This window comes from Anser brachyrhynchus, assembly GCF_964034855.1.
Source record: "Anser brachyrhynchus genome assembly, contig: SCAFFOLD_238, whole genome shotgun sequence".
Taxonomy (NCBI): domain Eukaryota; kingdom Metazoa; phylum Chordata; class Aves; order Anseriformes; family Anatidae; genus Anser; species Anser brachyrhynchus.
In genome coordinates this window covers 67,656-208,000 of record NW_027663514.1, presented here as the reverse complement: position 1 = coordinate 208,000, position 140,345 = coordinate 67,656, and the positions used below count along the sequence as shown (strand labels likewise).

At 51.9% G+C, this 140,345-nt stretch overlaps 1 long non-coding RNA gene across 1 annotated transcript; it reads left to right on the top strand.

The window, feature by feature from the left end:
• Positions 1-20,445: 20,445 nt before the first annotated feature.
• LOC308187367 lies at positions 20,446-82,416 on the top strand. The gene is made up of 2 exons (XR_013944637.1): positions 20,446-20,482; positions 82,000-82,416. It is a non-coding gene; the product is annotated as an uncharacterized lncRNA (long non-coding RNA).
• Positions 82,417-140,345: the final 57,929 nt, after the last annotated feature.

Sequence of the window (140,345 nt, the reverse complement as noted above, 5' to 3'; positions counted from 1 at the left end):
AGGGCTTAAGCCTTCTGCACTTGCCGGGCTCTGCCACTCTAGCTGGTCCTTTTCTAGGATTGAAAGTGGTGGGGGAAGGCCCTCTTCACGGTTTAGTTGGTTTCACTGCTTAGAGGGGGGGGGGCGTGCTTGTGGTATTGGCCCCACTTTCCCGGTCCTTTCGTACTGGGGAGAGTGTGTCATAGATAGAAACCGACCTGGATTGCTCCGGTCTGAACTCAGATCACGTAGGACTGTTAATCGTTGAACAAACGAACCCTTAATAGCGGCTGCACCATTAGGATGTCCTGATCCAACATCGAGGTCGTAAACCCCCCTGTCGATATGGGCTCTTGAGGGGGATTGCGCTGTTATCCCTGGGGTAGCTTGGTCCATTAATCAATTATATTGGGTCTGGTCACTGTTAGCACTTTGAGGGGTAGCTCTAGGTAAAGAGGTATGGTCTTGTTTTTGGAGGATTTGTTCTCCTCCAAGGTCGCCCCAACCGAAAAATATCGACCAGGCTCTGCGATGGTAGTGGCCCCAGTGGGGTTGATTGAGGATTCGCGGTGGTCGTTGATTTTTAAGTTCCACAGGGTCTTCTCGTCTTATGTTCACATCCCCGCTTTTGCACGGGGAGATCAATTTCACTGATTATCTGTGAGAGACAGTTAAGACCTCGTTTAGCCATTCATACAAGTCTCGATTTATGGGACAATTGATTGCGCTACCTTTGCACAGTTAGGATACCGCGGCCGTTAAACCTAAGTCACCGGGCAGGCATCACCTTCAATACTTGTTTAATTTGCTGAAGGCTATGTTTTTGGTAAACAGTCGGGCCTTATTAATTTGCCGAGTTCCTTTCACAGATTTTAATCGCTCTTATAGGCGCTCCTGAGTCGGGTTAACAGGGTTAGTTAATACGTGGTCTTGTAGGGGTTTTTGTATCTGTCTAGGTCTGTTAATAATGTTTCTATGTAAGCTTGCGCCGTTAGAGGGGTGTGGCCCTGTACATGAGGGGCCTAGGATGATTCCTAGGATTGTTATGAGGATGGCAGCGGTTTTGGTGATAAGGGGTATGGTTATTGGGGGGGTTTTGGTTGGTGTGATGAAAGAGGTAATGATTATTCCTGCTGTAATGCTGCCTAGGGCGAGTCGGGTTAGGGGGGCGGTGATTAGTGGGTTGTTTTCGTTTATTGATACTATTGGGGGGATTCGGGTTTGTCCAGCTTGGACTAGGATGGTTATGCGGATGCTGTAGGTTGCGGTGAATGCTGTGGCTATAAGGGTTAGGAGTAGGGCTCAAGTATTTAGGTATGATGTGTTTAAGCTTTCAATGATGAGGTCTTTTGAGTAGAATCCGGCTAGGAATGGGGTTCCTATCAGCGCCAGGTTTCCGATGGTTAGGCAGGAAGTAGTGACTGGGAGTATTTTCTGTAGGCCTCCTATCTTTCGGATATCTTGTTCTCCGTTTAGGTTGTGGATGATAGACCCTGAGCATAGGAATAGTATGGCTTTAAAGAAGGCATGGGTTGAGATGTGTAGGAAGGCTAGTTGTGGGAGGTTTAGTCCGATAGTGACTATTATTAGTCCTAGTTGGCTGGATGTTGAGAAAGCAATGATTTTTTTGATGTCATTTTGGGTTAGGGCGCATGTGGCAGCGAATAGGGTTGATAGAGCACCTAGGCATAGGCAGGCAGTTAGGGCTGTCTGGTTGGTGGCTAGCAGGGGGTGCATGCGGATGAGCAGGAAGATTCCGGCTACTACTATGGTACTGGAGTGCAGTAGGGCTGATACTGGGGTGGGGCCTTCTATTGCTGCGGGCAGTCATGGGTGGAGTCCAAATTGGGCGGATTTTCCTGCGGCTGCGAGGATTAATCCTATGAGGGGGAGGATTGGGGTTTGGTGGGGGTGTACGGCTTGTTGGATCTCTCAGGTGTTGAATGTTGAAGCTAGTCATGCTATGCTCAGGATCAGTCCGATGTCTCCGATTCGGTTGTAGATTACGGCTCGTAGGGCGGCGGTGTTGGCATCTGCTCGGCCTTGTCATCAGCCGATGAGAAGGAAGGACATGATTCGTACTCCTTCCCAGCCTACGAATAGGAGGAATATGTTGTTTGCGGTTGTTAGGAGGAGTATGGCGACTAGGAATGTCAGTAGGTAGGTGAAAAATTTTGTTACGTATGGCTCTGAGGCCATGTATCATATGGCGAATTGTAGGATTGATCATGTTACAAATAGGGCGATTGGAAGAAATGTTATTGAGTATTGGTCTATTTTTAGGCTCAGGGGGATTTTAAAGTTTATAATGAATTTTCACTCCCAGTGGCAGGTGACAGATTCTACTCCCGAGTAGATGAATGCGGTTGTAGGGGCTAGGCTAATTAGGAATGCGGTTTTAACAGCGCGGGTGGTGGCTTGTGGGGTGTTTTTAAAGTTTTTAAATAGAAATGGCAGGATGATTGGGGTTAGGAGGATTGTCAGCGTGAGTAGTGTGAGGGAGTTGATTAGTAGTGTGGGGTTCACTACTTTTACTTGGATTTGCACCAAGATGGGTGGTTCCTAAGACCAGTGGATTGCTGTTATCCTTTAAAAGTAAGGGGGCTGAGGTTTTAGGCTCAGATGTAAGAGTTAGCAGCTCTTGTTGGTTAAACCCTCCCCTCGGCAGGTAAGAAGGTTTGAACTTCTATTCTTAGAATCACAGTCTAATGTTTGGTTTAAACTATACTTGCATGAGGGGATTCCGGAGATCAGTTCGGGTTTGAGGATTAGGAGGAATATTGGGATAATGTGGAGTGTTATGAGCAGGTGTTCTCGCGTGGTTGAGTTTTGCATAGATGTGATGTGGGAGGGGATTGAGCCTCGTTGGGTCATTAGTAGTATGAATAAGGTGTAGGAGGCGGTTAGTAGGGTTGCGATTCCTGTTAGGATGATCGTGAAGGCAGATCAGTTGAATAAGGTGATTATAATGGTTAGCTCTGCTATGAGGTTTGTTGTTGGGGGTAAGGCTATGTTTGTTAGATTGGCCAGCAATCATCAGGTAGCTATGAGTGGTAGGAGAGGTTGTAGGCCTCGTGTGAGTAGTAGAATTCGGCTGTGCGTACGTTCATAGTTTGTGTTGGCTAGGCAGAATAGTATGGAGGAAGTTAGTCCATGGGAAATTATTAGGATCATTGCCCCTGAGAATGATCAGTGGGTTTGGATTATTCCTGCGGCGATAACTAGGCCTATGTGGCTAACGGATGAATAAGCGATTAGTGATTTTAGGTCTGTCTGTCGTAGGCAGATTGAGCTAGTCATTAGGGCGCCTCATAGGGCCAGGGTTAGGAAGGGGTAGTGCAGGAGGTTGGACAGTGGGCCCATAAATAGAGTGACTCGTATAATTCCGTATCCTCCTAGCTTTAGTAGTAGGGCGGCGAGGAGTATTGAGCCTGCGATGGGTGCTTCTACGTGGGCTTTTGGCAGTCAGAGGTGTAGGCCGTATAGTGGGGCTTTTACTATGAATGCTATGAGCAGTGCTAGACCTGATAGTATTCCTGTCCATGAGGTGGATAGGGTTGGGTGGGTTAGTTGTAGGGTTGGCAGGTGCAGGGTGCCAATTTTCACGTATAGGTGTATGATTGTGATTAGCAGGGGTAGAGAGCTTACTGGCGTGTAGAATAGCAGGTAGATGCCAGCGCTTAGGCGTTCTGGTTGGTTCCCCCATCGGGTGATTAAGATTAGGGTGGGAATGAGGGTTGCTTCAAATGAGATGTAAAATAGTGCTAGTTCTGTGGTGGAAAAGGCTAGTAGGATGAATGGCTGGACTGCGACTAAGGTTGAGATAAAGATTCGTTTGCGTTGTAGGGGTTCTTGTTGCAGGTGGTTTTGGCTTGCTATGATTATGAGTGGGAGTAGTCAGCAGGATAGTACTAGGAGGGGGGATGAGATTTGGTCAATTCCTGTTCAGTTGGATAAAAATTTGTAGGGGTAGTAGGTTGGGATTAATCACTGTAGGCTTAGGGCAGCGATTAGGAGGCTGTATAAGGTGGTGTTAGTCCATAGAAATTTTGGTGGAGACAGCAGGGCTGTTGGAAGAAGTATGATTGTGGGTAGGATGATTTTTAGCATTGCAGGAGGTTTAGGTTGTGTAGATGGTCGGAGCCATGTGTGCGGGTGGAGGCTACTAGGATGGCCAGGCCTGTGCCCGCCTCACACGCTGAGAAGGTTAGCATGAGAATTGGTACCATGGTGAATGAGGAGACTTGGTTTTCGATGGATCATATTGATAGGCCTACGAGTATCGATAATATTATGCTTTCAAGGCATAGTAGGGCGGATACTAGGTGGGTTCGGTGGAAGGCTAGTCCTAGTCCGCTGAAAATGAAGGCTGAGTAGAAGCTTAAATGTAGGGGCGACATAAGAAAGTTACAGGGTTGGCTGTAATCTGCTGGGTCGAAACCAGCTATCTTTTTGGTTAGACTAACTTTCTGTTATTCTGCTCATTCTAGGCCCCCTTGAATTCACTCGTAGGCCAGTCCGAGTGTTAGGAGAAGGAGGATCACTACAGTTCAGGTGAGGGTCATTAGGGGGGATTGGAGTTGGACGGCTCATGGCAGGGGGAGTAGGAGGGCGATTTCTAGGTCGAATAGGACGAACAGGATGGCTACTGAGGAAGAATCGGACTGAGAATGGTAATCGAGCAGATCCAAGTGGGTCGAATCCACATTCGTACGGTGAGAGTTTCTCTGAGTCGGGGTTTATTTGGGCGAGTCAGAAGTTTAATGCGGTTAGGGCGGTGCTTAGGATTGATGATAGGGCGAATATGAACATGAGTGCGTTCATTGCTCTCCTCTGGGTTTATACCAGATTCTAGAGATTGGAAGTCAATTGTAATTAATATACTAGAAGAGCAAGATCCTCATCAGTAGATGGTTATGTAGAGGAATAGTCAGATGATGTCTACGAAGTGTCAGTATCAGGCTGCTGCCTCGAATCCGAAGTGGTGGTCTGATGTAAAGTGGAACTTGATCAGTCGGAAGAGGCAGACGGTCAGGAAGGAGGATCCAATGATTACGTGGAGTCCGTGGAATCCAGTGGCAACGAAGAAGGTAGATCCGTAGACGCTATCGGCGATTGAGAATGGGGCTTCGTGGTATTCTATTGCTTGTAGGGCTGTGAAGTAGAATCCCAGGAGGATCGTTAGGGTTAGGGCGTGGATGGCGTGTTTTCGGTTTCCTTCTGTGATGCTGTGATGGGCTCACGTTACGGTAACGCCTGAGGCTAGTAGGATGGCTGTGTTTAGTAGGGGGACTTCTATCGGGTTGAGTGGTTTAATTCCTGTTGGGGGTCATTGGCCTCCTAGTTCTGGGGTTGGGGCCAGGCTCGAGTGGAAGAACGCTCAGAAGAACCCTAAGAAGAAGAATGCTTCGGATGTGATGAAAAGGATTATGCCGTATCGTAGGCCTTTTTGGACTGTGGGAGTGTGATGGCCTTGGAAGGTGCTTTCTCGTACAATGTCTCGTCATCATTGGAGTATTACTAGGAGTATTGAGATGAGGCCTAGGGTTAGTAGTATGGATGAGTTGTAGTGGAATCACATGATTAATCCTGAGGTTGTGAGTAGGGCGGCGGCTGCCCCGAAGATTGGTCAAGGGCTTGGGTCAACTATGTGGTATGAGTGTGCTTGGTGTGCCATTAGATGTTTTCTTGTAAGTATAGGCTTAGAAGGAGCACGAAGACGTAGGCCTGGATTATGGCTACTGCTACTTCTAGGATGGTTAGGAGTAGTAGGATGATTATTGTTAGGATGGATACTGCAGGAAGGGTGGGTATTAATGCAATGGAGGCTGTAGAGATGAGTTGGATGAGTAAGTGTCCTGCTGTAAGGTTGGCTGTAAGGCGGACTCCGAGGGCTAGGGGGCGGATTAGTAGGCTGGTTGTTTCGATCAGGATTAGTGCGGGGATTAGGGGTGTAGGGGTACCTTCGGGTAATAGGTGGGCTAAAGAGGCTGATGGTTGGTTTCGTAGGCCTGTTAGTAGTGTGGCGAGCCATAGTGGGAAGGCTAGGGCTATGTTCATAGATAGTTGGGTGGTTGGGGTGAATGTATATGGAAGGAGGCCTAGAAGGTTGATTGTAAGAAGTATGATTATTAGGGATGTAAATATTATGGCTCATTTGTGGCCATTTTTGTTGAGTGGGACTATTAGTTGTTTTGTGATTAGGTGAAGGAGTCATGTTTGGATAGTAGAAAGGCGGTTGTTGATTCATCGGTTGTTTGGGGACGGGAATAGTAGGGCTGGGAAGAGTAGGGATAGTAGGATTAAGGGGATGCCGAATAGATTGGGGCTGGAAAATTGGTCAAAGAAGCTTAGGTTCATGGTCAGGATCATGGTGTGGGTTTGGTAGTGAGGGAGGTCTTATTTGATGGGGGGTTGGTTGTGGTGAAGGCTAGTAGTTTTGGTTGGATGAGGAGTGCTAGGGTTAATCAGGTTATAATTATGATTGAAAATCATGGTGCGGGGTTAAGCTGTGGCATATCATTAAGGAGGGGGAAGTCCCTCTTTGGCTAGCTTAAAAGGCGAGTGCTGTTGCATAGCTTCTTAATGATTAGGATGATGATAGAAGGGACGATCAGGCCTCGAAATGTGGGAGTGGGGTTGATTCTACTACAATGGGTATGTAGCTGTGATTAGCCCCGCAAATTTCTGAGCATTGTCCGTAAAAAATCCCAGGCCGGGTGGTAATGAATGAAGTTTGGTTTAGTCGGCCTGGGATTGCGTCTGTTTTAACTCCGAGCGTTGGGACTGCTCAGGAGTGGAGTACGTCTCCTGCAGTAATGATCACGCGGATGGGGGATTCTATTGGTGTAACTACGCGGTGGTCAACTTCTAGCAGTCGGAAGTGGCCGTTGGGTAAGTCTGGGGTGGGCACTATGTAGGAGTCGAATGATAGGTCTTTGAGGTCTGTGTATTCGTAGCTTCAGTATCATTGGTGGCCGATGGCTTTTAGGGTGAGGTCTGGTTCATCGATTTTGTCCATTATGTAGAGGATTTGTAGGGATGGGAGGGCGAGGAGTACCAGGACGATAGCAGGTAGGATTGTCCAGATCAGCTCTACTTCTTGGGCGTCTACAGCATTGGACGAGAGTTTTTCTGTTAGTATGTGGGCTAAAAGGTAGAGAACTAGGCTGCAGATAGCTAGGGCAACGATTAGGGCGTGGTCGTGGAATTCAACGAGTTCTTCTATGATGGGTGATGAGGCGTCTTGGAATCCTAGTTGGGAGTGGTTGGCCACATGAGATGTACAGGATTTTTACCTGTGATTTAGTCTTGACAAGGCTATGTAATTGGTTTACTAACGTCTCATAAGAAAGAAGCATGAGCGGTGAATGCAGTTGGCTTGAAACCAGCATGTGAGGGTTCGATTCCTTCCTTTCTTGTACTTGGACGAAGGCCGGTTCCTCGAAAGTATGGTATGGGGGAGGGCAGCCGTGGATTCATTCAACGTTTGTGGTAGTTAGTTCTGGTTGTAGGACTTTTCGTTTGGCCGGAAAGGCTTCTCAGATGATGAATATTAGTATGATTACGGCTACTATTGAGATTAGGGAGCCGATGGAGGAAATGGTGTTTCATAGTGTGTAGGCGTCGGGATAGTCCGAGTATCGTCGGGGTATTCCTGCTAGGCCTAGGAAGTGCTGGGGGAAGAACGTTAGGTTTACTCCTGTAAATATTACCCCGAAGTGGGCTTTTGCTCATGTTTGGTGTAGGGTAAACCCAGTGAGTAGTGGGAATCAGTGAGTAAATCCTGCTAGAATGGCAAAGACGGCGCCTATGGATAGGACGTAGTGGAAGTGGGCAACTACGTAGTACGTGTCGTGCAGGGCGATGTCTAGGGAAGAGTTTGCAAGAACGATTCCTGTTAATCCTCCGATGGTAAATAGGAAGATAAATCCTAGAGCTCATAGTATTGGGGGGGTCTCATTTGATTGTTCCTCCGTGCAGGGTGGCTAGTCAGCTAAATACTTTGATTCCGGTAGGGATGGCAATGATTATAGTGGCTGATGTAAAGTAGGCTCGGGTATCAACGTCTATTCCTACTGTAAACATGTGGTGAGCTCAGACGATGAATCCTAGGAAGCCGATGGATAGTATGGCTCAGACTATTCCCATGTAGCCGAAGGGCTCCTTTTTGCCTGAGTAGTACGTGACTACGTGTGAGATGATTCCAAACCCCGGTAGGATCAGAATATAGACTTCTGGGTGTCCGAAGAATCAGAATAGGTGTTGGTACAGGATTGGGTCTCCTCCTCCAGCGGGGTCGAAGAATGTGGTGTTTAGGTTTCGATCAGTTAGTAATATTGTAATACCGGCGGCGAGTACGGGGAGTGATAGAAGGAGTAGGATGGCGGTAATTAGTACGGATCAGACAAATAGTGGGGTTTGGTATTGTGAGAGTGCGGGGGGTTTTATGTTGATGGCTGTGGTGATAAAGTTGATGGCCCCAAGGATGGAGGAGATACCGGCTAAGTGGAGTGAGAAGATAGCCAGGTCTACTGAAGCTCCGGCGTGGGCAAGGTTACCTGCTAGGGGAGGGTAGACAGTTCAGCCTGTGCCGGCGCCAGCTTCTACAGTGGATGAGGCTAGTAGGAGGAGGAATGATGGGGGGAGGAGTCAAAAGCTTATGTTGTTTATTCGCAGGAATGCTATGTCGGGGGCACCGATTATGAGGGGGACTAATCAGTTGCCGAATCCTCCGATCATGATGGGTATGACTATAAAGAAGATTATTACAAAGGCGTGAGCGGTAACGATTACATTGTAAATTTGGTCGTCGCCTAGGAGAGTTCCTGGTTGTCCTAGTTCTGCGCGGATTAATAGGCTGAGTGCGGTGCCGACTATTCCTGCTCATGCCCCGAAGATGAGGTACAGGGTGCCAATATCCTTATGGTTAGTGGAAAATAGTCATCGGTTGATGAAGGTGACGGGTAAGATGGCTGAGTGTTGAAGCGTTAGGCTGTAGTCCTTTTTACAGAGGTTTAATTCCTCTTCTTATCGGCTCTGTAGTGAAATTCATGTTGAGTTGCAAGCTCATCGATGCGCACTAGGGTGCGTCAGGGTCTTTGTAGGCAGAAGCCAATTGGTTTAGGCATTTAGCTGTTAACTAGAGTTTTGTGGGATCGAAGCCCATCTGTCTAGGGAGGCTTTAGCTTAATTAAAGCGTCTGACTTGCATTCAGAAGATACAGGTTAATATTCTGTAAGTCTTAATGTGCAGAAACTAAGAGGGTTTAACTCTTATTTAAGGCTTTGAAGGCCTTCGGTTTGGGGTGTTATCCTAAGTTTCTAGACAATGGCATGTATTATTGGGGACAGGGGAAGTAAGAGGATTGATAGTGAGGCAAGGACCGCAGTAGGTGTGCTTGGGGCTTTGCTAGTGTATCATTGTTTTATGTGGTTAGAGGAGTTGGGGGGAAGGGTAATTGTTGAGTGGTATGCGAGGCGTAGGTAGAAGAAGAGGCTGAGCAGTGATAGCATGGCAATTGCCATGGCTGCTGGTGTTATTTCCTGTTTAGTTAGTTCTTGGATGATAAGTCACTTTGGTATAAAGCCTGTTAATGGGGGGAGGCCTGCTAGGGATAAAAGTACTAGTATTAGGGTGGCGTTTAGCACTGGGGTTTTTGTTCATGAGGTTGTGATCATGGATAGGTTAAGGGCTTTGATTTTGTTAAGGGCTAGGAATACGGCTGATGTTATGATTGTGTATAGGTAGAAGGTAAGTAAGGCCAATTTGGGGCTGTAAACTAGGATGATGGCGATTCAGCCTAAGTGGGAGATGGACGAGAAGGCTAGGATTTTGCGTGTTTGTGTTTGGTTCAGTCCTATTCAGCCTCCTAGTGCTGTTGAGGCTAGGGCCATGGCGGTGAGTAGAGCTGGGTCGAGGGATTTGGATGTTAGTAGGAGCAGGGTTAGTGGGGGGAATTTTATGAGGGTCGAGAGTAGCAGGGCTGTTATTAGTGGCGATCCTTGTAGTACTTCTGGGAATCAGAAGTGAAATGGCACTAGGCCCAGTTTAATAGCGATTGCTGCTGTCAGTAGTAGACAGGAGGTTGGGTGGTTTATTTGTGTGATGTCTCATTGGCCGGTGACTCAGGCATTGGTTATGCTAGAGAATAGGACCAGGGCGGAAGCAGCTGCTTGGGTTAGGAAGTATTTCGTTGCGGCTTCTACTGCTCGTGGGTGGTGGGATTTGGCAATTAGGGGAATGATGGCTAGTGCGTTGATCTCCAGTCCTGTCCAGGCCAGAACTCAGTGGTTGCTGGAAATTGTGATGGTGGTGCCCAAGATGAGGCTGAAGGTTATGATTGGGGTCGCGTAAGGGTTCATTAGTAGAGGAGGGGGTTAAACCATCATTTTCGGGGTATGGGCCCGATAGCTTGATTAGCTGACTCTACTAGAAAATAATATAAGGGAAGTATGGAGAATTTTGATTTCTCTTGTGTGGGTTCAATTCCTACTTTTCTAAGGTCAACAGGAAATGAGAGGGCTGTTATACCTCTATGTTCACTTTATCATAGTGACCCTTTGTAGTTCAGGCACATTTCCTTATGTAAGGAGGTAGGCCTGCATAGCAGATAGGTATGCTGATGTGTCAGAGGCACAGAGCTAGTGTGAGGGGTAGGAAGTTTTTTCATAGTAGGTGCATTAGTTGGTCATATCGGAATCGTGGGTATGAAGCTCGGACCCATAAGAAACCAGAAGATAGTAGGAGGACTTTTGTGGCTAGGATGACGGGGAATAGTTCTGTGGGTGGCCCTAGGGCGCTTGGGTTTAGGAATATGATGGCTGTAAGTGTATTTATTAGCATAATGTTCGCATATTCAGCTAGGAAGAATAAGGCGAAGGGTCCTGCGGCGTATTCAACGTTAAACCCTGAGACTAGCTCAGATTCACCCTCTGTGAGGTCAAAAGGAGCTCGGTTTGTCTCTGCTAGGGTGGATACGTATCATATTATTGCTAGGGGTCATGAGGAGAAAATGAAGTATAGAGGCTCCTGTGCGATGGCAAAGGAGCTGAGTGTGTAGCTTCCGCTTAGTATGATTATTGATAGCAGGATTATGGCCAGTGTCACTTCGTATGAAATGGTCTGTGCTACTGCCCGTAGGGCTCCGATTAGTGCGTATTTTGAGTTCGAGGCTCAGCCTGATCATAGGACTGAGTAGACGGCTAGGCTTGACATGGCTATTAGGAAGAGAACTCCGAGGTTTAGATCTGCTAGGGGAAATGGGAGTGGTAGTGGTGCTCAAGTGGTGAGGGCTAGGACAAGGGCTAGTATTGGTATCAGAATGAATAGAAGTGGGGAAGAGGTAGAGGGTCGGATGGGCTCTTTGGTAAATAGTTTCAGTCCGTCCGCAAATGGTTGAAGTAGGCCAAAAGGCCCGACAACGTTAGGGCCTTTGCGGGATTGTATGTAGCTTAGGATTTTCCGTTCTACTAGGGTTAGGAAGGCTACGGCAATCAGGATTGGGATGATGTATAGGAGGGATATAATGAGGCAGCTTAGTGTTGTTATTTGAATCATGGGTGAAGCTAGGGAGAGGATTTGAACCTCTGGGGAAAGGGCTTAAGCCTTCTGCACTTGCCGGGCTCTGCCACTCTAGCTGGTCCTTTTCTAGGATTGAAAGTGGTGGGGGAAGGCCCTCTTCACGGTTTAGTTGGTTTCACTGCTTAGAGGGGGGGGGGCGTGCTTGTGGTATTGGCCCCACTTTCCCGGTCCTTTCGTACTGGGGAGAGTGTGTCATAGATAGAAACCGACCTGGATTGCTCCGGTCTGAACTCAGATCACGTAGGACTGTTAATCGTTGAACAAACGAACCCTTAATAGCGGCTGCACCATTAGGATGTCCTGATCCAACATCGAGGTCGTAAACCCCCCTGTCGATATGGGCTCTTGAGGGGGATTGCGCTGTTATCCCTGGGGTAGCTTGGTCCATTAATCAATTATATTGGGTCTGGTCACTGTTAGCACTTTGAGGGGTAGCTCTAGGTAAAGAGGTATGGTCTTGTTTTTGGAGGATTTGTTCTCCTCCAAGGTCGCCCCAACCGAAAAATATCGACCAGGCTCTGCGATGGTAGTGGCCCCAGTGGGGTTGATTGAGGATTCGCGGTGGTCGTTGATTTTTAAGTTCCACAGGGTCTTCTCGTCTTATGTTCACATCCCCGCTTTTGCACGGGGAGATCAATTTCACTGATTATCTGTGAGAGACAGTTAAGACCTCGTTTAGCCATTCATACAAGTCTCGATTTATGGGACAATTGATTGCGCTACCTTTGCACAGTTAGGATACCGCGGCCGTTAAACCTAAGTCACCGGGCAGGCATCACCTTCAATACTTGTTTAATTTGCTGAAGGCTATGTTTTTGGTAAACAGTCGGGCCTTATTAATTTGCCGAGTTCCTTTCACAGATTTTAATCGCTCTTATAGGCGCTCCTGAGTCGGGTTAACAGGGTTAGTTAATACGTGGTCTTGTAGGGGTTTTTGTATCTGTCTAGGTCTGTTAATAATGTTTCTATGTAAGCTTGCGCCGTTAGAGGGGTGTGGCCCTGTACATGAGGGGCCTAGGATGATTCCTAGGATTGTTATGAGGATGGCAGCGGTTTTGGTGATAAGGGGTATGGTTATTGGGGGGGTTTTGGTTGGTGTGATGAAAGAGGTAATGATTATTCCTGCTGTAATGCTGCCTAGGGCGAGTCGGGTTAGGGGGGCGGTGATTAGTGGGTTGTTTTCGTTTATTGATACTATTGGGGGGATTCGGGTTTGTCCAGCTTGGACTAGGATGGTTATGCGGATGCTGTAGGTTGCGGTGAATGCTGTGGCTATAAGGGTTAGGAGTAGGGCTCAAGTATTTAGGTATGATGTGTTTAAGCTTTCAATGATGAGGTCTTTTGAGTAGAATCCGGCTAGGAATGGGGTTCCTATCAGCGCCAGGTTTCCGATGGTTAGGCAGGAAGTAGTGACTGGGAGTATTTTCTGTAGGCCTCCTATCTTTCGGATATCTTGTTCTCCGTTTAGGTTGTGGATGATAGACCCTGAGCATAGGAATAGTATGGCTTTAAAGAAGGCATGGGTTGAGATGTGTAGGAAGGCTAGTTGTGGGAGGTTTAGTCCGATAGTGACTATTATTAGTCCTAGTTGGCTGGATGTTGAGAAAGCAATGATTTTTTTGATGTCATTTTGGGTTAGGGCGCATGTGGCAGCGAATAGGGTTGATAGAGCACCTAGGCATAGGCAGGCAGTTAGGGCTGTCTGGTTGGTGGCTAGCAGGGGGTGCATGCGGATGAGCAGGAAGATTCCGGCTACTACTATGGTACTGGAGTGCAGTAGGGCTGATACTGGGGTGGGGCCTTCTATTGCTGCGGGCAGTCATGGGTGGAGTCCAAATTGGGCGGATTTTCCTGCGGCTGCGAGGATTAATCCTATGAGGGGGAGGATTGGGGTTTGGTGGGGGTGTACGGCTTGTTGGATCTCTCAGGTGTTGAATGTTGAAGCTAGTCATGCTATGCTCAGGATCAGTCCGATGTCTCCGATTCGGTTGTAGATTACGGCTCGTAGGGCGGCGGTGTTGGCATCTGCTCGGCCTTGTCATCAGCCGATGAGAAGGAAGGACATGATTCGTACTCCTTCCCAGCCTACGAATAGGAGGAATATGTTGTTTGCGGTTGTTAGGAGGAGTATGGCGACTAGGAATGTCAGTAGGTAGGTGAAAAATTTTGTTACGTATGGCTCTGAGGCCATGTATCATATGGCGAATTGTAGGATTGATCATGTTACAAATAGGGCGATTGGAAGAAATGTTATTGAGTATTGGTCTATTTTTAGGCTCAGGGGGATTTTAAAGTTTATAATGAATTTTCACTCCCAGTGGCAGGTGACAGATTCTACTCCCGAGTAGATGAATGCGGTTGTAGGGGCTAGGCTAATTAGGAATGCGGTTTTAACAGCGCGGGTGGTGGCTTGTGGGGTGTTTTTAAAGTTTTTAAATAGAAATGGCAGGATGATTGGGGTTAGGAGGATTGTCAGCGTGAGTAGTGTGAGGGAGTTGATTAGTAGTGTGGGGTTCACTACTTTTACTTGGATTTGCACCAAGATGGGTGGTTCCTAAGACCAGTGGATTGCTGTTATCCTTTAAAAGTAAGGGGGCTGAGGTTTTAGGCTCAGATGTAAGAGTTAGCAGCTCTTGTTGGTTAAACCCTCCCCTCGGCAGGTAAGAAGGTTTGAACTTCTATTCTTAGAATCACAGTCTAATGTTTGGTTTAAACTATACTTGCATGAGGGGATTCCGGAGATCAGTTCGGGTTTGAGGATTAGGAGGAATATTGGGATAATGTGGAGTGTTATGAGCAGGTGTTCTCGCGTGGTTGAGTTTTGCATAGATGTGATGTGGGAGGGGATTGAGCCTCGTTGGGTCATTAGTAGTATGAATAAGGTGTAGGAGGCGGTTAGTAGGGTTGCGATTCCTGTTAGGATGATCGTGAAGGCAGATCAGTTGAATAAGGTGATTATAATGGTTAGCTCTGCTATGAGGTTTGTTGTTGGGGGTAAGGCTATGTTTGTTAGATTGGCCAGCAATCATCAGGTAGCTATGAGTGGTAGGAGAGGTTGTAGGCCTCGTGTGAGTAGTAGAATTCGGCTGTGCGTACGTTCATAGTTTGTGTTGGCTAGGCAGAATAGTATGGAGGAAGTTAGTCCATGGGAAATTATTAGGATCATTGCCCCTGAGAATGATCAGTGGGTTTGGATTATTCCTGCGGCGATAACTAGGCCTATGTGGCTAACGGATGAATAAGCGATTAGTGATTTTAGGTCTGTCTGTCGTAGGCAGATTGAGCTAGTCATTAGGGCGCCTCATAGGGCCAGGGTTAGGAAGGGGTAGTGCAGGAGGTTGGACAGTGGGCCCATAAATAGAGTGACTCGTATAATTCCGTATCCTCCTAGCTTTAGTAGTAGGGCGGCGAGGAGTATTGAGCCTGCGATGGGTGCTTCTACGTGGGCTTTTGGCAGTCAGAGGTGTAGGCCGTATAGTGGGGCTTTTACTATGAATGCTATGAGCAGTGCTAGACCTGATAGTATTCCTGTCCATGAGGTGGATAGGGTTGGGTGGGTTAGTTGTAGGGTTGGCAGGTGCAGGGTGCCAATTTTCACGTATAGGTGTATGATTGTGATTAGCAGGGGTAGAGAGCTTACTGGCGTGTAGAATAGCAGGTAGATGCCAGCGCTTAGGCGTTCTGGTTGGTTCCCCCATCGGGTGATTAAGATTAGGGTGGGAATGAGGGTTGCTTCAAATGAGATGTAAAATAGTGCTAGTTCTGTGGTGGAAAAGGCTAGTAGGATGAATGGCTGGACTGCGACTAAGGTTGAGATAAAGATTCGTTTGCGTTGTAGGGGTTCTTGTTGCAGGTGGTTTTGGCTTGCTATGATTATGAGTGGGAGTAGTCAGCAGGATAGTACTAGGAGGGGGGATGAGATTTGGTCAATTCCTGTTCAGTTGGATAAAAATTTGTAGGGGTAGTAGGTTGGGATTAATCACTGTAGGCTTAGGGCAGCGATTAGGAGGCTGTATAAGGTGGTGTTAGTCCATAGAAATTTTGGTGGAGACAGCAGGGCTGTTGGAAGAAGTATGATTGTGGGTAGGATGATTTTTAGCATTGCAGGAGGTTTAGGTTGTGTAGATGGTCGGAGCCATGTGTGCGGGTGGAGGCTACTAGGATGGCCAGGCCTGTGCCCGCCTCACACGCTGAGAAGGTTAGCATGAGAATTGGTACCATGGTGAATGAGGAGACTTGGTTTTCGATGGATCATATTGATAGGCCTACGAGTATCGATAATATTATGCTTTCAAGGCATAGTAGGGCGGATACTAGGTGGGTTCGGTGGAAGGCTAGTCCTAGTCCGCTGAAAATGAAGGCTGAGTAGAAGCTTAAATGTAGGGGCGACATAAGAAAGTTACAGGGTTGGCTGTAATCTGCTGGGTCGAAACCAGCTATCTTTTTGGTTAGACTAACTTTCTGTTATTCTGCTCATTCTAGGCCCCCTTGAATTCACTCGTAGGCCAGTCCGAGTGTTAGGAGAAGGAGGATCACTACAGTTCAGGTGAGGGTCATTAGGGGGGATTGGAGTTGGACGGCTCATGGCAGGGGGAGTAGGAGGGCGATTTCTAGGTCGAATAGGACGAACAGGATGGCTACTGAGGAAGAATCGGACTGAGAATGGTAATCGAGCAGATCCAAGTGGGTCGAATCCACATTCGTACGGTGAGAGTTTCTCTGAGTCGGGGTTTATTTGGGCGAGTCAGAAGTTTAATGCGGTTAGGGCGGTGCTTAGGATTGATGATAGGGCGAATATGAACATGAGTGCGTTCATTGCTCTCCTCTGGGTTTATACCAGATTCTAGAGATTGGAAGTCAATTGTAATTAATATACTAGAAGAGCAAGATCCTCATCAGTAGATGGTTATGTAGAGGAATAGTCAGATGATGTCTACGAAGTGTCAGTATCAGGCTGCTGCCTCGAATCCGAAGTGGTGGTCTGATGTAAAGTGGAACTTGATCAGTCGGAAGAGGCAGACGGTCAGGAAGGAGGATCCAATGATTACGTGGAGTCCGTGGAATCCAGTGGCAACGAAGAAGGTAGATCCGTAGACGCTATCGGCGATTGAGAATGGGGCTTCGTGGTATTCTATTGCTTGTAGGGCTGTGAAGTAGAATCCCAGGAGGATCGTTAGGGTTAGGGCGTGGATGGCGTGTTTTCGGTTTCCTTCTGTGATGCTGTGATGGGCTCACGTTACGGTAACGCCTGAGGCTAGTAGGATGGCTGTGTTTAGTAGGGGGACTTCTATCGGGTTGAGTGGTTTAATTCCTGTTGGGGGTCATTGGCCTCCTAGTTCTGGGGTTGGGGCCAGGCTCGAGTGGAAGAACGCTCAGAAGAACCCTAAGAAGAAGAATGCTTCGGATGTGATGAAAAGGATTATGCCGTATCGTAGGCCTTTTTGGACTGTGGGAGTGTGATGGCCTTGGAAGGTGCTTTCTCGTACAATGTCTCGTCATCATTGGAGTATTACTAGGAGTATTGAGATGAGGCCTAGGGTTAGTAGTATGGATGAGTTGTAGTGGAATCACATGATTAATCCTGAGGTTGTGAGTAGGGCGGCGGCTGCCCCGAAGATTGGTCAAGGGCTTGGGTCAACTATGTGGTATGAGTGTGCTTGGTGTGCCATTAGATGTTTTCTTGTAAGTATAGGCTTAGAAGGAGCACGAAGACGTAGGCCTGGATTATGGCTACTGCTACTTCTAGGATGGTTAGGAGTAGTAGGATGATTATTGTTAGGATGGATACTGCAGGAAGGGTGGGTATTAATGCAATGGAGGCTGTAGAGATGAGTTGGATGAGTAAGTGTCCTGCTGTAAGGTTGGCTGTAAGGCGGACTCCGAGGGCTAGGGGGCGGATTAGTAGGCTGGTTGTTTCGATCAGGATTAGTGCGGGGATTAGGGGTGTAGGGGTACCTTCGGGTAATAGGTGGGCTAAAGAGGCTGATGGTTGGTTTCGTAGGCCTGTTAGTAGTGTGGCGAGCCATAGTGGGAAGGCTAGGGCTATGTTCATAGATAGTTGGGTGGTTGGGGTGAATGTATATGGAAGGAGGCCTAGAAGGTTGATTGTAAGAAGTATGATTATTAGGGATGTAAATATTATGGCTCATTTGTGGCCATTTTTGTTGAGTGGGACTATTAGTTGTTTTGTGATTAGGTGAAGGAGTCATGTTTGGATAGTAGAAAGGCGGTTGTTGATTCATCGGTTGTTTGGGGACGGGAATAGTAGGGCTGGGAAGAGTAGGGATAGTAGGATTAAGGGGATGCCGAATAGATTGGGGCTGGAAAATTGGTCAAAGAAGCTTAGGTTCATGGTCAGGATCATGGTGTGGGTTTGGTAGTGAGGGAGGTCTTATTTGATGGGGGGTTGGTTGTGGTGAAGGCTAGTAGTTTTGGTTGGATGAGGAGTGCTAGGGTTAATCAGGTTATAATTATGATTGAAAATCATGGTGCGGGGTTAAGCTGTGGCATATCATTAAGGAGGGGGAAGTCCCTCTTTGGCTAGCTTAAAAGGCGAGTGCTGTTGCATAGCTTCTTAATGATTAGGATGATGATAGAAGGGACGATCAGGCCTCGAAATGTGGGAGTGGGGTTGATTCTACTACAATGGGTATGTAGCTGTGATTAGCCCCGCAAATTTCTGAGCATTGTCCGTAAAAAATCCCAGGCCGGGTGGTAATGAATGAAGTTTGGTTTAGTCGGCCTGGGATTGCGTCTGTTTTAACTCCGAGCGTTGGGACTGCTCAGGAGTGGAGTACGTCTCCTGCAGTAATGATCACGCGGATGGGGGATTCTATTGGGATAACTACGCGGTGGTCAACTTCTAGCAGTCGGAAGTGGCCGTTGGGTAAGTCTGGGGTGGGCACTATGTAGGAGTCGAATGATAGGTCTTTGAGGTCTGTGTATTCGTAGCTTCAGTATCATTGGTGGCCGATGGCTTTTAGGGTGAGGTCTGGTTCATCGATTTTGTCCATTATGTAGAGGATTTGTAGGGATGGGAGGGCGAGGAGTACCAGGACGATAGCAGGTAGGATTGTCCAGATCAGCTCTACTTCTTGGGCGTCTACAGCATTGGACGAGAGTTTTTCTGTTAGTATGTGGGCTAAAAGGTAGAGAACTAGGCTGCAGATAGCTAGGGCAACGATTAGGGCGTGGTCGTGGAATTCAACGAGTTCTTCTATGATGGGTGATGAGGCGTCTTGGAATCCTAGTTGGGAGTGGTTGGCCACATGAGATGTACAGGATTTTTACCTGTGATTTAGTCTTGACAAGGCTATGTAATTGGTTTACTAACGTCTCATAAGAAAGAAGCATGAGCGGTGAATGCAGTTGGCTTGAAACCAGCATGTGAGGGTTCGATTCCTTCCTTTCTTGTACTTGGACAAAGGCCGGTTCCTCGAAAGTATGGTATGGGGGAGGGCAGCCGTGGATTCATTCAACGTTTGTGGTAGTTAGTTCTGGTTGTAGGACTTTTCGTTTGGCCGGAAAGGCTTCTCAGATGATGAATATTAGTATGATTACGGCTACTATTGAGATTAGGGAGCCGATGGAGGAAATGGTGTTTCATAGTGTGTAGGCGTCGGGATAGTCCGAGTATCGTCGGGGTATTCCTGCTAGGCCTAGGAAGTGCTGGGGGAAGAACGTTAGGTTTACTCCTGTAAATATTACCCCGAAGTGGGCTTTTGCTCATGTTTGGTGTAGGGTAAACCCAGTGAGTAGTGGGAATCAGTGAGTAAATCCTGCTAGAATGGCAAAGACGGCGCCTATGGATAGGACGTAGTGGAAGTGGGCAACTACGTAGTACGTGTCGTGCAGGGCGATGTCTAGGGAAGAGTTTGCAAGAACGATTCCTGTTAATCCTCCGATGGTAAATAGGAAGATAAATCCTAGAGCTCATAGTATTGGGGGGGTCTCATTTGATTGTTCCTCCGTGCAGGGTGGCTAGTCAGCTAAATACTTTGATTCCGGTAGGGATGGCAATGATTATAGTGGCTGATGTAAAGTAGGCTCGGGTATCAACGTCTATTCCTACTGTAAACATGTGGTGAGCTCAGACGATGAATCCTAGGAAGCCGATGGATAGTATGGCTCAGACTATTCCCATGTAGCCGAAGGGCTCCTTTTTGCCTGAGTAGTACGTGACTACGTGTGAGATGATTCCAAACCCCGGTAGGATCAGAATATAGACTTCTGGGTGTCCGAAGAATCAGAATAGGTGTTGGTACAGGATTGGGTCTCCTCCTCCAGCGGGGTCGAAGAATGTGGTGTTTAGGTTTCGATCAGTTAGTAATATTGTAATACCGGCGGCGAGTACGGGGAGTGATAGAAGGAGTAGGATGGCGGTAATTAGTACGGATCAGACAAATAGTGGGGTTTGGTATTGTGAGAGTGCGGGGGGTTTTATGTTGATGGCTGTGGTGATAAAGTTGATGGCCCCAAGGATGGAGGAGATACCGGCTAAGTGGAGTGAGAAGATAGCCAGGTCTACTGAAGCTCCGGCGTGGGCAAGGTTACCTGCTAGGGGAGGGTAGACAGTTCAGCCTGTGCCGGCGCCAGCTTCTACAGTGGATGAGGCTAGTAGGAGGAGGAATGATGGGGGGAGGAGTCAAAAGCTTATGTTGTTTATTCGCAGGAATGCTATGTCGGGGGCACCGATTATGAGGGGGACTAATCAGTTGCCGAATCCTCCGATCATGATGGGTATGACTATAAAGAAGATTATTACAAAGGCGTGAGCGGTAACGATTACATTGTAAATTTGGTCGTCGCCTAGGAGAGTTCCTGGTTGTCCTAGTTCTGCGCGGATTAATAGGCTGAGTGCGGTGCCGACTATTCCTGCTCATGCCCCGAAGATGAGGTACAGGGTGCCAATATCCTTATGGTTAGTGGAAAATAGTCATCGGTTGATGAAGGTGACGGGTAAGATGGCTGAGTGTTGAAGCGTTAGGCTGTAGTCCTTTTTACAGAGGTTTAATTCCTCTTCTTATCGGCTCTGTAGTGAAATTCATGTTGAGTTGCAAGCTCATCGATGCGCACTAGGGTGCGTCAGGGTCTTTGTAGGCAGAAGCCAATTGGTTTAGGCATTTAGCTGTTAACTAGAGTTTTGTGGGATCGAAGCCCATCTGTCTAGGGAGGCTTTAGCTTAATTAAAGCGTCTGACTTGCATTCAGAAGATACAGGTTAATATTCTGTAAGTCTTAATGTGCAGAAACTAAGAGGGTTTAACTCTTATTTAAGGCTTTGAAGGCCTTCGGTTTGGGGTGTTATCCTAAGTTTCTAGACAATGGCATGTATTATTGGGGACAGGGGAAGTAAGAGGATTGATAGTGAGGCAAGGACCGCAGTAGGTGTGCTTGGGGCTTTGCTAGTGTATCATTGTTTTATGTGGTTAGAGGAGTTGGGGGGAAGGGTAATTGTTGAGTGGTATGCGAGGCGTAGGTAGAAGAAGAGGCTGAGCAGTGATAGCATGGCAATTGCCATGGCTGCTGGTGTTATTTCCTGTTTAGTTAGTTCTTGGATGATAAGTCACTTTGGTATAAAGCCTGTTAATGGGGGGAGGCCTGCTAGGGATAAAAGTACTAGTATTAGGGTGGCGTTTAGCACTGGGGTTTTTGTTCATGAGGTTGTGATCATGGATAGGTTAAGGGCTTTGATTTTGTTAAGGGCTAGGAATACGGCTGATGTTATGATTGTGTATAGGTAGAAGGTAAGTAAGGCCAATTTGGGGCTGTAAACTAGGATGATGGCGATTCAGCCTAAGTGGGAGATGGACGAGAAGGCTAGGATTTTGCGTGTTTGTGTTTGGTTCAGTCCTATTCAGCCTCCTAGTGCTGTTGAGGCTAGGGCCATGGCGGTGAGTAGAGCTGGGTCGAGGGATTTGGATGTTAGTAGGAGCAGGGTTAGTGGGGGGAATTTTATGAGGGTCGAGAGTAGCAGGGCTGTTATTAGTGGCGATCCTTGTAGTACTTCTGGGAATCAGAAGTGAAATGGCACTAGGCCCAGTTTAATAGCGATTGCTGCTGTCAGTAGTAGACAGGAGGTTGGGTGGTTTATTTGTGTGATGTCTCATTGGCCGGTGACTCAGGCATTGGTTATGCTAGAGAATAGGACCAGGGCGGAAGCAGCTGCTTGGGTTAGGAAGTATTTCGTTGCGGCTTCTACTGCTCGTGGGTGGTGGGATTTGGCAATTAGGGGAATGATGGCTAGTGCGTTGATCTCCAGTCCTGTCCAGGCCAGAACTCAGTGGTTGCTGGAAATTGTGATTGTGGTGCCCAAGATGAGGCTGAAGGTTATGATTGGGGTCGCGTAAGGGTTCATTAGTAGAGGAGGGGGTTAAACCATCATTTTCGGGGTATGGGCCCGATAGCTTGATTAGCTGACTCTACTAGAAAATAATATAAGGGAAGTATGGAGAATTTTGATTTCTCTTGTGTGGGTTCAATTCCTACTTTTCTAAGGTCAACAGGAAATGAGAGGGCTGTTATACCTCTATGTTCACTTTATCATAGTGACCCTTTGTAGTTCAGGCACATTTCCTTATGTAAGGAGGTAGGCCTGCATAGCAGATAGGTATGCTGATGTGTCAGAGGCACAGAGCTAGTGTGAGGGGTAGGAAGTTTTTTCATAGTAGGTGCATTAGTTGGTCATATCGGAATCGTGGGTATGAAGCTCGGACCCATAAGAAACCAGAAGATAGTAGGAGGACTTTTGTGGCTAGGATGACGGGGAATAGTTCTGTGGGTGGCCCTAGGGCGCTTGGGTTTAGGAATATGATGGCTGTAAGTGTATTTATTAGCATAATGTTCGCATATTCAGCTAGGAAGAATAAGGCGAAGGGTCCTGCGGCGTATTCAACGTTAAACCCTGAGACTAGCTCAGATTCACCCTCTGTGAGGTCAAAAGGAGCTCGGTTTGTCTCTGCTAGGGTGGATACGTATCATATTATTGCTAGGGGTCATGAGGAGAAAATGAAGTATAGAGGCTCCTGTGCGACGGCAAAGGAGCTGAGTGTGTAGCTTCCGCTTAGTATGATTATTGATAGCAGGATTATGGCCAGTGTCACTTCGTATGAAATGGTCTGTGCTACTGCCCGTAGGGCTCCGATTAGTGCGTATTTTGAGTTCGAGGCTCAGCCTGATCATAGGACTGAGTAGACGGCTAGGCTTGACATGGCTATTAGGAAGAGAACTCCGAGGTTTAGATCTGCTAGGGGAAATGGGAGTGGTAGTGGTGCTCAAGTGGTGAGGGCTAGGACAAGGGCTAGTATTGGTATCAGAATGAATAGAAGTGGGGAAGAGGTAGAGGGTCGGATGGGCTCTTTGGTAAATAGTTTCAGTCCGTCCGCAAATGGTTGAAGTAGGCCAAAAGGCCCGACAACGTTAGGGCCTTTGCGGGATTGTATGTAGCTTAGGATTTTCCGTTCTACTAGGGTTAGGAAGGCTACGGCAATCAGGATTGGGATGATGTATAGGAGGGATATAATGAGGCAGCTTAGTGTTGTTATTTGAATCATGGGTGAAGCTAGGGAGAGGATTTGAACCTCTGGGGAAAGGGCTTAAGCCTTCTGCACTTGCCGGGCTCTGCCACTCTAGCTGGTCCTTTTCTAGGACTGAAAGTGGTGGGGGAAGGCCCTCTTCACGGTTTAGTTGGTTTCACTGCTTAGAGGGGGGGGGGCGTGCTTGTGGTATTGGCCCCACTTTCCCGGTCCTTTCGTACTGGGGAGAGTGTGTCATAGATAGAAACCGACCTGGATTGCTCCGGTCTGAACTCAGATCACGTAGGACTGTTAATCGTTGAACAAACGAACCCTTAATAGCGGCTGCACCATTAGGATGTCCTGATCCAACATCGAGGTCGTAAACCCCCCTGTCGATATGGGCTCTTGAGGGGGATTGCGCTGTTATCCCTGGGGTAGCTTGGTCCATTAATCAATTATATTGGGTCTGGTCACTGTTAGCACTTTGAGGGGTAGCTCTAGGTAAAGAGGTATGGTCTTGTTTTTGGAGGATTTGTTCTCCTCCAAGGTCGCCCCAACCGAAAAATATCGACCAGGCTCTGCGATGGTAGTGGCCCCAGTGGGGTTGATTGAGGATTCGCGGTGGTCATTGATTTTTAAGTTCCACAGGGTCTTCTCGTCTTATGTTCACATCCCCGCTTTTGCACGGGGAGATCAATTTCACTGATTATCTGTGAGAGACAGTTAAGACCTCGTTTAGCCATTCATACAAGTCTCGATTTATGGGACAATTGATTGCGCTACCTTTGCACGGTTAGGATACCGCGGCCGTTAAACCTAAGTCACCGGGCAGGCATCACCTTCAATACTTGTTTAATTTGCTGAAGGCTATGTTTTTGGTAAACAGTCGGGCCTTATTAATTTGCCGAGTTCCTTTCACAGAGGAACTTTCCCTAATCGACCTACCCGCCCCCTCCAACATCTCTGCCTGATGAAACTTCGGCTCCCTTCTAGCCATCTGCTTAGCCACACAAATCCTAACAGGCCTGCTACTAGCCATACACTACACCGCAGACACTTCACTCGCCTTCTCCTCAGTAGCTCACACATGCCGAGACGTCCAGTACGGATGGCTCATCCGCAACCTCCACGCCAACGGTGCTTCGCTCTTCTTTATCTGCATCTACTTACACATCGGACGAGGCCTCTACTACGGCTCCTACCTATACAAAGAAACCTGAAACACAGGAGTAATCCTCCTACTCACCCTAATAGCAACTGCCTTCGTAGGGTATGTCCTACCATGAGGACAAATGTCATTCTGAGGGGCGACCGTAATCACCAACCTATTCTCAGCCATCCCGTACATTGGGCAAACTCTAGTAGAATGAGCCTGAGGAGGATTCTCAGTAGACAATCCAACCTTAACCCGATTCTTCGCCATCCACTTCCTACTGCCCTTCCTAATTGCAGGAATCACCCTAGTCCACCTAACCTTCCTACACGAATCAGGCTCAAATAACCCACTAGGAATCGTATCAGACTGCGACAAAATCCCATTCCACCCATACTTCTCCATTAAAGACAGCTTAGGGCTTACCCTAATAATCACCCCTCTAATAGCACTAGCCCTATTTTCACAGAACCTCCTGGTTCTTGGAATCCTAGTTGGGAGTGGTTGGCCACATGAGATGTACAGGATTTTTACCTGTGATTTAGTCTTGACAAGGTTATGTAATTGGTTTACTAACGTCTCATAAGAAAGAAGCATGAGCGGTTAATGCAGTTGGCTTGAAACCCATCCCCAGTGGTGCAAGTGCACTCTCTGAACTCACTGCAGTGCATCCCCAGTGGTGCCAGTGCACTCTGTGGACTCACTGCACTGCATCCCCAGTGGTGCCAGTGCACTCTGTGGGCTCACTGCTGTGCATCCCCATTGGTGCCAGTGCACTCTCTGGACTCACTGCACTGCATCCCCAGTGGTGCCAGTGCACTCTCTGGACTCACTGCAGTGCATCCCCAGTGGAGCCCGTGCACTCTCTGGACTCACTGAAGTGCATCCCCAGTGGTGCCAGTGCACTCTCTGGACTCACTGCACTGCATCCCCAGTGGTGCCAGTGCACTCTGTGGACTCACTGTACTGCATCCCCAGTGGTGCCAGTGCACTCTCTGGACTCACTGAAGTGCATTCTCAGTGGTGCCAGTGCACTCTCTGGACTCACTGCAGTGCATCCCCAGTGGTGCCAGTACACTCACTGGACTGACTGCACTGCATCCCCAGTGGTGCTAGTGCACTCTCTGGACTCACTGCACTGCATCGCCAGTGGTGCCAGAGCACTCTCTGGACTCACTGCAGTGCATCCCCAGTGGTGCCAGTGCACTCTCTGGACTCACTGTACTGCATCCCCAGTGGTGCCAGTGCACTCTGTGGGCTCACTGCTGTGCATCCCCATTGGTGCCAGTGCACTCTCTGGACTCACTGCACTGCATCCCCAGTGGTGCCAGTGCACTCTCTGGACTCACTGCACTGCATCCCCAGTGGTGCAAGTGCACTCTCTGGACTCACTGCAGTGCATCCCAAGTGGTGCCAATGCACTCTCTGGACTCACTGCAGTGCATCCCCAGTGGTGCCAGTACACTCACTGGACTCACTGCACTGCATCCCCAGTGGTGCCAGTGCAGTCTCTGCACTCACTGAATTGCATCCCCAGTGGTGCCAGTGCAGTCTCTGCACTCACTGAAGTGCATCCCCAGTGGTGCCAGTGAACTCTCTGGACTCACTGCAGTGCATCCCCAGTGGTGCCAGTGCACTCTCTGGACTCACTGCACTGCATCCCCAGTGGTGCCAGTGCACTCTCTGGACTCACTGCACTGCATCCCCAGTGGTGCCAGTGCACTCTCTGGACTCACTGCACTGCATCTCCAATGGTGCCAGTGCACTCTCTGGACTCACTGCACTGCATCCCCAGTGGAGCCAGTGCACTCTGTGGACTCACTGCAGTGCATCCCCAGTGCTGCCAGTGCACTCTCTGGACTCACTGCACTGCATCCCCAGTGGTGCCAATGCACTCTCTGGACTCACTGCACTGCATCCCAAGTGGTGCCAGTGCACTCTCTGGAGTCAATGCACTGCATCCCCAGTGGTGCCAGTGCACTCTCTCGAGTCACTGCACTACATCCCCAGTGGTGCCAGTGCACTCACTGGACTCACTGTACTGCATCATCAGTGGTGCCAGTGCACTCTCTGGACTCACTGCAGTGCATCCCCAGTGGTGCCAGTGCACTCTCTGGACTCACTGCACTGCATCCCCAGTGGTGCCAGTGCACTCACTGGACTCACTATACTGCATCACCAGTGGTGCCAGTGCACTCTCTGGACTCACTGCACTGCATCCCCAGTGTTGCCAGTGCATTCACTGGACTCACTGTACTGCATCTCCAGTGGTGCCAGTGCACTCACTGGGCTCACTGCACTGCATCCCCAGTGGTGCCAGTGCACTCTCTGGACTCACTGCAGTGCATCCCCACTGGTGCCAGTGGACTCACTGGATTCACTGCACTACATTCCCAGTGGTGCTGGTTCACTCTCTGGACTCACTGCAGTGCATCCCCAGTGGTGCCAGTGCACTCTTTGGACTCACTGAAGTGCATTCTCAGTGGTGCCAGTGCACTCTCTGGACTCACTGCACTGCATCCCCAGTGGTGCCAGTGCGCTCTCTGGACTCACTGAAGTGCATTCTCAGTGGTGCCAGTGCACTCTCTGGACTCACTGCAGTGCATCCCCAGTGGTGCCAGTACACTCTCTGGACTCACTGCACTGCATCCCCAGTGGTGCTAGTGCAATCTGTGGACTCACTGCAGTGCATTCCCAGTGGTGCCAGTGCACTCTCTGGACTCACTGAAAGGCATTCTCAGTGGTGCCAGTGCACTCTCTGGACTCACTGCAGTGCATCACCAGTGGTCCAGTGCACTCTCTGGACTCACCGTACCGCATCCCCAGTGGTGCCAGTGCACTCTCTGGAGTAACTGCAGTGCATCACCAGTGGTGCCAGTGCACTCTCTGGACTCACTGCACTGCATCCCCAGTGGTGCCAGTGCACTCTCTGGACTCACTGCTCTGCATCCCCAGTGGTGCCAGAGCACTCTCTGGACTCACTGCACTGCATCGCCAGTGCTGCCTGTGCACTCTCTGGAGTGACTGCACTGCATCCCCAGTGGTGCCACTGCACTCTCTGGACTCACTGCACTGCATCCCCAGTGGTGCCAGTGCACTCCCTGCACTCACTGCACTGCATCCCCAGTGGTGCCAGTGCACTCACTGGACTCACTGCAGTGCATTCCCTCTGGTGCCAGTGCACTCTCTGGACTCACTGCACTGCATCCCCAGTGGTGCCAGTGCACTCTCTGGACTCACTGCAGTGCATCCCCAGTGGTGCCAGTGCACTCTCTGGACTCACTGCAGTGCATCCCCAGTGGTGCCAGTGCACTCTCTGGACTCACTGAAGTGCATCCCCCGTGGTGCCAGTGCGATCTCTGGACTCACTGCACTGCATTCCCAGTGGTGCCAGTGCACACTCTGGACTCACTGCACTGCATCCCCAGTGGTGCCAGTGCACTCTCTGGACTCACTGCAGTGCATCCCCAGTTTTGCCAGTGCACTCTCTGGACTCACTGCACTGCATACCCAGTGGTGCCAGTGCACTCTCTGGACTCACTGCACTGCATCCCCAGTGGAGCCAGTGCACTCTCTGGACTCACTGCACTGCATCCCCAGTGGTGCCAGTGCACTCTCTGGACTCACTGCACTGCATCCCCAGTGGAGCCCGTGCACTCTCTGGACTCACTGAAGTGCATCCCCAGTGGTGCCAGTGCACTCTCTGGACTCACTGCACTGCATCCCCAGTGGTGCCAGTGCACTCTGTGGACTCACTGCAGTGCATCCCCAGTGGTGCCAGTGCACTCTCTGGACTCACTGAAGTGCATTCTCAGTGGTGCCAGTGCACTCTCTGGACTCACTGCAGTGCATCCCCAGTGGTGCCAGTACACTCACTGGACTGACTGCACTGCATCCCCAGTTGTGCTAGTGCACTCTCTGGACTCACTGCACTGCATCCCCAGTGGTGCCAGAGCACTCTCTGGACTCACTGCAGTGCATCTCCAGTGGTGCCAGTGCACTCTGTGGACTCACTGTACTGCATCCCCAGTGGTGCCAGTGCACTCTGTGGGCTCACTGCTGTGCATCCCCATTGGTGCCAGTGCACTCTCTGGACTCACTGCACTGCATCCCCAGTGGTGCCAGTGCACTCTCTGGACTCACTGCACTGCATCCCCAGTGGTGCAAGTGCACTCTCTGGACTCACTGCAGTGCATCCCAAGTGGTGCCAATGCACTCTCTGGACTCACTGCAGTGCATCCCCAGTGGTGCCAGTACACTCACTGGACTCACTGCACTGCATCCCCAGTGGTGCCAGTGCAGTCTCTGCACTCACTGAATTGCATCCCCAGTGGTGCCAGTGCAGTCTCTGCACTCACTGAAGTGCATCCCCAGTGGTGCCAGTGAACTCTCTGGACTCACTGCAGTGCATCCCCAGTGGTGCCAGTGCACTCTCTGGACTCACTGCACTGCATCCCCAGTGGTGCCAGTGCACTCTCTGGACTCACTGCACTGCATCCCCAGTGGTGCCAGTGCACTCTCTGGACTCACTGCACTGCATCTCCAATGGTGCCAGTGCACTCTCTGGACTCACTGCACTGCATCCCCAGTGGAGCCAGTGCACTCTGTGGACTCACTGAAGTGCATCCCCATTGGTGCCAGTGCACTCTCTGGACTCACTGCACTGCATCTCCAATGGTGCCAGTGCACTCTCTGGACTCACTGCACTGCATCCCCAGTGGTGCCAATGCACTCTCTGGACTCACTGCTGTGCATCCCCAGTGGTGCCAGTGCACTCTTTGGACTCACTGCACTGCATCTCCAATGGTGCCAATGCACTCTCTGGACTCACTGTACTGCATCCCCAGTGGTGCCAGTGCACTCTCTTGACTCACTGCACTGCATCCCCAGTGGTGCCAGTGCACTCACTGGATTCACTGCACTGCATCCCCAGTGGTGCTAGTGCACTCTCTGGACTCACTGAAGTGCATTCTCAGTGGTGCCAGTGCACTCTCTGGACTCACTGCAGTGCATCCCCAGTGGTGCCAGTGCACTCTCTGGACTCACTGCACTGCATCCCCAGTGGTGCCAGTGCACTCTCTGGACTCACTGCAGTGCATCCCCAGTGGTGCCAGTGCACTCTCTGGACTCACTGCACTGCATCCCCAGTGGTACCAGTGCACTCTGTGGACTCACTGCAGTGCATCCCCAGTGCTGCCAGTGCACTCTCTGGACTCACTGCACTGCATCCCCAGTGGTGCCAATGCACTCTCTGGACTCACTGCACTGCATCCCCAGTGGTGCCAGTGCACTCTCTAGACTCACTGCACTGCATCCCAAGTGGTGCCAGTGCACTCTCTGGAGTCAATGCACTACATCCCCAGTGGTGCCAGTGCACTCACTGGACTCACTGTACTGCATCATCAGTGGTGCCAGTGCACTCTCTGGACTCACTGCAGTGCATCCCCAGTGGTGCCAGTGCACTCTCTGGACTCACTGCACTGCATCCCCAGTGGTGCCAGTGCACTCACTGGACTCACTATACTGCATCACCAGTGGTGCCAGTGCACTCTCTGGACTCACTGCACTGCATCCCCAGTGTTGCCAGTGCATTCACTGGACTCACTGTACTGCATCTCCAGTGGTGCCAGTGCACTCACTGGGCTCACTGCACTGCATCCCCAGTGGTGCCAGTGCACTCTCTGGACTCACTGCAGTGCATCCCCACTGGTGCCAGTGGACTCACTGGATTCACTGCACTACATTCCCAGTGGTGCTTGTTCACTCTCTGGACTCACTGCACTGCATCCCCAGTGGTGCCAGTGCGCTCTCTGGACTCACTGAAGTGCATTCTCAGTGGTGCCAGTGCACTCTCTGGACTCACTGCAGTGCATCCCCAGTGGTGCCAGTACACTCTCTGGACTCACTGCACTGCATCCCCAGTGGTGCTAGTGCAATCTGTGGACTCACTGCAGTGCATCCACAGTGGTGCCAGTGCACTCTCTGGACTCACTGAAAGGCATTCTCAGTGGTGCCAGTGCACTCTCTGGACTCACTGCAGTGCATCACCAGTGGTCCAGTGCACTCTCTGGACTCACCGTACCGCATCCCCAGTGGTGCCAGTGCACTCTCTGGAGTAACTGCAGTGCATCACCAGTGGTGCCAGTGCACTCTCTGGACTCACTGCACTGCATCCCCAGTGGTGCCAGTGCACTCTCTGGACTCACTGCACTGCATCCCCAGTGGTGCCAGAGCACTCTCTGGACTCACTGCACTGCATCCCCAGTGCTGCCTGTGCACTCTCTGGACTCACTGCACTGCATCCCCAGTGGTGCCACTGCACTCTCTGGACTCACTGCACTGCATCCCCAGTGGTGCCAGTGCACTCCCTGCACTCACTGCACTGCATCCCCAGTGGTGCCAGTGCACTCACTGGACTCACTGCAGTGCATTCCCTCTGGTGCCAGTGCACTCTCTGGACTCACTGCACTGCATCCCCAGTGGTGCCAGTGCACTCTCTGGACTCACTGCAGTGCATCCCCAGTGGTGCCAGTGCACTCTCTGGACTCACTGCAGTGCATCCCCAGTGGTGCCAGTGCACTCTCTGGACTCACTGAAGTGCATCCCCCGTGGTGCCAGTCCGATCTCTGGACTCACTGCACTGCATTCCCAGTGGTGCCAGTGCACACTCTGGACTCACTGCACTGCATCCCCAGTGGTGCCAGTGCACTCTCTGGACTCACTGCAGTGCATCCCCAGTTTTGCCAGTGCACTCTCTGGACTCACTGCACTGCATACCCAGTGGTGCCAGTGCACTCTCTGGACTCACTGCACTGCATCCCCAGTGGAGCCAGTGCACTCTCTGGACTCACTGCACTGCATCCCCAGTGGTGCCAGTGCACTCTCTGGACTCACTGCACTGCATCCCCAGTGGAGCCCGTGCACTCTCTGGACTCACTGAAGTGCATCCCCAGTGGTGCCAGTGCACTCTCTGGACTCACTGCACTGCATCCCCAGTGGTGCCAGTGCACTCTGTGGACTCACTGCAGTGCATTCCCAGTGGTGCCAGTGCACTCTCTGGACTCACTGAAGTGCATTCTCAGTGGTGTCAGTGCACTCTCTGGACTCACTGCAGTGCATCCCCAGTGGTGCCAGTACACTCACTGGACTGACTGCACTGCATCCCCAGTGGTGCTAGTGCACTCTCTGGACTCACTGCACTGCATCCCCAGTGGTGCCAGAGCACTCTCTGGACTCACTGCACTGCATCCCCAGTGGTGCCAGTGCACTCTGTGGACTCACTGTACTGCATCTCCAGTGGTGCCAGTGCACTCTGTGGGCTCACTGCTGTGCATCCCCATTGGTGCCAGTGCACTCTCTGGACTCACTGCACTGCATGCCCAGTGGTGCCAGTGCACTCTCTGGACTCACTGCACTGCATCCCCAGTGGTGCAAGTGCACTCTCTGGACTCACTGCAGTGCATCCCAAGTGGTGCCAATGCACTCTCTGGACTCACTGCAGTGCATCCCCAGTGGTGCCAGTACACTCACTGGACTCACTGCACTGCATCCCCAGTGGTGCCAGTGCAGTCTCTGCACTCACTGAATTGCATCCCCAGTGGTGCCAGTGAACTCTCTGGACTCACTGCAGTGCATCCCCAGTGGTGCCAGTGTACTCTCTGGACTCACTGAACTGCATCCCCAGTGGTGCCAGTGCACTCTCTGGACTCACTTCACTGCATCCCCAGTGGTGCCAGTGCACTCTCTGGACTCACTGCAGTGCATCCCCAGTGGTGCCAGTACACTCTCTGGACTCACTGCAGTGCATCCCCAGTGGTGCCAGTGCACTCTCTGGACTCACTGCAGTGCATCCCCAGTGGTGCCAGTACACTCACTGGACTGACTGCACTGCATCCCCAGTGGTGCTAGTGCACTCTCTGGACTCACTGCACTGCATCGCCAGTGGTGCCAGAGCACTCTCTGGACTCACTGCAGTGCATCCCCAGTGGTGCCAGTGCACTCTCTGGACTCACTGTACTGCATCCCCAGTGGTGCCAGTGCACTCTGTGGGCTCACTGCTGTGCATCCCCATTGGTGCCAGTGCACTCTCTGGACTCACTGCACTGCATCCCCAGTGGTGCCAGTGCACTCTCTGGACTCACTGCACTGCATCCCCAGTGGTGCAAGTGCACTCTCTGGACTCACTGCAGTGCATCCCCAGTGGTGCCAGTGCACTCTCTGGACTCACTGCACTGCATCCCCAGTGGAGCCCGTGCACTCTCTGGACTCACTGAAGTGCATCCCCAGTGGTGCCAGTGCACTCTCTGGACTCACTGCACTGCATCCCCAGTGGTGCCAGTGCACTCTGTGGACTCACTGCAGTGCATCCCCAGTGGTGCCAGTGCACTCTCTGGACTCACTGCAGTGCATCCCCAGTGGTGCCAGTACACTCACTGGACTGACTGCACTGCATCCCCAGTGGTGCTAGTGCACTCTCTGGACTCACTGCACTGCATCGCCAGTGGTGCCAGTGCACTCTCTGGACTCACTGCACTGCATCCCCAGTGGTGCCAGTGCACTCTCTGGACTCACTGCACTGCATCCCCAGTGGTGCAAGTGCACTCTCTGGACTCACTGCACTGCATCCCCACTGGTGCCAATGCACTCTCTGGACTCACTGCAGTGCATCCCCAGTGGTGCCAGTATACTCACTGGACTCACTGCACTGCATCCCCAGTGGTGCCAGTGCACTCTCTGGACTCACTGCACTGCATCTCCAATGGTGCCAGTGTACTCTCTGGACTCACTGCACTGCATCCCCAGTGGAGCCAGTGCACTCTGTGGACTCACTGAAGTGCATCCCCATTGGTGCCAGTGCACTCTCTGGACTCACTGCACTGCATCCCCAGTGGTGCCAGTGCAATCTCTGGACTCACTGCACTGCATCCCCAGTGGTGCCAGTGCACTCTCTGGACTCACTGCAGTGCATCCCAAGTGGTGCCAAAGCACTCTCTGGACTCACTGCAGTGCATCCCCAGTGGTGCCAGTACACTCACTGGACTCACTGCACTGCATCCCCAGTGGTGCCAGTGCAGTCTCTGCACTCACTGAAGTGCATCTCCAGTGGTGCCAGTGAACTCTCTGGACTCACTGCAGTGCATCCCCAGTGGTGCCAGTGCACTCTCTGGACTCACTGCACTGCATCCCCAGTGGTGCCAGTGCACTCTCTGGACTCACTGCAGTGCATCCCCACTGGTGCCAATGCACTCTCTGGACTCACTGCAGTGCATCCCCAGTGGTGCCAGTACACTCACTGGACTCACTGCACTGCATCCCCAGTGGTGCCAGTGCACTCTCTGGACTCACTGCACTGCATCTCCAATGGTGCCAGTGTACTCTCTGGACTCACTGCACTGCATCCCCAGTGGAGCCAGTGCACTCTGTGGACTCACTGAAGTGCATCCCCTTTGGTGCCAGTGCACTCTCTGGACTCACTGCACTGCATCCCCAGTGGTGCCAGTGCACTCTCTGGACTCACTGCACTGCATCCCCAGTGGTGCCAGTGCACTCTCTGGACTCACTGCAGTGCATCCCAAGTGGTGCCAAAGCACTCTCTGGACTCACTGCAGTGCATCCCCAGTGGTGCCAGTACACTCACTGGACTCACTGCACTGCATCCCCAGTGGTGCCAGTGCAGTCTCTGCACTCACTGAAGTGCATCTCCAGTGGTGCCAGTGAACTCTCTGGACTCACTGCAGTGCATCCCCAGTGGTGCCAGTGCACTCTCTGGACTCACTGCACTGCATCCCCAGTGGTGCCAGTGCACTCTCTGGACTCACTGCACTGCATCCCCAGTGGTGCCAGTGCACTCTCTGGACTCACTGCACTGCATCTCCAATGGTGCCAGTGCACTCTCTGGACTCACTGCACTGCATCCCCAGTGGTGCCAATGCACTCTCTGGACTCACTGCTGTGCATCCCCAGTGGTGCCAGTGCACTCTCTGGACTCACTGCACTGCATCCCCAGTGGTACCAGTGCACTCTCTGGACTCACTGCACTGCATCCCCAGTGGTGTCAGTGCACTCTGTGGGCTCTCTGCTGTGCATCCCCATTGGTGCCAGTGCACTCTCTGGACTCACTGCACTGCATCGCCAGTGGTGCCAGTGCACTCTCTGGACTCACTGCACTGCATCCCCAGTGGTGCCAGTGCACTCTCTGGACTCACTGCACTGCATCCCCAGTGGTGCCAGTGCACTCTCTGGACTCACTGCACTGCATCCCCAGTGGTGCAAGTGCACTCTCTGGACTCACTGCAGTGCATCCCCAGTGGTGCCAATGCACTCTCTGGACTCACTGCAGTGCATCCCCAGTGGTGCCAGTACACTCACTGGACTCACTGCACTGCATCCCCAGTGGTGCCAGTGCACTCTCTGGACTCACTGCACTGCATCTCCAATGGTGCCAGTGTACTCTCTGGACTCACTGCACTGCATCCCCAGTGGAGCCAGTGCACTCTGTGGACTCACAGAAGTGCATCCCCATTGGTGCCAGTGCACTCTCTGGACTCACTGCACTGCATCCCCAGTGGTGCCAGTGCACTCTCTGGACTCACTGCACTGCATCTCCAATGGTGCCAGTGCACTCTCTGGACTCACTGCACTGCATCCCCACTGGTGCCAATGCACTCTCTGGACTCACTGCACTGCATCCCCAGTGGTGCCAGTGCACTCTCTGGACTCACTGCACTGCATCCCCAGTGGTGCCAGTGCACTCTCTGGACTCACTGCACTGCATCCCCAGTGGTGCCAGTGCACTCTGTGGACTCACTGCTGTGCATCCCCATTGGTGCCAGTGCACTCTCTGGACTCACTGCACTGCATCCCCAGTGGTGTCAGTGCACTCTCTGGACTCACTGCACTGCATCCCCAGTTGTGCAAGTGCACTCTCTGGACTCACTGCAGTGCATCCCAAGTGGTGCCAATGCACTCTCTGGACTCACTGCAGTGCATCCCCAGGGGTGCCAGTACACTCACTGGACTCACTGCAGTGCATCCCCAGTGGTGCCAGTGCACTCTCTGCACTCACTGAAGTGCAGCCCCATTGGTGCCAGTGAACTATCTGGACTCACTGCAGTGCATCCCCAGTGGTGCCAGTGCACTCTCTGGACTCACTGCACTGCATCCCCAGTGGTGCCAGTGCACTCTCTGGACTCACTGCACTGCATCCCCAGTGCTGCCAGTGCACTCTCTGGACTCACTGCACTGCATCTCCAATGGTGCCAGTGCACTCTCTGGACTCACTGCACTGCATCCCCAGTGGTGCCAATGCACTCTCTGGACTCACTGTTGTGCATCCCCAGTGGTGCCAGTGCACTCTCTGGACTCACTGTACTGCATCCCCAGTGGTGCCAGTGCACTCTCTGGACTCACTACACTGCATCCCCATTGGTGCCAGTGCACTCTCTGGACTCACTGCACTGCATCCCCAGTGGTGCCAGTGCACTCTCTGGACTTGCTCCACTGCATCCCCAGTGGTGCCAGTGCACTCTCAGGACTCACTGCACTGCATCCCCAGTGTTGCCAGTGCACTCTCTGGACTCACTGCAATGCATACTCAGTGGAGCCCGTGCACTCTCTGGACTCACTGCACAGCATCCCCAGTGGTGCCAGTGCACTCTCTGGACTCACTGCACTGCATCCCCAGTGGTGCCAGTGCACTCTCTGGACTCACTGCACTGCATCCCCAGTGGTGCCAGTGCACTCTCTGGACTCACTGCACTGCATCTCCAATGGTGCCAGTGCACTCTCTGGACTCACTGCACTGCATCCCCAGTGGTGCCAATGCACTCTCTGGACTCACTGTTGTGCATCCCCAGTGGTGCCAGTGCACTCTCTGGACTCACTGTACTGCATCCCCAGTGGTGCCAGTGCACTCTCTGGACTCACTAAACTGCATCCCCATTGGTGCCAGTGCACTCTCTGGACTCACTGCACTGCATCCCCAGTGGTGCCAGTGCACTCTCTGGACTTGCTCCACTGCATCCCCAGTGGTGCCAGTGCACTCTCAGGACTCACTGCACTGCATCCCCAGTGTTGCCAGTGCACTCTCTGGACTCACTGCAATGCATACTCAGTGGAGCCCGTGCACTCTCTGGACTCACTGCACAGCATCCCCAGTGGTGCCAGTGCACTCTCTGGACTCACTGCAGTGCATCCCCAGTGGTGCCAGTGCACTCTTTGGACTCACTGAAGTGCATTCTCAGTGGTGCAAGAGCACTCTCTGGACTCACTGCACTGCATCCCCAGTGGTGCCAGTGCGCTCTCTGGACTCACTGAAGTGCATCCCCAGTGGTGCCAGTACACTCTCTGGACTCACTGCACTGCATCCCCAGTGGTGCCAGTGCACTCTCTGGACTCACTGCAGTGCATCCCAAGTGGTGCCAAAGCACTCTCTGGACTCACTGCAGTGCATCCCCAGTGGTGCCAGTACACTCACTGGACTCACTGCACTGCATCCCCAGTGGTGCCAGTGCAGTCTCTGCACTCACTGAAGTGCATCTCCAGTGGTGCCAGTGAACTCTCTGGACTCACTGCAGTGCATCCCCAGTGGTGCCAGTGCACTCTCTGGACTCACTGCACTGCATCCCCAGTGGTGCCAGTGCACTCTCTGCACTCACTGCAGTGCATCCCCACTGGTGCCAATGCACTCTCTGGACTCACTGCAGTGCATCCCCAGTGGTGCCAGTACACTCACTGGACTCACTGCACTGCATCCCCAGTGGTGCCAGTGCACTCTCTGGACTCACTGCACTGCATCTCCAATGGTGCCAGTGTACTCTCTGGACTCACTGCACTGCATCCCCAGTGGAGCCAGTGCACTCTGTGGACTCACTGAAGTGCATCCCCTTTGGTGCCAGTGCACTCTCTGGACTCACTGCACTGCATCCCCAGTGGTGCCAGTGCACTCTCTGGACTCACTGCACTGCATCCCCAGTGGTGCCAGTGCACTCTCTGGACTCACTGCAGTGCATCCCAAGTGGTGCCAAAGCACTCTCTGGACTCACTGCAGTGCATCCCCAGTGGTGCCAGTACACTCACTGGACTCACTGCACTGCATCCCCAGTGGTGCCAGTGCAGTCTCTGCACTCACTGAAGTGCATCTCCAGTGGTGCCAGTGAACTCTCTGGACTCACTGCAGTGCATCCCCAGTGGTGCCAGTGCACTCTCTGGACTCACTGCACTGCATCCCCAGTGGTGCCAGTGCACTCTCTGGACTCACTGCACTGCATCCCCAGTGGTGCCAGTGCACTCTCTGGACTCACTGCACTGCATCTCCAATGGTGCCAGTGCACTCTCTGGACTCACTGCACTGCATCCCCAGTGGTGCCAATGCACTCTCTGGACTCACTGCTGTGCATCCCCAGTGGTGCCAGTGCACTCTCTGGACTCACTGCACTGCATCCCCAGTGGTACCAGTGCACTCTCTGGACTCACTGCACTGCATCCCCAGTGGTGTCAGTGCACTCTGTGGGCTCTCTGCTGTGCATCCCCATTGGTGCCAGTGCACTCTCTGGACTCACTGCACTGCATCGCCAGTGGTGCCAGTGCACTCTCTGGACTCACTGCACTGCATCCCCAGTGGTGCCAGTGCACTCTCTGGACTCACTGCACTGCATCCCCAGTGGTGCCAGTGCACTCTCTGGACTCACTGCACTGCATCCCCAGTGGTGCAAGTGCACTCTCTGGACTCACTGCAGTGCATCCCCAGTGGTGCCAATGCACTCTCTGGACTCACTGCAGTGCATCCCCAGTGGTGCCAGTACACTCACTGGACTCACTGCACTGCATCCCCAGTGGTGCCAGTGCACTCTCTGGACTCACTGCACTGCATCTCCAATGGTGCCAGTGCACTCTCTGGACTCACTGCACTGCATCCCCAGTGGTGCCAATGCACTCTCTGGACTCACTGCTGTGCATCCCCAGTGGTGCCAGTGCACTCTCTGGACTCACTGCACTGCATCCCCAGTGGTACCAGTGCACTCTCTGGACTCACTGCACTGCATCCCCAGTGGTGCCAGTGCACTCTCTGGACTCACTGCACTGCATCCCCAGTGGTGCCAGTGCACTCTCTGGACTCACTGCACTGCATCCCCAGTGGTGCAAGTGCACTCTCTGGACTCACTGCAGTGCATCCCCAGTGGTGCCAATGCACTCTCTGGACTCACTGCAGTGCATCCCCAGTGGTGCCAGTACACTCACTGGACTCACTGCACTGCATCCCCAGTGGTGCCAGTGCACTCTCTGGACTCACTGCACTGCATCTCCAATGGTGCCAGTGCACTCTCTGGACTCACTGCACTGCATCCCCAGTGGTGCCAATGCACTCTCTGGACTCACTGCTGTGCATCCCCAGTGGTGCCAGTGCACTCTCTGGACTCACTGCACTGCATCCCCAGTGGTACCAGTGCACTCTCTGGACTCACTGCACTGCATCCCCAGTGGTGTCAGTGCACTCTGTGGGCTCACTGCTGTGCATCCCCATTGGTGCCAGTGCACTCTCTGGACTCACTGCACTGCATCGCCAGTGGTGCCAGTGCACTCTCTGGACTCACTGCACTGCATCCCCAGTGGTGCCAGTGCACTCTCTGGACTCACTGCACTGCATCCCCAGTGGTGCCAGTGCACTCTCTGGACTCACTGCACTGCATCCCCAGTGGTGCAAGTGCACTCTCTGGACTCACTGCAGTGCATCCCCAGTGGTGCCAATGCACTCTCTGGACTCACTGCAGTGCATCCCCAGTGGTGCCAGTACACTCACTGGACTCACTGCACTGCATCCCCAGTGGTGCCAGTGCACTCTCTGGACTCACTGCACTGCATCTCCAATGGTGCCAGTGTACTCTCTGGACTCACTGCACTGCATCCCCAGTGGAGCCAGTGCACTCTGTGGACTCACAGAAGTGCATCCCCATTGGTGCCAGTGCACTCTCTGGACTCACTGCACTGCATCCCCAGTGGTGCCAGTGCACTCTCTGGACTCACTGCACTGCATCTCCAATGGTGCCAGTGCACTCTCTGGACTCACTGCACTGCATCCCCAGTGGTGCCAATGCACTCTCTGGACTCACTGCTGTGCATCCCCAGTGGTGCCAGTGCACTCTCTGGACTCACTGCACTGCATCCCCAGTGGTGCCAGTGCACTCTCTGGACTCACTGCACTGCATCCCCAGTGGTGCCAGTGCACTCTGTGGACTCACTGCTGTGCATCCCCATTGGTGCCAGTGCACTCTCTGGACTCACTGCACTGCATCCCCAGTGGTGTCAGTGCACTCTCTGGACTCACTGCACTGCATCCCCAGTGGTGCCAGTGCACTCTCTGGACTCACTGCAGTGCATCCCAAGTGGTGCCAATGCACTCTCTGGACTCACTGCAGTGCATCCCCAGGGGTGCCAGTACACTCACTGGACTCACTGCACTGCATCCCCAGTGGTGCCAGTGCACTCTCTGCACTCACTGAAGTGCAGCCCCATTGGTGCCAGTGAACTATCTGGACTCACTGCAGTGCATCCCCAGTGGTGCCAGTGCACTCTCTGGACTCACTGCACTGCATCCCCAGTGGTGCCAGTGCACTCTCTGGACTCACTGCACTGCATCCCCAGTGGTGCCAGTGCACTCTCTGGACTCACTGCACTGCATCTCCAATGGTGCCAGTGCACTCTCTGGACTCACTGCACTGCATCCCCAGTGGTGCCAATGCACTCTCTGGACTCACTGTTGTGCATCCCCAGTGGTGCCAGTGCACTCTCTGGACTCACTGTACTGCATCCCCAGTGGTGCCAGTGCGCTCTCTGGACTCACTACACTGCATCCCCATTGGTGCCAGTGCACTCTCTGGACTCACTGCACTGCATCCCCAGTGGTGCCAGTGCACTCTCTGGACTTGCTCCACTGCATCCCCAGTGGTGCCAGTGCACTCTCAGGACTCACTGCACTGCATCCCCAGTGTTGCCAGTGCACTCTCTGGACTCACTGCAATGCATACTCAGTGGAGCCCGTGCACTCTCTGGACTCACTGCACAGCATCCCCAGTGGTGCCAGTGCACTCTCTGGACTCACTGCACTGCATCCCCAGTGGTGCCAGTGCACTCTCTGGACTCACTGCACTGCATCCCCAGTGGTGCCAGTGCACTCTCTGGACTCACTGCACTGCATCTCCAATGGTGCCAGTGCACTCTCTGGACTCACTGCACTGCATCCCCAGTGGTGCCAATGCACTCTCTGGACTCACTGTTGTGCATCCCCAGTGGTGCCAGTGCACTCTCTGGACTCACTGTACTGCATCCCCAGTGGTGCCAGTGCACTCTCTGGACTCACTACACTGCATCCCCATTGGTGCCAGTGCACTCTCTGGACTCACTGCACTGCATCCCCAGTGGTGCCAGTGCACTCTCTGGACTTGCTCCACTGCATCCCCAGTGGTGCCAGTGCACTCTCAGGACTCACTGCACTGCATCCCCAGTGTTGCCAGTGCACTCTCTGGACTCACTGCAATGCATACTCAGTGGAGCCCGTGCACTCTCTGGACTCACTGCACAGCATCCCCAGTGGTGCCAGTGCACTCTCTGGACTCACTGCAGTGCATCCCCAGTGGTGCCAGTGCACTCTTTGGACTCACTGAAGTGCATTCTCAGTGGTGCAAGTGCACTCTCTGGACTCACTGCACTGCATCCCCAGTGGTGCCAGTGCGCTCTCTGGACTCACTGAAGTGCATCCCCAGTGGTGCCAGTACACTCTCTGGACTCACTGAAGGGCATTCTCAGTGGTGCCAGTGCACTCTCTGGACTCACTGCAGTGCATCCCCAGTGGTGCCAGTGCACTCTCTGGACTCACCGCACCGCATACCCAGTGGTGCCAGTGCACTCTCTGGAGTAACTGCAGTGCATCACCAGTGGTGCCACTGCACTCTCTGGACTCACTGCACTGCATCCCCAGTGGTGACAGAGCACTCTCTGGACTCACTGCACTGCATCCCCAGCGGTGCCAGTGCACTCTCTGGACTCACTGCACTGCATCCCCAGTGGTGCCAGAGCACTCTCTGGACTCACTGCACTGCATCCCCAGTGGAGCCAGTGCGATCTCTGGACTCACTGCACTGCATCCCCAGTGGTGCCAGTGCACTCTGTGGACTCACTGCAGTGCATCCCCAGTGGAGCCCGTGCACTCTGTGGACTCACTGCAGTGCATTCTCAGTGGTGCCAGTGCACTCTCTGGACTCACTGCACTGCATCCCCAGTGGTGCCAGTACACTCACTGGACTGACAGCACTGCATCCCCAGTGGTGCTAGTGCACTCTCTGGACTCACTGCACTGCATCTCCAGTGGTGCCAGAGCACTCTCTGGACTCACTGCAGTGCATCCCCAGTGGTGCCAGTGCACTCTCTGGACTCACTGCGCTGCATCCCCAGTGGTGCCAGTGCACTCTGTGGACTCACTGCTGTGCATCCCCATTGGTGCCAGTGCACTCTCTGGACTCACTGCACTGCATCCCCAGTGGTGCCAGTGCACTCTGTGGACTCACTGCAGTGCATCCCCAGTGGTGCAAGTGCACTCTCTGGACTCACTGCAGTGCATCCCAAGTGGTGCCAATGCACTCTCTGGACTCACTGCAGTGCATCCCCAGTGGTGCCAGTACACTCACTGGACTCACTGCACTGCATCCCCAGTGGTGCCAGTGCACTCTCTGGACCTGCTGCACTGCATCCCCAGTGGTGCCAGTGCACTCTCTGGACTCACTGATGTGCATCCCCATTGGTGCCTGTGCACTCTCTGGAGTAACTGCAGTGCATCCCCAGCGGTGCCAAAGCACTCTCTCGACTCCCGGCACCGCATCCCCAGTGGTGCCAGTGCACTCACTGGGCTCACTGCAGTGCATCCCCAGTGGTGCCAGTGCACTCTCTGGAGTCACTGCTCTGCATCCCCAGTGGTGCCAATGCACTCTCCGGACCTCCGGCACCGCATCCCCAGTGGAGCCAGTGCACTCTCTGGACTCGCGGCACTGCATCCCCAGTGGTTCCAGTGCACTCTCTCGAGTCACTGCACTACATCCCCAGTTGTGCCAGTGCACTCACTGGACTCACTGTACTGCATCATCAGTGGTGCCAGTGCACTCTCTGGACTCACTGCACTGCATCCCCAGTGGTGCCAGTGCACTCTCTGGACTCACTGCACTGCATCCCCAGTGGTGCCAGTGCTATCCCTGGACTCACTGTAGTGCATCCCCAGTGGTGCCAGTGCACTCTCTGGACTCACTGCAGTGCATCCCCAGTGGTGCCAGTGCACTCTCTGGACTCACTGAAGTGCATTCTCTGTGGTGCCAGTGCACTCTCTGGACTCACTGCAGTGCATCCCCAGTTGTGCCAGTGCACTCACTGGACTCACTGCACTGCATCCCCATTGGTGCCAGTGCTATCCCTGGACTCACTGTAGTGCATCCCCAGTGGTGCCAGTGCACTCTCTGGACTCACTGCAGGGCATCCTCAGTGGTGCCAGTGCACTCTCTGGACTCACTGCGCTGCATCCCCAGTGCTGCCAGTGCACTCTCTGGACTCACTGCACTGCATCACCTGTGGTGCCAGTGCACTCTCTGGACTCACTGCACCGCATCCGCAGTGGTGCCAGTGCACTCTCTAGAGTCACTGCGCTGCATCCCCAGTTGTGCCAGTGCACTCTCTGGACTCACTGCAGTGCATCCCCAGTGGTGCCAGTGCACTCTCTGGACTCACTGCAGTGCATCCCCAGTGGTACCAGTGCACTCTCTGAACTAGCGTCACTGCATACCCAGTGGTGCCAGTGCACTCTCTGGACTCACTGAAGTGCATCCCCAGTGGTGCCAGTGCACTCTCTGGACTCACTGCAGTGCATTCCCGGTGGTGCCAGTGCACTCTCTGGACTCACTGCAGTGCATCCCCAGTGGTGCTAGTGCACTCTGGACTCACTGCAGTGCATCCCCAGTGGTGCCAGTGCACTCTCTGGACTCACTGCAGTGCATCCCCAGTGGTGCAAGTGCACTATGGACTCACTGCAGTGCATCCCCAGTGGTGCCAGTGCACTCTCTGAACTCACTGCACTGCATCCCCAGTGGTGCCAGTGCACTCTCTGGACTCACTGTACTGCATCCCCAGTGGTGCCAGTGCACTCTCTGGACTCACCGCACTGCACCCTGAGTGGTGCCAGTGCACTCTCTGGACTCACTGCACTGCATCACCTGTGGTGCCAGTGCACTCTCTGGACTCACTGCACCGCATCCGCAGTGGTGCCAGTGCACTCTCTAGAGTCACTGCGCTGCATCCCCAGTTGTGCCAGTGCACTCTCTGGACTCACTGCAGTGCATCCCCAGTGGTGCCAGTGCACTCTCTGGACTCACTGCAGTGCATCCCCAGTGGTACCAGTGCACTCTCTGAACTAGCGTCACTGCATACCCAGTGGTGCCAGTGCACTCTCTGGACTCACTGAAGTGCATCCCCAGTGGTGCCAGTGCACTCTCTGGACTCACTGCAGTGCATTCCCGGTGGTGCCAGTGCACTCTCTGGACTCACTGCAGTGCATCCCCAGTGGTGCTAGTGCACTCTGGACTCACTGCAGTGCATCCCCAGTGGTGCCAGTGCACTCTCTGGACTCACTGCAGTGCATCCCCAGTGGTGCAAGTGCACTATGGACTCACTGCAGTGCATCCCCAGTGGTGCCAGTGCACTCTCTGAACTCACTGCACTGCATCCCCAGTGGTGCCAGTGCACTCTCTGGACTCACTGTACTGCATCCCCAGTGGTGCCAGTGCACTCTCTGGACTCACCGCACTGCACCCTGAGTGGTGCCAGTGCACTCTCTGGACTCACTGCACCGCATCCCCAGTGGTGCCAGTGCACCCTCTAGAGTCACTGCGCTGCATCCCCAGTGGTGCCAGTGCACTCTCTGGAGTGACTGCAGTGCATCCCCAGTGGTGCCAGTGCACTCTCTGGACTCACTGCACTGCATCCCCAGTGGTGCCAGTGCACTCTCTTGACTCACTGCACTGCACCCTGAGTGGTGCCAGTGCACTCTCTGGACTCACTGCACTGCATCCCCAGTGGTGCCAGTGCACTCTCTAGAGTCACTGTACTGCATCCCCAGTGGTGCCAAAGCACTCTCTGGACTCCCGCCACCGCATCCCCAGTGGTTCCAGTGCACTCTCTGCACTCACTGCACTGCATCTCGAGTGGTGCCAGTGCACTCTCTGGACTCACTGCAGTCCATCCCCAGTGGTGCCAGTGCACTCTCTGGACTCACTGCAGTGCATCCCCAGTGCTGCCAGTGCTCTCTCTGGACTCACTGCACTGCATCCACATTGGTGCCAGTGCACTCTCTGGACTCACTGCGCTGCATCCCCAGTGGTGCCAGTACACTCACTGGACTCACTGCACTGTATCCCCAGTGGTGCCAGTGCAGTCTCTGCACTCACTGAAGTGCATCTCCAGTGGTGCCAGTGAACTCTCTGGACTCACTGTACTGCATCCCCAGTGGTGCCAGTGCACTCTCTGGACTCACTGCACTGCATCCCCAGTGGTGCCAGTGCGCTCTCTGGACTCACTGAAGTGCATTCTCAGTGGTGCCAGTGCACTCTCTGGACTCACTGCAGTGCATCCCCAGTGGTGCCAGTACACTCTCTGGACTCACTGCACTGCATCCCCAGTGGTGCTAGTGCAATCTGTGGACTCACTGCAGTGCATCCACAGTGGTGCCAGTGCACTCTCTGGACTCACTGAAAGGCATTCTCAGTGGTGCCAGTGCACTCTCTGGACTCACTGCAGTGCATCACCAGTGGTCCAGTGCACTCTCTGGACTCACCGTACCGCATCCCCAGTGGTGCCAGTGCACTCTCTGGAGTAACTGCAGTGCATCACCAGTGGTGCCAGTGCACTCTCTGGACTCACTGCACTGCATCCCCAGTGGTGCCAGTGCACTCTCTGGACTCACTGTTGTGCATCCCCAGTGGTGCCAGAGCACTCTCTGGACTCACTGCACTGCATCCCCAGTGCTGCCTGTGCACTCTCTGGACTCACTGCACTGCATCCCCAGTGGTGCCAGTGCACTCTCTGGACTCACTGCACTGCATCCCCAGTGGTGCCAGTGCACTCCCTGCACTCACTGCACTGCATCCCCAGTGGTGCCAGTGCACTCACTGGACTCACTGCAGTGCATTCCCTCTGGTGCCAGTGCACTCTCTGGACTCACTGCACTGCATCCCCAGTGGTGCCAGTGCACTCTCTGGACTCACTGCAGTGCATCCCCAGTGGTGCCAGTGCACTCTCTGGACTCACTGCAGTGCATCCCCAGTGGTGCCAGTGCACTCTCTGGACTCACTGAAGTGCATCCCCCGTGGTGCCAGTGCGATCTCTGGACTCACTGCACTGCATTCCCAGTGGTGCCAGTGCACACTCTGGACTCACTGCACTGCATCCCCAGTGGTGCCAGTGCACTCTCTGGACTCACTGCAGTGCATCCCCAGTTTTGCCAGTGCACTCTCTGGACTCACTGAAGTGCATACCCAGTGGTGCCAGTGCACTCTCTGGACTCACTGCACTGCATCCCCAGTGGAGCCAGTGCACTCTCTGGACTCACTGCACTGCATCCCCAGTGGTGCCAGTGCACTCTGTGGACTCACTGCAGTGCATCCCCAGTGGAGCCCGTGCACTCTCTGGACTCACTGAAGTGCATCCCCAGTGGTGCCAGTGCACTCTCTGGACTCACTGCACTGCATCCCCAGTGGTGCCAGTGCACTCTGTGGACTCACTGCAGTGCATCCCCAGTGGTGCCAGTGCACTCTCTGGACTCACTGAAGTGCATTCTCAGTGGTGCCAGTGCACTCTCTGGACTCACTGCAGTGCATCCCCAGTGGTGCCAGTACACTCTCTGGAGTAACTGCACTGCATCCCCAGTGGTGCTAGTGCACTCTCTGGACTCACTGCAGTGCATCCCCAGTGGTGCCAGAGCACTCTCTGGACTCACTGCAGTGCATCCCCAGTGGTGCCAGTGCACTCTGTGAACTCACTGTACTGCATCTCCAGTGGTGCCAGTGCACTCTGTGGGCTCACTGCTGTGCATCCCCATTGGTGCCAGTGCACTCTCTGGACTCACTGCACTGCATGCCCAGTGGTGCCAGTGCACTCTCTGGACTAACTGCACTGCATCCCCAGTGGAGCAAGTGCACTCTCTGGACTCACTGCAGTGCATCCCAAGTGGTGCCAATGCACTCTCTGGACTCACTGCAGTGCATCCCCAGTGGTGCCAGTACACTCAATGGACTCACTGCACTGCATCCCCAGTGGTGCCAGTGCAGTCTCTGCACTCACTGAATTGCATCCCCAGTGGTGCCAGTGAACTCTCTGGACTCACTGCAGTGCATCCCCAGTGGTGCCAGTGCACTCTCTGGACTCACTGAACTGCATCCCCAGTGGTGCCAGTGCACTCTCTGGACTCACTTCACTGCATCCCCAGTGCTGCCAGTGCACTCTCTGGACTCACTGCAGTGCATCCCCAGTGGAGCCCGTGCACTCTCTGGACTCACTGAAGTGCATCCCCAGTGGTGCCAGTACACTCTCTGGACTCACTGCACTGCATCCCCAGTGGTGCCAGTGCACTCTCTGGACTCACTGCACTGCATCCCCAGTGGTGCAAGTGCACTCTCTGGACTCACTGCAGTGCATCCCCAGTGGTGCCAGTGCACTCTCTGGACTCACTGCAGTGCATCCCCAGTGGAGCCCGTGCACTCTCTGGACTCACTGAAGTGCATCCCCAGTGGTGCCAGTGCACTCTCTGGACTCACTGCACTGCATCCCCAGTGGTGCCAGTGCACTCTGTGGACTCACTGCAGTGCATCCCCAGTGGTGCCAGTGCACTCTCTGGACTCACTGCAGTGCATCCCCAGTGGTGCCAGTACACTCACTGGACTGACTGCACTGCATCCCCAGTGGTGCTAGTGCACTCTCTGGACTCACTGCACTGCATCGCCAGTGGTGCCAGTGCACTCTCTGGACTCACTGCACTGCATCCCCAGTGGTGCCAGTGCACTCTCTGGACTCACTGCACTGCATCCCCAGTGGTGCCAGTGCACTCTCTGGACTCACTGCACTGCATCCCCAGTGGTGCAAGTGCACTCTCTGGACTCACTGCAGTGCATCCCAAGTGGTGCCAATGCACTCTCTGGACTCACTGCAGTGCATCCCCAGTGGTGCCTGTACACTCACTGGACTCACTGCACTGCATCCCCAGTGGTGCCAGTGCACTCTCTGGACTCACTGCACTGCATCTCCAATGGTGCCAGTGTACTCTCTGGACTCACTGCACTGCATCCCCAGTGGAGCCAGTGCACTCTGTGGACTCACTGAAGTGCATCCCCATTGGTGCCAGTGCACTCTCTGGACTCACTGCACTGCATCCCCAGTGGTGCCAGTGCACTCTCTGGACTCACTGCACTGCATCCCCAGTGGTGCCAGTGCACTCTCTGGACTCACTGCAGTGCATCCCAAGTGGTGCCAAAGCACTCTCTGGACTCACTGCAGTGCATCCCCAGTGGTGCCAGTACACTCACTGGACTCACTGCACTGCATCCCCAGTGGTGCCAGTGCACTCTCTGGACTCACTGCAGTGCATCCCCAGTGGTGCCAGTGCACTCTTTGGACTCACTGAAGTGCATTCTCAGTGGTGCAAGTGCACTCTCTGGACTCACTGCACTGCATCCCCAGTGGTGCCAGTGCGCTCTCTGGACTCACTGAAGTGCATCCCCAGTGGTGCCAGTACACTCTCTGGACTCACTGAAGGGCATTCTCAGTGGTGCCAGTGCACTCTCTGGACTCACTGCAGTGCATCCCCAGTGGTGCCAGTGCACTCTCTGGACTCACCGCACCGCATACCCAGTGGTGCCAGTGCACTCTCTGGAGTAACTGCAGTGCATCACCAGTGGTGCCACTGCTCTCTCTGGACTCACTGCACTGCATCCCCAGTGGTGCCAGAGCACTCTCTGGACTCACTGCACTGCATCCCCAGCGGTGCCAGTGCACTCTCTGGACTCACTGCACTGCATCCCCAGTGGTGCCAGAGCACTCTCTGGACTCACTGCACTGCATCCCCAGTGGAGCCAGTGCTATCTCTGTACTCACTGCACTGCATCCCCAGTGGTGCCAGTGCACTCTGTGGACTCACTGCAGTGCATCCCCAGTGGAGCCCGTGCACTCTGTGGACTCACTGCAGTGCATTCTCAGTGGTGCCAGTGCACTCTCTGGACCTCCGGCACCGCATCCCCAGTGGAGCCAGTGCACTCTCTGGACTCGCGGCACTGCATCCCCAGTGGTTCCAGTGCACTCTCTCGAGTCACTGCACTACATCCCCAGTTGTGCCAGTGCACTCACTGGACTCACTGTACTGCATCATCAGTGGTGCCAGTGCACTCTCTGGACTCACTGCACTGCATCCCCAGTGGTGCCAGTGCACTCTCTGGACTCACTGCACTGCATCCCCAGTGGTGCCAGTGCTATCCCTGGACTCACTGTAGTGCATCCCCAGTGGTGCCAGTGCACTCTCTGGACTCACTGCAGTGCATCCCCATTGGTGCCAGTGCACTCTCTGGACTCACTGAAGTGCATTCTCTGTGGTGCCAGTGCACTCTCTGGACTCACTGCAGTGCATCCCCAGTTGTGCCAGTGCACTCACTGGACTCACTGCACTGCATCCCCAGTGGTGCCAGTGCTATCCCTGGACTCACTGTAGTGCATCCCCAGTGGTGCCAGTGCACTCTCTGGACTCACTGCACGGCATCCCCAGTGGTGCCAGTGCACTCTCTGGACTCACTGCGCTGCATCCCCAGTGCTGCCAGTGCACTCTCTGGACTCACTGCAGTGCATTCCCGGTGGTGCCAGTGCACTCTCTGGACTCACTACACTGCATCCCCATTGGTGCCAGTGCACTCTCTGGACTCACTGAAGTGCATCCCCAGTGGTGCCAGTGCACTCTCTGGACTCACTGCAGTGCATTCCCGGTGGTGCCAGTGCACTCTCTGGACTCACTGCAGTGCATCCCCAGTGGTGCTAGTGCACTCTGGACTCACTGCAGTGCATCCCCAGTGGTGCCAGTGCACTCTCTGGAATCACTGCAGTGCATTCCCAGTGGTGCTAGTGCACTCTGGACTCACTGCAGTGCATCCCCAGTGGTGCCAGTGCACTCTCTGGACTCACTGCACTGCATCCCCAGTGGTGCCAGTGCACTCTCTGGACTCACTGTACTGCATCCCCAGTGGTGCCAGTGCACTCTCTGGACTCACCGCACTGCATCCCCAGTGGTGCCAGTGCACTCTCTTGACTCACTGCACCGCATCCCCAGTGGTGCCAGTGCACCCTCTAGAGTCACTGCGCTGCATCCCCAGTGGTGCCAGTGCACTCTCTGGAGTGACTGCAGTGCATCCCCAGTGGTGCCAGTGCACTCTCTGGACTCACTGCACTGCATCCCCAGTGGTGCCAGTGCACTCTCTTGACTCACTGCACTGCACCCTGAGTGGTGCCAGTGCACTCTCTGGACTCACTGCACTGCATCCCCAGTGGTGCCAGTGCACTCTCTAGAGTCACTGTACTGCATCCCCAGTGGTGCCAAAGCACTCTCTGGACTCCCGCCACCGCATCCCCAGTGGTTCCAGTGCACTCTCTGCACTCACTGCACTGCATCCCGAGTGGTGCCAGTGCACTCTCTGGACTCACTGCAGTCCATCCCCAGTGGTGCCAGTGCACTCTCTGGACTCACTGCAGTGCATCCCCAGTGGTGCCAGTACACTCACTGGACTCACTGCACTGTATCCCCAGTGGTGCCAGTGCAGTCTCTGCACTCACTGAAGTGCATCTCCAGTGGTGCCAGTGAACTCTCTGGACTCACTGCAGTGCATCCCCAGTGGTGCCAGTGCACTCTCTGGACTCACTGCACTGCATCCCTAGGGCACTCTCTGCAGACACTGCAGTGCATCCCCAAAGGTGACAGTGCACTCTCTGGACTCACTGCACTGCATCCCCAGTGGTGCCAGTGCACTCTCTGGACTCAGTGCACTACTCCAGCCGCGGCAGTCTCTCCAGCCGCGGTAGCCCTCCAGCCGCGGCAGCCGCTCCGTCCGCGGCATACGCGGCAGACTCTCCAACCGCGGCAGCCGCTCCAGCCGCGGAAGCCGCGGCAGCCGCTCCAAACGCGGCAGGCGCTCCAACCGCGGCAACCGCTCCACTCGGTAGCGGCTGGAGCGGCTGCCGCGGCAAGAGCGGCTGGAGCGGCTGCCGCGGCTGGATCTCCTGCCGCGTTTGCAGCGGTTACCGCGGCTGGAGCGGCTGGAGCGGCTGCCGCGGCTGGAGCGGCTGCCGCGGCTGGATCTCCTGCCGCGTTTGGAGCGGTTACCGCGGCTGGAGCGGCTGGAGCGGCTGCCGCGGCTGGAGCGGCTGGAGCGGAAACCGAGGCTGGAGCGCCACTCTCTGGACTCACTGCACTGCATCACCAGTGGTGCCAGTGCACTCTCTGGACTCACTGCACTGCTTCCCCAGTGGTGCCAGTGCACTCTCTGGACTCACTGCACTGCATCCCCAGTGGCGCTAGTGCACTCTCTGGACTCACTGCAGTGCATCCCCAGTGGTGCCAGTGCACTCTCTGGACACACTGAAGTGTATTTTCAGTGGTGCCAGTGCACTCTCTGGACTCACTGCACTGCATCCCCAGTGGTGCCAGTGCACTCTCTGGACTCACTGCACTGCATCCCCAGTGGTGCTAGTGCACTCTGTGGACTCACTGCAGTGCATCCCCAGTGGTGCCAGTGCGCTCTCTGGACTCACTGCAGTGCATCCCCCGTGGTGCAAGTGCACTCTCTGGACTCACTGGAGTGCATCACCTGTGGTGCCAGTGCACTCTCTGGACTCACTGCACTGCATCCCCAGTGCTGCCAGGGCACTCTATGGACTCACTGCACTGCATCCCCAGTGGTGCCAGTGCACTCTCTGGACTCACTGAAGTGCATTCTTAGTGGAGCCTGTGCACTCTCTGGACTCACTGCACTGCATCCCCAGTGGTGCCAGTGCACTCTCTGGACTCACTGCACTGCATCCCCAGTGGTGCCAGTGCTATCCCTGGACTCACTGTAGTGCATCCCCAGTGGTGCCAGTGCACTCTCTGGACTCACTGAAGTGCATTCTCAGTGGTGCCAGTGCACTCACTGGACTCACTGCACTGCATCCCCAGTGGTGCCAGTGCACTCTCTGGGCTCACTGCAGGGCATCCCCAGTGGTGCCAGTGCACTCTCTGGACTCACTGCAGTGCATCCCCAGTGGTGCCAGTGCTATCCCTGGACTCACTGTAGTGCATCCCCAGTGGTGCCAGTGCACTCTCTAGACTCACTGCAGGGCATCCCCAGTGGTGCCAGTGCACTCTCTGGACTCACTGCACTGCATCCCCAGTGGTGCCAGTGCACTCTCTGGACTCACTGCAGTGCATCCCCAGTAGTGCCAGTGCACTCTCTGCACTCACTTCACTGCATCGCCAGTGGTGCCAGTGCACTCTCTGGACTCACTGCACTGCATTCCCAGTGGTGACAGTGAAGTCTTTGGACTCACTGCACTCCATCCCCACTGGTGCCTTTGCACTCCCTGGACTCACTGCACTGCTCCAGCCGCGGCAGCCCATCCAGCCGCGGTAGCCCTCCGGCCGTGGCAGCCGCTCTACTCGGTAGCGGCTGGAGCGGCTGCCGCGGCTGGAGCGGCTGGAGCGGCTGACGCGGCTGGAGCGGCTGCCGCGGTTGGAGCGGCTGCCGCGGCTGGAGCGGCTGGAGCGGATGCCGCGGCTGGAGTGGCTGGAGCGGCTGCCGCGGCTGGAGCGTCTGGCGCGGCTGGAGGAGCTACCGCGTCTGGAGCGGTTAACGCGGCTGGAGCGGATGCCGAGGCTGGAGCGGATGCCGCGGCTGGTGCGGCTGGAGAGGCTGCCGCGGCTGGAGCAGTGCAGTGAGTCCAGAGAGTGCACTGGCACCTTGGGGATGCAGTGCAGTGAGTAAAGAGAGTGCACTGGCACCACTGGGGATGCAGTGCAGTGAGTCCAGAGAGTGTACTGGCACCACTGGGGATGCAGTGCAGTGAGTCCAGACAGTGCACTGGCACCACTGGGGATGCAATGCAGTGAGTCCAGAGAGTGCACTGGCACCACTGGGGATGCAGTGCTGTGAGTCCAGAGAGTGCCCCGGCAACACTGGGAATGCACTACAGTGACTGCAGAGACTGCACTGACACCACTGCGGATGCAGTGCCGCGAGTCCAGAGAGTGCACTGGCACCACTGGGGATGCGGTGCCGGGAGTCCAGAGAGTGCTTTGGCACCAATGGGGATGCACTGCAGTTAGTCCAGAGAGTGCACTGGCACCACTGGGGATGCAGTGCCGTGAGTCCAGAGAATGCACTGGCACCACTGGGGATACGGTGCCGGGAGTCCAGAGAGTGCACTGACACCACTGGGGATGCGGTGCCTGGAGTCCAGAGAGTGCTTTGGCACCACTGGGGATGCAGTGCAGTGAGTCCAGAGAGTGCACTGGCACCACTGGGGATGCTGAGCAGTGAGTCCAGAGAGTTCACTGGCACCACTGAGAATGCATTTCAGTGAGTCCAGAGAGTGCCGTTCCAGCCTCGGCATCCGCTCCAGCCGAGTCAACCCCGCGGTAGCCCCTCCAGCCGCGGCAGACGCTCCAGACGCGGCAGCCGCTCCAGCCGCTCCAGCCGCGGCAGCCGCTCCAGCCCCTCCAGCCGCGCCAGCCTCTCCATCCGCGGCAGCCGCTCCAGCCGCGGCAGCCGCTCCAGCCGCTCCAACCGCGGCAGCCGCTCCAGCCGCTACCGAGTGGAGCGGCTGCCACGGCTGGAGGGCTACCGCGGCTGGAGCGGCTGCCGCGGCTGGAGCAGTGCAGTGAGTCCAGGGAGTGCAAAGGCACCAGTGGGGATGGAGTGCAGTGAGTCCAAAGACTTCACTGTCACCACTGGGAATGCAGTGCAGTGAGTCCAGGGAGTGCACTTGCACCACTGGGGATGCAGCGCAGTGACTCCAGAGAGTGCACTGGCTCCACTGAGAATGCACTTCAGTGAGTCCAGAGAGTGCACTGGCACCACTGGGGATGCTGTGCAGTGAGTCCAGAGAGTGGCGCTCCAGCCTCGGTTTCCGCCCCAGCCGCGTCAACCGCTCCAGCCGCGGTAGCCCCTCCAGCCGCGGCAGCCGCTCCAGCCGCGGCAGCCGCTCCAGCCGCTCCAGCCGCGGTAACCGCTCCAAACGCGGCAGGAGGTCCAGCCGCGGCAGCCGCTCCAGCCGCTCTAGCCGCGGCAGCCGCTCCAGCCGCTACCGAGTGGAGCGGCTGCCACGCCTGGAGCGGTTGCCGCGGTTGGAGCGCCTGCCGCGTTTGGAGCGGCTGCCGCGGCTTCCGCGGCTGGTGCGGCTGCCGCGGTTGGAGAGTCTGCCGCGTATGCCGCGGACGGAGCGCCTGCCGCGGCTGGAGCGGCTGCCGCGGCTGCCGCGGCTGCCGAGGCTGGAGGGCTACCGCGGCTGGAGCGACTGCCGCGGCTGGAGTAGTGCACTGAGTCCAGAGAGTGCACTGGCACCACTGGGGATGCAGTGCAGTGAGTCCAGAGAGTGCACTGTCACCTTTGGGGATGCACTGCAGTGTCTGCAGAGAGTGCCCTGGCACCACTAGGGATGCAGTGCAGTGAGACCAGAGAGTGCACTGGCACCACTGGGGATGCAGTGCAGTGAGTCCAGAGAGTGCACTGGCACCACTGTGGATGCAGTGCAGTGAGTCCAGAGAGAGCACTGGCAGCACAGGGGATGCAGTGCAGTGAGTCCAGAGAGTGCACTGGCACCACTAGGGATGCACTGCAGTGAGTCCAGAGAGTGCACTGGCACCACTGGGGATGCACTGCAGTCACTCCAGAGAGTGCACTGGCACCACTGGGGATGCAGTGCAGTGAGTCCAGACAGTGCACTGGCACCACTGGGGATGTAGTGCAGTGAGTCCAGAGAGTGCACTGGAACCACTGGGGATGCGGTGGCGGGAGTCCAGAGAGTGCTTTGGCACCACTGGGGATGCAGTACAGTGAGTCCAGAGAGTGCAATGGCACCACTGGGGATGCAGCGCAGTGACTCTAGAGAGTGCACTGGCACCACTCAGGGTGCAGTGCGGTGAGTCCAGAGAGTGCACTGGCACCACTGGGGATGCAGTACAGTGAGTCCAGAGAGTGCACTGGCACCACTGGGTATGCAGTGCAGTGAGTCCAGAGAGTGCACTGGCACCACTAGGGATGCACTGCAGTGAGTCCAGAGTGCACTAGCACCACTGGGGATGCACTGCAGTGAGTCCAGAGAGTGCACTGGCACCACTGGGGATGCACTTCAGTGAGTCCAGAGAGTGCACTGGCACCACTGGGGATGCAGTGACGCGAGTCCAGAGAGTGCACTGGCACCACTGGGGATGCACTGCAGTCACTCCAGAGAGCGCACTGGCACCACTGGGGATGCGCTGCAGTGAGTCCAGAGAGTGCACTGGCACAACTGGGGATGCAGCGCAGTGACTCTAGAGAGTGCACTGGCACCACTGGGGATGCAGTGCAGTGAGTCCAGAGAGTGCACTGGCACCACAGGTGATGCACTCCAGTGAGTCCAGAGAGTGCACTTGCACCACGGGGGATGCAGTGCAGTGAGTCCAGAGAGTACACTGGCACCAGTGGGGATGCAGTGCAGTGAGTCCAGAGAGTGCACTGGCACCACTGGGGGTGCAGTACAGTGAGTCCAGAGAGTGCACTGGCACCACTGGGGATGCACTGCAGTGAGTCCAGACAGTGTACTGGCACCACTGGTGATGCCCTGCAGTGAGTCCAGAGAGTGCACTGGCACCACTGGGGATGCAGTGCAGTGAGTCCAGAGAGTGCACTGGCACCACTGGGGATGCACTGCAGTGAGTCCAGAGAGTGCACTGGCACCACTGGGGCTTCAGTGCAGTGAGTCAAGAGAGTGCACTGGCACCACTGGGGATGCACTGCAGTGAGTCCAGAGAGTGCACTGGCACCACTGGGGATGCACTGCAGTGAGTCCAGAGAGTGCACTGGCACCACTGGGGATGCAGTACAGTGAGTCCACAGAGTGCACTGGCACCAGTGGGTATGCAGTACAGTGAGTCCAGAGAGTGCACTGGCACCACTGGGCATGCAGTGCAGTGAGTCCAGAGAGTGCACTGGCACCACTGGGGATGCGGTGCTGGGAGTCCAGAGAGTGCTTTGGCACCAGTGGGGATGCAGTCCAGTTACTCCAGAGACTGCACTGGCACCACCGGGGATGCAGTGCAGTGAGTCCAGAGAGTGCACTGGCACCAGTGGGGATGCACTGCAGTGAGTCCAGTGAGTGCACTGGCACCACTGGGGAAGCAGTGCAGTGAGTCCAGAGAGTGCAGTGGCACCACTGGGGATGCAGTTTAGTGAGTCCAGAGAGTGCACTGGCAGCACTGGGGATGCAGTGCAGTGAGTCCAGTGAGTGTACTGGCACCACTGGGGATGCACTGCAGTGAGTCCAGAGAGTGCACTGGCAACACTGAGAATGCACTTCAATGAGTCCAGAGAGTGCACTGGCACCACTGGGGATGCACTGCAGTGAGTCCAGAGAGTGCAGTGGCACCACTGGGGATGCACTGCAGTGAGTCCAGAGAGTGCTTTGGCACCAGTGGGTATGCACTGCAGTTACTCCAGAGACAGCACTGTCACCACTGGGGATGCAGTGCAGTGAGTGCAGAGAGTGCACTGGCACCAGTGGGGATGCACTGCAGTGAGTCCAGAGAGTGCACTGGCACCACTGGGGATGCACTGCAGTGAGTCCAGAGAGTGCACTGTCACCACTGGGGATGCAGTACAGTGAGTCCACAGAGTGCACTGGCACCACTGGGGATGCAGTGCAGTGAGTCCAGAGAGTGCAGTGGCACCACTGGGGATGCAGTGCAGTGAATCCAGTGAGTGCACTGGCACCACTGGGGATGCAGTGCAGTGAGTCCTGAGAGTGCACTGGCACCACTGGGGATGCACTGCAGTGAGTCCAGAGATTGCACTGGCACCACTGGGGATGCAGTACAGTGAGTCCACACAGTGCACTAGCACTACTGGGGATGCAGTGCAGTGAGTCCAGAGAGTGCACTGGCACCACTGGTGATGCAGTGCAGTGAGTCCAGAGAGTGCACTGGCACCACGGGTGATGCACTGCTGTGAGTCCAGAGAGTGCACTGGCTCCACTGGGGATGCACTGCAGTGAGTCCAGAGAGTGCACTGGCACCAGTGGGGATGCACTGCAGTGAGTCCAGAGAGTGTACTGTCACCACTGGGGATGCACTGAAGTGAGTCCAGAGAGTGCACTGGCACCACTGAGAATGCACTTCAGTGAGTCCAGAGAGTGCACTGGCACCAATGGGGATGCACTGCAGTGAGTCCACAGAGTGCACTAGCACCACTGGGGATGCAGTGCAGTGAGTCCAGAGAGTGCGCTGGCACCACTGGGGATGCAGTGCAGTGAGTCGAGAGAGTGCACTGGCACCACTGGGGATGCACTGCAGTGAGTCCAGTGAGTGCACTGGCACCACTGGGGATTCAGTGCAGTGAGTCCAGAGAGTGCACTGGCACCACTGGGGAAGCAGTGCAGTGAGTCCAGAGAGTGCAGTGGCACCACTAGGGATGCAGTGCAGTGAGTCCAGAGAGTGCACTGGCACCACTGGGGATGCAGTGCAGTGAGTCCAGAGAGTGCACTGGCACCACTGGGGATGCACTTCAGTGAGTCCAGAGAGTGCACTGGCACCACTGGGGATGCAGTGCAGTGAGTCCAGAGAGTGCACTGGCACCACTGAGAATGCACTTCAGTGAGTCCAGAGAGTGCACTGGCACCACTGGGGATGCACTGCAGTGAGTCCAGAGATTGCACTGGCACCACTGGGGATGCAGTGCTGTGACTCCAGAGAGCGCACAGGCACCACTGGGGATGCAGTGCAGTGAGTCCAGAGAGTGCACTGGCACCACTCGGGATGCACTGAAGTGAGCCCAGAGAGTGCACTGGCACCAGTGGGGATGCACTGCAGTGAGTCCAGTGAGTGCACTGGCACCACTGGGGAAGCAGTGCAGTGAGTCCAGAGAGTACACTGGCACCACTGGGGATGCAGTTTAGTGAGTCCAGAGAGTGCACTGGCACCACTGGGGATGCAGTGCAGTGAGTCCAGTGAGTGTACTGGCACCACTGGGGATGCACTGCAGTGAGTCCAGAGAGTGCACTGGCACCACTGAGAATGCACTTCAATGAGTCCAGAGAGTGCACTGGCACCACTGGGGATGCACTGCAGTGAGTCCAGAGAGTGCAGTGGCACCACTGGGGATGCACTGCAGTGAGTCCAGAGAGTGCACTGGCACCAGTGGGGATGCACTGCAGTTACTCCAGAGAGTGCACTGTCACCACTGGGGATGCAGTGCAGTGAGTGCAGAGAGTGCACTGGCACCAGTTGGGATGCACTTCAGTGAGTCCAGAGAGTGCACTGGCACCACTGGGGATGCACTGCAGTGAGTCCAGAGATTGCACTGGCACCACTGGGGATGCAGTACAGTGAGTCCACACAGTTCACTAGCACCACTGGGGATGCAGTGCAGTGAGTCCAGAGAGTGCACTGGCACCACTGGGGATGCAGTGCAGTGAGTCCAGAGAGTGCACTGGCACCACTGGTGATGCACTGCTGTGAGTCCAGAGAGTGCTCTTGCACCACAGGGGATGCAGTGCAGTGACTCAAGAGAGTGCACTGGCAGCACTGGGGATGCAGTGCAGTGAGTCCAGAGAGTGCACTGGCACCACTGGTGATGCACTGCTGTGAGTCCAGAGAGTGCTCTTGCACCACAGGGGATGCAGTGCAGTGACTCAAGAGAGTGCACTGGCAGCACTGGGGATGCAGTGCAGTGAGTCCAGAGAGTGCAATGGCACCACTGCGGATGCACTGCAGTGAGTCCAGAGAGTGCACTGGCTCCACTGGGGATGCACTGCAGTGAGTCCAGAGAGTGCACTGGCACCACTGGGGATGCACTACAGTGAGTCCAGAGAGTGTACTGGCACCACTGGGGATGCACTGCAGTGAGTCCAGAGAGTGCACTGGCACCACTGGGGATGCACTGCAGTGAGTCCACAGAGTGCACTAGCACTACTGGGGATGCAGTGCAGTGAGTCCAGAGAGTGCACTGGCACCAATGGGGATGCAGTGCAGTGACTCCAGAGAGTGCACTGGCACCACTGGGGATGCACTGCAGTGAGTCCAGTGAGTGCACTGGCACCACTGGGGATGCAGTGCAGTGAGTCCAGACAGTGCACTGGCACCACTGGGGAAGCAGTGCAGTGAGTCCAGAGAGTGCAGTGGCACCACTGGGGATGCAGTGCAGTGAGTCCAGAGAGTGCACTGGCAGCACTGGGGATGCAGTGCAGTGAGTCCAGAGAGTGCACTGGCACCACTGGGGATGCAGTTCAGTGAGTCCAGAGAGTGCACTGGCACCACTGGGGATGCAGTGCAGTGAGTCCAGAGAGTGCAGTGGCACCACTGGGGATGCACTGCAGTGAGCCCAGAGAGTGCACTGGCACCAGTGGGGATGCACTGCAGTCAGTCCAGTGAGTGCACTGGCACCACTGGAGATGCACTGCAGTGAGTCCAGAGAGTGCACTGTCACCACTGGGGATGCAGTGCAGTGAGTCCAGTGAGTGTACTGACACCACTGGGGATGCACTGCAGTGAGTCCAGAGAGTGCACTGGCACCACTGAGAATGCACTTCAGTGAGTCCAGAGAGTGCACTGGCACCACTGGGGATGCACTGCAGTGAGTCCAGAGAGTGCAGTGGCACCACTGGGGATGCACTGCAGTGAGTCCAGAGAGTGCACTGGCACCACTGGGGATGCAGTGCAGTGAGACCAGAGAGTGCACTGGCACCACTGGCGATGCAGTGCAGTGAGTCCAGAGAGTGCACTGGCACCACTGGGGATGCGGTGCTGGGAGTCCAGAGAGTGCTTTGGTACCAGTGGGGATGCAGTGCAGTTACTCCAGAGACTGTACTGGCACCACCGGGGATGCAGTGCAGTGAGTCCAGACAGTGCACTGGCACCACTGGGGAAGCAGTGCAGTGAGTCCAGAGATTGCACTGGCACCACTGGGGATGCAGTGCTGTGACTCCAGAGAGCGCACTGGCACCACTGGGGATGCAGCGCAGTGAGTCCAGAGTGTGCACTGGCACCACTGGGGATGCACTGCAGTGAGCCCAGAGACTGCACTGGCACCACTGGGGATGCACTGCAGTGAGTCCAGTGAGTGCACTGGCACCACTGGGGAAGCAGTGCAGTGAGTCCAGAGAGTGCACTGGCACCAGTGGGGTTGCACTGCAGTGAGTCCACAGAGTGCACTGGCACCACTGGGGATGCCGTGCAGTGAGTCCAGAGAGTGCACTGGCACCACTGGGGATGCAGTGCAGTGAATCCAGTGAGTGCACTGGCACCACTGGGGATGCAGTGCAGTGAGTCCAGAGAGTGCACTGGCACCACTGGGGATGCAGTGCAGTGAGTCCAGAGAGTGCACTGGCACCACTGGGGATGCACTTCAGTGAGTCCAGAGAGTGCACTGGCACCACTGGGGATGCAGTGCAGTGAGTCCAGAGAGTGCACTGGCACCACTGAGAATGCACTTCAGTGAGTCCAGAGAGTGCACTGGCACCACTGGGGATGCACTGCAGTGAGTCCAGAGATTGCACTGGCACCACTGGGGATGCAGTGCTGTGACTCCAGAGAGCGCACAGGCACCACTGGGGATGCAGTGCAGTGAGTCCAGAGAGTGCACTGGCACCACTCGGGATGCACTGAAGTGAGCCCAGAGAGTGCACTGGCACCAGTGGGGATGCACTGCAGTGAGTCCAGTGAGTGCACTGGCACCACTGGGGAAGCAGTGCAGTGAGTCCAGAGAGTACACTGGCACCACTGGGGATGCAGTTTAGTGAGTCCAGAGAGTGCACTGGCACCACTGGGGATGCAGTGCAGTGAGTCCAGTGAGTGTACTGGCACCACTGGGGATGCACTGCAGTGAGTCCAGAGAGTGCACTGGCACCACTGAGAATGCACTTCAATGAGTCCAGAGAGTGCACTGGCACCACTGGGGATGCACTGCAGTGAGTCCAGAGAGTGCAGTGGCACCACTGGGGATGCACTGCAGTGAGTCCAGAGAGTGCACTGGCACCAGTGGGGATGCACTGCAGTTACTCCAGAGAGTGCACTGTCACCACTGGGGATGCAGTGCAGTGAGTGCAGAGAGTGCACTGGCACCAGTTGGGATGCACTTCAGTGAGTCCAGAGAGTGCACTGGCACCACTGGGGATGCACTGCAGTGAGTCCAGAGATTGCACTGGCACCACTGGGGATGCAGTACAGTGAGTCCACACTGTTCACTAGCACCACTGGGGATGCAGTGCAGTGAGTCCAGAGAGTGCACTGGCACCACTGGGGATGCAGTGCAGTGAGTCCAGAGAGTGCACTGGCACCACTGGTGATGCACTGCTGTGAGTCCAGAGAGTGCTCTTGCACCACAGGGGATGCAGTGCAGTGACTCAAGAGAGTGCACTGGCAGCACTGGGGATGCAGTGCAGTGAGTCCAGAGAGTGCACTGGCACCACTGGTGATGCACTGCTGTGAGTCCAGAGAGTGCTCTTGCACCACAGGGGATGCAGTGCAGTGACTCAAGAGAGTGCACTGGCAGCACTGGGGATGCAGTGCAGTGAGTCCAGAGAGTGCAATGGCACCACTGCGGATGCACTGCAGTGAGTCCAGAGAGTGCACTGGCTCCACTGGGGATGCACTGCAGTGAGTCCAGAGAGTGCACTGGCACCACTGGGGATGCACTGCAGTGAGTCCAGAGAGTGTACTGGCACCACTGGGGATGCACTGCAGTGAGTCCAGAGAGTGCACTGGCACCACTGGGGATGCACTGCAGTGAGTCCACAGAGTGCACTAGCACTACTGGGGATGCAGTGCAGTGAGTCCAGAGAGTGCACTGGCACCAATGGGGATGCAGTGCAGTGACTCCAGAGAGTGCACTGGCACCACTGGGGATGCACTGCAGTGAGTCCAGTGAGTGCACTGGCACCACTGGGGATGCAGTGCAGTGAGTCCAGACAGTGCACTGGCACCACTGGGGAAGCAGTGCAGTGAGTCCAGAGAGTGCAGTGGCACCACTGTGGATGCAGTGCAGTGAGTCCAGAGAGTGCACTGGCAGCACTGGGGATGCAGTGCAGTGAGTCCAGAGAGTGCACTGGCACCACTGGGGATGCAGTTCAGTGAGTCCAGAGAGTGCACTGGCACCACTGGGGATGCAGTGCAGTGAGTCCAGAGAGTGCAGTGGCACCACTGGGGATGCACTGCAGTGAGCCCAGAGAGTGCACTGGCACCAGTGGGGATGCACTGCAGTCAGTCCAGTGAGTGCACTGGCACCACTGGAGATGCACTGCAGTGAGTCCAGAGAGTGCACTGTCACCACTGGGGATGCAGTGCAGTGAGTCCAGTGAGTGTACTGACACCACTGGGGATGCACTGCAGTGAGTCCAGAGAGTGCACTGGCACCACTGAGAATGCACTTCAGTGAGTCCAGAGAGTGCACTGGCACCACTGGGGATGCACTGCAGTGAGTCCAGAGAGTGCAGTGGCACCACTGGGGATGCACTGCAGTGAGTCCAGAGAGTGCACTGGCACCACTGGGGATGCAGTGCAGTGAGACCAGAGAGTGCACTGGCACCACTGGGGATGCAGTGCAGTGAGTCCAGAGAGTGCACTGGCACCACTGGGGATGCGGTGCTGGGAGTCCAGAGAGTGCTTTGGTACCAGTGGGGATGCAGTGCAGTTACTCCAGAGACTGTACTGGCACCACCGGGGATGCAGTGCAGTGAGTCCAGACAGTGCACTGGCACCACTGGGGAAGCAGTGCAGTGAGTCCAGAGATTGCACTGGCACCACTGGGGATGCAGTGCTGTGACTCCAGAGAGCGCACTGGCACCACTGGGGATGCAGCGCAGTGAGTCCAGAGAGTGCACTGGCACCACTGGGGATGCACTGCAGTGAGCCCAGAGACTGCACTGGCACCACTGGGGATGCACTGCAGTGAGTCCAGTGAGTGCACTGGCACCACTGGGGAAGCAGTGCAGTGAGTCCAGAGAGTGCACTGGCACCAGTGGGGTTGCACTGCAGTGAGTCCACAGAGTGCACTGGCACCACTGGGGATGCCGTGCAGTGAGTCCAGAGAGTGCACTGGCACCACTGGGGATGCAGTGCAGTGAATCCAGTGAGTGCACTGGCACCACTGGGGATGCAGTGCAGTGAGTCCAGAGAGTGCACTGGCACTACTTGGGATGCAGTGCAGTGAGTCCAGAGAGTGCACTGGCACCACTGGGGATGCAGTGCAGTGAGTCCAGAGAGTGCACTGTCACTACTGGGGATGCAGTGCAGTGAGTCCAGAGAGTGCACTGGCACCACTGGGGATGCAGTGCAGTGAGTCCTGAGAGTGCACTGGCACCACTGGGGATGCACTGCAGTGAGTGCAGAGATTGCACTGGCACCACTGGGGATGCAGTACAGTGAGTCCACAGAGTGCTCTTGCACCACAGGGGATGCAGTGCAGTGACTCAAGAGAGTGCACTGGCAGCACTGGGGATGCAGTGCAGTGAGTCCAGAGAGTGCACTGGCACCACTGGGGATGCAGTGCAGTGAGTCCAGAGAGTGCAATGGCACCACTGCGGATGCACTGCAGTAGTCCAGGGAGTGCACTGGCTCCACTGGGGATGCACTGCAGTGAGTCCAGAGAGTGCACTGGCACCACTGGGGATGCACTGCAGTGAGTCCAGAGAGTGTACTGGCACCACTGGGGATGCACTGCAGTGAGTCCAGAGAGTGCACTGGCACCACTGGGTATGCACTGCAGTGAGTCCAGAGAGTGCACTGGCACCACTGGGGCTGCACTGCAGTGAGTCCACAGAGTGCACTAGCACCACTGGGGATGCAGTGCAGTGAGTCCAGAGAGTGCGCTGGAACCACTGGGGATGCAGTGCAGTGAGTCCAGAGAGTGCACTGGCACCAATGGGGATGCAGTGCAGTGACTCCAGAGAGTGCACTGGCACCACTGGGGATGCACTGCAGTGAGTCCAGTGAGTGCACTGGCACCACTGGGGATGCAGTGCAGTGAGTCCAGAGAGTGCACTGGCACCACTGGGGAAGCAGTGCAGTGAGTCCAGAGAGTGCAGTGGCACCACTGGTGATGCAGTGCAGTGAGTCCAGAGAGTGCACTGGCAGCACTGGGGATGCAGTGCAGTGAGTCCAGAGAGTGCACTGGCACCACTGGGGATGCAGTTCAGTGAGTCCAGAGAGTGCACTGGCACCACTGGGGATGCAGTGCAGTGAGTCCAGAGAGTGCAGTGGCACCACTGGGGATGCACTGCAGTGAGCCCAGAGAGTGCACTGGCACCAGTGGGGATGCAGTGCAGTGAGTCCAGTGAGTGTACTGGCACCACTGGGGATGCACTGCAGTGAGTCCAGAGAGTGCACTGGCACCACTGAGAATGCACTTCAGTGAGTCCAGAGAGTGCACTGGCACCAGTGGGGATGCAGTGCAGTGAGTCCAGAGAGTGCAGTGGCACCACTGGGGATGCACTGCAGTGAGTCCAGAGAGTGCACTGGCACCACTGGGGATGCAGTGCAGTGAGTCCAGAGAGTGCACTGGCACCACTGGGGATGCAGTGCAGTGAGTCCAGAGAGTGCACTGGCACCACTGGGGATGCGGTGCTGGGAGTCCAGAGATTGCACTGGCACCACTAGGGATGCAGTGCTGTGACTCCAGAGAGCGCACTGGCACCACTGGGGATGCACTGCAGTGAGTCCAGAGAGTGCACTGGCACCACTGGGGAAGCAGTGCAGTGAGTCCAGAGAGTGCACTGGCACCACTGGGGATGCACTGCAGTGAGTCCAGAGAGTGCACTGTCACTACTGGGGATGCAGTGCAGTGAGTCCAGAGAGTGCACTGGCACCACTGAGAATGCACTTCAGTGAGTCCAGAGAGTGCACTGGCACCACTGGGGATGCACTGCAGTGAGTCCAGAGATTGCACTGGCACCACTGGGGATGCAGTACAGTGAGTCCACACAGTGCACTAGCACCACTGGGGATGCAGTGCAGTGAGTCCAGAGAGTGCACTGGCACCACTGGGGATGCAGTGCAGTGAGTCCAGAGAGTGCACTGGCACCACTGGTGATGCACTGCTGTGAGTCCAGAGAGTGCTCTTGCACCACAGGGGATGCAGTGCAGTGACTCAAGAGAGTGCACTGGCAGCACTGGGGATGCAGTGCAGTGAGTCCAGAGAGTGCACTGGCACCACTGGGGATGCAGTGCAGTGAGTCCAGAGAGTGCAATGGCACCACTGCGGATGCACTGCAGTGAGTCCAGAGAGTGCTTTGGCACCAGTGGGTATGCACTGCAGTTACTCCAGAGACAGCACTGTCACCACTGGGGATGCAGTGCAGTGAGTGCAGAGAGTGCACTGGCACCAGTGGGGATGCACTGCAGTGAGTCCAGAGAGTGCACTGGCACCACTGGGGATGCACTGCAGTGAGTCCAGAGAGTGCACTGTCACCACTGGGGATGCAGTACAGTGAGTCCACAGAGTGCACTGGCACCACTGGGGATGCAGTGCAGTGAGTCCAGAGAGTGCAGTGGCACCACTGGGGATGCAGTGCAGTGAATCCAGTGAGTGCACTGGCACCACTGGGGATGCAGTGCAGTGAGTCCTGAGAGTGCACTGGCACCACTGGGGATGCACTGCAGCGAGTCCAGAGATTGCACTGGCACCACTGGGGATGCAGTACAGTGAGTCCACACAGTGCACTAGCACTACTGGGGATGCAGTGCAGTGAGTCCAGAGAGTGCACTGGCACCACTGGTGATGCAGTGCAGTGAGTCCAGAGAGTGCACTGGCACCACGGGTGATGCACTGCTGTGAGTCCAGAGAGTGCACTGGCTCCACTGGGGATGCACTGCAGTGAGTCCAGAGAGTGCACTGGCACCAGTGGGGATGCACTGCAGTGAGTCCAGAGAGTGTACTGGCACCACTGGGGATGCACTGAAGTGAGTCCAGAGAGTGCACTGGCACCACTGAGAATGCACTTCAGTGAGTCCAGAGAGTGCACTGGCACCAATGGGGATGCACTGCAGTGAGTCCAGAGAGTGCACTAGCACCACTGGGGATGCAGTGCAGTGAGTCCAGAGAGTGCGCTGGCACCACTGGGGATGCAGTGCAGTGAGTCGAGAGAGTGCACTGGCACCACTGGGGATGCACTGCAGTGAGTCCAGTGAGTGCACTGGCACCACTGGGGATGCAGTGCAGTGAGTCCAGAGAGTGCACTGGCACCACTGGGGAAGCAGTGCAGTGAGTCCAGAGAGTGCAGTGGCACCACTAGGGATGCAGTGCAGTGAGTCCAGAGAGTGCACTGGCACCACTGGGGATGCAGTGCAGTGAGTCCAGAGAGTGCACTGGCACCACTGGGGATGCACTTCAGTGAGTCCAGAGAGTGCACTGGCACCACTGGGGATGCAGTGCAGTGAGTCCAGAGAGTGCACTGGCACCACTGAGAATGCACTTCAGTGAGTCCAGAGAGTGCACTGGCACCACTGGGGATGCACTGCAGTGAGTCCAGAGATTGCACTGGCACCACTGGGGATGCAGTGCTGTGACTCCAGAGAGCGCACAGGCACCACTGGGGATGCAGTGCAGTGAGTCCAGAGAGTGCACTGGCACCACTCGGGATGCACTGAAGTGAGCCCAGAGAGTGCACTGGCACCAGTGGGGATGCACTGCAGTGAGTCCAGTGAGTGCACTGGCACCACTGGGGAAGCAGTGCAGTGAGTCCAGAGAGTACACTGGCACCACTGGGGATGCAGTTTAGTGAGTCCAGAGAGTGCACTGGCACCACTGGGGATGCAGTGCAGTGAGTCCAGTGAGTGTACTGGCACCACTGGGGATGCACTGCAGTGAGTCCAGAGAGTGCACTGGCACCACTGAGAATGCACTTCAATGAGTCCAGAGAGTGCACTGGCACCACTGGGGATGCACTGCAGTGAGTCCAGAGAGTGCAGTGGCACCACTGGAGATGCAGTGCAGTGAGTCCAGAGAGTGCACTGGCACCAGTGGGGATGCACTGCAGTTACTCCAGAGAGTGCACTGTCACCACTGGGGATGCAGTGCAGTGAGTGCAGAGAGTGCACTGGCACCAGTTGGGATGCACTTCAGTGAGTCCAGAGAGTGCACTGGCACCACTGGGGATGCACTGCAGTGAGTCCAGAGATTGCACTGGCACCACTGGGGATGCAGTACAGTGAGTCCACACAGTTCACTAGCACCACTGGGGATGCAGTGCAGTGAGTCCAGAGAGTGCACTGGCACCACTGGGGATGCAGTGCAGTGAGTCCAGAGAGTGCACTGGCACCACTGGTGATGCACTGCTGTGAGTCCAGAGAGTGCTCTTGCACCACAGGGGATGCAGTGCAGTGACTCAAGAGAGTGCACTGGCAGCACTGGGGATGCAGTGCAGTGAGTCCAGAGAGTGCACTGGCACCACTGGTGATGCACTGCTGTGAGTCCAGAGAGTGCTCTTGCACCACAGGGGATGCAGTGCAGTGACTCAAGAGAGTGCACTGGCAGCACTGGGGATGCAGTGCAGTGAGTCCAGAGAGTGCAATGGCACCACTGCGGATGCACTGCAGTGAGTCCAGAGAGTGCACTGGCTCCACTGGGGATGCACTGCAGTGAGTCCAGAGAGTGCACTGGCACCACTGGGGATGCACTGCAGTGAGTCCAGAGAGTGTACTGGCACCACTGGGGATGCACTGCAGTGAGTCCAGAGAGTGCACTGGCACCACTGGGGATGCACTGCAGTGAGTCCACAGAGTGCACTAGCACTACTGGGGATGCAGTGCAGTGAGTCCAGAGAGTGCACTGGCACCAATGGGGATGCAGTGCAGTGACTCCAGAGAGTGCACTGGCACCACTGGGGATGCACTGCAGTGAGTCCAGTGAGTGCACTGGCACCACTGGGGATGCAGTGCAGTGAGTCCAGACAGTGCACTGGCACCACTGGGGAAGCAGTGCAGTGAGTCCAGAGAGTGCAGTGGCACCACTGGGGATGCAGTGCAGTGAGTCCAGAGAGTGCAGTGGCAGCACTGGGGATGCAGTGCAGTGAGTCCAGAGAGTGCACTGGCACCACTGGGGATGCAGTTCAGTGAGTCCAGAGAGTGCACTGGCACCACTGGGGATGCAGTGCAGTGAGTCCAGAGAGTGCAGTGGCACCACTGGGGATGCACTGCAGTGAGCCCAGAGAGTGCACTGGCACCAGTGGGGATGCACTGCAGTCAGTAAAGTGAGTGCACTGGCACCACTGGAGATGCACTGCAGTGAGTCCAGAGAGTGCACTGTCACCACTGGGGATGCAGTGCAGTGAGTCCAGTGAGTGTACTGACACCACTGGGGATGCACTGCAGTGAGTCCAGAGAGTGCACTGGCACCACTGAGAATGCACTTCAGTGAGTCCAGAGAGTGCACTGGCACCACTGGGGATGCACTGCAGTGAGTCCAGAGAGTGCAGTGGCACCACTGGGGATGCACTGCAGTGAGTCCAGAGAGTGCACTGGCACCACTGGGGATGCAGTGCAGTGAGACCAGAGAGTGCACTGGCACCACTGGGGATGCAGTGCAGTGAGTCCAGAGAGTGCACTGGCACCACTGGGGATGCGGTGCTGGGAGTCCAGAGAGTGCTTTGGTACCAGTGGGGATGCAGTGCAGTTACTCCAGAGACTGTACTGGCACCACCGGGGATGCAGTGCAGTGAGTCCAGACAGTGCACTGGCACCACTGGGGAAGCAGTGCAGTGAGTCCAGAGATTGCACTGGCACCACTGGGGATGCAGTGCTGTGACTCCAGAGAGCGCACTGGCACCACTGGGGATGCAGCGCAGTGAGTCCAGAGAGTGCACTGGCACCACTGGGGATGCACTGCAGTGAGCCCAGAGACTGCACTGGCACCACTGGGGATGCACTGCAGTGAGTCCAGTGAGTGCACTGGCACCACTGGGGAAGCAGTGCAGTGAGTCCAGAGAGTGCACTGGCACCAGTGGGGTTGCACTGCAGTGAGTCCAGAGAGTGCACTGGCACCACTGGGGATGCACTGCAGTGAGTCCAGAGAGTGCACTGTCACCACTGGGGATGCAGTACAGTGAGTCCACAGAGTGCACTGGCACCACTGGGGATGCCGTGCAGTGAGTCCAGAGAGTGCACTGGCACCACTGGGGATGCAGTGCAGTGAATCCAGTGAGTGCACTGGCACCACTGGGGATGCAGTGCAGTGAGTCCAGAGAGTGCACTGGCACTACTTGGGATGCAGTGCAGTGAGTCCAGAGAGTGCACTGGCACCACTGGGGATGCAGTGCAGTGAGTCCAGAGAGTGCACTGTCACTACTGGGGATGCAGTGCAGTGAGTCCAGAGAGTGCACTGGCACCACTGGGGATGCAGTGCAGTGAGTCCTGAGAGTGCACTGGCACCACTGGGGATGCACTGCAGTGAGTGCAGAGATTGCACTGGCACCACTGGGGATGCAGTACAGTGAGTCCAGAGAGTGCTCTTGCACCACAGGGGATGCAGTGCAGTGACTCAAGAGAGTGCACTGGCAGCACTGGGGATGCAGTGCAGTGAGTCCAGAGAGTGCACTGGCACCACTGGGGATGCAGTGCAGTGAGTCCAGAGAGTGCAATGGCACCACTGCGGATGCACTGCAGTAGTCCAGGGAGTGCACTGGCTCCACTGGGGATGCACTGCAGTGAGTCCAGAGAGTGCACTGGCACCACTGGGGATGCACTGCAGTGAGTCCAGAGAGTGTACTGGCACCACTGGGGATGCACTGCAGTGAGTCCAGAGAGTGCACTGGCACCACTGGGTATGCACTGCAGTGAGTCCAGAGAGTGCACTGGCACCACTGGGGCTGCACTGCAGTGAGTCCACAGAGTGCACTAGCACCACTGGGGATGCAGTGCAGTGAGTCCAGAGAGTGCGCTGGAACCACTGGGGATGCAGTGCAGTGAGTCCAGAGAGTGCACTGGCACCACTGGGGATGCAGTGCAGTGAGTCCAGACAGTGCACTGGCACCACTGGGGAAGCAGTGCAGTGAGTCCAGAGAGTGCAGTGGCACCACTGGTGATGCAGTGCAGTGAGTCCAGAGAGTGCACTGGCAGCACTGGGGATGCAGTGCAGTGAGTCCAGAGAGTGCACTGGCACCACTGGGGATGCAGTTCAGTGAGTCCAGAGAGTGCACTGGCACCACTGGGGATGCAGTGCAGTGAGTCCAGAGAGTGCAGTGGCACCACTGGGGATGCACTGCAGTGAGCCCAGAGAGTGCACTGGCACCAGTGGGGATGCAGTGCAGTGAGTCCAGTGAGTGTACTGGCACCACTGGGGATGCACTGCAGTGAGTCCAGAGAGTGCACTGGCACCACTGAGAATGCACTTCAGTGAGTCCAGAGAGTGCACTGGCACCAGTGGGGATGCAGTGCAGTGAGTCCAGAGAGTGCAGTGGCACCACTGGGGATGCACTGCAGTGAGTCCAGAGAGTGCACTGGCACCACTGGGGATGCAGTGCAGTGAGTCCAGAGAGTGCACTGGCACCACTGGGGATGCAGTGCAGTGAGTCCAGAGAGTGCACTGGCACCACTGGGGATGCACTGCAGTGAGTCCAGTGAGTGCACTGGCACCACTGGGGATGCAGTGCAGTGAGTCCAGACAGTGCACTGGCACCACTGGGGAAGCAGTGCAGTGAGTCCAGAGAGTGCAGTGGCACCACTGGTGATGCAGTGCAGTGAGTCCAGAGAGTGCACTGGCAGCACTGGGGATGCAGTGCAGTGAGTCCAGAGAGTGCACTGGCACCACTGGGGATGCAGTTCAGTGAGTCCAGAGAGTGCACTGGCACCACTGGGGATGCAGTGCAGTGAGTCCAGAGAGTGCAGTGGCACCACTGGGGATGCACTGCAGTGAGCCCAGAGAGTGCACTGGCACCAGTGGGGATGCAGTGCAGTGAGTCCAGTGAGTGTACTGGCACCACTGGGGATGCACTGCAGTGAGTCCAGAGAGTGCACTGGCACCACTGAGAATGCACTTCAGTGAGTCCAGAGAGTGCACTGGCACCAGTGGGGATGCAGTGCAGTGAGTCCAGAGAGTGCAGTGGCACCACTGGGGATGCACTGCAGTGAGTCCAGAGAGTGCACTGGCACCACTGGGGATGCAGTGCAGTGAGTCCAGAGAGTGCACTGGCACCACTGGGGATGCAGTGCAGTGAGTCCAGAGAGTGCACTGGCACCACTGGGGATGCGGTGCTGGGAGTCCAGAGATTGCACTGGCACCACTAGGGATGCAGTGCTGTGACTCCAGAGAGCGCACTGGCACCACTGGGGATGCACTGCAGTGAGTCCAGAGAGTGCACTGGCACCACTGGGGAAGCAGTGCAGTGAGTCCAGAGAGTGCACTGGCACCACTGGGGATGCACTGCAGTGAGTCCAGAGAGTGCACTGTCACTACTGGGGATGCAGTGCAGTGAGTCCAGAGAGTGCACTGGCACCACTGAGAATGCACTTCAGTGAGTCCAGAGAGTGCACTGGCACCACTGGGGATGCACTGCAGTGAGTCCAGAGATTGCACTGGCACCACTGGGGATGCAGTACAGTGAGTCCACACAGTGCACTAGCACCACTGGGGATGCAGTGCAGTGAGTCCAGAGAGTGCACTGGCACCACTGGGGATGCAGTGCAGTGAGTCCAGAGAGTGCACTGGCACCACTGGTGATGCACTGCTGTGAGTCCAGAGAGTGCTCTTGCACCACAGGGGATGCAGTGCAGTGACTCAAGAGAGTGCACTGGCAGCACTGGGGATGCAGTGCAGTGAGTCCAGAGAGTGCACTGGCACCACTGGGGATGCAGTGCAGTGAGTCCAGAGAGTGCAATGGCACCACTGCGGATGCACTGCAGTGAGTCCAGAGAGTGCACTGGCTCCACTGGGGATGCACTGCAGTGAGTCCAGAGAGTGCACTGGCACCACTGGGGATGCACTGCAGTGAGTCCAGAGAGTGTACTGGCACCACTGGGGATGCACTGCAGTGAGTCCAGAGAGTGCACTGGCACCACTGGGGATGCACTGCAGTGAGTCCACAGAGTGCACTAGCACTACTGGGGATGCAGTGCAGTGAGTCCAGAGAGTGCGCTGGAACCACTGGGGATGCAGTGCAGTGAGTCCAGAGAGTGCACTGGCACCAATGGGGATGCAGTGCAGTGACTCCAGAGAGTGCACTGGCACCACTGGGGATGCACTGCAGTGAGTCCACAGAGCGCACTGGCACCACTGGGGATGCAGTGCAGTGAGTCCAGACAGTGCACTGGCACCACTGGGGAAGCAGTGCAGTGAGTCCAGAGAGTGCAGTGGCACCACTGGGGATGCAGTGCAGTGAGTCCAGAGAGTGCACTGGCAGCACTGGGGATGCAGTGCAGTGAGTCCAGAGAGTGCACTGGCACCACTGGGGATGCAGTTCAGTGAGTCCAGAGAGTGCACTGGCACCACTGGGGATGCAGTGCAGTGAGTCCAGAGAGTGCACTGGCACCACTGGGGATGCAGTGCAGTGAGTCCAGAGAGTGCACTGGCACCACTGGGGATGCGGTGCTGGTAGTCCAGAGAGTGCTTTGGTACCAGTGGGGATGCAGTGCAGTTACTCCAGAGACTGTACTGGCACCACCGGGGATGCAGTGCAGTGAGTCCAGAGAGTGCAGTGGCACCACTGGGGATGCACTGCAGTGAGCCCATAGAGTGCACTGGCACCAGTGGGGATGCACTGCAGTCAGTCCAGTGAGTGCACTGGCACCACTGGAGATGCACTGCAGTGAGTCCAGAGAGTGCACTGGCACCACTGGGGATGCAGTGCAGTGAGTCCAGTGAGTGTACTGGCACCACTGGGGATGCACTGCAGTGAGTCCAGAGAGTGCACTGGCACCACTGAGAATGCACTTCAGTGAGTCCAGAGAGTGCACTGGCACCACTGGGGATGCACTGCAGTGAGTCCAGAGAGTGCAGTGGCACCACTGGGGATGCACTGCAGTGAGTCCAGAGAGTGCACTGGCACCACTGGGGATGCAGTGCAGTGAGTCCAGAGAGTGCACTGGCACCACTGGGGATGCAGTGCAGTGAGTCCAGAGAGTGCACTGGCACCACTGGGGATGCGGTGCTGGGAGTCCAGAGAGTGCTTTGGTACCAGTGGGGATGCAGTGCAGTTACTCCAGACACTGTACTGGCACCACCGGGGATGCAGTGCAGTGAGTCCAGAGAGTGCACTGGCATCACTGAGAATGCACTTCAGTGAGTCCAGAGAGTGCACTGGCACCACTGGGTATGCAGTGCAGTGAGTCCAGAGATTTCACTGGCACCACTGGGGATGCAGTGCTGTGACTCCAGAGAGCGCACTGGCACCACTGGGGATGCAGCGCAGTGAGTCCAGAGAGTGCACTGGCAGCACTGGGGATGCACTGCAGTGAGCCCAGAGACTGCACTGGCACCACTGGGGATGCACTGCAGTGAGTCCAGTGAGTGCACTGGCACCACTGGGGAAGCAGTGCAGTGAGTCCAGAGATTGCACTGGCACCAGTGGGGTTGCACTGCAGTGAGTCCAGAGAGTGCACTGGCAGCACTGGGGATGCACTGCAGTGAGTCCACAGAGTGCACTGGTACCACTGGGGATGCAGTGCAGTGAGTCCAGAGAGTGCACTGGCACCACTGGGGATGCACTGCAGTGAGTCCAGAGAGTGCACTGGCACCACTGGGGATGCAGTGCAGTGAGTCCAGAGAGTGCACTGGCACCACTGGGGATGCAGTGCAGTGAGTCCAGAGAGTGCACTGGCACCACTGAGAATGCACTTCAGTGAGTCCAGAGAGTGCACTAGCACCACTGGGGATGCAGTGCAGTGAATCCAGTGAGTGCACTGGCACCACTGGGGATGCAGTGCAGTGAGTCAAGAGAGTGCACTGGCACCACTGGGGATGCAGTACAGTGAGTCCAGAGAGTGCATTGGCACCATTGGAGATGCAGTGCAGTGAGTCCAAAGAGTGCACTGGCACCACTGGGGATGCACAGCAGTGAGTCCAGAGAGTGCATTGGCACCACTGGGGATGCAGTGCAGTGAGTCCAGAGAGTGCACTGGCATCATTGGAGATGCAGTGCAGTGAGTCCAGAGAGTGCACTGGCACCAATGGGGATGCACTTCAGTGAGTCCACAGAGTGCACTGGCTCCACTGGGGATGCAGTGCAGTGAGTCCAGAGAGTGCACTGGCACCATTGGAGATGCAGTGCAGTGAGTCCAAAGAGTGCACTGGCACCACTGGGGATGCACAGCAGTGAGTCCAGAGAGTGCATTGGCACCACTGGGGATGCAGTGCAGTGAGTCCAGAGAGTGCACTGGCATCATTGGAGATGCAGTGCAGTGAGTCCAGAGAGTGCACTGGCACCAATGGGGATGCACTTCAGTGAGTCCACAGAGTGCACTGGCACCACTGGGGATGCAGTGCAGTGAGTCCAGAGAGTGCACTGGCACCACTGGGGATGCAGTGCAGTGAGTCCAGAGAGTGCACTGGCACCACTGGGGATGCACTGCAGTGAGTCCAGAGAGTTCACTGGCACCACTGGGGATGCACTTCAGTGAGTGCAGAGACTGCACTGGCACCAGTGGGGATGCAATTCAGTGAGTGCAGAGACTGCACTGGCACCACTGGGGATGCAGTGCAGTGAGTCCAGTGAGTGTACTGGCACCACTGGGGATGCACTGCAGTGAGTCCAGAGAGTGTATTGGCACCACTTGGGATGCACTGCAGTGAGTCCAGAGAGTGCACTTGCACCACTGGGGATGCAGTGCAGTGAGTCCAGAGAGTGCACTGGCACCACTGGGGATGCACTGCAGTGAGTCCAGAGAGTGCACTGGCACCAATGGGGATGCACAGCAGTGAGCCCACAGAGTGCACTGGCACCACTGGGGATGCACTGCAGTGAGTCCAGAGAGTGCTCTGGCACCACTGGCGATGCAGTGCAGTGAGTCCAGAGAGTGCACTAGCACCACTGGGGATGCAGTGCAGTCAGTCCAGTGAGTGTACTGGCACCACTGGGGATGCAGTGCAGTGAGTCCAGAGAGTGCACTGGCACCACTGAGAATGCAGTTCAGTGAGTCCAGAGAGTGCACTGGCACCACTGGGGATGCACTGCAGTGAGTCCACAGAGTGCACTGGCACCACTGGGGATGCAGTGCAGTGAGTCCAGAGAGTGCACTGGCACCACTGGGGATGCACTTCAGTGAGTCCAGAGAGTGCACGGGCTCCACTGGGGATGCGGTGCAGTGAGTCCAGAGAGTGCACTGGCACCACTGGGGATGCAGTGCAGTGAGTCCAGAGAGTGCACTGGCACCAATGGGGATGCACAGCAGTGAGCCCACAGAGTGCACTGGCACCACTGGGGATGCAGTACAGTGAGTCCACAGAGTGCACTGGCACCACTGGGGATGCACTGCAGTGAGTCCAGAGAGTGCTCTGGCACCACTGGGGATGCAGTGCAGTGAGTCCAGAGAGTGCACTAGCACCACTGGGGATGCAGTGCAGTCAGTCCAGTGAGTGTACTGGCACCACTGGGGATGCACTGCAGTGAGTCCAGAGAGTGCACTGGCACCACTGAGAATGCACTTCAGTGAGTCCAGAGAGTGCACTGGCACCACTGGGGATGCACTGCAGTGAGTCCAGAGAGTGCACTGGCACCACTGGGGATGCAGTGCAGTGAGTCCAGAGAGTGCACTGGCACCACTGGGGATGCACTTCAGTGAGTCCAGAGAGTGCACGGGCTCCACTGGGGATGCACTGCAGTGAGTCCACAGAGTGCACTGGCACCACTGGGGATGCAGTGCAGTGAGTCCAGAGAGTGCACTGGCTCCACTGGGGATGCACTGCAGTGAGTCCAGAGAGTGCACTGGCACCACTGGGTATGCAGTGCAGTGAGTCCAGAGAGTGCACTGGCAAAACTGGGGATGCACTGCAGTGAGTCCAGAGAGTGCACTGGCACCACTGGGGATGCAGTGCAGTGAGTCCAGAGTGTGCACTGGCACCACTGGGAATGCAGTGCAGTGAGTCCAGAGATCGCACTGGCACCACGGGGGATGCACTTCAGTGAGTCCAGAGAGTGCACTGGCACCACTGGGGATGCACTGCAGTGAGTCCAGAGAGTGCACTGGCACCACTGGGGATGCACTGCAGTGAGTCCAGAGAGTGCACTGGCACCACTGGGGATGCAGTGCAGTGAGTCCAGAGAGTGCACTGGCACCAGAGGGAATGCACTGCAGTGAGTCCAGTGAGTGCACTGGCACCACTGGGGATGCAGTGCAGTGAGTGCAGGGAGTGCACTGGCACCACTGGGGATGCAGTGCAGTGAGTCCAGAGAGTGCAGTGGCACCACTGGGGATGCAGTGCAGTCACTCCAGAGAGTGCACAGGCAGCACTGGGGATGCAGTGCAGTGAGTCCAGAGAGTGCTCTGGCACCACTGGGGATGCAGTGCAGTGAGTCCAGAGAGTGCACTGGCACCACTGGGGATGCAGTGCAGTGAGTCCAGAGAGTGCACTGGCACCACTGGTGATGCACTGCAGTTACTCCAGAGAGTGCACTGGCACCACTGGGGATGCGGTACGGTGAGTCCAGAGAGTGCACTGGACCACTGGTGATGCACTGCAGTGAGTCCAGAGAGTGCACTGGCACCACTGAGAATGCCTTTCAGTGAGTCCAGAGAGTGCACTGGCACCACTGGGGATGCACTGCAGTGAGTCCACAGATTGCACTAGCACCACTGGGGATGCAGTGCAGTGAGTCCAGAGAGTGTACTGGCACCACTGGGGATGCACTGCAGTGAGTCCAGAGAGTGCACTGGCACCACTGAGAATGCACTTCAGTGAGTCCAGAGAGCGCACTGGCACCACTGGGGATGCAGTGCAGTGAGTCCAGAGAGTGCACTGGCACCACTGAGAATGCACTTCAGTGAGTCCAAAGAGTGCACTGGCACCACTGGGGATGCACTGCAGTGAGTCCAGAGAGAGAACTAGCACCACTGGGAATGTAGTGCAGTGAATCCAGTGAGTCCACTGGCACCAGTGGGGATGCACTGCAGTGAGTCCAGAGAGTGCACTGGCACCACTGGGGATGCAGTGCAGTGAGCCCAGTGAGTGCACTGGCACCACTGGAGATGCAGTACAGTGAGTCCAGTGAATGCACTGGCAACACTGGGGATGCAGTGCAGTGAGTCCAGAGAGTGCACTGGCACCACTGGTGATGCAGTATAGTGAGTCCAGTGAGTGCACTGGCACCACTGGGGATGCAGTGCAGTGAGTCCAGAGAGTGCACTGGCACCACTGGGGATGCACTGCAGTGAGTCCAGAGAGTGCACTGGCACCACTGATGATGCAGTACAGTGAGTCCAGTGAGTGCACTGGCACCACTGGGGATGTAGTGCAGTGACTCGAGAGAGTGCACTGGCACCACTGGCGATGCAGTGCAGTGAGTCCAGAGAGTGCACTGGCACCAATGGGGATGCACAGCAGTGAGCCCACAGAGTGCACTGGCACCACTGGGGATGCAGTACAGTGAGTCCAGAGAGTGCACTGGCACCACTGGGGATGCACTGCAGTGAGTCCAGAGAGTGCTCTGGCACCACTGGCGATGCAGTGCAGTGAGTCCAGAGAGTGCACTAGCACCACTGGGGATGAAGTGCAGTCAGTCCAGTGAGTGTACTGGCACCACTGGGGATGCACTGCAGTGAGTCCAGAGAGTGCACTGGCACCACTGAGAATGCACTTCAGTGAGTCCAGAGAGTGCACTGGCACCACTGGGGATGCAGTACAGTGAGTCCACAGAGTGCACTGGCACCACTGGGGATGCACTTCAGTGAGTCCAGAGAGTGCACGGGCTCCACTGGGGATGCACTGCAGTGAGTCCAGAGAGTGCACTGGCACCACTGGGGATGCAGTGCAGTGAGTCCAGAGAGTGCACTGGCACCAATGGGGATGCACAGCAGTGAGCCCACAGAGTGCACTGGCACCACTGGGGATGCAGTACAGTGAGTCCACAGAGTGCACTGGCACCACTGGGGATGCACTGCAGTGAGTTCAGAGAGTGCACTTGCACCACTGGGGATGGGTTTCAAGCCAACTGCATTAACCGCTCATGCTTCTTTCTTATGAGACGTTAGTAAACCAATTACATAACCTTGTCAAGACTAAATCACAGGTAAAAATCCTGTACATCTCATGTGGCCAACCACTCCCAACTAGGATTCCAAGAACCAGGAGGTTCTGTGAAAATAGGGCTAGTGCTATTAGAGGGGTGATTATTAGGGTAAGCCCTAAGCTGTCTTTAATGGAGAAGTATGGGTGGAATGGGATTTTGTCGCAGTCTGATACGATTCCTAGTGGGTTATTTGAGCCTGATTCGTGTAGGAAGGTTAGGTGGACTAGGGTGATTCCTGCAATTAGGAAGGGCAGTAGGAAGTGGATGGCGAAGAATCGGGTTAAGGTTGGATTGTCTACTGAGAATCCTCCTCAGGCTCATTCTACTAGAGTTTGCCCAATGTACGGGATGGCTGAGAATAGGTTGGTGATTACGGTGGCCCCTCAGAATGACATTTGTCCTCATGGTAGGACATACCCTACGAAGGCAGTTGCTATTAGGGTGAGTAGGAGGATTACTCCTGTGTTTCAGGTTTCTTTGTATAGGTAGGAGCCGTAGTAGAGGCCTCGTCCGATGTGTAAGTAGATGCAGATAAAGAAGAGCGAAGCACCGTTGGCGTGGAGGTTGCGGATGAGCCATCCGTACTGGACGTCTCGGCATGTGTGAGCTACTGAGGAGAAGGCGAGTGAAGTGTCTGCGGTGTAGTGTATGGCTAGTAGCAGGCCTGTTAGGATTTGTGTGGCTAAGCAGATGGCTAGAAGGGAGCCGAAGTTTCATCAGGCAGAGATGTTGGAGGGGGCGGGTAGGTCGATTAGGGAAAGTTCCTCTGTGAAAGGAACTCGGCAAATTAATAAGGCCCGACTGTTTACCAAAAACATAGCCTTCAGCAAATTAAACAAGTATTGAAGGTGATGCCTGCCCGGTGACTTAGGTTTAACGGCCGCGGTATCCTAACCGTGCAAAGGTAGCGCAATCAATTGTCCCATAAATCGAGACTTGTATGAATGGCTAAACGAGGTCTTAACTGTCTCTCACAGATAATCAGTGAAATTGATCTCCCCGTGCAAAAGCGGGGATGTGAACATAAGACGAGAAGACCCTGTGGAACTTAAAAATCAATGACCACCGCGAATCCTCAATCAACCCCACTGGGGCCACTACCATCGCAGAGCCTGGTCGATATTTTTCGGTTGGGGCGACCTTGGAGGAGAACAAATCCTCCAAAAACAAGACCATACCTCTTTACCTAGAGCTACCCCTCAAAGTGCTAACAGTGACCAGACCCAATATAATTGATTAATGGACCAAGCTACCCCAGGGATAACAGCGCAATCCCCCTCAAGAGCCCATATCGACAGGGGGGTTTACGACCTCGATGTTGGATCAGGACATCCTAATGGTGCAGCCGCTATTAAGGGTTCGTTTGTTCAACGATTAACAGTCCTACGTGATCTGAGTTCAGACCGGAGCAATCCAGGTCGGTTTCTATCTATGACACACTCTCCCCAGTACGAAAGGACCGGGAAAGTGGGGCCAATACCACAAGCACGCCCCCCCCCCTCTAAGCAGTGAAACCAACTAAACCGTGAAGAGGGCCTTCCCCCACCACTTTCAGTCCTAGAAAAGGACCAGCTAGAGTGGCAGAGCCCGGCAAGTGCAGAAGGCTTAAGCCCTTTCCCCAGAGGTTCAAATCCTCTCCCTAGCTTCACCCATGATTCAAATAACAACACTAAGCTGCCTCATTATATCCCTCCTATACATCATCCCAATCCTGATTGCCGTAGCCTTCCTAACCCTAGTAGAACGGAAAATCCTAAGCTACATACAATCCCGCAAAGGCCCTAACGTTGTCGGGCCTTTTGGCCTACTTCAACCATTTGCGGACGGACTGAAACTATTTACCAAAGAGCCCATCCGACCCTCTACCTCTTCCCCACTTCTATTCATTCTGATACCAATACTAGCCCTTGTCCTAGCCCTCACCACTTGAGCACCACTACCACTCCCATTTCCCCTAGCAGATCTAAACCTCGGAGTTCTCTTCCTAATAGCCATGTCAAGCCTAGCCGTCTACTCAGTCCTATGATCAGGCTGAGCCTCGAACTCAAAATACGCACTAATCGGAGCCCTACGGGCAGTAGCACAGACCATTTCATACGAAGTGACACTGGCCATAATCCTGCTATCAATAATCATACTAAGCGGAAGCTACACACTCAGCTCCTTTGCCGTCGCACAGGAGCCTCTATACTTCATTTTCTCCTCATGACCCCTAGCAATAATATGATACGTATCCACCCTAGCAGAGACAAACCGAGCTCCTTTTGACCTCACAGAGGGTGAATCTGAGCTAGTCTCAGGGTTTAACGTTGAATACGCCGCAGGACCCTTCGCCTTATTCTTCCTAGCTGAATATGCGAACATTATGCTAATAAATACACTTACAGCCATCATATTCCTAAACCCAAGCGCCCTAGGGCCACCCACAGAACTATTCCCCGTCATCCTAGCCACAAAAGTCCTCCTACTATCTTCTGGTTTCTTATGGGTCCGAGCTTCATACCCACGATTCCGATATGACCAACTAATGCACCTACTATGAAAAAACTTCCTACCCCTCACACTAGCTCTGTGCCTCTGACACATCAGCATACCTATCTGCTATGCAGGCCTACCTCCTTACATAAGGAAATGTGCCTGAACTACAAAGGGTCACTATGATAAAGTGAACATAGAGGTATAACAGCCCTCTCATTTCCTGTTGACCTTAGAAAAGTAGGAATTGAACCCACACAAGAGAAATCAAAATTCTCCATACTTCCCTTATATTATTTTCTAGTAGAGTCAGCTAATCAAGCTATCGGGCCCATACCCCGAAAATGATGGTTTAACCCCCTCCTCTACTAATGAACCCTTACGCGACCCCAATCATAACCTTCAGCCTCATCTTGGGCACCACAATCACAATTTCCAGCAACCACTGAGTTCTGGCCTGGACAGGACTGGAGATCAACGCACTAGCCATCATTCCCCTAATTGCCAAATCCCACCACCCACGAGCAGTAGAAGCCGCAACGAAATACTTCCTAACCCAAGCAGCTGCTTCCGCCCTGGTCCTATTCTCTAGCATAACCAATGCCTGAGTCACCGGCCAATGAGACATCACACAAATAAACCACCCAACCTCCTGTCTACTACTGACAGCAGCAATCGCTATTAAACTGGGCCTAGTGCCATTTCACTTCTGATTCCCAGAAGTACTACAAGGATCGCCACTAATAACAGCCCTGCTACTCTCGACCCTCATAAAATTCCCCCCACTAACCCTGCTCCTACTAACATCCAAATCCCTCGACCCAGCTCTACTCACCGCCATGGCCCTAGCCTCAACAGCACTAGGAGGCTGAATAGGACTGAACCAAACACAAACACGCAAAATCCTAGCCTTCTCGTCCATCTCCCACTTAGGCTGAATCGCCATCATCCTAGTTTACAGCCCCAAATTGGCCTTACTTACCTTCTACCTATACACAATCATAACATCAGCCGTATTCCTAGCCCTTAACAAAATCAAAGCCCTTAACCTATCCATGATCACAACCTCATGAACAAAAACCCCAGTGCTAAACGCCACCCTAATACTAGTACTTTTATCCCTAGCAGGCCTCCCCCCATTAACAGGCTTTATACCAAAGTGACTTATCATCCAAGAACTAACTAAACAGGAAATAACACCAGCAGCCATGGCAATTGCCATGCTATCACTGCTCAGCCTCTTCTTCTACCTACGCCTCGCATACCACTCAACAATTACCCTTCCCCCCAACTCCTCTAACCACATAAAACAATGATACACTAGCAAAGCCCCAAGCACACCTACTGCGGTCCTTGCCTCACTATCAATCCTCTTACTTCCCCTGTCCCCAATAATACATGCCATTGTCTAGAAACTTAGGATAACACCCCAAACCGAAGGCCTTCAAAGCCTTAAATAAGAGTTAAACCCTCTTAGTTTCTGCACATTAAGACTTACAGAATATTAACCTGTATCTTCTGAATGCAAGTCAGACGCTTTAATTAAGCTAAAGCCTCCCTAGACAGATGGGCTTCGATCCCACAAAACTCTAGTTAACAGCTAAATGCCTAAACCAATTGGCTTCTGCCTACAAAGACCCTGACGCACCCTAGTGCGCATCGATGAGCTTGCAACTCAACATGAATTTCACTACAGAGCCGATAAGAAGAGGAATTAAACCTCTGTAAAAAGGACTACAGCCTAACGCTTCAACACTCAGCCATCTTACCCGTCACCTTCATCAACCGATGACTATTTTCCACTAACCATAAGGATATTGGCACCCTGTACCTCATCTTCGGGGCATGAGCAGGAATAGTCGGCACCGCACTCAGCCTATTAATCCGCGCAGAACTAGGACAACCAGGAACTCTCCTAGGCGACGACCAAATTTACAATGTAATCGTTACCGCTCACGCCTTTGTAATAATCTTCTTTATAGTCATACCCATCATGATCGGAGGATTCGGCAACTGATTAGTCCCCCTCATAATCGGTGCCCCCGACATAGCATTCCCGCGAATAAACAACATAAGCTTTTGACTCCTCCCTCCGTCATTCCTCCTCCTACTAGCCTCATCCACTGTAGAAGCTGGCGCCGGCACAGGCTGAACTGTCTACCCTCCCCTAGCAGGTAACCTTGCCCACGCCGGAGCTTCAGTAGACCTGGCTATCTTCTCACTCCACTTAGCCGGTATCTCCTCCATCCTTGGGGCCATCAACTTTATCACCACAGCCATCAACATAAAACCCCCCGCACTCTCACAATACCAAACCCCACTATTTGTCTGATCCGTACTAATTACCGCCATCCTACTCCTTCTATCACTCCCCGTACTCGCCGCCGGTATTACAATATTACTAACTGATCGAAACCTAAACACCACATTCTTCGACCCCGCTGGAGGAGGAGACCCAATCCTGTACCAACACCTATTCTGATTCTTCGGACACCCAGAAGTCTATATTCTGATCCTACCGGGGTTTGGAATCATCTCACACGTAGTCACGTACTACTCAGGCAAAAAGGAGCCCTTCGGCTACATGGGAATAGTCTGAGCCATACTATCCATCGGCTTCCTAGGATTCATCGTCTGAGCTCACCACATGTTTACAGTAGGAATAGACGTTGATACCCGAGCCTACTTTACATCAGCCACTATAATCATTGCCATCCCTACCGGAATCAAAGTATTTAGCTGACTAGCCACCCTGCACGGAGGAACAATCAAATGAGACCCCCCCAATACTATGAGCTCTAGGATTTATCTTCCTATTTACCATCGGAGGATTAACAGGAATCGTTCTTGCAAACTCTTCCCTAGACATCGCCCTGCACGACACGTACTACGTAGTTGCCCACTTCCACTACGTCCTATCCATAGGCGCCGTCTTTGCCATTCTAGCAGGATTTACTCACTGATTCCCACTACTCACTGGGTTTACCCTACACCAAACATGAGCAAAAGCCCACTTCGGGGTAATATTTACAGGAGTAAACCTAACGTTCTTCCCCCAGCACTTCCTAGGCCTAGCAGGAATACCCCGACGATACTCGGACTATCCCGACGCCTACACACTATGAAACACCATTTCCTCCATCGGCTCCCTAATCTCAATAGTAGCCGTAATCATACTAATATTCATCATCTGAGAAGCCTTTTCGGCCAAACGAAAAGTCCTACAACCAGAACTAACTACCACAAACGTTGAATGAATCCACGGCTGCCCTCCCCCATACCATACTTTCGAGGAACCGGCCTTCGTCCAAGTACAAGAAAGGAAGGAATCGAACCCTCACATGCTGGTTTCAAGCCAACTGCATTCACCGCTCATGCTTCTTTCTTATGAGACGTTAGTAAACCAATTACATAGCCTTGTCAAGACTAAATCACAGGTAAAAATCCTGTACATCTCATGTGGCCAACCACTCCCAACTAGGATTCCAAGACGCCTCATCACCCATCATAGAAGAACTCGTTGAATTCCACGACCACGCCCTAATCGTTGCCCTAGCTATCTGCAGCCTAGTTCTCTACCTTTTAGCCCACATACTAACAGAAAAACTCTCGTCCAATGCTGTAGACGCCCAAGAAGTAGAGCTGATCTGGACAATCCTACCTGCTATCGTCCTGGTACTCCTCGCCCTCCCATCCCTACAAATCCTCTACATAATGGACAAAATCGATGAACCAGACCTCACCCTAAAAGCCATCGGCCACCAATGATACTGAAGCTACGAATACACAGACCTCAAAGACCTATCATTCGACTCCTACATAGTGCCCACCCCAGACTTACCCAACGGCCACTTCCGACTGCTAGAAGTTGACCACCGCGTAGTTATCCCAATAGAATCCCCCATCCGCGTGATCATTACTGCAGGAGACGTACTCCACTCCTGAGCAGTCCCAACGCTCGGAGTTAAAACAGACGCAATCCCAGGCCGACTAAACCAAACTTCATTCATTACCACCCGGCCTGGGATTTTTTACGGACAATGCTCAGAAATTTGCGGGGCTAATCACAGCTACATACCCATTGTAGTAGAATCAACCCCACTCCCACATTTCGAGGCCTGATCGTCCCTTCTATCATCATCCTAATCATTAAGAAGCTATGCAACAGCACTCGCCTTTTAAGCTAGCCAAAGAGGGACTTCCCCCTCCTTAATGATATGCCACAGCTTAACCCCGCACCATGATTTTCAATCATAATTATAACCTGATTAACCCTAGCACTCCTCATCCAACCAAAACTACTAGCCTTCACCACAACCAACCCCCCATCAAATAAGACCTCCCTCACTACCAAACCCACACCATGATCCTGACCATGAACCTAAGCTTCTTTGACCAATTTTCCAGCCCCAATCTATTCGGCATCCCCTTAATCCTACTATCCCTACTCTTCCCAGCCCTACTATTCCCGTCCCCAAACAACCGATGAATCAACAACCGCCTTTCTACTATCCAAACATGACTCCTTCACCTAATCACAAAACAACTAATAGTCCCACTCAACAAAAATGGCCACAAATGAGCCATAATATTTACATCCCTAATAATCATACTTCTTACAATCAACCTTCTAGGCCTCCTTCCATATACATTCACCCCAACCACCCAACTATCTATGAACATAGCCCTAGCCTTCCCACTATGGCTCGCCACACTACTAACAGGCCTACGAAACCAACCATCAGCCTCTTTAGCCCACCTATTACCCGAAGGTACCCCTACACCCCTAATCCCCGCACTAATCCTGATCGAAACAACCAGCCTACTAATCCGCCCCCTAGCCCTCGGAGTCCGCCTTACAGCCAACCTTACAGCAGGACACTTACTCATCCAACTCATCTCTACAGCCTCCATTGCATTAATACCCACCCTTCCTGCAGTATCCATCCTAACAATAATCATCCTACTACTCCTAACCATCCTAGAAGTAGCAGTAGCCATAATCCAGGCCTACGTCTTCGTGCTCCTTCTAAGCCTATACTTACAAGAAAACATCTAATGGCACACCAAGCACACTCATACCACATAGTTGACCCAAGCCCTTGACCAATCTTCGGGGCAGCCGCCGCCCTACTCACAACCTCAGGATTAATCATGTGATTCCACTACAACTCATCCATACTACTAACCCTAGGCCTCATCTCAATACTCCTAGTAATACTCCAATGATGACAAGACATTGTACGAGAAAGCACCTTCCAAGGCCATCACACTCCCACAGTCCAAAAAGGCCTACGATACGGCATAATCCTTTTCATCACATCCGAAGCATTCTTCTTCTTAGGGTTCTTCTGAGCGTTCTTCCACTCGAGCCTGGCCCCAACCCCAGAACTAGGAGGCCAATGACCCCCAACAGGAATTAAACCACTCAACCCGATAGAAGTCCCCCTACTAAACACAGCCATCCTACTAGCCTCAGGCGTTACCGTAACGTGAGCCCATCACAGCATCACAGAAGGAAACCGAAAACACGCCATCCACGCCCTAACCCTAACGATCCTCCTGGGATTCTACTTCACAGCCCTACAAGCAATAGAATACCACGAAGCCCCATTCTCAATCGCCGATAGCGTCTACGGATCTACCTTCTTCGTTGCCACTGGATTCCACGGACTCCACGTAATCATTGGGTCCTCCTTCCTGACCGTCTGCCTCTTCCGACTGATCAAGTTCCACTTTACATCAGACCACCACTTCGGATTCGAGGCAGCAGCCTGATACTGACACTTCGTAGACATCATCTGACTATTCCTCTACATAACCATCTACTGATGAGGATCTTGCTCTTCTAGTATATTAATTACAATTGACTTCCAATCTCTAGAATCTGGTATAAACCCAGAGGAGAGCAATGAACGCACTCATGTTCATATTCGCCCTATCATCAATCCTAAGCGCCGCCCTAACCGCATTAAACTTCTGACTCGCCCAAATAAACCCCGACTCAGAGAAACTCTCACCGTACGAATGTGGATTTGACCCACTTGGATCTGCTCGATTACCATTCTCAGTCCGATTCTTCCTCAGTAGCCATCCTGTTCGTCCTATTCGACCTAGAAATCGCCCTCCTACTCCCCCTGCCATGAGCCGTCCAACTCCAATCCCCCCTAATGACCCTCACCTGAACTGTAGTGATCCTCCTTCTCCTAACACTCGGACTGGCCTACGAGTGAATTCAAGGGGGCCTAGAATGAGCAGAACAACAGAAAGTTAGTCTAACCAAAAAGATAGCTGGTTTCGACCCAGCAGATTACAGCCAACCCTGTAACTTTCTTATGTCGCCCCTACATTTAAGCTTCTACTCAGCCTTCATTTTCAGCGGACTAGGACTAGCCTTCCACCGAACCCACCTAGTATCCGCCCTACTATGCCTTGAAAGCATAATATTATCGATATTCGTAGGCCTATCAATATGATCCATCGAAAACCAAGTCTCCTCATTCACCATGGTACCAATTCTCATGCTAACCTTCTCAGCGTGTGAGGCGGGCACAGGCCTGGCCATCCTAGTAGCCTCCACCCGCACACATGGCTCCGACCATCTACACAACCTAAACCTCCTGCAATGCTAAAAATCATCCTACCCACAATCATACTTCTTCCAACAGCCCTGCTGTCTCCACCAAAATTTCTATGGACTAACACCACCTTATACAGCCTCCTAATCGCTGCCCTAAGCCTACAGTGATTAATCCCAACCTACTACCCCTACAAATTTTTATCCAACTGAACAGGAATTGACCAAATCTCATCCCCCCTCCTAGTACTATCCTGCTGACTACTCCCACTCATAATCATAGCAAGCCAAAACCACCTGCAACAAGAACCCCTACAACGCAAACGAATCTTTATCTCAACCTTAGTCGCAGTCCAGCCATTCATCCTACTAGCCTTTTCCACCACAGAACTAGCACTATTTTACATCTCATTTGAAGCAACCCTCATTCCCACCCTAATCTTAATCACCCGATGGGGGAACCAACCAGAACGCCTAAGCGCTGGCATCTACCTGCTATTCTACACGCCAGTAAGCTCTCTACCCCTGCTAATCACAATCATACACCTATACGTGAAAATTGGCACCCTGCACCTGCCAACCCTACAACTAACCCACCCAACCCTATCCACCTCATGGACAGGAATACTATCAGGTCTAGCACTGCTCATAGCATTCATAGTAAAAGCCCCACTATACGGCCTACACCTCTGACTGCCAAAAGCCCACGTAGAAGCACCCATCGCAGGCTCAATACTCCTCGCCGCCCTACTACTAAAGCTAGGAGGATACGGAATTATACGAGTCACTCTATTTATGGGCCCACTGTCCAACCTCCTGCACTACCCCTTCCTAACCCTGGCCCTATGAGGCGCCCTAATGACTAGCTCAATCTGCCTACGACAGACAGACCTAAAATCACTAATCGCTTATTCATCCGTTAGCCACATAGGCCTAGTTATCGCCGCAGGAATAATCCAAACCCACTGATCATTCTCAGGGGCAATGATCCTAATAATTTCCCATGGACTAACTTCCTCCATACTATTCTGCCTAGCCAACACAAACTATGAACGTACGCACAGCCGAATTCTACTACTCACACGAGGCCTACAACCTCTCCTACCACTCATAGCTACCTGATGATTGCTGGCCAATCTAACAAACATAGCCTTACCCCCAACAACAAACCTCATAGCAGAGCTAACCATTATAATCACCTTATTCAACTGATCTGCCTTCACGATCATCCTAACAGGAATCGCAACCCTACTAACCGCCTCCTACACCTTATTCATACTACTAATGACCCAACGAGGCTCAATCCCCTCCCACATCACATCTATGCAAAACTCAACCACGCGAGAACACCTGCTCATAACACTCCACATTATCCCAATATTCCTCCTAATCCTCAAACCCGAACTGATCTCCGGAATCCCCTCATGCAAGTATAGTTTAAACCAAACATTAGACTGTGATTCTAAGAATAGAAGTTCAAACCTTCTTACCTGCCGAGGGGAGGGTTTAACCAACAAGAGCTGCTAACTCTTACATCTGAGCCTAAAACCTCAGCCCCCTTACTTTTAAAGGATAACAGCAATCCACTGGTCTTAGGAACCACCCATCTTGGTGCAAATCCAAGTAAAAGTAGTGAACCCCACACTACTAATCAACTCCCTCACACTACTCACGCTGACAATCCTCCTAACCCCAATCATCCTGCCATTTCTATTTAAAAACTTTAAAAACACCCCACAAGCCACCACCCGCGCTGTTAAAACCGCATTCCTAATTAGCCTAGCCCCTACAACCGCATTCATCTACTCGGGAGTAGAATCTGTCACCTGCCACTGGGAGTGAAAATTCATTATAAACTTTAAAATCCCCCTGAGCCTAAAAATAGACCAATACTCAATAACATTTCTTCCAATCGCCCTATTTGTAACATGATCAATCCTACAATTCGCCATATGATACATGGCCTCAGAGCCATACGTAACAAAATTTTTCACCTACCTACTGACATTCCTAGTCGCCATACTCCTCCTAACAACCGCAAACAACATATTCCTCCTATTCGTAGGCTGGGAAGGAGTACGAATCATGTCCTTCCTTCTCATCGGCTGATGACAAGGCCGAGCAGATGCCAACACCGCCGCCCTACGAGCCGTAATCTACAACCGAATCGGAGACATCGGACTGATCCTGAGCATAGCATGACTAGCTTCAACATTCAACACCTGAGAGATCCAACAAGCCGTACACCCCCACCAAACCCCAATCCTCCCCCTCATAGGATTAATCCTCGCAGCCGCAGGAAAATCCGCCCAATTTGGACTCCACCCATGACTGCCCGCAGCAATAGAAGGCCCCACCCCAGTATCAGCCCTACTGCACTCCAGTACCATAGTAGTAGCCGGAATCTTCCTGCTCATCCGCATGCACCCCCTGCTAGCCACCAACCAGACAGCCCTAACTGCCTGCCTATGCCTAGGTGCTCTATCAACCCTATTCGCTGCCACATGCGCCCTAACCCAAAATGACATCAAAAAAATCATTGCTTTCTCAACATCCAGCCAACTAGGACTAATAATAGTCACTATCGGACTAAACCTCCCACAACTAGCCTTCCTACACATCTCAACCCATGCCTTCTTTAAAGCCATACTATTCCTATGCTCAGGGTCTATCATCCACAACCTAAACGGAGAACAAGATATCCGAAAGATAGGAGGCCTACAGAAAATACTCCCAGTCACTACTTCCTGCCTAACCATCGGAAACCTGGCGCTGATAGGAACCCCATTCCTAGCCGGATTCTACTCAAAAGACCTCATCATCGAAAGCTTAAACACATCATACCTAAATACTTGAGCCCTACTCCTAACCCTTATAGCCACAGCATTCACCGCAACCTACAGCATCCGCATAACCATCCTAGTCCAAGCTGGACAAACCCGAATCCCCCCAATAGTATCAATAAACGAAAACAACCCACTAATCACCGCCCCCCTAACCCGACTCGCCCTAGGCAGCATTACAGCAGGAATAATCATTACCTCTTTCATCACACCAACCAAAACCCCCCCAATAACCATACCCCTTATCACCAAAACCGCTGCCATCCTCATAACAATCCTAGGAATCATCCTAGGCCCCTCATGTACAGGGCCACACCCCTCTAACGGCGCAAGCTTACATAGAAACATTATTAACAGACCTAGACAGATACAAAAACCCCTACAAGACCACGTATTAACTAACCCTGTTAACCCGACTCAGGAGCGCCTATAAGAGCGATTAAAATCTGTGAAAGGAACTCGGCAAATTAATAAGGCCCGACTGTTTACCAAAAACATAGCCTTCAGCAAATTAAACAAGTATTGAAGGTGATGCCTGCCCGGTGACTTAGGTTTAACGGCCGCGGTATCCTAACCGTGCAAAGGTAGCGCAATCAATTGTCCCATAAATCGAGACTTGTATGAATGGCTAAACGAGGTCTTAACTGTCTCTCACAGATAATCAGTGAAATTGATCTCCCCGTGCAAAAGCCGGGATGTGAACATAAGACGAGAAGACCCTGTGGAACTTAAAAATCAACGACCACCGCGAATCCTCAATCAACCCCACTGGGGCCACTACCATCGCAGAGCCTGGTCGATATTTTTCGGTTGGGGCGACCTTGGAGGAGAACAAATCCTCCAAAAACAAGACCATACCTCTTTACCTAGAGCTACCCCTCAAAGTGCTAACAGTGACCAGACCCAATATAATTGATTAATGGACCAAGCTACCCCAGGGATAACAGCGCAATCCCCCTCAAGAGCCCATATCGACAGGGGGGTTTACGACCTCGATGTTGGATCAGGACATCCTAATGGTGCAGCCGCTATTAAGGGTTCGTTTGTTCAACGATTAACAGTCCTACGTGATCTGAGTTCAGACCGGAGCAATCCAGGTCGGTTTCTATCTATGACACACTCTCCCCAGTACGAAAGGACCGGGAAAGTGGGGCCAATACCACAAGCACGCCCCCCCCCCTCTAAGCAGTGAAACCAACTAAACCGTGAAGAGGGCCTTCCCCCACCACTTTCAATCCTAGAAAAGGACCAGCTAGAGTGGCAGAGCCCGGCAAGTGCAGAAGGCTTAAGCCCTTTCCCCAGAGGTTCAAATCCTCTCCCTAGCTTCACCCATGATTCAAATAACAACACTAAGCTGCCTCATTATATCCCTCCTATACATCATCCCAATCCTGATTGCTGTAGCCTTCCTAACCCTAGTAGAACGGAAAATCCTAAGCTACATACAATCCCGCAAAGGCCCTAACGTTGTCGGGCCTTTTGGCCTACTTCAACCATTTGCGGACGGACTGAAACTATTTACCAAAGAGCCCATCCGACCCTCTACCTCTTCCCCACTTCTATTCATTCTGATACCAATACTAGCCCTTGTCCTAGCCCTCACCACTTGAGCACCACTACCACTCCCATTTCCCCTAGCAGATCTAAACCTCGGAGTTCTCTTCCTAATAGCCATGTCAAGCCTAGCCGTCTACTCAGTCCTATGATCAGGCTGAGCCTCGAACTCAAAATACGCACTAATCGGAGCCCTACGGGCAGTAGCACAGACCATTTCATACGAAGTGACACTGGCCATAATCCTGCTATCAATAATCATACTAAGCGGAAGCTACACACTCAGCTCCTTTGCCATCGCACAGGAGCCTCTATACTTCATTTTCTCCTCATGACCCCTAGCAATAATATGATACGTATCCACCCTAGCAGAGACAAACCGAGCTCCTTTTGACCTCACAGAGGGTGAATCTGAGCTAGTCTCAGGGTTTAACGTTGAATACGCCGCAGGACCCTTCGCCTTATTCTTCCTAGCTGAATATGCGAACATTATGCTAATAAATACACTTACAGCCATCATATTCCTAAACCCAAGCGCCCTAGGGCCACCCACAGAACTATTCCCCGTCATCCTAGCCACAAAAGTCCTCCTACTATCTTCTGGTTTCTTATGGGTCCGAGCTTCATACCCACGATTCCGATATGACCAACTAATGCACCTACTATGAAAAAACTTCCTACCCCTCACACTAGCTCTGTGCCTCTGACACATCAGCATACCTATCTGCTATGCAGGCCTACCTCCTTACATAAGGAAATGTGCCTGAACTACAAAGGGTCACTATGATAAAGTGAACATAGAGGTATAACAGCCCTCTCATTTCCTGTTGACCTTAGAAAAGTAGGAATTGAACCCACACAAGAGAAATCAAAATTCTCCATACTTCCCTTATATTATTTTCTAGTAGAGTCAGCTAATCAAGCTATCGGGCCCATACCCCGAAAATGATGGTTTAACCCCCTCCTCTACTAATGAACCCTTACGCGACCCCAATCATAACCTTCAGCCTCATCTTGGGCACCACCATCACAATTTCCAGCAACCACTGAGTTCTGGCCTGGACAGGACTGGAGATCAACGCACTAGCCATCATTCCCCTAATTGCCAAATCCCACCACCCACGAGCAGTAGAAGCCGCAACGAAATACTTCCTAACCCAAGCAGCTGCTTCCGCCCTGGTCCTATTCTCTAGCATAACCAATGCCTGAGTCACCGGCCAATGAGACATCACACAAATAAACCACCCAACCTCCTGTCTACTACTGACAGCAGCAATCGCTATTAAACTGGGCCTAGTGCCATTTCACTTCTGATTCCCAGAAGTACTACAAGGATCGCCACTAATAACAGCCCTGCTACTCTCGACCCTCATAAAATTCCCCCCACTAACCCTGCTCCTACTAACATCCAAATCCCTCGACCCAGCTCTACTCACCGCCATGGCCCTAGCCTCAACAGCACTAGGAGGCTGAATAGGACTGAACCAAACACAAACACGCAAAATCCTAGCCTTCTCGTCCATCTCCCACTTAGGCTGAATCGCCATCATCCTAGTTTACAGCCCCAAATTGGCCTTACTTACCTTCTACCTATACACAATCATAACATCAGCCGTATTCCTAGCCCTTAACAAAATCAAAGCCCTTAACCTATCCATGATCACAACCTCATGAACAAAAACCCCAGTGCTAAACGCCACCCTAATACTAGTACTTTTATCCCTAGCAGGCCTCCCCCCATTAACAGGCTTTATACCAAAGTGACTTATCATCCAAGAACTAACTAAACAGGAAATAACACCAGCAGCCATGGCAATTGCCATGCTATCACTGCTCAGCCTCTTCTTCTACCTACGCCTCGCATACCACTCAACAATTACCCTTCCCCCCAACTCCTCTAACCACATAAAACAATGATACACTAGCAAAGCCCCAAGCACACCTACTGCGGTCCTTGCCTCACTATCAATCCTCTTACTTCCCCTGTCCCCAATAATACATGCCATTGTCTAGAAACTTAGGATAACACCCCAAACCGAAGGCCTTCAAAGCCTTAAATAAGAGTTAAACCCTCTTAGTTTCTGCACATTAAGACTTACAGAATATTAACCTGTATCTTCTGAATGCAAGTCAGACGCTTTAATTAAGCTAAAGCCTCCCTAGACAGATGGGCTTCGATCCCACAAAACTCTAGTTAACAGCTAAATGCCTAAACCAATTGGCTTCTGCCTACAAAGACCCTGACGCACCCTAGTGCGCATCGATGAGCTTGCAACTCAACATGAATTTCACTACAGAGCCGATAAGAAGAGGAATTAAACCTCTGTAAAAAGGACTACAGCCTAACGCTTCAACACTCAGCCATCTTACCCGTCACCTTCATCAACCGATGACTATTTTCCACTAACCATAAGGATATTGGCACCCTGTACCTCATCTTCGGGGCATGAGCAGGAATAGTCGGCACCGCACTCAGCCTATTAATCCGCGCAGAACTAGGACAACCAGGAACTCTCCTAGGCGACGACCAAATTTACAATGTAATCGTTACCGCTCACGCCTTTGTAATAATCTTCTTTATAGTCATACCCATCATGATCGGAGGATTCGGCAACTGATTAGTCCCCCTCATAATCGGTGCCCCCGACATAGCATTCCCGCGAATAAACAACATAAGCTTTTGACTCCTCCCCCCATCATTCCTCCTCCTACTAGCCTCATCCACTGTAGAAGCTGGCGCCGGCACAGGCTGAACTGTCTACCCTCCCCTAGCAGGTGACCTTGCCCACGCCGGAGCTTCAGTAGACCTGGCTATCTTCTCACTCCACTTAGCCGGTATCTCCTCCATCCTTGGGGCCATCAACTTTATCACCACAGCCATCAACATAAAACCCCCCGCACTCTCACAATACCAAACCCCACTATTTGTCTGATCCGTACTAATTACCGCCATCCTACTCCTTCTATCACTCCCCGTACTCGCCGCCGGTATTACAATATTACTAACTGATCGAAACCTAAACACCACATTCTTCGACCCCGCTGGAGGAGGAGACCCAATCCTGTACCAACACCTATTCTGATTCTTCGGACACCCAGAAGTCTATATTCTGATCCTACCGGGGTTTGGAATCATCTCACACGTAGTCACGTACTACTCAGGCAAAAAGGAGCCCTTCGGCTACATGGGAATAGTCTGAGCCATACTATCCATCGGCTTCCTAGGATTCATCGTCTGAGCTCACCACATGTTTACAGTAGGAATAGACGTTGATACCCGAGCCTACTTTACATCAGCCACTATAATCATTGCCATCCCTACCGGAATCAAAGTATTTAGCTGACTAGCCACCCTGCACGGAGGAACAATCAAATGAGACCCCCCCAATACTATGAGCTCTAGGATTTATCTTCCTATTTACCATCGGAGGATTAACAGGAATCGTTCTTGCAAACTCTTCCCTAGACATCGCCCTGCACGACACGTACTACGTAGTTGCCCACTTCCACTACGTCCTATCCATAGGCGCCGTCTTTGCCATTCTAGCAGGATTTACTCACTGATTCCCACTACTCACTGGGTTTACCCTACACCAAACATGAGCAAAAGCCCACTTCGGGGTAATATTTACAGGAGTAAACCTAACGTTCTTCCCCCAGCACTTCCTAGGCCTAGCAGGAATACCCCGACGATACTCGGACTATCCCGACGCCTACACACTATGAAACACCATTTCCTCCATCGGCTCCCTAATCTCAATAGTAGCCGTAATCATACTAATATTCATCATCTGAGAAGCCTTTTCGGCCAAACGAAAAGTCCTACAACCAGAACTAACTACCACAAACGTTGAATGAATCCACGGCTGCCCTCCCCCATACCATACTTTCGAGGAACCGGCCTTCGTCCAAGTACAAGAAAGGAAGGAATCGAACCCTCACATGCTGGTTTCAAGCCAACTGCATTCACCGCTCATGCTTCTTTCTTATGAGACGTTAGTAAACCAATTACATAGCCTTGTCAAGACTAAATCACAGGTAAAAATCCTGTACATCTCATGTGGCCAACCACTCCCAACTAGGATTCCAAGACGCCTCATCACCCATCATAGAAGAACTCGTTGAATTCCACGACCACACCCTAATCGTTGCCCTAGCTATCTGCAGCCTAGTTCTCTACCTTTTAGCCCACATACTAACAGAAAAACTCTCGTCCAATGCTGTAGACGCCCAAGAAGTAGAGCTGATCTGGACAATCCTACCTGCTATCGTCCTGGTACTCCTCGCCCTCCCATCCCTACAAATCCTCTACATAATGGACGAAATCGACGAACCAGACCTCACCCTAAAAGCCATCGGCCACCAATGATACTGAAGCTACGAATACACAGACTTCAAAGACCTATCCTTCGACTCCTACATAGTGCCCACCCCAGACTTACCCAACGGCCACTTCCGACTGCTAGAAGTTGACCACCGCGTAGTTATCCCAATAGAATCCCCCATCCGCGTGATCATTACTGCAGGAGACGTACTCCACTCCTGAGCAGTCCCAACGCTCGGAGTTAAAACAGACGCAATCCCAGGCCGACTAAACCAAACTTCATTCATTACCACCCGGCCTGGGAATTTTACGGACAATGCTCAGAAATTTGCGGGGCTAATCACAGCTACATACCCATTGTAGTAGAATCAACCCCACTCCCACATTTCGAGGCCTGATCGTCCCTTCTATCATCATCCTAATCATTAAGAAGCTATGCAACAGCACTAGCCTTTTAAGCTAGCCAAAGAGGGACTTCCCCCTCCTTAATGATATGCCACAGCTTAACCCCGCACCATGATTTTCAATCATAATTATAACCTGATTAACCCTAGCACTCCTCATCCAACCAAAACTACTAGCCTTCACCACAACCAACCCCCCATCAAATAAGACCTCCCTCACTACCAAACCCACACCATGATCCTGACCATGAACCTAAGCTTCTGTGACCAATTTTCCAGCCCCAATCTATTTGGCATCCCCTTAATCCTACTATCCCTACTCTTCCCAGCCCTACTATTCCCGTCCCCAAACAACCGATGAATCAACAACCGCCTTTCTACTATCCAAACATGACTCCTTCACCTAATCACAAAACAACTAATAGTCCCACTCAACAAAAATGGCCACAAATGAGCCATAATATTTACATCCCTAATAATCATACTTCTTACAATCAACCTTCTAGGCCTCCTTCCATATACATTCACCCCAACCACCCAACTATCTATGAACATAGCCCTAACCTTCCCACTATGGCTCGCCACACTACTAACAGGCCTACGAAACCAACCATCAGCCTCTTTAGCCCACCTATTACCCGAAGGTACCCCTACACCCCTAATCCCCACACTAATCCTGATCGAAACAACCAGCCTACTAATCCGCCCCCTAGCCCTCGGAGTCCGCCTTACAGCCAACCTTACAGCAGGACACTTACTCATCCAACTCGTCTCTACAGCCTCCATTGCATTAATACCCACCCTTCCTGCAGTATCCATCCTAACAATAATCATCCTACTACTCCTAACCATCCTAGAAGTAGCAGTAGCCATAATCCAGGCCTACGTCTTCGTGCTCCTTCTAAGCCTATACTTACAAGAAAACATCTAATGGCACACCAAGCACACTCATACCACATAGTTGACCCAAGCCCTTGACCAATCTTCGGGGCAGCCGCCGCCCTACTCACAACCTCAGGATTAATCATGTGATTCCACTACAACTCATCCATACTACTAACCCTAGGCCTCATCTCAATACTCCTAGTAATACTCCAATGATGACGAGACATTGTACGAGAAAGCACCTTCCAAGGCCATCACACTCCCACAGTCCAAAAAGGCCTACGATACGGCATAATCCTTTTCATCACATCCGAAGCATTCTTCTTCTTAGGGTTCTTCTGAGCGTTCTTCCACTCGAGCCTGGCCCCAACCCCAGAACTAGGAGGCCAATGACCCCCAACAGGAATTAAACCACTCAACCCGATAGAAGTCCCCCTACTAAACACAGCCATCCTACTAGCCTCAGGCGTTACCGTAACGTGAGCCCATCACAGCATCACAGAAGGAAACCGAAAACACGCCATCCACGCCCTAACCCTAACGATCCTCCTGGGATTCTACTTCACAGCCCTACAAGCAATAGAATACCACGAAGCCCCATTCTCAATCGCCGATAGCGTCTACGGATCTACCTTCTTCGTTGCCACTGGATTCCACGGACTCCACGTAATCATCGGATCCTCCTTCCTGACCGTCTGCCTCTTCCGACTGATCAAGTTCCACTTTACATCAGACCACCACTTCGGATTCGAGGCAGCAGCCTGATACTGACACTTCGTAGACATCATCTGACTATTCCTCTACATAACCATCTACTGATGAGGATCTTGCTCTTCTAGTATATTAATTACAATTGACTTCCAATCTCTAGAATCTGGTATAAACCCAGAGGAGAGCAATGAACGCACTCATGTTCATATTCGCCCTATCATCAATCCTAAGCGCCGCCCTAACCGCATTAAACTTCTGACTCGCCCAAATAAACCCCGACTCAGAGAAACTCTCACCGTACGAATGTGGATTTGACCCACTTGGATCTGCTCGATTACCATTCTCAGTCCGATTCTTCCTCAGTAGCCATCCTGTTCGTCCTATTCGACCTAGAAATCGCCCTCCTACTCCCCCTGCCATGAGCCGTCCAACTCCAATCCCCCCTAATGACCCTCACCTGAACTGTAGTGATCCTCCTTCTCCTAACACTCGGACTGGCCTACGAGTGAATTCAAGGGGGCCTAGAATGAGCAGAATAACAGAAAGTTAGTCTAACCAAAAAGATAGCTGGTTTCGACCCAGCAGATTACAGCCAACCCTGTAACTTTCTTATGTCGCCCCTACATTTAAGCTTCTACTCAGCCTTCATTTTCAGCGGACTAGGACTAGCCTTCCACCGAACCCACCTAGTATCCGCCCTACTATGCCTTGAAAGCATAATATTATCGATATTCGTAGGCCTATCAATATGATCCATCGAAAACCAAGTCTCCTCATTCACCATGGTACCAATTCTCATGCTAACCTTCTCAGCGTGTGAGGCGGGCACAGGCCTGGCCATCCTAGTAGCCTCCACCCGCACACATGGCTCCGACCATCTACACAACCTAAACCTCCTGCAATGCTAAAAATCATCCTACCCACAATCATACTTCTTCCAACAGCCCTGCTGTCTCCACCAAAATTTCTATGGACTAACACCACCTTATACAGCCTCCTAATCGCTGCCCTAAGCCTACAGTGATTAATCCCAACCTACTACCCCTACAAATTTTTATCCAACTGAACAGGAATTGACCAAATCTCATCCCCCCTCCTAGTACTATCCTGCTGACTACTCCCACTCATAATCATAGCAAGCCAAAACCACCTGCAACAAGAACCCCTACAACGCAAACGAATCTTTATCTCAACCTTAGTCGCAGTCCAGCCATTCATCCTACTAGCCTTTTCCACCACAGAACTAGCACTATTTTACATCTCATTTGAAGCAACCCTCATTCCCACCCTAATCTTAATCACCCGATGGGGGAACCAACCAGAACGCCTAAGCGCTGGCATCTACCTGCTATTCTACACGCCAGTAAGCTCTCTACCCCTGCTAATCACAATCATACACCTATACGTGAAAATTGGCACCCTGCACCTGCCAACCCTACAACTAACCCACCCAACCCTATCCACCTCATGGACAGGAATACTATCAGGTCTAGCACTGCTCATAGCATTCATAGTAAAAGCCCCACTATACGGCCTACACCTCTGACTGCCAAAAGCCCACGTAGAAGCACCCATCGCAGGCTCAATACTCCTCGCCGCCCTACTACTAAAGCTAGGAGGATACGGAATTATACGAGTCACTCTATTTATGGGCCCACTGTCCAACCTCCTGCACTACCCCTTCCTAACCCTGGCCCTATGAGGCGCCCTAATGACTAGCTCAATCTGCCTACGACAGACAGACCTAAAATCACTAATCGCTTATTCATCCGTTAGCCACATAGGCCTAGTTATCGCCGCAGGAATAATCCAAACCCACTGATCATTCTCAGGGGCAATGATGCTAATAATTTCCCATGGACTAACTTCCTCCATACTATTCTGCCTAGCCAACACAAACTATGAACGTACGCACAGCCGAATTCTACTACTCACACGAGGCCTACAACCTCTCCTACCACTCATAGCTACCTGATGATTGCTGGCCAATCTAACAAACATAGCCTTACCCCCAACAACAAACCTCATAGCAGAGCTAACCATTATAATCACCTTATTCAACTGATCTGCCTTCACGATCATCCTAACAGGAATCGCAACCCTACTAACCGCCTCCTACACCTTATTCATACTACTAATGACCCAACGAGGCTCAATCCCCTCCCACATCACATCTATGCAAAACTCAACCACGCGAGAACACCTGCTCATAACACTCCACATTATCCCAATATTCCTCCTAATCCTCAAACCCGAACTGATCTCCGGAATCCCCTCATGCAAGTATAGTTTAAACCAAACATTAGACTGTGATTCTAAGAATAGAAGTTCAAACCTTCTTACCTGCCGAGGGGAGGGTTTAACCAACAAGAGCTGCTAACTCTTACATCTGAGCCTAAAACCTCAGCCCCCTTACTTTTAAAGGATAACAGCAATCCACTGGTCTTAGGAACCACCCATCTTGGTGCAAATCCAAGTAAAAGTAGTGAACCCCACACTACTAATCAACTCCCTCACACTACTCACGCTGACAATCCTCCTAACCCCAATCATCCTGCCATTTCTATTTAAAAACTTTAAAAACACCCCACAAGCCACCACCCGCGCTGTTAAAACCGCATTCCTAATTAGCCTAGCCCCTACAACCGCATTCATCTACTCGGGAGTAGAATCTGTCACCTGCCACTGGGAGTGAAAATTCATTATAAACTTTAAAATCCCCCTGAGCCTAAAAATAGACCAATACTCAATAACATTTCTTCCAATCGCCCTATTTGTAACATGATCAATCCTACAATTCGCCATATGATACATGGCCTCAGAGCCATACGTAACAAAATTTTTCACCTACCTACTGACATTCCTAGTCGCCATACTCCTCCTAACAACCGCAAACAACATATTCCTCCTATTCGTAGGCTGGGAAGGAGTACGAATCATGTCCTTCCTTCTCATCGGCTGATGACAAGGCCGAGCAGATGCCAACACCGCCGCCCTACGAGCCGTAATCTACAACCGAATCGGAGACATCGGACTGATCCTGAGCATAGCATGACTAGCTTCAACATTCAACACCTGAGAGATCCAACAAGCCGTACACCCCCACCAAACCCCAATCCTCCCCCTCATAGGATTAATCCTCGCAGCCGCAGGAAAATCCGCCCAATTTGGACTCCACCCATGACTGCCCGCAGCAATAGAAGGCCCCACCCCAGTATCAGCCCTACTGCACTCCAGTACCATAGTAGTAGCCGGAATCTTCCTGCTCATCCGCATGCACCCCCTGCTAGCCACCAACCAGACAGCCCTAACTGCCTGCCTATGCCTAGGTGCTCTATCAACCCTATTCGCTGCCACATGCGCCCTAACCCAAAATGACATCAAAAAAATCATTGCTTTCTCAACATCCAGCCAACTAGGACTAATAATAGTCACTATCGGACTAAACCTCCCACAACTAGCCTTCCTACACATCTCAACCCATGCCTTCTTTAAAGCCATACTATTCCTATGCTCAGGGTCTATCATCCACAACCTAAACGGAGAACAAGATATCCGAAAGATAGGAGGCCTACAGAAAATACTCCCAGTCACTACTTCCTGCCTAACCATCGGAAACCTGGCGCTGATAGGAACCCCATTCCTAGCCGGATTCTACTCAAAAGACCTCATCATCGAAAGCTTAAACACATCATACCTAAATACTTGAGCCCTACTCCTAACCCTTATAGCCACAGCATTCACCGCAACCTACAGCATCCGCATAACCATCCTAGTCCAAGCTGGACAAACCCGAATCCCCCCAATAGTATCAATAAACGAAAACAACCCACTAATCACCGCCCCCCTAACCCGACTCGCCCTAGGCAGCATTACAGCAGGAATAATCATTACCTCTTTCATCACACCAACCAAAACCCCCCCAATAACCATACCCCTTATCACCAAAACCGCTGCCATCCTCATAACAATCCTAGGAATCATCCTAGGCCCCTCATGTACAGGGCCACACCCCTCTAACGGCGCAAGCTTACATAGAAACATTATTAACAGACCTAGACAGATACAAAAACCCCTACAAGACCACGTATTAACTAACCCTGTTAACCCGACTCAGGAGCGCCTATAAGAGCGATTAAAATCTGTGAAAGGAACTCGGCAAATTAATAAGGCCCGACTGTTTACCAAAAACATAGCCTTCAGCAAATTAAACAAGTATTGAAGGTGATGCCTGCCCGGTGACTTAGGTTTAACGGCCGCGGTATCCTAACCGTGCAAAGATAGCGCAATCAATTGTCCCATAAATCGAGACTTGTATGAATGGCTAAACGAGGTCTTAACTGTCTCTCACAGATAATCAGTGAAATTGATCTCCCCGTGCAAAAGCCGGGATGTGAACATAAGACGAGAAGACCCTGTGGAACTTAAAAATCAACGACCACCGCGAATCCTCAATCAACCCCACTGGGGCCACTACCATCGCAGAGCCTGGTCGATATTTTTCGGTTGGGGCGACCTTGGAGGAGAACAAATCCTCCAAAAACAAGACCATACCTCTTTACCTAGAGCTACCCCTCAAAGTGCTAACAGTGACCAGACCCAATATAATTGATTAATGGACCAAGCTACCCCAGGGATAACAGCGCAATCCCCCTCAAGAGCCCATATCGACAGGGGGGTTTACGACCTCGATGTTGGATCAGGACATCCTAATGGTGCAGCCGCTATTAAGGGTTCGTTTGTTCAACGATTAACAGTCCTACGTGATCTGAGTTCAGACCGGAGCAATCCAGGTCGGTTTCTATCTATGACACACTCTCCCCAGTACGAAAGGACCGGGAAAGTGGGGCCAATACCACAAGCACGCCCCCCCCCCTCTAAGCAGTGAAACCAACTAAACCGTGAAGAGGGCCTTCCCCCACCACTTTCAATCCTAGAAAAGGACCAGCTAGAGTGGCAGAGCCCGGCAAGTGCAGAAGGCTTAAGCCCTTTCCCCAGAGGTTCAAATCCTCTCCCTAGCTTCACCCATGATTCAAATAACAACACTAAGCTGCCTCATTATATCCCTCCTATACATCATCCCAATCCTGATTGCCGTAGCCTTCCTAACCCTAGTAGAACGGAAAATCCTAAGCTACATACAATCCCGCAAAGGCCCTAACGTTGTCGGGCCTTTTGGCCTACTTCAACCATTTGCGGACGGACTGAAACTATTTACCAAAGAGCCCATCCGACCCTCTACCTCTTCCCCACTTCTATTCATTCTGATACCAATACTAGCCCTTGTCCTAGCCCTCACCACTTGAGCACCACTACCACTCCCATTTCCCCTAGCAGATCTAAACCTCGGAGTTCTCTTCCTAATAGCCATGTCAAGCCTAGCCGTCTACTCAGTCCTATGATCAGGCTGAGCCTCGAACTCAAAATACGCACTAATCGGAGCCCTACGGGCAGTAGCACAGACCATTTCATACGAAGTGACACTGGCCATAATCCTGCTATCAATAATCATACTAAGCGGAAGCTACACACTCAGCTCCTTTGCCATCGCACAGGAGCCTCTATACTTCATTTTCTCCTCATGACCCCTAGCAATAATATGATACGTATCCACCCTAGCAGAGACAAACCGAGCTCCTTTTGACCTCACAGAGGGTGAATCTGAGCTAGTCTCAGGGTTTAACGTTGAATACGCCGCAGGACCCTTCGCCTTATTCTTCCTAGCTGAATATGCGAACATTATGCTAATAAATACACTTACAGCCATCATATTCCTAAACCCAAGCGCCCTAGGGCCACCCACAGAACTATTCCCCGTCATCCTAGCCACAAAAGTCCTCCTACTATCTTCTGGTTTCTTATGGGTCCGAGCTTCATACCCACGATTCCGATATGACCAACTAATGCACCTACTATGAAAAAACTTCCTACCCCTCACACTAGCTCTGTGCCTCTGACACATCAGCATACCTATCTGCTATGCAGGCCTACCTCCTTACATAAGGAAATGTGCCTGAACTACAAAGGGTCACTATGATAAAGTGAACATAGAGGTATAACAGCCCTCTCATTTCCTGTTGACCTTAGAAAAGTAGGAATTGAACCCACACAAGAGAAATCAAAATTCTCCATACTTCCCTTATATTATTTTCTAGTAGAGTCAGCTAATCAAGCTATCGGGCCCATACCCCGAAAATGATGGTTTAACCCCCTCCTCTACTAATGAACCCTTACGCGACCCCAATCATAACCTTCAGCCTCATCTTGGGCACCACCATCACAATTTCCAGCAACCACTGAGTTCTGGCCTGGACAGGACTGGAGATCAACGCACTAGCCATCATTCCCCTAATTGCCAAATCCCACCACCCACGAGCAGTAGAAGCCGCAACGAAATACTTCCTAACCCAAGCAGCTGCTTCCGCCCTGGTCCTATTCTCTAGCATAACCAATGCCTGAGTCACCGGCCAATGAGACATCACACAAATAAACCACCCAACCTCCTGTCTACTACTGACAGCAGCAATCGCTATTAAACTGGGCCTAGTGCCATTTCACTTCTGATTCCCAGAAGTACTACAAGGATCGCCACTAATAACAGCCCTGCTACTCTCGACCCTCATAAAATTCCCCCCACTAACCCTGCTCCTACTAACATCCAAATCCCTCGACCCAGCTCTACTCACCGCCATGGCCCTAGCCTCAACAGCACTAGGAGGCTGAATAGGACTGAACCAAACACAAACACGCAAAATCCTAGCCTTCTCGTCCATCTCCCACTTAGGCTGAATCGCCATCATCCTAGTTTACAGCCCCAAATTGGCCTTACTTACCTTCTACCTATACACAATCATAACATCAGCCGTATTCCTAGCCCTTAACAAAATCAAAGCCCTTAACCTATCCATGATCACAACCTCATGAACAAAAACCCCAGTGCTAAACGCCACCCTAATACTAGTACTTTTATCCCTAGCAGGTCTCCCCCCATTAACAGGCTTTATACCAAAGTGACTTATCATCCAAGAACTAACTAAACAGGAAATAACACCAGCAGCCATGGCAATTGCCATGCTATCACTGCTCAGCCTCTTCTTCTACCTACGCCTCGCATACCACTCAACAATTACCCTTCCCCCCAACTCCTCTAACCACATAAAACAATGATACACTAGCAAAGCCCCAAGCACACCTACTGCGGTCCTTGCCTCACTATCAATCCTCTTACTTCCCCTGTCCCCAATAATACATGCCATTGTCTAGAAACTTAGGATAACACCCCAAACCGAAGGCCTTCAAAGCCTTAAATAAGAGTTAAACCCTCTTAGTTTCTGCACATTAAGACTTACAGAATATTAACCTGTATCTTCTGAATGCAAGTCAGACGCTTTAATTAAGCTAAAGCCTCCCTAGACAGATGGGCTTCGATCCCACAAAACTCTAGTTAACAGCTAAATGCCTAAACCAATTGGCTTCTGCCTACAAAGACCCTGACGCACCCTAGTGCGCATCGATGAGCTTGCAACTCAACATGAATTTCACTACAGAGCCGATAAGAAGAGGAATTAAACCTCTGTAAAAAGGACTACAGCCTAACGCTTCAACACTCAGCCATCTTACCCGTCACCTTCATCAACCGATGACTATTTTCCACTAACCATAAGGATATTGGCACCCTGTACCTCATCTTCGGGGCATGAGCAGGAATAGTCGGCACCGCACTCAGCCTATTAATCCGCGCAGAACTAGGACAACCAGGAACTCTCCTAGGCGACGACCAAATTTACAATGTAATCGTTACCGCTCACGCCTTTGTAATAAGCTTCTTTATAGTCATACCCATCATGATCGGAGGATTCGGCAACTGATTAGTCCCCCTCATAATCGGTGCCCCCGACATAGCATTCCCGCGAATAAACAACATAAGCTTTTGACTCCTCCCCCCATCATTCCTCCTCCTACTAGCCTCATCCACTGTAGAAGCTGGCGCCGGCACAGGCTGAACTGTCTACCCTCCCCTAGCAGGTGACCTTGCCCACGCCGGAGCTTCAGTAGACCTGGCTATCTTCTCACTCCACTTAGCCGGTATCTCCTCCATCCTTGGGGCCATCAACTTTATCACCACAGCCATCAACATAAAACCCCCCGCACTCTCACAATACCAAACCCCACTATTTGTCTGATCCGTACTAATTACCGCCATCCTACTCCTTCTATCACTCCCCGTACTCGCCGCCGGTATTACAATATTACTAACTGATCGAAACCTAAACACCACATTCTTCGACCCCGCTGGAGGAGGAGACCCAATCCTGTACCAACACCTATTCTGATTCTTCGGACACCCAGAAGTCTATATTCTGATCCTACCGGGGTTCGGAATCATCTCACACGTAGTCACGTACTACTCAGGCAAAAAGGAGCCCTTCGGCTACATGGGAATAGTCTGAGCCATACTATCCATCGGCTTCCTAGGATTCATCGTCTGAGCTCACCACATGTTTACAGTAGGAATAGACGTTGATACCCGAGCCTACTTTACATCAGCCACTATAATCATTGCCATCCCTACCGGAATCAAAGTATTTAGCTGACTAGCCACCCTGCACGGAGGAACAATCAAATGAGACCCCCCCAATACTATGAGCTCTAGGATTTATCTTCCTATTTACCATCGGAGGATTAACAGGAATCGTTCTTGCAAACTCTTCCCTAGACATCGCCCTGCACGACACGTACTACGTAGTTGCCCACTTCCACTACGTCCTATCCATAGGCGCCGTCTTTGCCATTCTAGCAGGATTTACTCACTGATTCCCACTACTCACTGGGTTTACCCTACACCAAACATGAGCAAAAGCCCACTTCGGGGTAATATTTACAGGAGTAAACCTAACGTTCTTCCCCCAGCACTTCCTAGGCCTAGCAGGAATACCCCGACGATACTCGGACTATCCCGACGCCTACACACTATGAAACACCATTTCCTCCATCGGCTCCCTAATCTCAATAGTAGCCGTAATCATACTAATATTCATCATCTGAGAAGCCTTTTCGGCCAAACGAAAAGTCCTACAACCAGAACTAACTACCACAAACGTTGAATGAATCCACGGCTGCCCTCCCCCATACCATACTTTCGAGGAACCGGCCTTCGTCCAAGTACAAGAAAGGAAGGAATCGAACCCTCACATGCTGGTTTCAAGCCAACTGCATTCACCGCTCATGCTTCTTTCTTATGAGACGTTAGTAAACCAATTACATAGCCTTGTCAAGACTAAATCACAGGTAAAAATCCTGTACATCTCATGTGGCCAACCACTCCCAACTAGGATTCCAAGACGCCTCATCACCCATCATAGAAGAACTCGTTGAATTCCACGACCACGCCCTAATCGTTGCCCTAGCTATCTGCAGCCTAGTTCTCTACCTTTTAGCCCACATACTAACAGAAAAACTCTCGTCCAATGCTGTAGACGCCCAAGAAGTAGAGCTGATCTGGACAATCCTACCTGCTATCGTCCTGGTACTCCTCGCCCTCCCATCCCTACAAATCCTCTACATAATGGACGAAATCGACGAACCAGACCTCACCCTAAAAGCCATCGGCCACCAATGATACTGAAGCTACGAATACACAGACTTCAAAGACCTATCCTTCGACTCCTACATAGTGCCCACCCCAGACTTACCCAACGGCCACTTCCGACTGCTAGAAGTTGACCACCGCGTAGTTATCCCAATAGAATCCCCCATCCGCGTGATCATTACTGCAGGAGACGTACTCCACTCCTGAGCAGTCCCAACGCTCGGAGTTAAAACAGACGCAATCCCAGGCCGACTAAACCAAACTTCATTCATTACCACCCGGCCTGGGAATTTTACGGACAATGCTCAGAAATTTGCGGGGCTAATCACAGCTACATACCCATTGTAGTAGAATCAACCCCACTCCCACATTTCGAGGCCTGATCGTCCCTTCTATCATCATCCTAATCATTAAGAAGCTATGCAACAGCACTAGCCTTTTAAGCTAGCCAAAGAGGGACTTCCCCCTCCTTAATGATATGCCACAGCTTAACCCCGCACCATGATTTTCAATCATAATTATAACCTGATTAACCCTAGCACTCCTCATCCAACCAAAACTACTAGCCTTCACCACAACCAACCCCCCATCAAATAAGACCTCCCTCACTACCAAACCCACACCATGATCCTGACCATGAACCTAAGCTTCTGTGACCAATTTTCCAGCCCCAATCTATTTGGCATCCCCTTAATCCTACTATCCCTACTCTTCCCAGCCCTACTATTCCCGTCCCCAAACAACCGATGAATCAACAACCGCCTTTCTACTATCCAAACATGACTCCTTCACCTAATCACAAAACAACTAATAGTCCCACTCAACAAAAATGGCCACAAATGAGCCATAATATTTACATCCCTAATAATCATACTTCTTACAATCAACCTTCTAGGCCTCCTTCCATATACATTCACCCCAACCACCCAACTATCTATGAACATAGCCCTAGCCTTCCCACTATGGCTCGCCACACTACTAACAGGCCTACGAAACCAACCATCAGCCTCTTTAGCCCACCTATTACCCGAAGGTACCCCTACACCCCTAATCCCCACACTAATCCTGATCGAAACAACCAGCCTACTAATCCGCCCCCTAGCCCTCGGAGTCCGCCTTACAGCCAACCTTACAGCAGGACACTTACTCATCCAACTCGTCTCTACAGCCTCCATTGCATTAATACCCACCCTTCCTGCAGTATCCATCCTAACAATAATCATCCTACTACTCCTAACCATCCTAGAAGTAGCAGTAGCCATAATCCAGGCCTACGTCTTCGTGCTCCTTCTAAGCCTATACTTACAAGAAAACATCTAATGGCACACCAAGCACACTCATACCACATAGTTGACCCAAGCCCTTGACCAATCTTCGGGGCAGCCGCCGCCCTACTCACAACCTCAGGATTAATCATGTGATTCCACTACAACTCATCCATACTACTAACCCTAGGCCTCATCTCAATACTCCTAGTAATACTCCAATGATGACGAGACATTGTACGAGAAAGCACCTTCCAAGGCCATCACACTCCCACAGTCCAAAAAGGCCTACGATACGGCATAATCCTTTTCATCACATCCGAAGCATTCTTCTTCTTAGGGTTCTTCTGAGCGTTCTTCCACTCGAGCCTGGCCCCAACCCCAGAACTAGGAGGCCAATGACCCCCAACAGGAATTAAACCACTCAACCCGATAGAAGTCCCCCTACTAAACACAGCCATCCTACTAGCCTCAGGCGTTACCGTAACGTGAGCCCATCACAGCATCACAGAAGGAAACCGAAAACACGCCATCCACGCCCTAACCCTAACGATCCTCCTGGGATTCTACTTCACAGCCCTACAAGCAATAGAATACCACGAAGCCCCATTCTCAATCGCCGATAGCGTCTACGGATCTACCTTCTTCGTTGCCACTGGATTCCACGGACTCCACGTAATCATCGGATCCTCCTTCCTGACCGTCTGCCTCTTCCGACTGATCAAGTTCCACTTTACATCAGACCACCACTTCGGATTCGAGGCAGCAGCCTGATACTGACACTTCGTAGACATCATCTGACTATTCCTCTACATAACCATCTACTGATGAGGATCTTGCTCTTCTAGTATATTAATTACAATTGACTTCCAATCTCTAGAATCTGGTATAAACCCAGAGGAGAGCAATGAACGCACTCATGTTCATATTCGCCCTATCATCAATCCTAAGCGCCGCCCTAACCGCATTAAACTTCTGACTCGCCCAAATAAACCCCGACTCAGAGAAACTCTCACCGTACGAATGTGGATTTGACCCACTTGGATCTGCTCGATTACCATTCTCAGTCCGATTCTTCCTCAGTAGCCATCCTGTTCGTCCTATTCGACCTAGAAATCGCCCTCCTACTCCCCCTGCCATGAGCCGTCCAACTCCAATCCCCCCTAATGACCCTCACCTGAACTGTAGTGATCCTCCTTCTCCTAACACTCGGACTGGCCTACGAGTGAATTCAAGGGGGCCTAGAATGAGCAGAATAACAGAAAGTTAGTCTAACCAAAAAGATAGCTGGTTTCGACCCAGCAGATTACAGCCAACCCTGTAACTTTCTTATGTCGCCCCTACATTTAAGCTTCTACTCAGCCTTCATTTTCAGCGGACTAGGACTAGCCTTCCACCGAACCCACCTAGTATCCGCCCTACTATGCCTTGAAAGCATAATATTATCGATATTCGTAGGCCTATCAATATGATCCATCGAAAACCAAGTCTCCTCATTCACCATGGTACCAATTCTCATGCTAACCTTCTCAGCGTGTGAGGCGGGCACAGGCCTGGCCATCCTAGTAGCCTCCACCCGCACACATGGCTCCGACCATCTACACAACCTAAACCTCCTGCAATGCTAAAAATCATCCTACCCACAATCATACTTCTTCCAACAGCCCTGCTGTCTCCACCAAAATTTCTATGGACTAACACCACCTTATACAGCCTCCTAATCGCTGCCCTAAGCCTACAGTGATTAATCCCAACCTACTACCCCTACAAATTTTTATCCAACTGAACAGGAATTGACCAAATCTCATCCCCCCTCCTAGTACTATCCTGCTGACTACTCCCACTCATAATCATAGCAAGCCAAAACCACCTGCAACAAGAACCCCTACAACGCAAACGAATCTTTATCTCAACCTTAGTCGCAGTCCAGCCATTCATCCTACTAGCCTTTTCCACCACAGAACTAGCACTATTTTACATCTCATTTGAAGCAACCCTCATTCCCACCCTAATCTTAATCACCCGATGGGGGAACCAACCAGAACGCCTAAGCGCTGGCATCTACCTGCTATTCTACACGCCAGTAAGCTCTCTACCCCTGCTAATCACAATCATACACCTATACGTGAAAATTGGCACCCTGCACCTGCCAACCCTACAACTAACCCACCCAACCCTATCCACCTCATGGACAGGAATACTATCAGGTCTAGCACTGCTCATAGCATTCATAGTAAAAGCCCCACTATACGGCCTACACCTCTGACTGCCAAAAGCCCACGTAGAAGCACCCATCGCAGGCTCAATACTCCTCGCCGCCCTACTACTAAAGCTAGGAGGATACGGAATTATACGAGTCACTCTATTTATGGGCCCACTGTCCAACCTCCTGCACTACCCCTTCCTAACCCTGGCCCTATGAGGCGCCCTAATGACTAGCTCAATCTGCCTACGACAGACAGACCTAAAATCACTAATCGCTTATTCATCCGTTAGCCACATAGGCCTAGTTATCGCCGCAGGAATAATCCAAACCCACTGATCATTCTCAGGGGCAATGATCCTAATAATTTCCCATGGACTAACTTCCTCCATACTATTCTGCCTAGCCAACACAAACTATGAACGTACGCACAGCCGAATTCTACTACTCACACGAGGCCTACAACCTCTCCTACCACTCATAGCTACCTGATGATTGCTGGCCAATCTAACAAACATAGCCTTACCCCCAACAACAAACCTCATAGCAGAGCTAACCATTATAATCACCTTATTCAACTGATCTGCCTTCACGATCATCCTAACAGGAATCGCAACCCTACTAACCGCCTCCTACACCTTATTCATACTACTAATGACCCAACGAGGCTCAATCCCCTCCCACATCACATCTATGCAAAACTCAACCACGCGAGAACACCTGCTCATAACACTCCACATTATCCCAATATTCCTCCTAATCCTCAAACCCGAACTGATCTCCGGAATCCCCTCATGCAAGTATAGTTTAAACCAAACATTAGACTGTGATTCTAAGAATAGAAGTTCAAACCTTCTTACCTGCCGAGGGGAGGGTTTAACCAACAAGAGCTGCTAACTCTTACATCTGAGCCTAAAACCTCAGCCCCCTTACTTTTAAAGGATAACAGCAATCCACTGGTCTTAGGAACCACCCATCTTGGTGCAAATCCAAGTAAAAGGAGTGAACCCCACACTACTAATCAACTCCCTCACACTACTCACGCTGACAATCCTCCTAACCCCAATCATCCTGCCATTTCTATTTAAAAACTTTAAAAACACCCCACAAGCCACCACCCGCGCTGTTAAAACCGCATTCCTAATTAGCCTAGCCCCTACAACCGCATTCATCTACTCGGGAGTAGAATCTGTCACCTGCCACTGGGAGTGAAAATTCATTATAAACTTTAAAATCCCCCTGAGCCTAAAAATAGACCAATACTCAATAACATTTCTTCCAATCGCCCTATTTGTAACATGATCAATCCTACAATTCGCCATATGATACATGGCCTCAGAGCCATACATAACAAAATTTTTCACCTACCTACTGACATTCCTAGTCGCCATACTCCTCCTAACAACCGCAAACAACATATTCCTCCTATTCGTAGGCTGGGAAGGAGTACGAATCATGTCCTTCCTTCTCATCGGCTGATGACAAGGCCGAGCAGATGCCAACACCGCCGCCCTACGAGCCGTAATCTACAACCGAATCGGAGACATCGGACTGATCCTGAGCATAGCATGACTAGCTTCAACATTCAACACCTGAGAGATCCAACAAGCCGTACACCCCCACCAAACCCCAATCCTCCCCCTCATAGGATTAATCCTCGCAGCCGCAGGAAAATCCGCCCAATTTGGACTCCACCCATGACTGCCCGCAGCAATAGAAGGCCCCACCCCAGTATCAGCCCTACTGCACTCCAGTACCATAGTAGTAGCCGGAATCTTCCTGCTCATCCGCATGCACCCCCTGCTAGCCACCAACCAGACAGCCCTAACTGCCTGCCTATGCCTAGGTGCTCTATCAACCCTATTCGCTGCCACATGCGCCCTAACCCAAAATGACATCAAAAAAATCATTGCTTTCTCAACATCCAGCCAACTAGGACTAATAATAGTCACTATCGGACTAAACCTCCCACAACTAGCCTTCCTACACATCTCAACCCATGCCTTCTTTAAAGCCATACTATTCCTATGCTCAGGGTCTATCATCCACAACCTAAACGGAGAACAAGATATCCGAAAGATAGGAGGCCTACAGAAAATACTCCCAGTCACTACTTCCTGCCTAACCATCGGAAACCTGGCGCTGATAGGAACCCCATTCCTAGCCGGATTCTACTCAAAAGACCTCATCATCGAAAGCTTAAACACATCATACCTAAATACTTGAGCCCTACTCCTAACCCTTATAGCCACAGCATTCACCGCAACCTACAGCATCCGCATAACCATCCTAGTCCAAGCTGGACAAACCCGAATCCCCCCAATAGTATCAATAAACGAAAACAACCCACTAATCACCGCCCCCCTAACCCGACTCGCCCTAGGCAGCATTACAGCAGGAATAATCATTACCTCTTTCATCACACCAACCAAAACCCCCCCAATAACCATACCCCTTATCACCAAAACCGCTGCCATCCTCATAACAATCCTAGGAATCATCCTAGGCCCCTCATGTACAGGGCCACACCCCTCTAACGGCGCAAGCTTACATAGAAACATTATTAACAGACCTAGACAGATACAAAAACCCCTACAAGACCACGTATTAACTAACCCTGTTAACCCGACTCAGGAGCGCCTATAAGAGCGATTAAAATCTGTGAAAGGAACTCGGCAAATTAATAAGGCCCGACTGTTTACCAAAAACATAGCCTTCAGCAAATTAAACAAGTATTGAAGGTGATGCCTGCCCGGTGACTTAGGTTTAACGGCCGCGGTATCCTAACCGTGCAAAGGTAGCGCAATCAATTGTCCCATAAATCGAGACTTGTATGAATGGCTAAACGAGGTCTTAACTGTCTCTCACAGATAATCAGTGAAATTGATCTCCCCGTGCAAAAGCGGGGATGTGAACATAAGACGAGAAGACCCTGTGGAACTTAAAAATCAACGACCACCGCGAATCCTCAATCAACCCCACTGGGGCCACTACCATCGCAGAGCCTGGTCGATATTTTTCGGTTGGGGCGACCTTGGAGGAGAACAAATCCTCCAAAAACAAGACCATACCTCTTTACCTAGAGCTACCCCTCAAAGTGCTAACAGTGACCAGACCCAATATAATTGATTAATGGACCAAGCTACCCCAGGGATAACAGCGCAATCCCCCTCAAGAGCCCATATCGACAGGGGGGTTTACGACCTCGATGTTGGATCAGGACATCCTAATGGTGCAGCCGCTATTAAGGGTTCGTTTGTTCAACGATTAACAGTCCTACGTGATCTGAGTTCAGACCGGAGCAATCCAGGTCGGTTTCTATCTATGACACACTCTCCCCAGTACGAAAGGACCGGGAAAGTGGGGCCAATACCACAAGCACGCCCCCCCCCCTCTAAGCAGTGAAACCAACTAAACCGTGAAGAGGGCCTTCCCCCACCACTTTCAATCCTAGAAAAGGACCAGCTAGAGTGGCAGAGCCCGGCAAGTGCAGAAGGCTTAAGCCCTTTCCCCAGAGGTTCAAATCCTCTCCCTAGCTTCACCCATGATTCAAATAACAACACTAAGCTGCCTCATTATATCCCTCCTATACATCATCCCAATCCTGATTGCCGTAGCCTTCCTAACCCTAGTAGAACGGAAAATCCTAAGCTACATACAATCCCGCAAAGGCCCTAACGTTGTCGGGCCTTTTGGCCTACTTCAACCATTTGCGGACGGACTGAAACTATTTACCAAAGAGCCCATCCGACCCTCTACCTCTTCCCCACTTCTATTCATTCTGATACCAATACTAGCCCTTGTCCTAGCCCTCACCACTTGAGCACCACTACCACTCCCATTTCCCCTAGCAGATCTAAACCTCGGAGTTCTCTTCCTAATAGCCATGTCAAGCCTAGCCGTCTACTCAGTCCTATGATCAGGCTGAGCCTCGAACTCAAAATACGCACTAATCGGAGCCCTACGGGCAGTAGCACAGACCATTTCATACGAAGTGACACTGGCCATAATCCTGCTATCAATAATCATACTAAGCGGAAGCTACACACTCAGCTCCTTTGCCATCGCACAGGAGCCTCTATACTTCATTTTCTCCTCATGACCCCTAGCAATAATATGATACGTATCCACCCTAGCAGAGACAAACCGAGCTCCTTTTGACCTCACAGAGGGTGAATCTGAGCTAGTCTCAGGGTTTAACGTTGAATACGCCGCAGGACCCTTCGCCTTATTCTTCCTAGCTGAATATGCGAACATTATGCTAATAAATACACTTACAGCCATCATATTCCTAAACCCAAGCGCCCTAGGGCCACCCACAGAACTATTCCCCGTCATCCTAGCCACAAAAGTCCTCCTACTATCTTCTGGTTTCTTATGGGTCCGAGCTTCATACCCACGATTCCGATATGACCAACTAATGCACCTACTATGAAAAAACTTCCTACCCCTCACACTAGCTCTGTGCCTCTGACACATCAGCATACCTATCTGCTATGCAGGCCTACCTCCTTACATAAGGAAATGTGCCTGAACTACAAAGGGTCACTATGATAAAGTGAACATAGAGGTATAACAGCCCTCTCATTTCCTGTTGACCTTAGAAAAGTAGGAATTGAACCCACACAAGAGAAATCAAAATTCTCCATACTTCCCTTATATTATTTTCTAGTAGAGTCAGCTAATCAAGCTATCGGGCCCATACCCCGAAAATGATGGTTTAACCCCCTCCTCTACTAATGAACCCTTACGCGACCCCAATCATAACCTTCAGCCTCATCTTGGGCACCACCATCACAATTTCCAGCAACCACTGAGTTCTGGCCTGGACAGGACTGGAGATCAACGCACTAGCCATCATTCCCCTAATTGCCAAATCCCACCACCCACGAGCAGTAGAAGCCGCAACGAAATACTTCCTAACCCAAGCAGCTGCTTCCGCCCTGGTCCTATTCTCTAGCATAACCAATGCCTGAGTCACCGGCCAATGAGACATCACACAAATAAACCACCCAACCTCCTGTCTACTACTGACAGCAGCAATCGCTATTAAACTGGGCCTAGTGCCATTTCACTTCTGATTCCCAGAAGTACTACAAGGATCGCCACTAATAACAGCCCTGCTACTCTCGACCCTCATAAAATTCCCCCCACTAACCCTGCTCCTACTAACATCCAAATCCCTCGACCCAGCTCTACTCACCGCCATGGCCCTAGCCTCAACAGCACTAGGAGGCTGAATAGGACTGAACCAAACACAAACACGCAAAATCCTAGCCTTCTCGTCCATCTCCCACTTAGGCTGAATCGCCATCATCCTAGTTTACAGCCCCAAATTGGCCTTACTTACCTTCTACCTATACACAATCATAACATCAGCCGTATTCCTAGCCCTTAACAAAATCAAAGCCCTTAACCTATCCATGATCACAACCTCATGAACAAAAACCCCAGTGCTAAACGCCACCCTAATACTAGTACTTTTATCCCTAGCAGGCCTCCCCCCATTAACAGGCTTTATACCAAAGTGACTTATCATCCAAGAACTAACTAAACAGGAAATAACACCAGCAGCCATGGCAATTGCCATGCTATCACTGCTCAGCCTCTTCTTCTACCTACGCCTCGCATACCACTCAACAATTACCCTTCCCCCCAACTCCTCTAACCACATAAAACAATGATACACTAGCAAAGCCCCAAGCACACCTACTGCGGTCCTTGCCTCACTATCAATCCTCTTACTTCCCCTGTCCCCAATAATACATGCCATTGTCTAGAAACTTAGGATAACACCCCAAACCGAAGGCCTTCAAAGCCTTAAATAAGAGTTAAACCCTCTTAGTTTCTGCACATTAAGACTTACAGAATATTAACCTGTATCTTCTGAATGCAAGTCAGACGCTTTAATTAAGCTAAAGCCTCCCTAGACAGATGGGCTTCGATCCCACAAAACTCTAGTTAACAGCTAAATGCCTAAACCAATTGGCTTCTGCCTACAAAGACCCTGACGCACCCTAGTGCGCATCGATGAGCTTGCAACTCAACATGAATTTCACTACAGAGCCGATAAGAAGAGGAATTAAACCTCTGTAAAAAGGACTACAGCCTAACGCTTCAACACTCAGCCATCTTACCCGTCACCTTCATCAACCGATGACTATTTTCCACTAACCATAAGGATATTGGCACCCTGTACCTCATCTTCGGGGCATGAGCAGGAATAGTCGGCACCGCACTCAGCCTATTAATCCGCGCAGAACTAGGACAACCAGGAACTCTCCTAGGCGACGACCAAATTTACAATGTAATCGTTACCGCTCACGCCTTTGTAATAATCTTCTTTATAGTCATACCCATCATGATCGGAGGATTCGGCAACTGATTAGTCCCCCTCATAATCGGTGCCCCCGACATAGCATTCCCGCGAATAAACAACATAAGCTTTTGACTCCTCCCCCCATCATTCCTCCTCCTACTAGCCTCATCCACTGTAGAAGCTGGCGCCGGCACAGGCTGAACTGTCTACCCTCCCCTAGCAGGTGACCTTGCCCACGCCGGAGCTTCAGTAGACCTGGCTATCTTCTCACTCCACTTAGCCGGTATCTCCTCCATCCTTGGGGCCATCAACTTTATCACCACAGCCATCAACATAAAACCCCCCGCACTCTCACAATACCAAACCCCACTATTTGTCTGATCCGTACTAATTACCGCCATCCTACTCCTTCTATCACTCCCCGTACTCGCCGCCGGTATTACAATATTACTAACTGATCGAAACCTAAACACCACATTCTTCGACCCCGCTGGAGGAGGAGACCCAATCCTGTACCAACACCTATTCTGATTCTTCGGACACCCAGAAGTCTATATTCTGATCCTACCGGGGTTTGGAATCATCTCACACGTAGTCACGTACTACTCAGGCAAAAAGGAGCCCTTCGGCTACATGGGAATAGTCTGAGCCATACTATCCATCGGCTTCCTAGGATTCATCGTCTGAGCTCACCACATGTTTACAGTAGGAATAGACGTTGATACCCGAGCCTACTTTACATCAGCCACTATAATCATTGCCATCCCTACCGGAATCAAAGTATTTAGCTGACTAGCCACCCTGCACGGAGGAACAATCAAATGAGACCCCCCCAATACTATGAGCTCTAGGATTTATCTTCCTATTTACCATCGGAGGATTAACAGGAATCGTTCTTGCAAACTCTTCCCTAGACATCGCCCTGCACGACACGTACTACGTAGTTGCCCACTTCCACTACGTCCTATCCATAGGCGCCGTCTTTGCCATTCTAGCAGGATTTACTCACTGATTCCCACTACTCACTGGGTTTACCCTACACCAAACATGAGCAAAAGCCCACTTCGGGGTAATATTTACAGGAGTAAACCTAACGTTCTTCCCCCAGCACTTCCTAGGCCTAGCAGGAATACCCCGACGATACTCGGACTATCCCGACGCCTACACACTATGAAACACCATTTCCTCCATCGGCTCCCTAATCTCAATAGTAGCCGTAATCATACTAATATTCATCATCTGAGAAGCCTTTTCGGCCAAACGAAAAGTCCTACAACCAGAACTAACTACCACAAACGTTGAATGAATCCACGGCTGCCCTCCCCCATACCATACTTTCGAGGAACCGGCCTTCGTCCAAGTACAAGAAAGGAAGGAATCGAACCCTCACATGCTGGTTTCAAGCCAACTGCATTCACCGCTCATGCTTCTTTCTTATGAGACGTTAGTAAACCAATTACATAGCCTTGTCAAGACTAAATCACAGGTAAAAATCCTGTACATCTCATGTGGCCAACCACTCCCAACTAGGATTCCAAGACGCCTCATCACCCATCATAGAAGAACTCGTTGAATTCCACGACCACGCCCTAATCGTTGCCCTAGCTATCTGCAGCCTAGTTCTCTACCTTTTAGCCCACATACTAACAGAAAAACTCTCGTCCAATGCTGTAGACGCCCAAGAAGTAGAGCTGATCTGGACAATCCTACCTGCTATCATCCTGGTACTCCTCGCCCTCCCATCCCTACAAATCCTCTACATAATGGACGAAATCGACGAACCAGACCTCACCCTAAAAGCCATCGGCCACCAATGATACTGAAGCTACGAATACACAGACTTCAAAGACCTATCCTTCGACTCCTACATAGTGCCCACCCCAGACTTACCCAACGGCCACTTCCGACTGCTAGAAGTTGACCACCGCGTAGTTATCCCAATAGAATCCCCCATCCGCGTGATCATTACTGCAGGAGACGTACTCCACTCCTGAGCAGTCCCAACGCTCGGAGTTAAAACAGACGCAATCCCAGGCCGACTAAACCAAACTTCATTCATTACCACCCGGCCTGGGAATTTTACGGACAATGCTCAGAAATTTGCGGGGCTAATCACAGCTACATACCCATTGTAGTAGAATCAACCCCACTCCCACATTTCGAGGCCTGATCGTCCCTTCTATCATCATCCTAATCATTAAGAAGCTATGCAACAGCACTAGCCTTTTAAGATAGCCAAAGAGGGACTTCCCCCTCCTTAATGATATGCCACAGCTTAACCCCGCACCATGATTTTCAATCATAATTATTACCTGATTAACCCTAGCACTCCTCATCCAACCAAAACTACTAGCCTTCACCACAACCAACCCCCCATCAAATAAGACCTCCCTCACTACCAAACCCACACCATGATCCTGACCATGAACCTAAGCTTCTGTGACCAATTTTCCAGCCCCAATCTATTTGGCATCCCCTTAATCCTACTATCCCTACTCTTCCCAGCCCTACTATTCCCGTCCCCAAACAACCGATGAATCAACAACCGCCTTTCTACTATCCAAACATGACTCCTTCACCTAATCACAAAACAACTAATAGTCCCACTCAACAAAAATGGCCACAAATGAGCCATAATATTTACATCCCTAATAATCATACTTCTTACAATCAACCTTCTAGGCCTCCTTCCATATACATTCACCCCAACCACCCAACTATCTATGAACATAGCCCTAGCCTTCCCACTATGGCTCGCCACACTACTAACAGGCCTACGAAACCAACCATCAGCCTCTTTAGCCCACCTATTACCCGAAGGTACCCCTACACCCCTAATCCCCACACTAATCCTGATCGAAACAACCAGCCTACTAATCCGCCCCCTAGCCCTCGGAGTCCGCCTTACAGCCAACCTTACAGCAGGACACTTACTCATCCAACTCGTCTCTACAGCCTCCATTGCATTAATACCCACCCTTCCTGCAGTATCCATCCTAACAATAATCATCCTACTACTCCTAACCATCCTAGAAGTAGCAGTAGCCATAATCCAGGCCTACGTCTTCGTGCTCCTTCTAAGCCTATACTTACAAGAAAACATCTAATGGCACACCAAGCACACTCATACCACATAGTTGACCCAAGCCCTTGACCAATCTTCGGGGCAGCTGCCGCCCTACTCACAACCTCAGGATTAATCATGTGATTCCACTACAACTCATCCATACTACTAACCCTAGGCCTCATCTCAATACTCCTAGTAATACTCCAATGATGACGAGACATTGTACGAGAAAGCACCTTCCAAGGCCATCACACTCCCACAGTCCAAAAAGGCCTACGATACGGCATAATCCTTTTCATCACATCCGAAGCATTCTTCTTCTTAGGGTTCTTCTGAGCGTTCTTCCACTCGAGCCTGGCCCCAACCCCAGAACTAGGAGGCCAATGACCCCCAACAGGAATTAAACCACTCAACCCGATAGAAGTCCCCCTACTAAACACAGCCATCCTACTAGCCTCAGGCGTTACCGTAACGTGAGCCCATCACAGCATCACAGAAGGAAACCGAAAACACGCCATCCACGCCCTAACCCTAACGATCCTCCTGGGATTCTACTTCACAGCCCTACAAGCAATAGAATACCACGAAGCCCCATTCTCAATCGCCGATAGCGTCTACGGATCTACCTTCTTCGTTGCCACTGGATTCCACGGACTCCACGTAATCATCGGATCCTCCTTCCTGACCGTCTGCCTCTTCCGACTGATCAAGTTCCACTTTACATCAGACCACCACTTCGGATTCGAGGCAGCAGCCTGATACTGACACTTCGTAGACATCATCTGACTATTCCTCTACATAACCATCTACTGATGAGGATCTTGCTCTTCTAGTATATTAATTACAATTGACTTCCAATCTCTAGAATCTGGTATAAACCCAGAGGAGAGCAATGAACGCACTCATGTTCATATTCGCCCTATCATCAATCCTAAGCGCCGCCCTAACCGCATTAAACTTCTGACTCGCCCAAATAAACCCCGACTCAGAGAAACTCTCACCGTACGAATGTGGATTCGACCCACTTGGATCTGCTCGATTACCATTCTCAGTCCGATTCTTCCTCAGTAGCCATCCTGTTCGTCCTATTCGACCTAGAAATCGCCCTCCTACTCCCCCTGCCATGAGCCGTCCAACTCCAATCCCCCCTAATGACCCTCACCTGAACTGTAGTGATCCTCCTTCTCCTAACACTCGGACTGGCCTACGAGTGAATTCAAGGGGGCCTAGAATGAGCAGAATAACAGAAAGTTAGTCTAACCAAAAAGATAGCTGGTTTCGACCCAGCAGATTACAGCCAACCCTGTAACTTGTTCCCTGATTGTTCCTCCGTGCAGGGTGGCTAGTCAGCTAAATACTTTGATTCCGGTAGGGATGGCAATGATTATAGTGGCTGATGTAAAGTAGGCTCGGGTATCAACGTCTATTCCTACTGTAAACATGTGGTGAGCTCAGACGATGAATCCTAGGAAGCCGATGGATAGTATGGCTCAGACTATTCCCATGTAGCCGAAGGGCTCCTTTTTGCCTGAGTAGTACGTGACTACGTGTGAGATGATTCCGAACCCCGGTAGGATCAGAATATAGACTTCTGGGTGTCCGAAGAATCAGAATAGGTGTTGGTACAGGATTGGGTCTCCTCCTCCAGCGGGGTCGAAGAATGTGGTGTTTAGGTTTCGATCAGTTAGTAATATTGTAATACCGGCGGCGAGTACGGGGAGTGATAGAAGGAGTAGGATGGCGGTAATTAGTACGGATCAGACAAATAGTGGGGTTTGGTATTGTGAGAGTGCGGGGGGTTTTATGTTGATGGCTGTGGTGATAAAGTTGATGGCCCCAAGGATGGAGGAGATACCGGCTAAGTGGAGTGAGAAGATAGCCAGGTCTACTGAAGCTCCGGCGTGGGCAAGGTCACCTGCTAGGGGAGGGTAGACAGTTCAGCCTGTGCCGGCGCCAGCTTCTACAGTGGATGAGGCTAGTAGGAGGAGGAATGATGGGGGGAGGAGTCAAAAGCTTATGTTGTTTATTCGCGGGAATGCTATGTCGGGGGCACCGATTATGAGGGGGACTAATCAGTTGCCGAATCCTCCGATCATGATGGGTATGACTATAAAGAAGATTATTACAAAGGCGTGAGCGGTAACGATTACATTGTAAATTTGGTCGTCGCCTAGGAGAGTTCCTGGTTGTCCTAGTTCTGCGCGGATTAATAGGCTGAGTGCGGTGCCGACTATTCCTGCTCATGCCCCGAAGATGAGGTACAGGGTGCCAATATCCTTATGGTTAGTGGAAAATAGTCATCGGTTGATGAAGGTGACGGGTAAGATGGCTGAGTGTTGAAGCGTTAGGCTGTAGTCCTTTTTACAGAGGTTTAATTCCTCTTCTTATCGGCTCTGTAGTGAAATTCATGTTGAGTTGCAAGCTCATCGATGCGCACTAGGGTGCGTCAGGGTCTTTGTAGGCAGAAGCCAATTGGTTTAGGCATTTAGCTGTTAACTAGAGTTTTGTGGGATCGAAGCCCATCTGTCTAGGGAGGCTTTAGCTTAATTAAAGCGTCTGACTTGCATTCAGAAGATACAGGTTAATGTTCTGTAAGTCTTAATGTGCAGAAACTAAGAGGGTTTAACTCTTATTTAAGGCTTTGAAGGCCTTCGGTTTGGGGTGTTATCCTAAGTTTCTAGACAATGGCATGTATTATTGGGGACAGGGGAAGTAAGAGGATTGATAGTGAGGCAAGGACCGCAGTAGGTGTGCTTGGGGCTTTGCTAGTGTATCATTGTTTTATGTGGTTAGAGGAGTTGGGGGGAAGGGTAATTGTTGAGTGGTATGCGAGGCGTAGGTAGAAGAAGAGGCTGAGCAGTGATAGCATGGCAATTGCCATGGCTGCTGGTGTTATTTCCTGTTTAGTTAGTTCTTGGATGATAAGTCACTTTGGTATAAAGCCTGTTAATGGGGGGAGGCCTGCTAGGGATAAAAGTACTAGTATTAGGGTGGCGTTTAGCACTGGGGTTTTTGTTCATGAGGTTGTGATCATGGATAGGTTAAGGGCTTTGATTTTGTTAAGGGCTAGGAATACGGCTGATGTTATGATTGTGTATAGGTAGAAGGTAAGTAAGGCCAATTTGGGGCTGTAAACTAGGATGATGGCGATTCAGCCTAAGTGGGAGATGGACGAGAAGGCTAGGATTTTGCGTGTTTGTGTTTGGTTCAGTCCTATTCAGCCTCCTAGTGCTGTTGAGGCTAGGGCCATGGCGGTGAGTAGAGCTGGGTCGAGGGATTTGGATGTTAGTAGGAGCAGGGTTAGTGGGGGGAATTTTATGAGGGTCGAGAGTAGCAGGGCTGTTATTAGTGGCGATCCTTGTAGTACTTCTGGGAATCAGAAGTGAAATGGCACTAGGCCCAGTTTAATAGCGATTGCTGCTGTCAGTAGTAGACAGGAGGTTGGGTGGTTTATTTGTGTGATGTCTCATTGGCCGGTGACTCAGGCATTGGTTATGCTAGAGAATAGGACCAGGGCGGAAGCAGCTGCTTGGGTTAGGAAGTATTTCGTTGCGGCTTCTACTGCTCGTGGGTGGTGGGATTTGGCAATTAGGGGAATGATGGCTAGTGTGTTGATCTCCAGTCCTGTCCAGGCCAGAACTCAGTGGTTGCTGGAAATTGTGATTGTGGTGCCCAAGATGAGGCTGAAGGTTATGATTGGGGTCGCGTAAGGGTTCATTAGTAGAGGAGGGGGTTAAACCATCATTTTCGGGGTATGGGCCCGATAGCTTGATTAGCTGACTCTACTAGAAAATAATATAAGGGAAGTATGGAGAATTTTGATTTCTCTTGTGTGGGTTCAATTCCTACTTTTCTAAGGTCAACAGGAAATGAGAGGGCTGTTATACCTCTATGTTCACTTTATCATAGTGACCCTTTGTAGTTCAGGCACATTTCCTTATGTAAGGAGGTAGGCCTGCATAGCAGATAGGTATGCTGATGTGTCAGAGGCACAGAGCTAGTGTGAGGGGTAGGAAGTTTTTTCATAGTAGGTGCATTAGTTGGTCATATCGGAATCGTGGGTATGAAGCTCGGACCCATAAGAAACCAGAAGATAGTAGGAGGACTTTTGTGGCTAGGATGACGGGGAATAGTTCTGTGGGTGGCCCTAGGGCGCTTGGGTTTAGGAATATGATGGCTGTAAGTGTATTTATTAGCATAATGTTCGCATATTCAGCTAGGAAGAATAAGGCGAAGGGTCCTGCGGCGTATTCAACGTTAAACCCTGAGACTAGCTCAGATTCACCCTCTGTGAGGTCAAAAGGAGCTCGGTTTGTCTCTGCTAGGGTGGATACGTATCATATTATTGCTAGGGGTCATGAGGAGAAAATGAAGTATAGAGGCTCCTGTGCGATGGCAAAGGAGCTGAGTGTGTAGCTTCCGCTTAGTATGATTATTGATAGCAGGATTATGGCCAGTGTCACTTCGTATGAAATGGTCTGTGCTACTGCCCGTAGGGCTCCGATTAGTGCGTATTTTGAGTTCGAGGCTCAGCCTGATCATAGGACTGAGTAGACGGCTAGGCTTGACATGGCTATTAGGAAGAGAACTCCGAGGTTTAGATCTGCTAGGGGAAATGGGAGTGGTAGTGGTGCTCAAGTGGTGAGGGCTAGGACAAGGGCTAGTATTGGTATCAGAATGAATAGAAGTGGGGAAGAGGTAGAGGGTCGGATGGGCTCTTTGGTAAATAGTTTCAGTCCGTCCGCAAATGGTTGAAGTAGGCCAAAAGGCCCGACAACGTTAGGGCCTTTGCGGGATTGTATGTAGCTTAGGATTTTCCGTTCTACTAGGGTTAGGAAGGCTACGGCAATCAGGATTGGGATGATGTATAGGAGGGATATAACGAGGCAGCTTAGTGTTGTTATTTGAATCATGGGTGAAGCTAGGGAGAGGATTTGAACCTCTGGGGAAAGGGCTTAAGCCTTCTGCACTTGCCGGGCTCTGCCACTCTAGCTGGTCCTTTTCTAGGATTGAAAGTGGTGGGGGAAGGCCCTCTTCACGGTTTAGTTGGTTTCACTGCTTAGAGGGGGGGGGCGTGCTTGTGGTATTGGCCCCACTTTCCCGGTCCTTTCGTACTGGGGAGAGTGTGTCATAGATAGAAACCGACCTGGATTGCTCCGGTCTGAACTCAGATCACGTAGGACTGTTAATCGTTGAACAAACGAACCCTTAATAGCGGCTGCACCATTAGGATGTCCTGATCCAACATCGAGGTCGTAAACCCCCCTGTCGATATGGGCTCTTGAGGGGGATTGCGCTGTTATCCCTGGGGTAGCTTGGTCCATTAATCAATTATATTGGGTCTGGTCACTGTTAGCACTTTGAGGGGTAGCTCTAGGTAAAGAGGTATGGTCTTGTTTTTGGAGGATTTGTTCTCCTCCAAGGTCGCCCCAACCGAAAAATATCGACCAGGCTCTGCGATGGTAGTGGCCCCAGTGGGGTTGATTGAGGATTCGCGGTGGTCGTTGATTTTTAAGTTCCACAGGGTCTTCTCGTCTTATGTTCACATCCCCGCTTTTGCACGGGGAGATCAATTTCACTGATTATCTGTGAGAGACAGTTAAGACCTCGTTTAGCCATTCATACAAGTCTCGATTTATGGGACAATTGATTGCGCTACCTTTGCACGGTTAGGATACCGCGGCCGTTAAACCTAAGTCACCGGGCAGGCATCACCTTCAATACTTGTTTAATTTGCTGAAGGCTATGTTTTTGGTAAACAGTCGGGCCTTATTAATTTGCCGAGTTCCTTTCACAGATTTTAATCGCTCTTATAGGCGCTCCTGAGTCGGGTTAACAGGGTTAGTTAATACGTGGTCTTGTAGGGGTTTTTGTATCTGTCTAGGTCTGTTAATAATGTTTCTATGTAAGCTTGCGCCGTTAGAGGGGTGTGGCCCTGTACATGAGGGGCCTAGGATGATTCCTAGGATTGTTATGAGGATGGCAGCGGTTTTGGTGATAAGGGGTATGGTTATTGGGGGGGTTTTGGTTGGTGTGATGAAAGAGGTAATGATTATTCCTGCTGTAATGCTGCCTAGGGCGAGTCGGGTTAGGGGGGCGGTGATTAGTGGGTTGTTTTCGTTTATTGATACTATTGGGGGGATTCGGGTTTGTCCAGCTTGGACTAGGATGGTTATGCGGATGCTGTAGGTTGCGGTGAATGCTGTGGCTATAAGGGTTAGGAGTAGGGCTCAAGTATTTAGGTATGATGTGTTTAAGCTTTCGATGATGAGGTCTTTTGAGTAGAATCCGGCTAGGAATGGGGTTCCTATCAGCGCCAGGTTTCCGATGGTTAGGCAGGAAGTAGTGACTGGGAGTATTTTCTGTAGGCCTCCTATCTTTCGGATATCTTGTTCTCCGTTTAGGTTGTGGATGATAGACCCTGAGCATAGGAATAGTATGGCTTTAAAGAAGGCATGGGTTGAGATGTGTAGGAAGGCTAGTTGTGGGAGGTTTAGTCCGATAGTGACTATTATTAGTCCTAGTTGGCTGGATGTTGAGAAAGCAATGATTTTTTTGATGTCATTTTGGGTTAGGGCGCATGTGGCAGCGAATAGGGTTGATAGAGCACCTAGGCATAGGCAGGCAGTTAGGGCTGTCTGGTTGGTGGCTAGCAGGGGGTGCATGCGGATGAGCAGGAAGATTCCGGCTACTACTATGGTACTGGAGTGCAGTAGGGCTGATACTGGGGTGGGGCCTTCTATTGCTGCGGGCAGTCATGGGTGGAGTCCAAATTGGGCGGATTTTCCTGCGGCTGCGAGGATTAATCCTATGAGGGGGAGGATTGGGGTTTGGTGGGGGTGTACGGCTTGTTGGATCTCTCAGGTGTTGAATGTTGAAGCTAGTCATGCTATGCTCAGGATCAGTCCGATGTCTCCGATTCGGTTGTAGATTACGGCTTGTAGGGCGGCGGTGTTGGCATCTGCTCGGCCTTGTCATCAGCCGATGAGAAGGAAGGACATGATTCGTACTCCTTCCCAGCCTACGAATAGGAGGAATATGTTGTTTGCGGTTGTTAGGAGGAGTATGGCGACTAGGAATGTCAGTAGGTAGGTGAAAAATTTTGTTACGTATGGCTCTGAGGCCATGTATCATATGGCGAATTGTAGGATTGATCATGTTACAAATAGGGCGATTGGAAGAAATGTTATTGAGTATTGGTCTATTTTTAGGCTCAGGGGGATTTTAAAGTTTATAATGAATTTTCACTCCCAGTGGCAGGTGACAGATTCTACTCCCGAGTAGATGAATGCGGTTGTAGGGGCTAGGCTAATTAGGAATGCGGTTTTAACAGCGCGGGTGGTGGCTTGTGGGGTGTTTTTAAAGTTTTTAAATAGAAATGGCAGGATGATTGGGGTTAGGAGGATTGTCAGCGTGAGTAGTGTGAGGGAGTTGATTAGTAGTGTGGGGTTCACTACTTTTACTTGGATTTGCACCAAGATGGGTGGTTCCTAAGACCAGTGGATTGCTGTTATCCTTTAAAAGTAAGGGGGCTGAGGTTTTAGGCTCAGATGTAAGAGTTAGCAGCTCTTGTTGGTTAAACCCTCCCCTCGGCAGGTAAGAAGGTTTGAACTTCTATTCTTAGAATCACAGTCTAATGTTTGGTTTAAACTATACTTGCATGAGGGGATTCCGGAGATCAGTTCGGGTTTGAGGATTAGGAGGAATATTGGGATAATGTGGAGTGTTATGAGCAGGTGTTCTCGCGTGGTTGAGTTTTGCATAGATGTGATGTGGGAGGGGATTGAGCCTCGTTGGGTCATTAGTAGTATGAATAAGGTGTAGGAGGCGGTTAGTAGGGTTGCGATTCCTGTTAGGATGATCGTGAAGGCAGATCAGTTGAATAAGGTGATTATAATGGTTAGCTCTGCTATGAGGTTTGTTGTTGGGGGTAAGGCTATGTTTGTTAGATTGGCCAGCAATCATCAGGTAGCTATGAGTGGTAGGAGAGGTTGTAGGCCTCGTGTGAGTAGTAGAATTCGGCTGTGCGTACGTTCATAGTTTGTGTTGGCTAGGCAGAATAGTATGGAGGAAGTTAGTCCATGGGAAATTATTAGGATCATTGCCCCTGAGAATGATCAGTGGGTTTGGATTATTCCTGCGGCGATAACTAGGCCTATGTGGCTAACGGATGAATAAGCGATTAGTGATTTTAGGTCTGTCTGTCGTAGGCAGATTGAGCTAGTCATTAGGGCGCCTCATAGGGCCAGGGTTAGGAAGGGGTAGTGCAGGAGGTTGGACAGTGGGCCCATAAATAGAGTGACTCGTATAATTCCGTATCCTCCTAGCTTTAGTAGTAGGGCGGCGAGGAGTATTGAGCCTGCGATGGGTGCTTCTACGTGGGCTTTTGGCAGTCAGAGGTGTAGGCCGTATAGTGGGGCTTTTACTATGAATGCTATGAGCAGTGCTAGACCTGATAGTATTCCTGTCCATGAGGTGGATAGGGTTGGGTGGGTTAGTTGTAGGGTTGGCAGGTGCAGGGTGCCAATTTTCACGTATAGGTGTATGATTGTGATTAGCAGGGGTAGAGAGCTTACTGGCGTGTAGAATAGCAGGTAGATGCCAGCGCTTAGGCGTTCTGGTTGGTTCCCCCATCGGGTGATTAAGATTAGGGTGGGAATGAGGGTTGCTTCAAATGAGATGTAAAATAGTGCTAGTTCTGTGGTGGAAAAGGCTAGTAGGATGAATGGCTGGACTGCGACTAAGGTTGAGATAAAGATTCGTTTGCGTTGTAGGGGTTCTTGTTGCAGGTGGTTTTGGCTTGCTATGATTATGAGTGGGAGTAGTCAGCAGGATAGTACTAGGAGGGGGGATGAGATTTGGTCAATTCCTGTTCAGTTGGATAAAAATTTGTAGGGGTAGTAGGTTGGGATTAATCACTGTAGGCTTAGGGCAACGATTAGGAGGCTGTATAAGGTGGTGTTAGTCCATAGAAATTTTGGTGGAGACAGCAGGGCTGTTGGAAGAAGTATGATTGTGGGTAGGATGATTTTTAGCATTGCAGGAGGTTTAGGTTGTGTAGATGGTCGGAGCCATGTGTGCGGGTGGAGGCTACTAGGATGGCCAGGCCTGTGCCCGCCTCACACGCTGAGAAGGTTAGCATGAGAATTGGTACCATGGTGAATGAGGAGACTTGGTTTTCGATGGATCATATTGATAGGCCTACGAATATCGATAATATTATGCTTTCAAGGCATAGTAGGGCGGATACTAGGTGGGTTCGGTGGAAGGCTAGTCCTAGTCCGCTGAAAATGAAGGCTGAGTAGAAGCTTAAATGTAGGGGCGACATAAGAAAGTTACAGGGTTGGCTGTAATCTGCTGGGTCGAAACCAGCTATCTTTTTGGTTAGACTAACTTTCTGTTATTCTGCTCATTCTAGGCCCCCTTGAACTCACTCGTAGGCCAGTCCGAGTGTTAGGAGAAGGAGGATCACTACAGTTCAGGTGAGGGTCATTAGGGGGGATTGGAGTTGGACGGCTCATGGCAGGGGGAGTAGGAGGGCGATTTCTAGGTCGAATAGGACGAACAGGATGGCTACTGAGGAAGAATCGGACTGAGAATGGTAATCGAGCAGATCCAAGTGGGTCGAATCCACATTCGTACGGTGAGAGTTTCTCTGAGTCGGGGTTTATTTGGGCGAGTCAGAAGTTTAATGCGGTTAGGGCGGCGCTTAGGATTGATGATAGGGCGAATATGAACATGAGTGCGTTCATTGCTCTCCTCTGGGTTTATACCAGATTCTAGAGATTGGAAGTCAATTGTAATTAATATACTAGAAGAGCAAGATCCTCATCAGTAGATGGTTATGTAGAGGAATAGTCAGATGACGTCTACGAAGTGTCAGTATCAGGCTGCTGCCTCGAATCCGAAGTGGTGGTCTGATGTAAAGTGGAACTTGATCAGTCGGAAGAGGCAGACGGTCAGGAAGGAGGATCCGATGATTACGTGGAGTCCGTGGAATCCAGTGGCAACGAAGAAGGTAGATCCGTAGACGCTATCGGCGATTGAGAATGGGGCTTCGTGGTATTCTATTGCTTGTAGGGCTGTGAAGTAGAATCCCAGGAGGATCGTTAGGGTTAGGGCGTGGATGGCGTGTTTTCGGTTTCCTTCTGTGATGCTGTGATGGGCTCACGTTACTTTAGGGATGTAAATATTATGGCTCATTTGTGGCCATTTTTGTTGAGTGGGGCTATTAGTTGTTTTGTGATTAGGTGAAGGAGTCATGTTTGGATAGTAGAAATGCGGTTGTTGATTCATCGGTTGTTTGGGGACGGGAATAGTAGGGCTGGGAAGAGTAGGGATAGTAGGATTAAGGGGATGCCGAATAGATTGGGGCTGGAAAATTGGTCAAAGAAGCTTAGGTTCATGGTCAGGATCATGGTGTGGGTTTGGTAGTGAGGGAGGTCTTATTTGATGGGGGGTTGGTTGTGGTGAAGGCTAGTAGTTTTGGTTGGATGAGGAGTGCTAGGGTTAATCAGGTTATAATTATGATTGAAAATCATGGTGCGGGGTTAAGCTGTGGCATATCATTAAGGAGGGGGAAGTCCCTCTTTGGCTAGCTTAAAAGGCTAGTGCTGTTGCATAGCTTCTTAATGATTAGGATGATGATAGAAGGGACGATCAGGCCTCGAAATGTGGGAGTGGGGTTGATTCTACTACAATGGGTATGTAGCTGTGATTAGCCCCGCAAATTTCTGAGCATTGTCCGTAAAAAATCCCAGGCCGGGTGGTAATGAATGAAGTTTGGTTTAGTCGGCCTGGGATTGCGTCTGTTTTAACTCCGAGCGTTGGGACTGCTCAGGAGTGGAGTACGTCTCCTGCAGTAATGATCACGCGGATGGGGGATTCTATTGGGATAACTACGCGGTGGTCAACTTCTAGCAGTCGGAAGTGGCCGTTGGGTAAGTCTGGGGTGGGCACTATGTAGGAGTCGAAGGATAGGTCTTTGAAGTCTGTGTATTCGTAGCTTCAGTATCATTGGTGGCCGATGGCTTTTAGGGTGAGGTCTGGTTCATCGATTTTGTCCATTATGTAGAGGATTTGTAGGGATGGGAGGGCGAGGAGTACCAGGACGATAGCAGGTAGGATTGTCCAGATCAGCTCTACTTCTTGGGCGTCTACAGCATTGGACGAGAGTTTTTCTGTTAGTATGTGGGCTAAAAGGTAGAGAACTAGGCTGCAGATAGCTAGGGCAACGATTAGGGCGTGGTCGTGGAATTCAACGAGTTCTTCTATGATGGGTGATGAGGCGTCTTGGAATCCTAGTTGGGAGTGGTTGGCCACATGAGATGTACAGGATTTTTACCTGTGATTTAGTCTTGACAAGGCTATGTAATTGGTTTACTAACGTCTCATAAGAAAGAAGCATGAGCGGTGAATGCAGTTGGCTTGAAACCAGCATGTGAGGGTTCGATTCCTTCCTTTCTTGTACTTGGACGAAGGCCGGTTCCTCGAAAGTATGGTATGGGGGAGGGCAGCCGTGGATTCATTCAACGTTTGTGGTAGTTAGTTCTGGTTGTAGGACTTTTCGTTTGGCCGAAAAGGCTTCTCAGATGATGAATATTAGTATGATTACGGCTACTATTGAGATTAGGGAGCCGATGGAGGAAATGGTGTTTCATAGTGTGTAGGCGTCGGGATAGTCCGAGTATCGTCGGGGTATTCCTGCTAGGCCTAGGAAGTGCTGGGGGAAGAACGTTAGGTTTACTCCTGTAAATATTACCCCGAAGTGGGCTTTTGCTCATGTTTGGTGTAGGGTAAACCCAGTGAGTAGTGGGAATCAGTGAGTAAATCCTGCTAGAATGGCAAAGACGGCGCCTATGGATAGGACGTAGTGGAAGTGGGCAACTACGTAGTACGTGTCGTGCAGGGCGATGTCTAGGGAAGAGTTTGCAAGAACGATTCCTGTTAATCCTCCGATGGTAAATAGGAAGATAAATCCTAGAGCTCATAGTATTGGGGGGGGTCTCATTTGATTGTTCCTCCGTGCAGGGTGGCTAGTCAGCTAAATACTTTGATTCCGGTAGGGATGGCAATGATTATAGTGGCTGATGTAAAGTAGGCTCGGGTATCAACGTCTATTCCTACTGTAAACATGTGGTGAGCTCAGACGATGAATCCTAGGAAGCCGATGGATAGTATGGCTCAGACTATTCCCATGTAGCCGAAGGGCTCCTTTTTGCCTGAGTAGTACGTGACTACGTGTGAGATGATTCCGAACCCCGGTAGGATCAGAATATAGACTTCTGGGTGTCCGAAGAATCAGAATAGGTGTTGGTCTAGGATTGGGTCTCCTCCTCCAGCGGGGTCGAAGAATGTGGTGTTTAGGTTTCGATCAGTTAGTAATATTGTAATACCGGCGGCGAGTACGGGGAGTGATAGAAGGAGTAGGATGGCGGTAATTAGTACGGATCAGACAAATAGTGGGGTTTGGTATTGTGAGAGTGCGGGGGGTTTTATGTTGATGGCTGTGGTGATAAAGTTGATGGCCCCAAGGATGGAGGAGATACCGGCTAAGTGGAGTGAGAAGATAGCCAGGTCTACTGAAGCTCCGGCGTGGGCAAGGTCACCTGCTAGGGGAGGGTAGACAGTTCAGCCTGTGCCGGCGCCAGCTTCTACAGTGGATGAGGCTAGTAGGAGGAGGAATGATGGGGGGAGGAGTCAAAAGCTTATGTTGTTTATTCGCGGGAATGCTATGTCGGGGGCACCGATTATGAGGGGGACTAATCAGTTGCCGAATCCTCCGATCATGATGGGTATGACTATAAAGAAGATTATTACAAAGGCGTGAGCGGTAACGATTACATTGTAAATTTGGTCGTCGCCTAGGAGAGTTCCTGGTTGTCCTAGTTCTGCGCGGATTAATAGGCTGAGTGCGGTGCCGACTATTCCTGCTCATGCCCCGAAGATGAGGTACAGGGTGCCAATATCCTTATGGTTAGTGGAAAATAGTCATCGGTTGATGAAGGTGACGGGTAAGATGGCTGAGTGTTGAAGCGTTAGGCTGTAGTCCTTTTTACAGAGGTTTAATTCCTCTTCTTATCGGCTCTGTAGTGAAATTCATGTTGAGTTGCAAGCTCATCGATGCGCACTAGGGTGCGTCAGGGTCTTTGTAGGCAGAAGCCAATTGGTTTAGGCATTTAGCTGTTAACTAGAGTTTTGTGGGATCGAAGCCCATCTGTCTAGGGAGGCTTTAGCTTAATTAAAGCGTCTGACTTGCATTCAGAAGATACAGGTTAATATTCTGTAAGTCTTAATGTGCAGAAACTAAGAGGGTTTAACTCTTATTTAAGGCTTTGAAGGCCTTCGGTTTGGGGTGTTATCCTAAGTTTCTAGACAATGGCATGTATTATTGGGGACAGGGGAAGTAAGAGGATTGATAGTGAGGCAAGGACCGCAGTAGGTGTGCTTGGGGCTTTGCTAGTGTATCATTGTTTTATGTGGTTAGAGGAGTTGGGGGGAAGGGTAATTGTTGAGTGGTATGCGAGGCGTAGGTAGAAGAAGAGGCTGAGCAGTGATAGCATGGCAATTGCCATGGCTGCTGGTGTTATTTCCTGTTTAGTTAGTTCTTGGATGATAAGTCACTTTGGTATAAAGCCTGTTAATGGGGGGAGGCCTGCTAGGGATAAAAGTACTAGTATTAGGGTGGCGTTTAGCACTGGGGTTTTTGTTCATGAGGTTGTGATCATGGATAGGTTAAGGGCTTTGATTTTGTTAAGGGCTAGGAATACGGCTGATGTTATGATTGTGTATAGGTAGAAGGTAAGTAAGGCCAATTTGGGGCTGTAAACTAGGATGATGGCGATTCAGCCTAAGTGGGAGATGGACGAGAAGGCTAGGATTTTGCGTGTTTGTGTTTGGTTCAGTCCTATTCAGCCTCCTAGTGCTGTTGAGGCTAGGGCCATGGCGGTGAGTAGAGCTGGGTCGAGGGATTTGGATGTTAGTAGGAGCAGGGTTAGTGGGGGGAATTTTATGAGGGTCGAGAGTAGCAGGGCTGTTATTAGTGGCGATCCTTGTAGTACTTCTGGGAATCAGAAGTGAAATGGCACTAGGCCCAGTTTAATAGCGATTGCTGCTGTCAGTAGTAGACAGGAGGTTGGGTGGTTTATTTGTGTGATGTCTCATTGGCCGGTGACTCAGGCATTGGTTATGCTAGAGAATAGGACCAGGGCGGAAGCAGCTGCTTGGGTTAGGAAGTATTTCGTTGCGGCTTCTACTGCTCGTGGGTGGTGGGATTTGGCAATTAGGGGAATGATGGCTAGTGCGTTGATCTCCAGTCCTGTCCAGGCCAGAACTCAGTGGTTGCTGGAAATTGTGATGGTGGTGCCCAAGATGAGGCTGAAGGTTATGATTGGGGTCGCGTAAGGGTTCATTAGTAGAGGAGGGGGTTAAACCATCATTTTCGGGGTATGGGCCCGATAGCTTGATTAGCTGACTCTACTAGAAAATAATATAAGGGAAGTATGGAGAATTTTGATTTCTCTTGTGTGGGTTCAATTCCTACTTTTCTAAGGTCAACAGGAAATGAGAGGGCTGTTATACCTCTATGTTCACTTTATCATAGTGACCCTTTGTAGTTCAGGCACATTTCCTTATGTAAGGAGGTAGGCCTGCATAGCAGATAGGTATGCTGATGTGTCAGAGGCACAGAGCTAGTGTGAGGGGTAGGAAGTTTTTTCATAGTAGGTGCATTAGTTGGTCATATCGGAATCGTGGGTATGAAGCTCGGACCCATAAGAAACCAGAAGATAGTAGGAGGACTTTTGTGGCTAGGATGACGGGGAATAGTTCTGTGGGTGGCCCTAGGGCGCTTGGGTTTAGGAATATGATGGCTGTAAGTGTATTTATTAGCATAATGTTCGCATATTCAGCTAGGAAGAATAAGGCGAAGGGTCCTGCGGCGTATTCAACGTTAAACCCTGAGACTAGCTCAGATTCACCCTCTGTGAGATCAAAAGGAGCTCGGTTTGTCTCTGCTAGGGTGGATACGTATCATATTATTGCTAGGGGTCATGAGGAGAAAATGAAGTATAGAGGCTCCTGTGCGATGGCAAAGGAGCTGAGTGTGTAGCTTCCGCTTAGTATGATTATTGATAGCAGGATTATGGCCAGTGTCACTTCGTATGAAATGGTCTGTGCTACTGCCCGTAGGGCTCCGATTAGTGCGTATTTTGAGTTCGAGGCTCAGCCTGATCATAGGACTGAGTAGACGGCTAGGCTTGACATGGCTATTAGGAAGAGAACTCCGAGGTTTAGATCTGCTAGGGGAAATGGGAGTGGTAGTGGTGCTCAAGTGGTGAGGGCTAGGACAAGGGCTAGTATTGGTATCAGAATGAATAGAAGTGGGGAAGAGGTAGAGGGTCGGATGGGCTCTTTGGTAAATAGTTTCAGTCCGTCCGCAAATGGTTGAAGTAGGCCAAAAGGCCCGACAACGTTAGGGCCTTTGCGGGATTGTATGTAGCTTAGGATTTTCCGTTCTACTAGGGTTAGGAAGGCTACGGCAATCAGGATTGGGATGATGTATAGGAGGGATATAACGAGGCAGCTTAGTGTTGTTATTTGAATCATGGGTGAAGCTAGGGAGAGGATTTGAACCTCTGGGGAAAGGGCTTAAGCCTTCTGCACTTGCCGGGCTCTGCCACTCTAGCTGGTCCTTTTCTAGGATTGAAAGTGGTGGGGGAAGGCCCTCTTCACGGTTTAGTTGGTTTCACTGCTTAGAGGGGGGGGGCGTGCTTGTGGTATTGGCCCCACTTTCCCGGTCCTTTCGTACTGGGGAGAGTGTGTCATAGATAGAAACCGACCTGGATTGCTCCGGTCTGAACTCAGATCACGTAGGACTGTTAATCGTTGAACAAACGAACCCTTAATAGCGGCTGCACCATTAGGATGTCCTGATCCAACATCGAGGTCGTAAACCCCCCTGTCGATATGGGCTCTTGAGGGGGATTGCGCTGTTATCCCTGGGGTAGCTTGGTCCATTAATCAATTATATTGGGTCTGGTCACTGTTAGCACTTTGAGGGGTAGCTCTAGGTAAAGAGGTATGGTCTTGTTTTTGGAGGATTTGTTCTCCTCCAAGGTCGCCCCAACCGAAAAATATCGACCAGGCTCTGCGATGGTAGTGGCCCCAGTGGGGTTGATTGAGGATTCGCGGTGGTCGTTGATTTTTAAGTTCCACAGGGTCTTCTCGTCTTATGTTCACATCCCCGCTTTTGCACGGGGAGATCAATTTCACTGATTATCTGTGAGAGACAGTTAAGACCTCGTTTAGCCATTCATACAAGTCTCGATTTATGGGACAATTGATTGCGCTACCTTTGCACGGTTAGGATACCGCGGCCGTTAAACCTAAGTCACCGGGCAGGCATCACCTTCAATACTTGTTTAATTTGCTGAAGGCTATGTTTTTGGTAAACAGTCGGGCCTTATTAATTTGCCGAGTTCCTTTCACAGATTTTAATCGCTCTTATAGGCGCTCCTGAGTCGGGTTAACAGGGTTAGTTAATACGTGGTCTTGTAGGGGTTTTTGTATCTGTCTAGGTCTGTTAATAATGTTTCTATGTAAGCTTGCGCCGTTAGAGGGGTGTGGCCCTGAGTTACTTATTTTAGCATTAATTCTCCTATATTCATAGGTTGACCTGTTTGTGATAAGGGAATCATCTTATTTTGGTATTTTTAGGTGGTGGAGCTTTGACGCACTCTTTTTTGATGGCTGCTTTAGGGCCCACGGTAGGATCAGTAGTAAGAATTATCCGCTAGTCGAGGTTGTGTCCTTTTTTAATGGAGCTGTCCCTCCATTAAATAGCTCTTAATCATCTCATTAGGGTTCAGGATGTCCGGTAGGGAGGATTAAGGGGGAACTTAGATTCGTTTCACAGGTAACCAGCTATCACCCAGCTCGGTTGGCTTTTCACCTCTACTGACAAGTCATCCCACTCTTTTGCAACAGAGACGGGTTCGCTCTCTTTAACTGCTTGAAAGTAGCTCGCTTGGGTTTCGGGGGGGCAAACTTTAGTTCACTTTGCTTGGTTGTTCTCGCTAAACCATGATGCAAAAGGTACAAGGGTTGATCTTTGCTGTCTGTCGCTTTGATTGTTTCACTGCTATTTCATCTTTCCCTTACGGTACTGGGGTCTCTATCGCGTCTAAGTGTCTTTTCTATCGCCTATACTAAGACTGTAAAATGCTTTAGTTTAATTAGTTTAGTAAATTCTTTAGTTTTGGTGTACTATTTGTGTGGTTGAGCTAGAGGGGGGGCTTCAAGACGATCCGGTCTAGTAGATATCTTTCAGGTGTAAGCTGAGTGCTTTGGTGTTATAGCTACGTCTTGATATTCTAAGTACACCTTCCGGTACACTTACCTTGTTACGACTTACCTCATCTTCAGCGTATTTATGGTATTAGTTATGTGGGATGTGGCTTTTGAGGAGGGTGACGGGCGGTATGTACGTGCCCCAGGGCCGGCTTAAAGTAGGCTCTATTGTCCCACTTTACTGCTAAATCCGCCTTCCAGAAGTGGTTTCACGCTTCTTTCCGTGTGCCCTATGAATAGGGAATGTAGCCCATTTCTTCCACTCCATAGGCTATACCTTGACCTGTCTTATTAGCGGGGTGCTATTGTGTCCACTGTTGTGCTCTCATTCGAGGTGGGCTGGCGACGGCGGTATGTAGGCTGTGTTGGCAAGGGGTGGTTGGGTTAATCGGGGATTATCGATTGTAGAACAGGCTCCTCTAGGTGGGTTTGGGGCACCGCCAAGTCCTTAGAGTTTTAAGCGTTTGTGCTCGTAGTTCTCTGGCGGATACTTCGGTAAAGTAAGTATCAAGATTTAGGGCCAGGCATAGTGGGGTATCTAATCCCAGTTTGGGCCCTGGCTTTCGTGGGTTTAAATCAGTCGTTAGTTCCTAAGATCATCTTAATGGTGTGTTTAGGTGCATCTTGGGCTTATGACAGCTCAGTTGCATTTTGATCTTAGTTAGCTAGGATAGGCATTTTACCACTCTTTACGCCGTGTCAATAGGACGGTTGATTTGGGTTTCTTGTATGACCGCGGTGGCTGGCACAAGATTTACCAACCCTTGAAGTTAGGCTGTTGCTATAACTAAGTCAAGTTTGCACTCATTGCTTAATGTTAATTACTGCTGAATACCCGTGGGGGCGTGGCTTAGCGAGGCGTCTTGGGCTACTACTTGGGTGTGCCTGATACCCGCTCCTCAAGGCCTGTATGGGGGTAGGTGGTCGAGGGCGTTTACACTGGGGCGCGGATACTTGCATGTATATATTTAGCAAAAACCAACCGTAAGGTTAGGACTAAGTCTTTTGTCCGCAGGCATGTTTTATGCCATCTTGGCAACTTCAGTGCCATGCTTTGTGTTAAGCTATGTGGACGGGGGTGTGGTTAGCTGATAGTTGAGTGGTGAGTGAGAGTGAAGTATATGAAATTATTGCTTGTGTTTACTATTTTTAGTACTGGAGTTTCTCTAATAAGTTTAAGTTATTTTGTATGTGTTTGTGTGTATATGTACATCGTTCCGATGATGTCATGGAAGGGATGATTAATGGAGTTTTAGAGGTAGTTTGCTGGGATTGGGCGATGAAGGTTTATGCTACATGGTGGTTAGCGAAAGTTTACTGGTTTAGTTTGTGAAGCGCAGGGGTTGCGCTTAATGATTTGTTGTTTTGTGCTATGTCCAACGAGCATTCATCCAATAGCCCCATTTAACCCGGAGGGTGGAGGTAACATTAACTGAATGTGGTCAAAGTGCATCAGTGTCAGGATGATTCCCCATATACGCCAACCGTCTCATCGAGGGACCCTTGAAATATAGGATAGGCCGTGAGGCAGGTGTGTCCAGGCTTAGATTGTGGGACCCCCGAGATCACTGGGAATAGCCACCTGTGAGGTAACCCCGGAAAAAATAAGAGGAACCAGAGGCGCCAAAAAGCTGGAACATGCCGCGATTACGCATTGAGAAGGTGAAAGTACTCACAGATGCCACTTTGAAGGGCAAGGAGGGGTGAGTGAACCCAATGGATGGCCCTGACCGAGGAACCAGAGGCGCAAAAATGTGAGGAGGGCGAGGGGTTTAGGGGGAACGTATGGGCCTGAAGCTAGTCATACCGGACATTATGTGCAACGGGTTGCTGATTTCACGTGAGGAGTACGATTAATAAATCCGTCTGATACGAACTGCATGAGATATGTGGTGGAGAGTTGTTGTTGGAGCATGTCCTGTGAGCATTCATTAAAATGGGGTCTTGTTATGCGCTTGAGTGGAGTTGTATTGGGTGTTGTGCGGTATGGTCCTAGAACATTCATGCCGGGTGGTTTGGTAGGAGTGTGTTTAAGGGTTTAATGGCCGTGTACATGTATGGGTTTAGCACCTGCTTATAAGATAGTCCGTATATAATGTATATTACTGGTACTATAGTATGTATGTATATGGGGTATATAAATTTATGCACGAATATGCATAACCAAATACCCCCGCCTCGGGGGGGGAGGGGGGGGGGGGTTAAGCATAATGGCATAGATGGGGTAGAATTATTGGGGGCTTGCGGTTAGTTCCTGTAGTTGAGAACAATGGCGGCTTTTCGAGCCGCAGGCCTCGGGTAGTGTCCGGGCAGGAATAATGACTTATTTTATGTTTTTTTTAGGGATTTGCTTTGCGGTGGGTGTTTTGGGTGTGGCGTCGAATCCTTCGCCGTATTATGGGGTTGTTGGTTTGGTGTTAGCGTCTGTGGCGGGGTGCGGGTGGTTGCTGGGCCTTGGGGTTTCGTTCGTGGCTTTAGTGCTGTTTATGGTGTATTTGGGGGGTATGCTGGTGGTGTTTGTTTATTCAGTAGCTTTAGCAGCGGAGCCTTTCCCTGGGGCTTGGGGGGATTGACGGGTGATTGGATGTGCAGTAGCGTTTGTGGCAATTGTTTTTGGGGGGTTGGTGTTTGGGGGGTTTATGGGGGCTTGGAAGTTCGGGGTTTCTACTGTGAATAATGTTGGGGTGTTTGTTGTTCGGTCGGATTTTAGTGGAGTTTCCATGTTTTATTCACATGGGGCAGGGATGTTTTTAGTGGCGGGTTGGGGGCTGTTGTTGACTTTGTTTGTTGTATTGGAGCTTGTGCGGGGGTTGTCGCGGGGTGCTATTCGGGCGGTTTAGGGGTTAGGGTCAGAGAATAGTTTATTGAAAATGCCAGCTTTGGGAGCTGGAGATAAAGGTTTGAGTCCTTTTTTTCTGAGTTTGGGGTACTCTAAGAAGTGGTAAGTCTTCAATCTTTGGTTTACAAGACCAATGTTTTTATAAACTATTAGAGTATTTAGCAGTTGAGTATTTTGTTTTCTAGGGCGCTTGCGGCGGGGAGGAGAAATAGGAGGATAGTGAAGTAGGC